Below are 144,179 nucleotides of genomic sequence, written 5' to 3' on the forward strand. Positions count from 1 at the left end.
TTATTTAACTAAGCTAATGCCCTTAACTTAGTAGCTTTTCAGCTTGCCGCAGGGCATTCTGGGTACCAAGAGCAATGCACGAATAGAAGATCTTTGTGTAACACACTTCGGTTGTGGATAGTATGTCCAGAAATAAATCCAAGTCACTCATTGAGTGGCAGAATCCATTGTTATGTCTACAAAATTATTTACATATATTATAAGTTTAGCTAGCTTGCAAATCCTGAGGATAGCCTACTGTAGCAGACCTTTCTATGTGACAACGGACAAGGGTGTTTTGTCCCTCGGGAGTTGCCGTAGGCTTGATGCTGAAAGCATTACGTGAAATCAGTGAGGGCTGTTCGAATGGCGATGTCAAGAAGAGCAGTGGTAAAATACAAGTTATGAAAAGAGACTGCGCCCCTGTCTTATTGTCCACACTATCATATACAATTATATCTAAAACGAACTTACAAAGAGCTCGGTTAGACTACCAAAGTTGAATTAGTAATTTTGTATTTTTTGTAATATTTGTATTTTTGTATTTTTATATTGTAAATTACGGCAACTTATATTTTATTTTATTGTATATTTTATTTAATTCTAATTCCACTTAGTACTGCTAGTTTATGTACCCTTAGTATAGATAGTCCACATATTTTTTATTTTAGGTCCCTATATGTTTATTGTATGCACCTTCCTGCCAAAGCAAATTCCTTGTCTGTGCAAACTTTCATGGCGAATAAATCCCCCCATTCTGATTCTAGTAATGTTGTTAGCGATGCTAGCGTTATTTTGCTAGCTAGCCTAGCCTATAACATTTCACTGGGTTTGCAGCTGTTTGATTAACTGAAATTATTATGAAATGTTATGTTCTACTAGCCATTTGCCTACTATAGTGTGGAAGAAATTGGGATTTCCTGTGTGCTTACACTAATCACTAATCAATAGAACTAGTCATTGGATACTAGTTAGTACGTTTATCATGTAAGCTTGCTATTAATAACAGTATATTGTGTCTATGTGTCAGGTTAATAGATGTTCGAGGTCAGGAGAAAGTACTGGCTAAACGGTCCTTGTCATGACTACAAGGAGAGCTCCAACTATGAACTCTCTAGTGTGAGAGTTGTCATATGTTGGGAGCAGTGAATCTTTATCTCTGAGACTGTTGAAACGTCATTCCTGCCTGACTGTCACAATCTATGTTTACATTCTTGTGCCCTATTAAAGATGGTCCTTCGGCTTTCGGAGCGGAGAGAGACCTGGTTGAGACCTAAGCTTGGTGTTGTGTTGTCATTTATGGTCAGAAGACTGGTTTTCTCTCCCAATCTGCAGATTGATAAATACTTAGTAAAATCCAGAACTCAACTGAACTTAGTCACTCCGTTTATGAAGAGACGGACAAAACACTTTCTTCATCAATAGCAAGTCACTGTATTTCCAAGCCCTGATAGTGTAACTGAGAAAACAGTAAATAATTCCTCTTTCAAGTAATAAGCCCCCGTCCAAGTGTTGAGCATAAAATTAGCTGCACGGTCACTAGAGATCTTGAGAGAAGCCACTTTTCTGTTCTAAAACAGGACTGTAAGCCACTTCGAAATATAAGCCGCACAAGCACAAGAAAACTGTAAAATCGGAGTAGGCTACAAGCCGCGGCTTACTTTCCGTAAAATACGGTACTTACATTAAAATATGAAAAACAGCACCCCAATTCTTAAAAAGTATAATATTAATACAATTATCATTTTCAGTTTGTGCATCCTGAAGTTTGTGCATCCTGAAGTTTCAGTTTGGTCCATTACTAAAAACAGCCGGACAGCGTGTGTCGTGTGTCATGCGTTCAGCTCCGCCCTTTTCATCTCTGAGACAGCCGATGTGTCTCTGGTGCGTCCCAGCCAGGGCAGTGCTCAGCGGTATATGACAGGCATTATCGGAGAAGCTATGCTGTGCAGATCCCCTTCAGGGCAGCTGTCCCAGTCCAACAGATCACAACTGTGCTCTGAGGACCTAGAGGTCACAGCCAGCCCCACCCCCCTCCGCTGGTGTCCCCCAGATTCAGGCAAGGGTAAGGGGGCTTCTCTGACACGGTGCCAGGGGTGGGGCTCTGTTATCTCCTGGCCTGAAGTGTTGCTCACGCCAGGGATTAAGGTCACCATTCCAAGCCGCAACTGTGGCTCCTCTGCCTCTTACTGACAGCGCCAAATGCATGGCCCACCCTGTCTTCTGTTGAGCTCAAAACATGAAAGAAGGGTTTAGAGCCTTGATGTCCTATTGAATGTCTCGTGCCTATCTACTAACTTAGATGTCAAACCTTCACAGTATTGAGTGACAAAAGCTGAATTGGTAGCTGACGACATCTGCTTGTTGTCAGGCTTTATTTTATAGCAGTTCGGAAGAAGAGAACCACACTTTAATGTTAAATCGAAAATCTGTGTAGAGACAAGATATTACGTTTTTGTCCTGGGCCGAGCACAAAGCCATCTGAGACTGAAGGACAACGGACAATGACGCCATATCTGTTGAAGTTACTGCAGCCTATCCCTCTCCGCGTCATCTCAGAGGGGGCCGAAGTAGAGATACTTCTCCTTATCTAGCAAGGAAGGTCAAATGTTTGGAATATTTAATGTTCTGTACAGCTCCAGATATAGAACCAAATTTGAATTTTCTTTGTGGTATTTTTTTTTTACTGTTATATTTGTTCAAATACATCACCAGAGCATTGAAAGAAGAGAAAACCAGACTGGGGAAGTCTACAGTCAGCATTAGGTCAAGCCTTGCTGGGAAGGCCTTGCTTAGGGCTGAAACCCTAATCCGAACTGGGAATGTGTTCTAACACTGCGGGCCATCTTTTAGTTAGTGTACTAATGTCATTGCAAGACAGCCCTGTACTATGGAAAAATAAAGAGGGGATGGTAAGGACACCAAAAAAGCCATGTTTTTGATGTGTGATCCTATCCTTCTGAGAAGATCTCATTGACTGTCTGGCCGGAAACCTTTTAAAAGTGTAGTAAGCATGTGCATGCATTGTGTTAACCATGTCACCATTGATGTGGTGGGCTTATCTCAAATGATTGATGCATGTGAGGGCCCAGATATCACTACACTAATGATCTTGTCGCCTCCACATCCTCTCGTGTGAGAGGGGATGTTGAAAGTGGGAATGTCATGATGGTTGATTGTTTTTGCCTCTGTTCAGCGTTGACAGAAGGGGCCAACCAGTCACCTTTGACCTTTTTAATTAGGGAAGTGCTCTCTGGGGCTAGGGGCTAGGATGCTACTGCTAAGTGTGATCTATCAGCACTGCGCTGCTCAGTGACCTGGCCATTTTTCACCCTATGTGTGAAATCGGAGTAATTCACTGATATCCAATCCACTATGGGATCTGTATTTTCATTTTTTAAATGAGCTAATGCTCAATAGCTGCATTTTGTTTTTTGTTACTAAACCTCTACCCTAACAGAATCCTAAGATGCTACAATTTTGCTGTTTGCTTTCTGTCTTACTTGTCCTTTAACACTGTAAATGAAAATTAAGCCATAAAAAGGACTATTTGTGTTTCATTTTGAAAGTGATATTTTCTGCCTGGGTTTGGATCTCCTCAAGACCATCCCCTCTACTTCAATGCTGTCATTGTTTTCAATTTTCTTCTTACAGCGCAACAAATGTCATGCAACTTTGTTACCGCGCAATTCGTTGAGTAAGTGGTTTTCATTGCAGTGGGAAATAGGACACTGTGTTGTAGCAATAATATTTCAAGGTCGCTGTCCCCTGCGGTTACAAGGGTTCAACCAATTTTTGGTAGCAGGGGTTAGCTCCATCTGGGGTGCTGTTTACATCAGGGGGACCCCCTTCCCCGGGCCATGTCATCGAAAGAATAGTGAGTGTCACACACTGGATGACATACAGTCCTCTTGTCCGAGACCAGTTCAGCATTCCAGTCGGCCTACAACACTCAGCACGGTTGGAATGTGAGAGAGAAAGACACATTGAAAAGACTTGCTTGAATTGCTCTGTAACCGGTCATACTTATTAAAATATTACAGTTCACACACAATGCAACACAGTGCACCATTTATATTGTGGTTCTGTTTGGGCGTATTATCACTCAGATCCTGTTATTGTTGGTCAAATCTGAAGGTCACATCTGCAAGGTCATATCTGATGCCAGATATGTATTCCATCTTTGTCAAAATATCAGTCAAGAAAGAACACCTGGTTTTAACTATTGGAAAGCTTAAGCCTACCATTGTAAGTAAGTAAGTAAGTAAGTAAGTAAGTAAGACTTTATTTATATAGCACATTTCATACAAGAATTGTAGCTCAAGGTGCTTTACACAAAATCAATAAAAACAATAATACAAGTGATAAACAATTCAAACAAAAATAAAAATCCCAATAAGATCTCTGTTCAAGAGAGAAAACAACTTTAAACATGCATCTTAAAAGTAACATATATACATTTGGTTCACCCCTGGTCTGTATATATAAAACCATACACTCTGTTAACAGATCCTTTCCCCAGGTCAAGAGTATGGGCCGTATTCTCTGTTAACAGATCCTTTGCCTCAGATCAAGAATACAGATTGTTTTACATATTTGTTTAAATACTTCACGCGACCAGAGTTCTTGTACGCTAAAGTCAAATAATGACCCAAATTTACTAAACCAAGATTCTACAATAATATAACTAATAAAAGTAGGAAAACACTTTTGAGATAAAATTACTTAAATGCTTCGGTAAAAAGGTAGGTTTTAAGCTGTCTTTTAAAAATGTCTAGAGTGTTTGCTTCCCTAATATTTATGGGTAATTTGTTCCATAGTTTTGGGGCGTAATTGACAAAGGCCGAATCACCAATCTTCTTGTGACTGCTTCTGGTGACCTCTAATAGGCCTGCATTTGATGATTGCAGTGTTCTAGCTGGTGTGTAGTTTATAAGGGAGTTAGAAATGTAGCTAGGTCCTTGTCCGTGTAGAGCTTTGTATTTGAGGAAAAGGACCTTAAAGTCAATTCTGAAGGTAACAGGGAGCCAGTGTAAAGTAGCTAGGACAGGACTAATGTGTTCTCTCCTTTTAGTTTTGGTTAATAATCTAGCTGCAGAATTTTGAATGAGCTGTAGTCTTTCAGTGGTTTTCTTGGGAAGACCAGTGAAAAGTGTGTTACAGTAGTCCAGCTGGCTGGATATAAAAGCATGAATTAACTTCTCTGCATCATTTTGGTTTATGAATGGTCGTACCTTTGCTATATTCCTCAGGTGAAAGAAAGCTGTTTTGGTCACTTTACGTATTAATGTGAGAGTTGAAATTCAAATCTGAGTCCAGGATTACACTGAGACTCGTCACCTCTGGGTTAAGCCTCCAAGATTCTTAATAAGCATCTCTCTTTTGGATTTGGGGCCACATAGTAGGACTAGGTTTTGTCTTCATTTAATTTAAGAAAGTTATCATTCATCCATTTATTTATTGCCAACAGGCAGTTGGTAATGGAATTGATGGCCGTTGCATCGTTGGTTTCAGTGGATATATATAGTTGTGTGTCATCCGCATAGCTATGGAAATCTATGTTATGTTCTCTGATCATGTCGCAGAGTGGTAACATATAAAGAGAAAAAAGTAATGGACCTAAGCAGCTTCCTTGAGCAACCCCGTAGCAGTTCTCATGTTTCTTGGACCTATGGTCACCTAAACTAACATAAAACTTCCTTCCTGTGATATATGATTTCACCCAGTTCAATACACTATCCGTGAACCCAATAATCTTTTCCAGTCTATTGATTAGGATGTCGTGATCAATGGTATCAAATGCTGCACTGAGATCTAACAGGATAAGGATAGAGACTTTATTTGCATCAGTTTAGTCTGAGGTCGCTAATTATTTTGGTGAGAGCAGTTTCAGTACTGTGATATTTCCTGAAACCTGACTGCGAGACTTCCAGGATGTTATTTTCTTCAAGAAAAGAATTTAATTGGACTAAAACTATCTTTTCCAGTACTTTACTAATAAATGGAAGGTTTGATATTGGTCTGTAATTTGCAAGTAGACTGTTATCCAATTTGGGTTTCTTTAATAGGGGCTTTACAACAGCTGTTTTGAAGGCATCTGGGAAGACACCAGTTCTAAGGGATGTGTTTATAATCTCTAGCACCGGACCTGAGACACTATCAAACACTCGCTTAAAGAATGTTGTGGGTATAGGATCAATATCTGAGGTTGTGGAGTTAGATTCGTTGACAATTTTGGAAAGTTCACTAAGTGTGATACAGGTAAATGTGCTCATGGTTACGTTGCCGAATCTACTGATGTCAGTTTCGACCCCACTATTAATAATACTAGCTCTGATCAAAGTTATTTTGTTCTTGAAGAACAAAGCAAGCTCTTCACATTTAACTGCTGAGGATGGAGATGGGGCAGGGACAGTGTTTAGCAGCTGGTCAATGGTGGAGAAAAGAACTCTGGAATTTCTGGCATTTTCTGTAATAATGTTGGAGAAATATTCTCTCCTTGCTAGACGGATGGTTTTGTTATAGGTGGTTAGTGTATCTTTGTAGATATTGTAGTGGATAGTGATCTTTGTTTTACTCCATTTTCTCTCTGTTGCACGGCATTTTCTTTTCGTTTCACTAACATTTTTATTTCTCAGTCATGGGGAGGTTCTGCTTGTGTACTTCTTTTTGGTTTTCAGTGGCGCAACAGAGTCTAACACAGATAATAGTGCATCATTGAGGTTCTCTACCATTTAATTCAGAGAGCAATCATGATTAGTCGGCTCATGTAGAGCAAATTGTTCAGAAAATGTCATCACAGCTGTATCGTCTAAATATCTTCTATGGACTAAGAATTCTTTTTTGTTTTTTGTTAGGATAATTTCCATATTAAAAAGTATATAATGATGGTCTGAGAGGGGTAGATCAGTTATTGAAATATTATTGATATTTAGTCCAGTTGTTATCACTAGTGTGTTTCCGTGCCGGTGTGTTGGGTCTGTTATGTGTTGAGTTAGATTGAAATTGTCGAGGAGATTTAAGAGCTCAATAGTTCTTGGGTCTGCTTTTTTATTTACTTGGATATTTAAGTCTCCGTTTAAAACTACTTTGTCATATCTAGTGACACATAGTGATAATAGTTCAGAGAATTCTTGTATGAATATTGGCGAGTGCTTGGGTGGCCAATATATATAATAACAAAAAGTATTGATTCGGTTTTGAGCTCTATAGCAAGATATTCATATGAAGTGAATTTACCTAGCTCAGTGATTTTGAACAACAGTTTAGAGGAGAAAATAGCTGCGACTCCTCCACCTTTTTTTGATTTCCTAGAAACTTGGTGAAAGCTGTCATCGGGCGGACACGCTTCTATCAAAGTTGCTGTTGCCGTGTCATTGTTTAGCCAAGTTTCTGTTAGACAGATGCAGTCTAAGTTGTTTTCTTTGACCAGATCATTAACTAGAAATGTTTTGTTATTTAGTGATCTAACATTTATAAGGGCCAGTTTCATCTGTGGGGTATTAACAGATAAAACAGGGGTAGATAAATCTGTTGGATGAATATGGATAGTTCTGTGACTTCTAACACTAGTTTCAGGTTTGTAACCATGCATTTTACCATGCCATTTTCTGTTTGTGATGATGACCGGTATGTCTAATGAAATAGCATGGTGGCTGTCCTAGCTTTTCTTTTCCTTGGGAAAGTCTATGTCACTGAGCTGATTGTGAAATACATTTGTAAGATTCACAGACATTTGAATCATTTCTCAAACTGCAGACATTAAGTAAAGTCACTGCTTTGAGACCATTCAGGGACTCCTTTCAAAGCATCTGGTCATATTTCATCGTTGAACTTATCTCTGACACTGGCTGCCATCTCATCAACACTGGAGAGATAGACAACCTTCCATTTGACCCCATTGTGAATACAATGAGACAACTGTGTCTTTCAAACAAAGATGCAACAGTTCGTGGACTTGAATCAGTCTAGTTGAGTCAAGTCACTGGGATGTCTCTTGTAGGTCTGTTGTGTAGATGTGTGTTGAGAGGGCGAGGGGGGTTCTAAGGCTATAACCCGATGGATTTGGTTCAATTTGGAACAGCACAATAACTTGATCACACAGTGACAGTTTGGAGGCTGGTGGCTTGTCTCTTTTTCCAGGCGAGTGAAACAGGGACAGCAGAGAGGGGGAAGCAGTGCTTTTCACACCAAGGTCCCCATTCTCTTTCACTCCAAAATGCCAATTGATTCGGTTCTTTTCAGTTGTCTCCGTGAATCAATATGACACAAGCAAAGAGAGAGAAGTTCAAGGGGTGTCAATACTTCCTGTAATCTCCAGGTAATAATAGCAGGTCGACTGAAGTGTGCTGTCTGCCAGTAACAGCTGTCTCCAGCTGGGGGGAGGAAAGATGGCTATTTTCTACAGTTTACCAAACGTGCCGTGTCAGGAATTCTTCATCTCCCCCCATGGCTTGGTGTGTGTGTGCTTTGGGCCTGCATGTCTGTATGCATCGTGTCACGAAGCTCATGCCATCTTGGACTTAATCTGTCGTGGGAAAAGTTATCATCAGCATGCAGTTTTTGGTGTGTGTGAGTGTGTGTGTAGGGGGGTTAACAGCTGATGACTGGGAAGGGCAGAACCATCGTGGGTCCCAGTCTCCCCAGCCAGACGGTCCAGCCACATCCCCTCTGAGCCTCAGAAACACACACCCAGGACTGTTCACAATGCAGTTTTCTCGCCAGCTTGAGCATATTGACCACAATTCGATGTGACAGGTTGCCTTAAATGCAATCAGCTTAGAGCAGATGTTGACAATCAATACAATTGTTTCAATTCTCCATTGATGGAAAGGAGTCTTCAATAATCTTTCCATAGGGCTGAATAGCAGCATTCATTGCAAGCGCCATGCTCACACTGTGGACTGCAAGACTTTGTGTACTGTAGGAGAAGACATACATCCGCACACCTACAGTACACACAGTCTTGCAATATGGACTGTCTAGATACACAGTTCAAATGTTCATAGTAATTTAGACAGTTATGAGCAAAAACGGCTACAGCAGAATTGTTGCTAATACCATAGCATACAGCTGTACCACAGTGTTGATTATGGGATCGTTTTGGAATGATCAGCCTTTTGTAATTAAGCCAACCGGCAATTAACAATGTCGTGCGGAGAGCCTGCCAGGGGTGGAGACTGGTGAAAGGTGGAGAATAGTCTTGCAGGGACCTCCTCCCCGCAGCCCTCTCCTGCTCCCCCAGCCTTCCACAGGATCAAGCTATGATGTAATGCGCCTTGCTGCTGATAGAGCAACCCCCCTCTCCTGCTTTTGATTTCCACCCCTCCCCTATTCACTAGCTGCTGCTGCCGGTGCTGGTGGTAGTGGCTGTGTCTGTGTCTGCCTCCGCCTGTGCGTGTGTGTGTGTGGCTGTGTGCTGGTTCAGCTGCAGCCCTGAGCACCTCTGGGGATCCCTGCAGAGCTTCTGTTCCTCCTGTCACCAGCCGACCGCGAGAGCTGCTGCTACCGAGCTTCTGCTACCGAGCTTCTGCAAGACCTTGTCTTCTGCTGAAGGTAATTCATCTGGTTCACGACAAAGGAAATGCATTGTTACTAGTGGGGAAGATAAGGTAGGCGATTGGAGCAATACCAGGCTGGTTTGGTGTCCACTAAACTGCTCAGTGAATGGGTCTGGGTGTTGAAAGCTTCTCGACGTGGCAGCGCTGGCTGCTATGGCAATAGATTGAATCCTCCCCGTGGCTTGCTGTGTGTGCATGTAGTAAGGTGTTGGTTTTCATGGTTGAGATGAGACGGACTTTGGTTTTTAGACCTAAATCAGCATGTCTTCTGGTAAAGGTGAGCCCCTTTCTCCATGGCAGATTTCACTGAGGATTACAGTAAGCTGTTTTTCCGCTCAATTATCTCAGCTTCATTTGAAAAGAGCAAGACAAGACAAGATAACTGAATATGTGCCTCAAATCTTGAATTTCCCTCACTTAGTTGGTATTTACTTTGATTGACCTTTGTTTTATCCTTAAACGCAGTCGTTTTATGTTAAATGTATAAAATCTGTGAATTATTTTGATTCTATAGAATTAGGGCGTGTACATGAGAGATAGTCAGCAACAAGATTTCTGTCTTCATTTGGGTCAAGTGATTTCTTCTAAAAGTGGAAGAAGCTCCCTCTCAAAGTGCTTACGTCATCAGTATCACAGAAAAACTATGATTAGAATGTTTTGCACAGTGGTGTCAGTGACTTTCTCATTTTGAAAATTAGCGTAGGAATTATATGTTGACCTGTGTAAGCTATAGTACCATAGTAGCGAAGTTAATATTTAATGTCTTGTCTGCTTTACATGTGGACATATTCATAACTAATTCATCCATCACTTTTTTCCTGTTATATCAGCAGTGTAGAATACCTTTACCCCATTCATACACGTTTTATCACACATTAAATACCTTTAATTGCTTATCATACAGACTCTCATCACTAATGCAGGCACTAGTGCTATCATTTTCCTTATATGGTGGTGAGTTAATTGATCATAATTAATTGTACCCTAAAACTAAACTGAAGGAAAATGTGGAAGCTGGAGTCCTTTGTGTAGAAGACAGCAGGGAGCCAGTGGCTTTGGTTGGTCAGGTGAAATCATGTGGTTCTTTTGGGGGGTCACTTTTATGATTTCCCCATAGGGTTAGAAGAGGTCATATTTACAGTGAAGGTAATTGGTTCCTTGAGACAAAACAGACACCATGCACAATATCCTTGGGCCTATTGCCAGATCCCCGTCTTTTGCCTTGCAAGAGAAAAGACCATAACCTCAATATCTGCAATAGACAGCTCAAATTAAGAGCCAGAGTCCTACTTGTCATTTTAACCTTCATTTTTATTGCCTGACGGGCAAAGTGATGTTAACCGGGAGTGAACCAATTGAGTGCCCATTAAAGTGTTATTTCAGCCAGATAAATATTCGCTCAGATTGCTTTCCCTGGCAGTTTTGACAGAGCAGAATACGCCTGTGGTGGTAATATCCTCGAGCTAATCCAGGCCGATATGAGAGGGACACTATTGAGCTGGGCTCTCTACCGTCATGTTGATTACTCCTGCTCATCCTCGAAGGAGAAGGTTTTCTAAACGAAGATGTTTGCTCATTACACTTGACTTGTTCACTAAATATAGAAGCACGACAGCAGGTGTTTTGAGTAAATCTGCTCTTGGGAAAGTGGCTAACCCATAAATAGACCTCTTATGGAAATATTTTCCAATTAAGAGGCTGAGAAAATGCCTCACATGTTGTAGAATTGTGTACGCTGTTGCTGTCTAGAAGTAAATAGCCTTTCAGTTCTCTTGTTCCCCAACAGAGTCTAATTGATATTTTACAAGCAGATCTTGAATGAAATGAGATTTCCTAACTGCATTAGCTTCTTGGAGAGTGTTGCTAAACATTTGAGTCTGTTCAGAAGAGAAAGTTGGTCAGTCATTATCATGATTCTGAATTTATTAGGGTTGCATCCGAGGGCCCCCAGAGGCCTGGCCTGTATGAGAGACATCCAATGGCTGTGGCACACAGCTGGCTCCCCAGCCCCTCTCTCAAGCCTTCACCTCTCCTGGTTCTTCATCGATTCAGCCAGCAGCCAGCAGCTGTAGAACTAACCCCAGACCCAGCACTAGCAGCCCCAACTCACATTCTAAATGACACCCTTGAAGTTGGGATGGGATGTCTCCATCCCACCTCTCTTCTGTACGCGTTCTTCGAACGTTTAGGAATCATTTGTATGTCTCTAGGATCCTGTGACAACACAGGCTAAGAGGAGAACAGTTTGCTTAGGCAAATTAATTTCCCTCTACGTTAGAAGCGGTATGTCACACGATGCTGTTACATGCCGTCAGCAGGGTTAAAGTAGCGGGACATGAAAGGGAGCTGCTGTTGCCTTTGATATGGACGTGGAGGGCCACCTGAGGAGCAGACGAGAGCTTCCTCCTCCTTCTCTACACCCTCCGAATATTGAGCAGGAACCCTTTAGAGGCCGATGACTTTAGACGTCAACAAACAGTTGTGTTTCTTCACTGCTGCCAGTGGCCTGAAACAGAGGCACTGGAAATACATACACAGACAGAGAGCACACACACACAGAGAGAGAGAGAGAGAGAGAGAGAGAGAGAGAGAGAGAGAGAGAGAGAGAGAGAGAGAGAGAGAGAGAGAGAGAGAGAGAGAGAGAGAGAGAGAGAGAGAGAGAGAGTGAGAGAGAGAGAGAGAACAGGAAAGGGGGAGAGGGGGGAGAGAAAGATAGAGTAGAGTGAAAGAAGAGAGAGAGAAGAGAGAGGGGAGAGAGAGAGAACGTGCTGTGGTGAACACATGACGGATGAATGAGAACGGCAGCGTTGTTAAGACTGGTGACTTACTGGAGTGACATAGCGTTTGGGCGACAGAGGAGAGGGGCATGCAGTAGGCAGTGTAATGAAAGGACACAAGACTGACTCATTCAGATTACCCTAACCATTGGCATGTCCAACTTGCCAGATGGCATTCAGCCCATAAAGTACCTCTCAGAAAGACCACTGTAATTCTACATTATGAGAATGTGGGCATAGAAAGGAGAATGTGACTGGTGAGGAAGTTGTGACACCTGACTGATATCACATGGTAATGTTGACACAATCCAGGGGGATAATAGCCTGGTCCTAACCAGACTCTCGTACATTGCATTTGTACGTAGAGTCTGGGCTCGATCCATTGACAAGCGTTAACTTCCTTGAAGGCGGGTACTCTGTTGAAGTTTAAAACTATTGGATCTACCCAGAGCCACTCTGGATCTGGCATAACCAATCGCTAGCGTTCTAGATAGCTGGAAAATCAAACGAACCCCGTGGGGATCAAAGATTGTTCTTGCTCTGGCTTTAACTTCTGGATATTCGGCAGCGTTGCCACAACGGACCAAAAGGCTTCGCTCGCATCTTTCTCCGCCGCCATTACGTAACTACAACTCAAACTAGCGCACAACATCAACATTGTTCTCAGCCACTCCCTCTGTTCGCTGATTGGACCGGTAAAAAGTTTACCGGAGACATCTGACCAATATACCTCAAGCCCAGACGCAGTACAGAAGCACAATGAAAATTTAGCAGAAGTACGTAGGAGGGCAGAGCCAGGCTAGGGGGTTTCATCCTGAAGAGAAATCCAGAATGGCTCAATGCAATTTCAACAAGCAGTGTAGGAGTGGACTAAGCATCCTGTACATTCCCCTGTCACCTGCCTGTGTGACACAGTCTGTGTTAAGCCACATCGGGAATGACTATTCAGTCAGGCTTCTGGCTTTTGATGAGTCACTTACCTAAAGCAGTGTGACACATTGTCACTCACAAGCACAACTCACAAGTCACTAACCCTTTTGTTGCAACAGAAGCATATTAACCTCAACCATTGGAAGCTGGAAATCTACCCCAATATCTTATTTATCAATTGAGCAATAATTGATTGTACAGTAAGTGGCAGCTGTAGCCAATAAATGTTTTATTTTATTTTTTATTGTCAAAGACAATTGTCTACCTAGTTGCTCTATCTGTCCCACTGCTGAGATGTTGAAAAAGTGAGGTGGAAAACTTGCGTCGAAGCAAACCATCAAGTGACCCAGGAAATCCTAATTATTGAAAGGAGGGAACTATGGTATTTGTATTTGCGGATGTGGGTGACTCATCCATTCTAGTTAGTCCTGCTTTCTAATTGTGAAACTAAGATTTTCTTCCTGATACTGAGTGGCACTGAGTGGGAGGTCAGGTGAAAGAATGCGGTAATGCCTGCAGTTTAATTTTCAGCCTACAGAGGGCATGATCATTGGGCCATTATAACTTCATCGAGGATGTTCTTCGAAATAAATCATGCTCCAGTGCGTACATTTATGATTTAATCAATTTGTTTAAATTCGATGAACAAGATGTCGAGTCTAAGATCTTGTTCAGGGATGCATCCCTATTCGGGGGCAGAATATTACCTTCCCGGATGCCTCCGTGACATAACACTGGTCTGATGATCTATTGCTGCCAAGGAAAAGGTGAGATGGAGAGAGGGAAGCCATGTGACAGGGAGAGGGTTCTCCACAGTTGTCTGTAACACCTTCACGCCGCATCAATCACATCATGATAAAAATATCTGTGTTCTTTCACGTTGCCACATAACACGTGTTAACATTGTGTCATTGAAAGCCAAAGCCAGGAGAGGGGATGTGGTCTGGAATATTAAATGACAGGCCCCGGAGACAGATGTGATGTCACTGAACTGCTACTGTACCTGCTAACCCCCAGTAGTTCAACTGGTAACCTGCTATCTTCCCCATTAGGCCAACGTGGAACAAGCAGCCTTATCGCAAAGGGTTGTATGTGTGTAGTGTCTGTAATCCATCTGTTTGAATGGACTTGTCAGCCTTTCCTTCTGGGTGTGGAATACACTAGAGGATGCTCGAATAAATTAGTGTGGATACTGCACTAAAATGAAAGCATTTGATAGTTCCCTACCAACTTGTCTTGCCAGTTTTCATGTGTCAGGACCTCGTGAGCCAAGGAGTCCTAGAGAATTTACATTTGCCTTTCAAATCTTTTGAAACAGTTGATGAATAACTATTTTTGTTTACCTGTCTGTATTTTGTCAGCAGGCTTTGCTAACTACATTTACATTTAGTCATTTTAGCAGACGCTCTTATCCAGAGCGACTTACAGTAAGTACAGGGACATTCCCCCCGAGGCAAGTAGGGTGAAGTGCCTTGCCCAAGGACACAACGTCATTTGACACGGCCGGGGATCGAACTGGCAACCTTCTGATTACTAGCCCGCTTCCCTAACCGCTCAGCCACCTGACTCCAACTAGAGGCAACCTCGGAGGGTGTTAGGAAACCGGCTCATCAAGGGGTTCCGAGGCAATAAAAAGACCACCAATCACCCCGGTCCACTTCTGTTTGACTAGCCTGATCCACGTATTTAGACTTACACCAGACTTCCTTCTGTTCTGTAGACTGTTTACGTTGGAGCGTCTGCGAGGCTACGACAGGTGCTCCAGCTCAGCAGTCTGACAGGCATGTGTTATCAGAGGTGCGTGCTGCGCTGTGCTGAGGTCTCCTTTCCCAACAAAGCTGACAGGCCAACGTCACAGCCGGCTCCCAGTGACCGTAAACAAGACGTCTGCTAAGTGGCCTTGCCGCTCCGGTAGTAGTCCTCATGTGACCAAGAAGGCATCTCAGCTCTGTACCCTCTCACCGACATGCCCAGAGCTGGCATTCCAACTCCTGACGCTTCCAAACCTGGCATTCCGTCTGCCTCCTTAGCAGTTCCCAAAGTATATAATTAGCATGCTATTTTAGCAACGGGCAGTTCTGACTCTCAACGACTTGCTATTTTACACCTCTGTGTTCATATTGGCTAATGCTTATCCCTGCTTTTAAATTAGTTTTTAATACATTTTTCATTGGTGAAAATGTTCTTATTTCTCCTGCAGCCAGTGCACCTTTAAGTTTAAAAACGGCTATAGAGGATTCAGTTGACAATTAAAATATACACATATATATATATGTTTTTTATATGTTTTCAGATGTACTCAAAATTTCCAGAGGTCACCTCTCAAGAATGGTAAAGTCTACTAATGGCATTGGCAACAGAGGGCCAATCCAAGTTGGGTCTGTTTAGCATGGATAGTCTCTAGTTTCACATGAAGACAGTGGCCCCTTTTCAGTATATGAAATGGTCTCTTAGTTCTGAATGAAATTTCCGTAGAGTCTTGTTAGCGTCACTGTTCGTGTCCCTGAACACTAAACTGAAAGCTCCCTGTGCAGTGTGTATTATTTTAGAACCTACTTCAGGACACAAGACTCTCTTTCTTCATCTTCATCATAGACAATCCACTTCTAAGGTCGTAGTGCCTGCTGCTTGTCAATGAATACCCTAACTTAACTAATTATCCTAGTATTCCCAATTTCCATTGGTAAGTTAGCCATACAATTTACCATAAGACAGTTATGTGCTTCAAATTATACATTTGATATCAGGATTAAACTTTGAAGTTGAAGTTTGGCTATATTGAAAGATGCCACGAGAAAGGTCCAAGTAATGTTTTAGTTATGAAACAAAAATATTTAAATGTGCTAACCAAGTGCACAAAAGCGTTTTTCATTTATAGACATTTCAGAACTAATTTCAAATGCAAAAGTGAAAATAGAAGAGTCTTGATGAAACTCCAAAATGGTCAAATTGTTGTCAACTGGAAATACTAGTCTACTTTGGTTATTCCCCACACACATACTGTATATAGATACAGAAATGAAAACCGAGTCAGGGTGATTGTGTGGGTGTGTATCCTGCCTTCTCGTCTGTCTCCCTCAGCCCCCCTCCCTCTCTCTTTCTCTCTCTCTTGCGCTGACAGACTGTGAGGGGGAGGGGCCTGTGTCCAGAGGGAGGCAGGTCTGTACTACGACAGCGTGTCAGACAGTCAGAGAGAGAGAGAGAGAGGACGCAGACACAGAGCAGGCAACCAGGGCTTTAAACAGTACCTGCTCTACGTTGGATAATCCGCCTGCTCTTCCCCAAGGGAACTTCTTCTGACTCAAGAGGAAGGAAATTGTTGTATTTTTGAAGATAGCTGTGGTCCAGTGCTGAGAGAGAGTGAGTACAATCCCCCCCACACACACACACACCTCTAGATAGGCTGCTCTTGTGCACTCATTTACTGTGCTTTGCCCTGGCTGCGTTAATCATTGATGTGAGTGTCCTGGGCTTCTGGTTACCTAGTGAGATGACGACACTGCTGTCCTATCATTTTGCTGCTGGAGCAGGAAGCCCTATGGGCAGCTCTGGGTGTCTGCTACGGTTTATTGGTACTGCTCTGCTCTGCTCTCTCTTTCTCTTCTCTCTCTCCCTCTCTTTCTCTTTCTCTTCTCTTCTGTCTCTCTCTGTCTTTCTGTCCAGTACACAGGGCAGAGTGTGTGCTGACATGAGACAGCCTCTCTCTCTTCCTCTCCAAGTTTTTATCACAAGGTGATAGCAGGGCAAAAGGGATCGTTAAAGAGACCGTTCTGGTACGACATGTTGTCTTTTTGATCAAGCCTGGTCAGCTTTTTATTTCTTCTGAAAACACCAGCTTTTCACCAGGGTGTATTTAAAATAGGCTGAAGTTGGGTGTCAGTTGAGTCAGTATCTTTAGGAAAGCCACGGTTTTCTTTCTGGATTTGATGGCTTACAGCTCCAGCTCTTTCTAGCCATGCCAGGACTCAGGGCAAGGCAAGCATGGACTGGGGATGGGGCCTCTCTCTGCAGATAGGAGTGAGTGAATGTGGCAGCCAGTGCACACATATCCTCTCCCTGCACGAGAACTTCCAATGAACTCCGAAGGCATGTGGTAAAGTTGGCTTTTTGAAAGGAGGGAAAAGAGCTGAAACAAAATTTACGGCCGAGACTGTGTTGCTGTGGTTATGCCTGGGCTTTCTTGGAGGTTGTGGGTAAGTAGAGAAGGATGGTTGTGGTGGTCTGGCTTGAGATGTCGGGAAGTCAGGGTTTGATGATGTGGGGCTGGCAAAGCAACTGCAGGCCAGAGGCTGCAGGTGTTAGTCTGGGATTCAAACCTCTCTCTGCTGAGCAACAGTGTCCTCCTTTTGGCTGCCGTTGTGTTAGAGGAGGAGTGGTTGAGACATAAATTTCACAGAGAGCAGAATCAGACCAACTGCTATTGTGCTCTGAAGCCGTCCTTTCTGCTAAAGATATGGGTTTCCAAGCACCTGACAGTTGAATTTGGCCTCAGTGTGAGGTTCACTCAGAGACAGGTGGGTTACAACCCAGATAAGCGGTTTAGATGATCATCTGTATCAGATGTCATCCATTTGTATCATGAAACTGTCATCTGCTTGCACAACACTCTATATACTGTGACTGGAACACGATGATTGTGTGGCTCGTGTGGCATGAGGAACTCGGGGCATCTTCCTAAGGCGAGCTCATGTGATCTTGTGGGTGGATCCTGCAGTATAGGAATGGACAGCTGGACAGGAGAGCAGCAGTAGCCTAGTCCTTCTAGCTAAGGACCTGGTTGAATAGACACACAGCACGAGCATATAACAAACACAGAAACTGTTGCAGAATCGGAATAAAGAAGCGCATTCATGCCTTTGACGAACAAAAGGGAGTTATTCTCACTCTGGAAGGGGCGGAATGATGGATTTCTTTTTTTTTTTTTTTTCTTCTTTTTTTTTTACAAAGAGAGCAATTTGTTTTCTAGTCTGGGCCTATTAGGACACTTGTTGATTTTGTCGGACTCTGATTTGCTTGGAGAAAGCTTGTCCAGTACGGATGACCTTGGCCCTGTGTTTTTTTGGGTCTGATCCGCAAAAACAACAGCTGGCAATGGCATTCTGGGTACCAGGGCCGTGACAATGGAACTGCCTGTATGACGCTGTCAGAATGAGTTTGGCTCGTTGGTAGAGGATGGTGCCTGCTATATCAATACAACTCCAGCCACCAGCAAGTCACTTCTAGCATCCCAAAACAGATGGAAATGTCATTATGCAGCATACTGTAGAGTCTTATAGGAGTGTTCAAAGTCCAGAGTAATAGAAAAAAAGTATTTATCCGTGCTTGGTCATCATTGTCCTAAACAGGCCTAAAGTAGGCCTAAATGATATTTACTTCTGTAACACCCAGCTGTCGTTTGGAACTGTGGCAGGCCATGCGTTTGATGTGCTGCTCCTCTCATAAGCAGCTGAAAGGGCCACAAAGCAAGAACAAACAACAGTTCTCCTGTGGCCTGATGGGTTGATGCACCACACTGTTACAGCCCTGGACAACCTGCTACAGATTAGTGATTTCCCAGAGAGAAAAGGCGTAGAAGAGATACATCACAGTGGAGTATCCTTGCCTAGCATAATCCCCTATACCCCAGCCACACTCAGACATATGTTTCCAATCATATCCCAGGATCCGTTTTTTTGTGTGTGTATGTGTTACACTGATTCTTCTTCTTTTATCTTTTTGACAGGTGACTAGTGACTACCTGTGTGCAAACTGAGTTTGTGTTTGAGCCCAGGCTTGTGTTGTGGGATTTAACCACAAAATGAGGTCAACGCAGTAGTAAAACAAGGAATGTAAACAAACTTCAGCTCTCACATTGCACTACCCCTGTAGTATTCCACGTTTTATTAGTAGAACACTGTCTCTAGATAAGATGTCTGTGAACAGATCCCTTCTATCATATGGCACTTCATGCCAGTGACTTTGATGCAGTTGGCTGACTGTCGACGTGGGAAGTCAAGAGGATCGGCCGAAGAATGGCCAGTCTCTTATAACCCGATGGTTCAACTAGGGCCTTCAAGGAGTCCTGTTACTGTAAGTTTACTGATGGGAACTAAAAAAACAATCATTCTGGGAGCACAGCAGCCTCTTGTGTTTTTCCCAGTTCAAGCAGCGATGAGATGCGGGAAGTGACTGTGGACATGGAACTTAGCCAGGTAGCTGGGTTTGCTCGCCTGTCTCCTAGACCCCCTCAGACGGGCCTTTCAACCTTTGGGAGACGCGCATAAAACACTCCGCCTGTGGACTAGGTGTCTAGGGTTGCGTGGATCTTTATTGTTCATGTATGCTCACCTGTGTGGAATCGTTTGGAGAAGACGTGTGGAATGTGTGGACGCTCGCATCAGCAATTGCAAAATTGTCTTTTCAGAGGTCGGCGTCAGTCACCCTCCACTTAACACCTGTTCTTCTGGCATGTCCATGTTACACGCATTACACACTGCTATTTTAAACAGGGCCGGCGGAATGTGGATGTCTGTACCTCTCTCTCTCTCTGTAAATGTGTGTGGTAAAAATGAACACAGCGGTACACGTCAAAACTGCGTCTGTGTGTTTTTGTATGTGTGGCGTTTGCGACACCAGAGTGAGACGAGTAATGTAGTCAGCGTTGGCGGGCTGTTCCTTCCCTTCTGTGGTGATATCATATCTCTCAACATTCCAGGTTGGGTTCTTTAGTCCACCAAAGGCGCTACTGACGCTCCCATACAGACTACTGCTGCCCACTGATCAGAGCATGCTAACTCTCTGTAAACAAACCCCGGTTTATTTGAGTGAACCAAGACACTAGATTCATAGGGTTTCTATGGAACCGGACCCTTTGATTAAAACTGCATAAAGTGTTTATATTACATGGCTGAAATACACTGTACTTTCATAACCTTGACTGACGGTAACAGAGAGTATAGTGTGACGTGTTTAGCTGTCCCGTTCACAGAACTAGGAGTGAGAGATGAGCACAGTGAAGAACAGGCAGGAAGGGATGCTGGGATGTGAGCATGTCACGCATAGCTGGAATGCCCAAACAGAGGAATATGTGAGTGAGTGGATGAGGAGTGTCCTCTCTCCTCATCCACTCTCCTCTCTCCTCTCTCCTCTCTGTCTTCCTCTATGTATTGCTGTCTAATGAATAGAGGACATGTACAGCTCTTTGCTCTCCTCTTCTCCCTCTGCCCTCTACCTGACATCTAGCTGGATGGTTAGGACACACCCCTCCAAATATTTTACCCCTTGCCCAAACCTCCAAAATCCCTTTTTATGGTAATGCTGGCAGGCCATGACTTCAGTTAGTCTTGTATTAGATTAGCACATAACAACTCTTGACACAATTAGGAAAACTTGGCACACAATGTCTCTTACCTCCATAATCTATTTCAGTCTCTGCATGCAAACAGATATTAAACTGTTTCACAGCATGATAACATGATACCTCTTTGCCTAATGCTTTGCAACCGGTATACAGTACATTAAACACTCTAAACAGAGAGAGACAAAGCTGAAGTGGAGCTCTGACGGTCAGACAACGACAGTCTAAAAGCTTCTTGTCGTGAAAGCGTGTAACCCATCGCAGGCATGATTCTGGTGAGAGTCCCGGACAGTACACTCTAGGCTGAATAATTCATCCGAGTGGATCGAAGATGGGATATATTAAGACACAGTGTAAAACATCTTCTCTGTAAAAAACACAAAAAATACAACATCGCTGTGGCTTTCTGCAGTGTGTGGGAGGCAGACCCAGCATCCTCTCATCCCCTCTGGCAGGTGTCCACCAGCACCTGGGCAGACTGGGAGACTGATACAGATATGGTGTTGGGGCAGACATCTGGCAGGCTGAAGCTGCTTAGCATGCAGGTAGCAGCTCACAGGAACTAACACTGTTCACTTTGATGCTCATTTCTCCCCACTGTTGCCGGCGATGGTCGACAGAAGAGAAGGCGTATGGTCTGATTGGTTCAGGTCACTAAGATATCTTCATACTGCCTCTCAATGAGGCTCTGCTTTACCCTGACTAACACTGTTCCAACACTTATTCGGACTTGGAGTATGTAAACGTAACAGTTTACGGGCCTACATTCAGCACATATGAATTTATTCGGTCTTCAAAACTAAAAGAAAACTTTTATTTTACTGAGAAACAGAAGTGTCTAGTATGGAATGTTTATGCTTCTATAACCTGAAATATATTCAGGGGATAATGTTTGTGAAATGTCCTTACATTTCTACAGAAAGACGCTCATTGTCTGAGGTATGTCTTCTTGAAATACATTTCCCTACCTTTAAACAGTTGAGTTTACTTTTGTAGACAAAATGTTAGGATTAGGACAGGCGGATCGGTGCGGCGTCCGCAGTGATGCGGGCTCTGCATCGGTCCGTTGTGGTGAAGAAGGAGCTGAGTCGAAAGGCGAAGCTCTCTATTTACCAGTCGATCTACGTTCCTACCCTCACCTATGGTCACGAACTGTGGGTAGTGACCGAAAGAACGAGATCGCGAATACAAGCGGCCGAAATGAGTTTTCTCCGCAGGGTGTCCGGGCTCTCCCTTAGAGATAGGGTGAGAAGCTCGGTCATCCGGGAGGGGCTCAGAGTAGAACCGCTGCTCCTCCGCGTCGAGAGGGGCCAGTTGAGGTGGCTCGGGCATCTGATAAGGATGCCTCCTGGACGCCTCCCTGGTGAGGTGTTCTGGGCACGTCCCACTGGGAAGAGGCCCCGGGGAAGACCCAGGACACGCTGGAGGGACTATGTCTCTCGGCTGGCCTGGGAACGCCTCGGGGTCCCCCAGGAAGAGCTGGTGGAAGTGGCCGGGGAGAGGAAAGTCTGGGCCTCCCTGCTTAGGTTGCTGCCCCCGCGACCCGACCCCCGGACAAGCGGAAGATGATGGATGGATGGATGGATGTTAGGATTAGGCTGTGAGTTTGACTAATTCTCTTTTTAAACCTGATGCTACTCTAGTACTGACTACTCTCAATATAATCTTCGTGATTGATTTACTTCAATAATATCTCCCAGTGTTTTTCTTTTTTTCCAAAACTCATTGCCACATTTTATTTGACTTTGGTTGAATTGACAAAATAGTTTGTCTTAGTCGTGTCTTATCCCGCTCATTCCTCACTGGCATTGATGCAATCCGAGCAGTCTGTTTGGAGAGATGACGTCGCAGCAGACAAGCCTTGACCTCCAAAGTTGTGAAACCAGGTGAAGCTGTCAAAGGATGTTGTGCTCTGTGGGCTCTAAGATCACTGAGTCTTTCCTGGAACAGATCATTTCACTCACATCTCTCCATGATATCAGCTCCCACCTCTATGCATCCAGGCCGTCTCAGGGCCCAGGCCTCTGTGTGGACGTGTCAGGACTGATTGAATCTAACACGCTCTCCTGTGTGGGCCTTTCACAGCAAACAATGGCTGGAAGAATTTCAAGGAGCCTCTTGAATCAGAATCAGAATTTGCTTTATTCGCCGTATAAGTTCACACAAACAAGGAATTTACTGTGTCAGGAAGGTGCATACGATAAACATATAAGATCTTAAGTAGAAAAAGTAGAAAAAGTACAACAGTCTAAATAATTCTAAAACAATACTATGCAATGTAAGATCTAAAATATAAAATAAGATGTAAAATAAAATAAGAGTGCAATATGACTGTTCATATTGCAGAAGGTCACTCTGTTCTTCATTAACCAACTGGTGCAGATCCAGTGCCGCAAGCCTCCATCAACTACCCAAATTTTGCTTTTTGACACCAAGATCAGGGCTGATATTTACTGCAGTCCAAATGGTGACTTCACACCTACTGCACAGTGAGGATTCACCCACACCCTCTGACCCAGGAGATTTGCCTGTATACCTCTACAGCTGCACTGTCATCTGATATATTGCTAATCCCCATCCTATGCCTGTTTGGTTAACTAGAGCAAGCGTTCAGAGTTTCAAACTATTAGGTCAATGATCAAGGGAACATTTTAATATACAATGTTAAGAGAAAATAAAATACTTGACTAATTGATAACGCACAAGTTAACATAGAGGACATAGTAAACCACAAATCTATTGGGATTGCATGTCTAACAGGATAACCATTTGAGTGATAAGACCCTGCCCTCTGATGGACTTCAAGCCAAGCTGCCCTCAAGGGTCAAACCTGGTTGTCTAGGGTGGTGGATGCATTGATTGGAATTTGCCCTAAATATCTGTGTTGCAAAGGATTCACAACATGGCTCGGATGACTAGGATGCCGACGCCTTGGTAACCTCTGAATCTTTATACTCAGGAATGTGCAGCCCGTCATTGATCTCTACAATCACTACAGGTCACTGAATGTGGAGGGCAAACACCCCGCCCATAGACCTCACATATGGGACGCACCCCTACCCCCATCCAGACCACTCAAAATGTCTGTCTGTTTGCCAGATAAAAACAAGAAGGAGCTGTTAGCTGGGGCCCCATATCATCCCTCCACACATGTTGAGCCAGTAGCCAGGGGCAAGACAGAAGATCCAGAACAGCCACAGGCCTCTACCTCAGAGGGTTGAATCTTTACAGTTGCATTGGTCCTGTAAATGTGCATATCTTACTTAAATGGATTATGTGAACCTGGTTTCTGAAGAATATCCGATGACAATCTTTGTACTGCAACGTACTTTGGGATTTCTTCATGAAAGTGCTTCTGGAAATTCTGTGCATCCAGAAGCCCAAAGAAGATTCTTATCGTACTGAGTCCAGCCAGACTACAAAGGGAGAGCAGTCTGCACCCTCAGGAGTCACTATTCTGAAGCTCTTCTGACATTTTAGCTGTGTGCAAATTCTCTAGAGTAATCAAGTTCTGGTCAGCCACAGACCTGTGCATCTACATTTCCCTTCTTTCTGTTACAAACAAGAGCAAGCACCACAACTGCTGTGTATTGTATTAGGTACCGTGATGCTGTTTCCCCCCCCAGTGTTTTCGTTTGATTTGATTTCAGTTTCCACAGGGTTTCCTTTGTAGATCACATGTGGCTTCACGGCAGAGCTGCACCTCCGTAATCTGCAATCTGAAATGCTATATTATGAGATCTGCGGAGTTTGGTGCAACTGATTGATGGCAGTGCCGGTCTGGCTACTGTGTTTTCGTAGACACCAGAAACAACAGAGCCATGGGGAAAACATGTTCCGAGATGGATGAGGGATTAAATACTTCTGGCAGTAACAGCCTAAGGTTGGTGATAGAGGGATTGAGAAGAGAAAAGGGGGCAGGAGGTGGGGGGGGGTCTCCTCTCCTTCGTCCCCCTTGATCCCATCCAACTGGTGTGTGAGGAAGGTGTGAAAGGGAAGGCGATAGGAGGAGACGACATTCTGATCGCTTTATCAGCCTTACACAGTGATGGATGGGTTCAGCACCCTGCCCAGTAGAGTCTGTGTTTGCCTCTACGATACTGGAATGCGTGCAACTCTTCTCTCTATGGAAAGCAAGTGATAGCAGCCTCGTTGCTTTGTTTACAGCTTTTTTAGGAGTGGCATCCCATCCTAATCCATTTTAAAGGTGAGGTTGGGAACGCATTCTCCAGCCTACTTGTCTTTCAACTAGTTACAGGCTGAGGAATGAAGTGTATGCCCTTCAGATTAGGTGGCTGGACTGCAGGTTGTATTACTATTCCTAAAGGGAGTCTCGTTCCAAACATCTGTAATGTTGTTTTTGCAGGTCAATGTAGTGTTCGTATGTTGTCTATACAAGATCATTGTGTTTTGAAGTCAAACTTGGGATAAAGTTTCACATTCAGTTTGGACTGAACTGTTATACAGCGTATTTCCATAGAGAAAGTTATAACACAAGTTATCAGGCCTCATTTTATCAGGGTCAAAATTCAAACACAATAAACAGAGAAGGAAAGAAGTGGGATAATTTAAAACAATTGAAGCCATGCAGTACAGGAGCAAGTGTTTAAACAGGCCTGACCTACTTATAACAGCCAAGACTTTATCAGCTCTTTACCTGTATCTCAGCGACGGCATAACTACTCATAAAAACTGCTCAGTTAGATCTCTTAAACAGCACTCCGTGGACGTTTTTGCAGAGGCACCTTTCAAGGGTCATTGTACTGCATGCCGACTGCGTACTTTTTAATAGTACATACATTTTCCTTAGGAATGACTGAATCTGTGTCATATTAAGCCTTGATATTCATACAGTATTCACTGGCATTTTGTTGGACACCCTCTAATATAGACTTTACTAATTGAACTGATTGTAAGGTCATAACGGTAGTAAGTATTTAGGCCTGTTGGCAGCATTCTAGACGAGGTTGACTATATGAGGTATTTTTGGTGAATCCAGCCCTCCTGTTAAGGAATATTATATCCCAAATAATGGAAGGATTTTTACTTTTCTAACAGCTGTTAATGGACATCTCAAGAGGTGATGTATAACCCACAGCATGCTTTCATACAGTTGAATTTATATAATCAAATCTAACAAAAGAAAAAATGCAGTCATTTATAATTTTGTATTTACTTGAAAGGGGCAATTATGGGAAGGTTTGATGCAATTGCTTACTGAGGGAAGAGCATATGAATTGTACTAAATGCATGTGAACTTGAATTATTAGCCCATGGAGTAAACTCTCAGGGTAACCTGTTAATAAACTCACAGCATTGTTCTCAAACAATATGGAACACAGGGATGACATATCAAATAGCCCTGGATCTTTATGTTTCGCTGAAACGGAAGTATAGGTGTTGCTTGCCACAATACTAGGTGTGACCAGAAGGAAACACACAGAATAAAAGAACCAGGCCACTTCCAGAGAATCGACAGGCCACTTCTCAAAAGTAGAACAGCTTAGAATACAGTTCTTGAAGAGTGGATATGACAAAAAACTGGATCCTCCCCCTCTAAGATGTCCATAGTTTTGCTCAGTATATCATCATATAAATCCACTTTGTTTTGGAACGTTATGCATGACAACACACAAAGGGTTTTAATCTGGGTTTAGACTCGATCTGATGTGTCATGACAGGGAGATTTGGCCCCAGTGCCAGGAAAAAGAAATCTTGGCTGCAAAAGGGGAGAGGCGAGGAGTGCCAATTTACTCTCTCTTAGTTCACACTCCCTGAAAGATAAACCTCTATGAATGTTATTGGTTTGGTCAGTTTTTTTGTTCCACTTTTATAACAATGCATACATCTAATCAAGCTTTGAGATACAGATTATTTCTGGGAAACTTTGCTTTCCCCTCACAGGTATCTGAGCACAAACACACACCCCAGCCCCTTTACCCCCACCCTCAGCATCTGTGGGATTAATGCACAAGGCTGTCTGTGAAGAGGATCCCCTGCTGGCGTCCTTCCACCCTCCACAGAGCTGATAGCGATAGCAGGCCTGGATACAGATGCAGAACTGCTACTATACATTTCATCAGCAAGCTGCTTGTGCTGGTTCCACATCTGTTATGGAAATTTACGCAGAGGGGAAATGGAATGAAATGGAATACCATTTCAAATATTTTCACTTCTGAGCACTGGGTGATTTAGAAACTCATGCTGGTTTCAAAGACACAGGTGATGAAATATCCTGAAATGAAATAGTCCACTTTCACAGCCATATATTACATGAATCTATCAATGCCCCCTCAGTGGCTGATGGCCTCAAATGTAAAGGTTTTTATCTCATCAGCAGTGCTGATGAAATTAAGAATTACTGACCATGTGTCAAAAATGCCAGTAGTGGAGAGAGCTTGATGAATTTGATCCTCACAAACCTTAAGTTCAAGATGTCGCCTATCGCTGTTCAGTAGTTAATAAGACTTTAATTAGGCAATTAAATGTCTTAGCAATAGCATATGGTCATAATTACCGCTGGATGGTTCACTCAGGGATGAATGACCCATTAATTATTCTAAGCTGGGCCTGGGGATTGGGCCAAACAATGGCACTTTAGTCACCTCATCGCAGAGATTGGCTGCAAAGTTACCTGAGGAGGGGTCTGTATACCCGTTCCAAAAGAAAACAAAAATGCATGTGTCAATGAATCATGCTAGGTAATTATGGAAAGTGCTTTGTTATTGTGAATCACTCTGACCCCGATACTGAGGCTCACTGACATAACTGTTCTCTTGCTCCCTGGTATCTGTAGACGTCGGTGACTGGTACTGAAAGAGCCCTGAAGTGTTGCCTCAGAAGTGTAGTCAGTACTGATCTTCTACACAAGGAGGTTGGTGAGGCTGTGTTCACACAGTACACACTGCTGCCCTCTCCCATTTCCGACCCCCCAGACAGTCAGACACATCGACTACACAACTGTTGATACACACAAGAGAATCCCCTTTAGGGTTTGGTGATGAGGGCACGGGGGGTTGTTGGTCCCAGGCTGAAGACCACATCTGGAAGCAGGTGGTGGAGGCCGCCCAGTGGTGTTACTGCCTGGGTGTACAGGTGTGTTTACGGATGACAGACATGCCAGAGAGGTCTTATTTATCAGTCAACACGTTTCCAGTCAACAGACATGGAGTGGAATTCAAGAAACCTTGACCCCACCCCCCCCCCTTTTCCCTCCCTCTCCACTCGAATGGCAAACCTGATAGTCACACCACCTGTTTTTGTTGCTGTAGAAGTACTGCTTTTTATTGGCCTCGGAACCTCATATCTATTGCTATTCATTGACAGAATTTGCAGTGCAGCAATGTACTGTACGCTGTGTATTAGGCCAGGATATATATTCCAGGAAATTGCTGATGAGTTAGTAGAGTAGTAGAGGGAATTACCCAGTTTGTTCAAATATAAGTCTTATTTCCTCTTGTGCGTCAGACCCCTATGTGAGTTATTTTGACAGTGGGAAGGATACAAGGCTATTCATACATTCTGGAATATCAATTTCTCTAATGTATTAGGCAACATTTGATAGTATTTAAGGCCTAAATCTAATTTGCCTGAAGGCACCACCCTATTTCGAATGAACTCATGTCACTCAACCACTAACATTTAATGGCTCTGTAAAAAAACGACAGTAACACAGTAACACGGCTCCATTGAGCTTCTTCATACGTCTGTGTTGGGTTTTGAATGAATTGTTCTCCTCCAGTGCCTGTTCTCCAGTTTCCCCCAGAGTTTTACAGACACTTAATTTAACAGTGAGGGAGGAAGGATTTATGGTCACCTCCCTTTCCCTCCCACCTCCCTTTCCATCCCTTTCCCTCTGTTACCATTACCAATACATAGTTTGTATCTCATTGTTAGGGTCATTTTTAGAACCATTAAAGGGTTACGTTATGTGTTGTCTTTGAAGTTATAGTAAGGCATTGGGGAGATCACTCTTAGGCAAACTTATAAAGAAGAAAGAACAGTTTGTGAGTAGTGCCTGTAAATCTTGCTGTCGAACACCCTGGTTTCCCCCCTTGCCCCTCCGCGTGCCTCAGCAAACTTCCATGATACATAAAGGAGTCTGCTTTTGCCAGGCTGTCGCACAACTTTACAAAACCTCCCATGCACATTGCTAGAATGGGACCTAGCTTCCAGTCTCTACCAACAGTAGAGACTAATGATGTGACAGCTAATGCGAAAGCCTTCCTCTCCAAAGTCCCTGAATATCACGTGCCACAATTCATGCAAAGCTTAGCAGAAAAATGGGTTTAACTTGGCCAGTTTGGGTTCTGAATGTGGGCAGGGATTTGGCCATAGTCTGGATTTTTTTAATCGTCTATCATCCAGCCTGATCCTGATTAGTATATTCAGTAAGAGGGGCTGATGAAGAAAGTGTTTTGTCCGTCTCTTCATAAACGGAGTGACTAAGTTCAGTTGAGTTCTGGATTTTAATAAGTATTATCAATCTGCAGATTGGGAGAGAAAACCAGACCTCTGACAATAAATGACCACACAACACCAGGCTTAGGTCTCAATCATGTCTCTCTCAGCTCTGAAAGCCGGAGGACCATCTTTTATAGGGCACAGGAATGTAAACATAGATAGTGACAGTCAGGCAGTAATGACGTTACAACAGTCTCAGAGGAAGAGATTCACAGCTCCCAACACATGACCACTCAGACTAGAGAGATCATAGTTGGCGCTCTCCTTGTAGTCATGACCAAGGACTCTTACCCAGTACTTTCTCCTGATCACGAACATCTATTAACCCTGACACATAGACACCATCTACTCTTATTAATAGCAAGCTTACATGAGAACATACTAACTAGTATCCAATGACTAGTTATATTGATTAGTGAATAATGTAAGCTCACCGGAAATCGCAATTTCTTCCACAGGGCCCCTTGTGAGGTTACACACAGGGGCGGGGGGTTTCTGAACCCTAGGGGGTTTCTGACATTGATACAGTTCTATCACCTCTTATTGTGCTCTACCACAGTCATAGCATAACAAAGATCCTTGTAAGGCACCCTTTTATTGTGGTACTGTATGGATGGTGACAGGTAGCTCTCTCAGAAAGGAGATACTCCACATCACCCTGTTTGCACTCTGTTATTCCTAAACACATGCACTATGATTTAAATGGCTGTGCAGTTGTCTCCCTGTGAAGTAACCACGTTTGTTTCATTCATGGATTTCCTGGTCCTTGTGTAGCCTATAGTCCTCTCGGCCACACCCCTTTCCCAGGATGCTTAGTGTCCCCACTAGCATCAGGAGCACTGATTTGACTGGACCCCAGAAAGAAGTCAAAAATAGTTCTACGAGCATTTGGCATTGACTTATCCAGCGTAACTGACCCTGCCTTGGATGTATTTAAGGTCCTCCCCCTGGGGCGACAGTCATTGAAACCACCCCATTAAGCTGAGCAGATGCAGTGGGGATGTGTGTATCCAGTTCAATTCTGTCACTACGTATAGAGGCCTGCCCCTTTGCATATGCAACACGTAACACCTTTATACAGTAAGTCTCTTGGTTTTGTTGTGGTAAATTGTTCTAATGTCTCATTGTTTAAGATGTGGGAAGAACGGTTAGTTTGTGTCTAACTTTGGTCTTGGCAAGCACAAAGAAGATTTATTATTATAGATCCATATTGATTTGAGACTTGGTGAAGCTGTGTGCAAACATCTTTAATCACGCATATTTCTCCCATGGGTTTTAGATCCTTTCATTTACCCCACCACAAACCTCAGTTGTTCTAATTTCCCTTAATAGGTTTTTCAGTGGGTTATAATAGACAGCAGACACAATCAAAAATAATTTGATGCACTGCAAGAGTATTCGAATCACGATGAACAAACACATTACCATATGTCTTCTGTCAGTAATCACTGGTGGAGGATAATGCACCAGTTCATTCCTAATACTGTACTTTTGTTATTTTGTATTTCTGCTCATTCATTCAATCATGTCACAGATTTGGTGAGTTTCCATGCCAGAATAGTGTCTCTTATATTAGCCCTCACCTGAAAGGGACAGATTTTCATTGTCCTGAACAAGATACCAACTGATGTCTCCAAGAACCATGGCCTACTCCTATTACATTAGTGACGCACCCACTAGTGACAACCTGAGGGTATCAAATTACTTTTTTATCTCACACAGTACAATGCTTGCTCTACCACAAAGCAAATGTGCCGTTTATCGTAAAGTGTGTCCTTACCATAATGATACACATTCATGATCACAAGATCACATTCGAGAGACTTTATAGTAGTAGAGCCATAGTAACCTTTGGTCGGATAGGACATATTGTGAAATGTCAGGGCAGCCTGTGTTCCTCTCTCGCTGTCAGATATGATCTAGACTAATGTGACTTTTAAGAGGACAGATGTCATGTTTGTTTCCATCGAGGGAAAGAGGACACTCTGCCCATTCACAGACGTGCAGACATGGCCACAGGCAACAAAAACAATATTGCCCACATGCTCTCATACGTACTTGTTTGTATCACGAGCCAAAATGAAACAAAAGAGCGAGGAGCACTCTGGCCTGTGACCTTGCAGCCAAAGTCTTTGTTGGAGCTGAAACGTGTATGTGTACGGAATGTTTTACCAAGAAACGTTCCACAATAAGGAGAGGAACCCTGAGAGTTAGTGTGTACTGTACACCCATATCAAACAAATTTTGTTTTTGTGTGTTTACAGATCTCGGCGGAGAGACCTAGGGTGTGTGCACCGAAGCTGATTTCACGAGGCTGGCTGTCCTGGGAGACTCATAGTGGGGTCAAAGGTCATTGTTCCTCACCTGGTGTTGTCTACCACTAGGAGGAGTTTCCTTCAACTTTCTTTCACAACAGCGCACAGGTCCCCCCCTTTCAGGGAACGCAGACCTCCAGAACGACGGGAAAATAAACACGGGAGAGACACTCTTCATGAATTCCCCAAAATCCTGAAAGGCAAACCGTGCGAGTTAGCTGGCAGCATCGAGGAGCCATGTGGACAATAAGTATGGCCTCACTCTGTGTACCGGCCCTGACGCTCCTACTGACTGCCTTTGTTCACCCAGCTGCGCCCCAACACGATGTCACTCCTCGCCTCAGCTTCTCCTACAGTAAGTGTCATCAGCTTCCTGAGTCGTTACGCTACGAGTCCTGAGGGAGATGTTTCTCCTCAGTCCTGCAAGCCGCTGTGTGCGTCATCTCTGTCAGGACCGGTCACAGTGAGAAACACCAGAATTCCTCGGAAAACAAAACAAAGACAGAGGCCTGTGTGTTTACCCTGACACCGTGCCCCCTTCACTGACCCGAGTGCTCAGATCATCCATTTACTCGAGAGTGTAAGAGAGCAGGCTCCCAGGGGCTGGTACTATAAATAAGTGTAGTAGGGGGGCTCGCCTTGGTCTTCCGGGGGCGTTAAGAGCTCTGGAGGTGCCTGGGGCTCACCCAGGGCTTTGTGGGGTACTTTAAACAAACAGTGATGTTGGATGAGGTGTTGATAAGCAGACAGACCAGAGCAGATCTCTCAGCCACTGTGTTCTCAGCAAGACAGAGGTGAAGCAGCATGTTTACGTAAGTGCAGCACTGCTGCAATGTTTCTGCCAGTCTAGTACAGCGATACTCTCGCTACGAGCGTAGGAGTGGAGTCAGGTGGCTGAGCGGTTAGGAAATTGGGCTAGTAATACGAAGGTTGCTGTTTCGATTCCTGGCTGTGCAAAATGACGTTGTGTCCTTGGGCAAGTCACTTCACCCTACTTGCCTCAGGTGTAATAAATGTAATTAAATAAATGTAAATGTACGGGCAGTCCCTCTCTGTAAGAGAATTTGTCTACAATGATTATTGATTGTTACTCAGTTCAAGGCACCGTAGCCTATGCCTTAAATTCTAAATTGTATCAACTATGTAGGCACACACATTGATGGCTTTCAGTTCCCAATGTTGGACTTCATTGATTGTATAACATTTTATCAGTCAGTGTCCCGAGAAAGTGAATGAATGTTCAGACTGGCTCTGCAAAATGAACTAGGCTACTTCAAGTACTGTAGTATGCAATTTATATTTGTCTAAACCTTAACGGCTGTAAAGCTAGCTAAATCCCGAACCATGAATTTCAGCTCCGTCAGGGTGGCTCTGTCAAGTTTCCACAGGTCAGAGGGAATTACTTTATGAACAAGGCCATTGTGCTGTTCGCTCAGGGTAACATATCACAGTCTCCACTAGCATACAGGGGTCTCTTTTGTTGTTTGCCTGTTACGGTAACACTAATGGTTAGTTGACACCGTTTACACCGTGACATCATTTGTCGGAATCATCATTTTGAATATATACATCCTCAATTTGGTTGTATTATGCAGGTGATGCAAGTGAACTTACCCTGATCTGTACCTGGATCAGTGACTCATCCTTTGGCATCATTAATAACAAACATATGAGTTTCAAGAGAAGGAGTTTGCTGAGATTTCGTTGTCAAAATATCTGCATCTGGATTAAGGCTAAGCCTCTGGTGGGTTGCCTGGTTCTGTGAGGCCAGGCAGGGATTCAAGCAGGTTAGCCAGCATGGAGGTTGGTGGGGATGGGGCTCTGCCTGTCTCAGCCTGCCTCCCCTGTGCTGGTGAGGAACTCTATAGCACCAGGTAATCTCTCTTACCTGCCAGCCTCCACAAAACATGTTTCAGACAGAGCATTTCACAATAGAACTCGCCACTCGTCTCCCAGAGAAAAGACCGACCCTTCATGCTCACACACTCGGTGTTCTGACACACACAAAGAAATTGCTTTTGGGGTGAGACAACAATCTTGGAACGCAAACATAAAGCATGTCAAACTCAACATTTCACCAGCCCACTCAGTTTTTTCAGTGAAAAGGTTGTGGGATGTAGAGAGTTTCTCCCTTGGCAGTAACCCTCTAACCTGCTGTATTGTTTTATATAGTGCCATGGATTGGAATCAATCATAAACATTGTCAGTGGAATTCGGAAATGCGGACCTATGAGCAAGTTAATGCTCATGCTCTGTCAACCTATTAGCCATCTTTTTACAATCCGAGTAGACAGTTCAGTTTAAAAGTGACTTTGCGCTCTTTGAGAGTCTTGCTAGTAACAGACCTCTGTCTCACAACATGCAGTTACCCTGTTACGATCATATAAGCATTTACAAGCTGAATGGAGCACTAAAACTAACACAAAAGTTTGGTTCCATTGACATTTAAACACATAATAGACATCAACGACCAGCACAGAACCTGAGGAGATGGAGTTAGCTGAGGCCTATAAAGTTATGGCCAATGTATAGCAGATTCCATTGTTATATAGTAGCTTCCACTGGTAGACAAGCCATTTTCCTGGTGGGGAAACCAGAGCTTGTGTGTATAATGCTGGGGAGGCAGATAGGTAGGGGCTTGACAGTTTGGCTTGGCATGGATGCATCCTCACTGGTGCGTCCGCCCCTGCCTTCCGCTGGAAGGCTGTGTCTCTCCATGTTTATTGTACTGTGATTACAAGGCGACAAGCTTGACCCACAGCTACAAGGCACTGAGGTCTGGACTGCCCCTCCCCCATCCTCCTGTCCTGGCTGGATATCTGAGCCTGCTGGCTCTCCTCCCTTTGGATCCATGAAGATGGTTAAACCGTTCCTTCATGGTGGCTCCTCCACAGCGACATTTTCCTGGACATGCCTCCTCTCTGCCCCCCCCCCCCCCCCCGTCATCGTCCTCCTCCCCTCTGCCTTAATGAAGAAGCTAATCTTCCATGAATAATGAATGGGGATTTGTGTGTGTTATGGTGTGAACATTCGTCTGGTTCTCATTACGCGCCTATCAGGACGGATCATGAGTTCAGGGAGGAGAGACTACATCTGCTTTCCCCTCCTCTTTTGTTCCCAGACTTAATGCAGACCATGCCGGAGAGCTTAGTGTGCAAGCATGCTATTTAAAGGGACACCTTTAAGCGGTTTACGTTGGCTCACTTACCTTGTTGATCTGTTCATCCCGCTCTCCAACAGCAAGCATGCAGTCACGGCACAGTTGAAGACAGAGGCCCTGCCCTCGGTTCAGATAAGAATTATCGTAATTAATTTGGTAATTAATAAGCCGCAAAGCAAGCGCATGCATCACAATGTGCTCAATCCCTGTCCTACAGGACTGCATTAAGGCCAAAATACAGTGCTTCTTACTGTATTGTAATGTGTGCGTGTGGACTGCATAGGTATGGGAGGGTTCTGGACTAGATGCTTAGGTATGCTCCACTGAACCAAAAGCCCAGTTCATAGACATAGATCTAGAGCTGTTTCATACTGCAGACAGTGTTCTTCAAAAGAACAGCATGCCATTTTGAGTGTTGTATGACAAACTTTAGACATGTTATGTTTTACCTGTGTGTCCAAAGGTCACAGCAGTATCCATCTTTTATTTGATACTGAAAAGTGAAAACGTGGATCTGGAAACTCACCAGTGTTTATGAGACCAGTGTTTTCTCCAATCCGCCAGGGAGTGGGTCATAAATCACGGTTGACAGGCCCTGTGAAAACACCCCTCATCCCATCCACGCTCTGACATCCAAGGTGTTGAGGCGATCTCCCTGCTGCCCAGCCCTAAACACAGCATGTGGTCACACAAGCCTGCCCAGAACCCCACAGGCACTCAGACCAAGGGGACTACATGAGGTCATGACATGTTAGCGATGCTCCTGCTCTGCTCTCTCTGGAGGACAGGGTCAGGGAGAGGTCCTCAAGCAAAGCCTGGTTTACAATGTGCTACACCATGTAATGGTTGAACCCAGGTCAAGATGTAGATGGAAGAACAAGAACAGCATTCCTTCGTTATGGAAATTGGTTTATATGTTACCTAGGGAAGGCTTCACTGTTGTTTACAGCTGAAATACCTCTCCTTTTCTAAATAACTTTAATTTGATTATTTCTCTTATTAAATGTGTCTCCTGTTCCCTTTAAAACCTGTTGTTGCACCTCTTGCCCTAATGAATACCCAGGGAGAATCCATTCATTGCTTTTGATGGCAGATACTTTGCTTAACTTAATAGATTCTTTATATATTCTTTAACACAGTCACCACATAATAGCAAACTGCTTTCCCAACCTCTGTTCACAAAGGTCATGTTTAGAACAGCAGGAATTCCCAGCATCACCATGGTGTCTGCGCTACCATTTGTTGCTATCATGCTAACAAGTGGGAGACCAGGCATGCAGTTCCCTAAGCAAACAGCGGGCTCACAGTTTGCCTAATGAATCTAATGGTGAATCCCTCCTCTTGGCTTGAAGTCTTAATACATTCCAGATGTCTCCGTGTCTGTCCCCCCTTTACCCTGGCCCTCTACTGTCCACAGCACTATCAGTCATCATAGTTTGTAGCTGATTAGCACTGATTAGCAAGAACAAAAAGTGGCTTAATTCATCACTGTGGTGCTGATAGATACATAAGCTGATAGAGACATAATAGAAATGAGAGATGAAATGGGAAGGGCGGAGTACATTTACATTTATTTATCCAAAGCAACTTCCAAGAGAGAGCTTTACAAAAAGTGCATAGGTCAATGATCATAAACAACGAGATAGCCCCAAACATTGCGGGTAGCCAAAACATGAAGCATACATTGTGAAAAACCAACATCTGATCCAACAAATCTTTCATAATTGCTGGTGTACTCCCGGAACAAGTGCGTCTTTAGCCTTTTCTTGAAGGTGGAGAGACAGTCAGTATCTCTGATGGAGGTGGGAAGATGATTCCACCACCCAGCCCAAGAGTAAGGGTGGGTGGGGTGCCAGTCTGGTACAGGTGGAGCAGGGATATTGAACAGCACGATGCTTTTATGATGGTGAGTTCTGTTTAGTCTGTTGTGGCTGTCCCTGTCTCACAGTATTATTGTCCTCCTGCGTCTCTCCAACCATGACTTCATCTTCCGTAGTTTAGCCTAATCTTCAATTAACCTTTCTCCCCCAACGCACGGAATAACTCTCTTAGGAGGCATAGTTACTGCATCCACAGATGCAGTACCTCCTCTTTTTCTGAATGGCTGGATTACTTTTATGTCTGTAAGATAGTTTATTTCTCAGACTTGCACACCCCTACAACATACTGACAACTCAAAAGCACAGTTACACATCTGTAACCGCTGAATAAAAATACTTGTCACCCCTTGTTATCAGATATCACAGAAATGTCAAGAAGGCCGGAGCTGGATTATCAGGTTACAGTTAAAGTGACAATAGATTTCATCACGTTTACCACCCTGTAGTAGATCTCTTCTTTGGCCACTATGGAAAGCTTGTAAGCTGTCAACTCATGACAAGGCACGGTTAGCTTACGTAGCTTAACGTGTTTGGAGTTGCGCTGCTCCACCATGTTTTCGTTGGGAAGGTGTGTATGTGTGTGTCGGGAGGGGATGTGTACACTGTGTGTGTGTGAGTGATAGGCTTTGCTCCATCTTAGATTAACATCTGCGGTGCTAGGCTGTGCCCAGGTCTGTGCAGCTGATACGCTTGTTTTGCACCGCTTACCGCTTATCCCCTTTTGTCCTGTGCGGGCTCTCGCCATGTAAGTATACTCGTGTTCCTTCTTGGAGGCAAATCTAGGCCATGTTTACTGACAGGCGGCTGGAAATGGGGCATCAGACATCCCTTAAAGATGTGCCATCAGGACACTGAAGCGCTCCCTTGATCTCAGAAGAGACATGGGATTTGTTTCCAAGTCATCTGTGGATTGATGAAGAAAGTGTTTTGTCCGTCTCTTCATTAACGGAGTGACTAAGTTCAGTTGAGTTCTGGATTGTAATAAGTATTATCAATCTGCAGATTGAGAGAGAGAACCAGACCTATAACAATAAATGACAATACAACACCAGGCTTAGGTGTCATTCATGTCTCCCTCAGCTGTGGAGGCCAGAGGACCATCTTTTATAGGGCACAATAATGTAGACATAGATAGTGACAGTCAGGCAGTAAGGACGTTACAACAGTCTCAGAGAAAGAGATTCACAGCTCCCAGCCCATGACCACTCTCAGGGCAGAGAGAGATCATGGATCATGGTGGAGCTATCCCTGTCGTCATCGCAAGAGTACTTTCTCCTGACCCCGAACATCTATTCAACCTGACAAACACAATCTACTCTTATCAATAGCCAACTCACATGAGAACACACTAACTAATATCCAATGACTAGTTCTATTGATTAGTGAATAATGTAAGTACACAGGAAATCCCAATTTCTTCCACAGTATGGACCCCACAGCTCAAGCAGTTTTAAACAGAGAGTACATGTCACTGTCACTGTGGTATGTGACACTTGGCAAGATGTCATGACGGCGTCCTTAATGAAACAGGAAGTGGTGGCTGAGTAGGAATGGAGAAGATGGGAGGAGAATGAAGGAGTGCGCTAAAGAACGTACAATAGAGGTCCGTACGCCAACTGTCAAGCCTACCGGAAATTTCTCAGCGTTCCCTGATGACTGCTCTGTTGTCGGGTAGTTTCCATTGGCCAAATGAGCCCAGTGATGGGACCCAGAGATACTTACGGTCCTTTCAGAGGCCATCAGTGTTTCCCTGTAGTTCTGGATCCCTGAGGTAAACGAAAACAACCCGTTTCTAACACAAACTTCCAACCTCCGAACACACAGCTGTGAACACTGATACAGACCACCATCAAGGATGTTGATGATTGAATCAGCCTTCCTTCGTTGAATGCCCGACAGTCCAAACTGAAGCACTTTCATCTCCAACACTGAAGGACAGATTACTTCACGTCCGCCTTTAAAGAGGATGTTCCACGACTGTAATTAACTTTGTGCCTTTTTGGACTCAGATCTGTTGGGAAATCCACTGCGACAGACTGAAGAGGGTTCCCTAAAAGCCCACAGAGTAATTAATTTCCCCCTAAATAGATTAACGAGCCAAGCAGGGTGGATACAACAATCCATTTAGCAGTGTCATTTTACAAAAATTGCATTTAATTGCATAATGACGGTAATGATCTAGCATTGCTTACAGCTGCCAGGACCAGGCCATCCCCTCACTGCTTCTTATTGTGTGTTCTCCAGAATCCCCTGTGTATCTGCGGAATGGGATCACACAGGAAGTGCTGTGAGCCACACAAGGCTTCTCTCAGTTACCCCCGGCCTGAGATCAGGGGCCTGGGAATGGCGATACGGTGAGAGGAGAACTGCTGGCACCCACAGACAGGAAAGGAGAGGTGTGATTGGCAGGTGTGATTGACAGGTGTGTTAGGCGGCGCCTCTCTCTTTCAGCAGCAGCCAGCACGTTAAAGAGGGACTGTGATGAATGTGATCCTCAGCCTGTCTGAGAAACATACTCTGGGAGCTGTGATACAGTTTAGGATGTCCCTCCGAATGAATGTTTGGAAACAAACCCTGCTCTGACAGCAGCTAAAGCAGTTGGACTGTCGTATCCAAGCTGCTCTCCTTGGCTGTTTCCTCAACGCTCCTACGGAGATCGTCAGACGACGATAAACAAAGACTTGTTACGGTTCTTAGATAGCTTGGGTCTTCACTGTGTGCTACTGTTCAATTCGGTGGCATCTATTAGCTTGATTTCCCCTGTTGGTCTTTGACATTGTGGGCCTCAATAATGTGACGTCCCCTTTGATAAGTTGTCCTTTGTGGAGCACTGTGGCAGGACACTTAATGCTCAAGCCTGTAGGGGCCAGCTGGAGGGGGAGGGGGCTCAACAAAGCGAGGGCAAACTAGTTATGATATGTTGATGCTCTCAACTTGTTACACAGTGCCCACTTTCCTGCCCTCGCTAACACCCTCCCCCTCTCTCCCTCTAACTCCAGTAGACATTTGCAGCTCTATTTTCTTTTTCCTCTTGCGTTCTCGCACTCTCTTTCTATCTGTCTCTCTCACCCTCTCTCCTGAGTGCTTCCACTTTACCAGACCAGCCTCTTCCCATTATTGGGTTGCGCCGTCATGGAAAGGCCCCCGGGCAGTCAACCTCAGACGCCCAGATGAAAATCCAGGCTGTGGTCGGTGTGGAAAGGAGCATAGGGCAAGTTCAGATCTCAGACACACAGCCCCGGAAATGCTGACATGAGAAAAAACGGTCTCTGACCTACAGAACGTTCATTCCAGTGTGGAGGTTTGCAATCCCAGAGCTCGTCTTTAATTGCTAAATCATATCCGTTTGCCAGAGGTCATTGTGGTCAGTTGGGTTTCACTGCTGTCCCATGGTGCAGTAGTACTCTTTACCAGATAACTGGAAAAAGGGAGAAAAAGGTTTAACCTTCTTGATGATTAAACAAAAATTCCCCTTCAATGTCAATTCTTTTTTTTTTTAAGAAAAGAAAGTCTTTTCCATAAAGAATTTAAATGTAGATCACTTTCACGGCTTTCCTCATATCATACATATTTCCAGAAGCATATTTGATCAATCAAATCAGTGATACTGGCTTATCTTACAGTAGTTCTTTTTTTTTCTCCTTTCAATTGAACTCTTGAACAGTGATACAGGATTTCTCTAGGACCAATAACCATTGAAAATATGTTTTAAGCCTACCTTCTTGTGGATTGTAGACAACAGGATTTTGTCAGAGACCTGTGTTCAGAGGTCTTACTGTAATGTACTCCCACAGCACAGTCCTCGCAGCCAGACACAATGTATAGACGGGAGTGATTATTGTTTACTTGAAATTATAAATGGAAAGCCTTCCACTATTTAAAACCCACACGTATCTCTTTAATGATACACAATGAACTGCCTCATGGTGTGTTCCCCAAGCGCTGATGTCTGAGCATGACAGTGGAGATAGTGAGCACTCCAGAGACTCGTCGTGTAGATTTCCTGCTCTGCGCCAATCCTTCTAAGCCCTTGTTTTGGTTCAAGCGCTAGCCTTTGTCTTTGCCTGTGTAAATCACCGTTAAATGTGCCCAAAGCTCTAAGAGGGAACGAGGAGGGGTGTGGAGGGGGAGTGGAGGTCCTCTTGTGGTTCTTAGATGGATTTCGTGGTAACAAGGCCCCCTGTTGCTGTGGTGATGCACTGCTTTTATTGTGTTTACCCAAGGGAAGTTGTTTCTGCCAACCCTCTGCCCTCTGGGATGGGGTAATGTCAGGTTAGCAGGAGAACCACACAGCCACCTGCTCAGTTTCAGTGGCGTTCACTCACTCAGAGATTGGGAATTGTCCTCTGTAGTGGTTTGGCTCATACTTAATTGATACATGGCAGGCCGGCATTTCCTTAGAACCTCAGGACTAGGCTTATGTGCATAACGTTTTCATGGCAGCATGTCCTTTTAGCTACAATATTTAGCCTGGGTTGGAATGCTGTCAAGCCCAGGCCAGCTAACAGGACATTGAGCATGGCTGCAACTGTGTGCTGAATTTAGGGCTTTGACACCAGTGTTGAAGGCTTGCAAAGAGACTCCATGATTTGTAACTGGGCTGCAGGCTAGAGTGAGGGGTTTCAAAGGGGTCTTAGTGTGGCATGAGAGAGTGGATGCTTTCTCTCTCTCTCTCTCTCTCTCTCTCTCTCTCTCTCTCTCTCTCTCTCTCTCTCTCTCTCTCTCTCTCTCTCTCTCTCTCTCTCTCTCTCTCTCTCTCTCTCCCTCCCTCTCTCTCTCTCTCTCCCTCTTCCTCTCTCTTTGCTGGCTTCTCTCTCTCAGTTTGTCTCTTTATCTCTGTTTTTCTATATCTCTTTTCTCTTTTTCTCTCTCTGTCTGCAGCCGTCAGAGGTGATGAGAGAGTGTGACTGCACTCGGGGGGTATTGTTTCTAGTACCATGCACGCACACACACACAGTTGACTGAACACACAGTTACTCCACCAGCTGCTGCCTTCGTCTGGAATTCCTGAGGCAAGATCTGAGCGATTCAACAGTATCAGCTGGAGAGCGCAAGCCCATTGCGTGTGTCACACTCTAGCTCGTCCAGTGGCCATGCAGTCACCTCGGGCACAACGGCACAGCCAAGCCAGACAGCGTGTCATTGCCATGGCAACAGACAAACAGCTTGCAGGCACTGTGCGAGTAATGACATGCTACGCCGGTGTCTCTGATTAAGAAAGAACATCTGTCTTCATGCTGCATATCATGTTTTGTGACCACACACAGACACACGCACACTGGAGCGTGCTTGCACAGGCTAGTTTGACAATCTCACACACAGACACACACTCGTGAACCAATGTATTCAGAGTTCTGCGCTGAATTTTTTATGGTTCTCTGCCATTCGGATCAGAACTTTGTCCAACTTTTTTGATGGAAATGTATGTGACACTTCGCTCTTCTTCTCTCACTGTTTTTCTCTCTCTTTCTCTCTCTCCACCTCCCTTTTTGTCTCCTTCCTTTGCAGATGCAAAGGAGAGGTCAGCCAAAAGATTCTCTTCAGATGGCGTCTTCAATTACACTTCTATCCTCCTCAGCAAGGAAGATAACATGCTCTATGTCGGAGCTAGAGAGGTTCTCTTTGCTCTCAACCTCACTGATATCGGCAGAGCCGAGCTCCAAAGGAATGTGAGTCTGCCAATGTTTCGATCCCAGTTTGATTTCAGGACTTGGAACGTTTTTTAACTGGAGAAATAAAAAGTATAATTTGAATGCGTATTATATCTTCGCTCTCCTACAGCTGACATGGAGCACGCCACAGAGCAAGAGAGATGAGTGCGGTTTCAAAGGCAAAAACCTACAAGTGAGTACAGAAGCACACTTGTGCTGAGGAACTCAACATGCAGTGTTTACACTTCCATGACCGGGCTTCCAGGGTTTTTATTTTCTTCTGCAAAACACCGAAAATAGACTCAGTGGCATCCCTTTGCCCTGAGAAGTTTCCATGGAACTAGTACATTTCCATTCAGCAGTGATGGCCTAGGTCCTTCTCAAATACTCCTGCTCCCCCTTCCTAACTTGACTCACCTGGTAATTGCAGCTCAGCTCAGTACAGTGTTGGAGGAATATCATTAAGTGACTAAACTGGATGATTAATTTATGACTAAATTGATTGTGACATAGACTGTAATCTTGATTAAGTCACTTTAGTCTTGAAGACAGCCACACAGGCACATCACGTAGCTGCCTAAAGATCCCCTAGGCTGTTTACAAGCTGTTAATTCCTGGAAGAGTAACGTGGAAATGTCTGTGGATTGCAGACCAACGAGCCAATCCACTCTATTTCTGAGTAACTCTAGATGATCCGATTGTACAAGAATGATCCAAAACCTATGAATCCTATTGATGCTTTTCTCTTTCTGTGTGTCTTTAATGCAGATTGACTGTTTCAACTACGTCAAGATCTTACTGCGGCTGAACAGCACTCATCTATACGTGTGCGGAACGTATGCCTTCAGTCCCATCTGTGTGCACATAGTGAGTGCGTTTTTGATTTTGGCAGCTGTTGCCTACGTACAGTGCAGCCCCACCAGGTCCTGCTGTTGAGAGCTCTAATTAGCCATGTGATTCCCTCTGTCAGTCAAGATGCCGCTACTTTCCTCCTGAGGCTGGATTGAGATGCGTAGGAAAGGACAGATCTGAGAGGAAGCGTGCTGTACCTTTAAAGATCTGTGCACAGATGTGGCCCCTAGGCTCTGCGGCATAACATTGATATTTCCATTTAGGAAATGTATCGACAGGCAGAGATTGCAGGCCTACGTAACAAGCGCTGTGTCCCCTCTGCTCCACTTAGATTCAGGAGACCCAACCGTGAGGCAAGAAAGAGAGTCATTTGGCAGAGCACACGCTGTCTTGTTTCTGACCCTGAATTTCAGCAGGCCTGTCCTCCTAGTTTGGAGCTGTACTATCTTATCAGCGTAAGTGAGCCTCAGCCCACACAGAGAGAAACCTACAGACCCTCCTCATTGTGGGCCGCCATCCACGTCATCAGTCCCAAATGAAACTGTAATGACAGCTACAGTAGACAAGATAGAGCAGAAACAAGGCCATCATACAAAATAGCAACAAAGGATGTGAAAACCTGAGTGGAGGGATGGCCCATCCCTCACTTGCGGTTCACCACTCAGGACACTGCTGTGGATGTGGCCATCCAGCAGCGGTCAGTGTCAGTGTTGATTATAGCCCTACGTTCCCCTCAAAGCTGTGCGTGCTTGTGTGTGTCTTTCAGAACACAGCAGACTTCTCCCTGGTACGGAGCCAGACGGGGGAGATTGTGACAGAGGACGGACGAAGCCGATGCCCTTTCAACCCAGAGTACAAGTCCACCGCCATCATGGCCGGTAGGGTCACTGTGGAGTCAGCCACTGTCAGAGAAAAAAATCCTCACGAGACATACGAACTGCAGAGTACAACTTTATGGCATGAACGTTTTTGTTTCTTTTATGCTTCCCAGAAGTACAGGGAAGAGCATCTGAGTTGTAGATAAAATGGCTTATTGTGGATAAGCTAGAGGCTGATCTTGTTGGTTGAAGTTTTGTTTATATATGTCTTACTCTTTTTTCCACCTTTTCTTGTATTGTAGAGGGTGAGCTGTACACTGGTACGGTCAGTAATTTCCAGGGGAATGAACCTATCATTTACAAGAGCCTTGGCCATGGAACCTCCCTGAAAACAGAAAACTCCTTGAACTGGCTTCAAGGTAAGGGCTCTGGCTCTGCTAAATGTCCAGACCGAACACTAGTATACATAGCAGATAAGAGGAACTTTACATTCATAAACAGTCCACCCTAAACATGTACATGCCATATCTGAAGACTTGAGCCTGCATGCAATTTGTATATATATTTTGTAACTGTCTCCAGTTAAAAATGATTGTTGTCTTTAAGTTTGTCCAGTATTTTCCAACAAGAGACAATACATTAATGCCTCTTACAGTGCATGTTCTGTGCAAATTAGTGATGGTAAATTGTGTTTGTCCCAGAACCCATAGTTGTGGGTTGACATTTAAACCCTGCTTTCTTTGTTGTCTCCTCAGACCCAGCCTTCGTGGGCTCTGCTTATATACAGGAGAGCCTGCCTAAGGGCAACCCAGTGGGCAACGACGATAAGATTTACTTCTTCTTCAGTGAAGCGGGAAAGGAGTTTGATTTCTTTGACAACACCATTGTATCGCGCATCGCTCGCGTGTGTAAGGTGAGAGACGCTTCAGTGGAGACAGACCCTCTAAAGGGGATCTTTCCCCTTGAGCAAGAGACGCTACTGCCCCTCTGTGTGTTGCGTGCGTGCGAGTATGTGTGTATGTTCGGAGGGGAATGGTAGCAGTGGCTGTGGTTGTGATACCGCGGTGTTGTGCCATCATGCTGCTGTCTAATCGGCAATCATCAACAATCATCACTCTCTGAAAGCACCAAATCTTCTAAACATCGAAATATTCCTCAAGTACCTTATTCTGATGCAGGTGCTCGAACCTGAAATGTCTGCTTCTCTGTCCTCATTGACAGCGATCTGTTGTTTAGTAATATTGTTCCAGTTATCTCCAAAAATCAGAATGTTAACTGTATCTATAGAGGCATCATGACCGTGGGGGTTTATTACAGATGTAATAGAGTCCAATCCAGAAACAGTGTGAAATACTAGTTGACAGTTTAATAGTCTGCACTCCTACCAGGCTCCATACATCCAGCAGTCAATCTCTGCTGATACTCATCCCATAACTAAGCAAATGTATTTGGTTCTTCCTTTTATGGTGTGACATATTCCATTGGCAGTGCCGCCAGAATGGAGCTGGTCTTTTCAAGTCTCCCTTTTCGAGTCTCCCAAAGCCAGTAGCACCATATCCTCCCCCATATTGCTAACAAACGTAATGAATCCACCCGAGCCCATTATCAAACTTAATTCGAAAATATTAACCATGATGAGACGTGAAGTAGAGCTATGCTTTGGGGCCAACTCTCAAGTCATTTGCATCACTGTTTTTCTTTATATTCAATTTCCTCAGCCCATACTCTCGCTAAATTCATTTAAGCAGTCTACACTTAGCAGCGCAAGGCATGTTTTGAATCTTAAGAGGCCCCATGCAATGCATTTGAATTGTGATAATTTTTCTGGCCAGGTAGGAGACAGGCACTTGGAAAAAGGTTTGTGTGCCTATATATTTCAATCTTCACAGGCTGAATGCACATTTTTAGTGTTCGAGAGGCTTAGCTGTCTTTAAGTGTTTGTCTGGACAATCTAGCTGCTTTCAGGGGGGCCAGGACAAAAGACACTCACTTTATTCTCATCTCAAATACAGGCCTGTATTCTGGGACATTCAGCTGTCAGTCACTGGGGTGGTTCAAACAGCATGTTTGCAACACAACACCACAATCTCGTGTCCCTTACATTGCTCTGTACAAGGTGCAGTCCAAATGGTGCTGGAAAATGGGAAAGGAATAACCGACTAAATTGGGAGTTTCCTTTTAAAAGCTTTTTGTGTGGCTGCCTGGTGAAATCCGAAACGGAAGCGAAGGCGTTGTCAAAAACACACAGTATTACAATAATATACTATGGCCGGTAGAAGCTTAGTGGAAGGAAGTTGAATAGCGGCTTTAACAAAAAAAACAGTTCTGTCATACCTCAGTCTGAACTTTTGTTTAGTTGAGTTCCATCCATCTCTCTCTTTCCATTTCTCCTCAGTTTCACTCTTTGTCAGTTGTATGAGATTCTGTGTTGTTTATTCAGGTGGTTAGTGGAGGCTAGGACACTACATTGAGGCCAGCCATAGAATGATAAACACAACTTTACTGCAAACAACAAAACACAACAGCAGCGTTCTCACTGATCATTCTGCTCTCTGTCTTTTCAAACTCCAGGATTAGCTTGAACTACAGTACCAGGCCTGACCTTTTTTGCAACAAGTACACCAGCCTTTCAAACAGATGCTAACATTATGAGTTAATGAATGGGGTGTTATTGTGCTTCAGTATTCAGGGGTGATGTTAGGTACACTCCCTGGGATCAAATAATAACTAGACGGAGCCAGAGGGAGCAGGGAATAAATGTTGCTCATTATCCGGCTGGGTTACAACAGCAAGTAATTGCATCTGAAACTCAACATTAGTCACATGTCATTTCCCTTTCCCATCCAGCGATGCTGTTTCCTCGGGGGTAAAGCCATGCTGGGGGGACTCTGACAAAGGCACATGGCTTTGGGTTATGTAGACTAGACTTCTAGATTTGTTTCTGTGTTTTTGTGAGCAGTTCCTATTTGAAAATGACTGTGGCCTGAATGGCTTCTGAATCTCTTCAGATCTATGTTGATGAAAACAATTGGAATAATTGCTGCACTGACTTCCAGGCTCAGTTGAATTTAAACAGATAATAGGGTCTGGCAACAGTTTTTTTCTCTCTCTCTATCTCTCTCTATCTCTCTCTCTCTCTCTCTCTCTCTCTCTCTCTCTCTCTCTCTCTCTCTCTCTCTCTCTCTCTCTCTTTCTCTCTTTCTCTCTTTCAATAGTATGTGCTCTCTCACGACTCCTAAATAGACAGCTATTCATGACAAGTGCAGAGATGAATGCATAGCTTTTTTTTCTTTCACATTTCCACACAGATGTTAGAGGGATGTAATCGTACTAAGTAGGTTTGGATGTGAGAAGTTGGACGAGCCTCTTTCTCGCTTGAACCGTGTGTGCATCTCACATAGCGAACAGCAGTGCCGTGGGCAGGGTAACGCCATGGGCACCGCTTCAGAGTGGTAGTGTCAGTGAAAAATCATTGTGTGAGAGCAGTGCCCTTTTCTCTCTTTCATTCAAAAGCATTTGGCCTCTTCAGTGCTCCCACTGTTTTTTCTCCTAGCCAGTTGTGGTGGTGGACGGTACATTGTTTTCTTGACCTAGATTTCCACCGCCTCAGGGGTTATCTATGTTAGGGGCACGAATAATTGTGTTCTGTCTGGTTTTTACTATGAGATACTAATGTTCCTCACTTAAGTCAAATTGATACATCTTGGGGAATGGTGCCAAAGGAAAGCTGAGGGAATGAAAAAATCGTTATTCCATATGTACATTACATTTTACATTTACATTTAGCAGACGCTCTTATCCAGAGCGACTTACAGTAAGTAGCCTACAGGGAAATTCTCCCCGAGGCAAGTAGGGTGAAGTGCCTTGCCCAAGGACACAACGTCATTTTGCACAGCCTGGGAATCGAACCAGCAACCTTCAGATTACCAGCCCAATTCCCTAACCGTTCAGCCATCTGACCCCATATGTTACAATAATAGCATTGAATATAGAATGTTAACCATTATCTCAGATTCATGTTAAGTCACAAGAGAACTATATATGCATCATACCAAGTGTAGATTTAATCAAAAAGTAGTGATTGAGTCTCTACCCTCAGTCATCAATAGAGTACATTTCAACTGATGTGGCTGCGCCCTCCTCTGGTCATTAGCTGTATTACTAGTGGAGAAAGTTTATCCTACAATTGAGACAGTGTCATGCTTCTATTGCAGGGCGACAAAGGAGGAGAAAGGGTTTTGCAGAAGAAGTGGACCACCTTCCTGAAAGCCCAGCTGCTGTGCTCTCTGCCTGACGACGGCTTCCCCTTCAACATCATCCAGGACATGTTTGTGTTGACACCCAGCCCAGAGGACTGGAAGAACACCATGTTCTATGGAGTCTTCACTTCACAGTGGTGAGGGCTGACTCCTCTTTGGTCTCACCCGCAGACATATTATAGCAGACGTGTTATAACGGCCTCTTTTGGCACTGATGTCCTCATGTAAACACTTTTACAGTGTCGGACAGCCATTTTACACAATGTGTTTTTATTCTTAAAGTATGGTTCTGTCGAGGAATTAGTTATACAGAAGGCTTTTTGCATATTTTAACTGTATGTTTGTCATAGCCCTTAGTGTTAAAGGTAAAAGAAGCGATTCAGGGAGGTAAAACAGCAAAAAGTGCTTAGGTACAGTATAAATGTGGTGGGATGTCACTCTAGGTATAAGGGAGCCTCGGGGAGCTCGGCAGTGTGTGCCTTCACCATGGACCAGGTGGAGAGGGCTTTCAACGGGCGCTACCGTGAGGTCAACAGAGAGACACAGCAGTGGTACACATACAACCACCCCATCCCTGAACCACGGCCTGGGGCGGTGAGTACCTGCTGCCCCCTGCTGGACAACCTCCTGCACTGTCGCCTGAAGGCACACGTGTTAGTTACATTACATTTTACATTTAGTCATTTAGCAGACGCTCTTATCCAGAGCGACTTACAGTAAGTACAGGGACATTCCCCCGAGGCAAGTAGGGTGAAGTGCCTTGCCTAAGGACACAACGTCAGTTGGCATGACCGGGAATCGAACTGGCGACCTTCGGATTACTAGTCCGACTCCCTCACCACTCAGTCACCTGGTCCCCTAGATGTGGGGCTGTATTCTAAAGCACCAAATCTGGTGTTCTAACTGGCCCCTGCGTTCCAGCTCCCTCCACCCCCCACCACCCCCAATCTTGCACGAGCATCAGTGCTTGAGCAGATATCTGTCTCGCTGCAGTCACTGTCAGCCTCCTTCCCAGAAGACCTGATCTGTATCAGGGAGCTCCGCTGCTTTCATTTCCTGGCAGCCTTATCGCAGCCCAATCAACGGCGGCCTACAAACACGCAGCCTATTGATGAGACCGGCTGGAAGGAGGAAGCGAGGGAGGGAGGGAGCTGCAGAGGTGCATGTTTGTGTGTGTCTGTGTGTGTGTCTGTGTTTGTGAAATGAGTGTCTTCTTTGCAGTGCATCACGAACGCAGCCAGAGAACAGGGCATCCCCTCATCCCTGCACATGCCCGACAAGGTGCTGAACTTCGTCAAGGACCACTTCCTGATGGACAGCGTGATCCGCAGCCAGCCCCTCCTGCTGAAAAGAAGCGTGCGCTACACCCAGATAGCAGTCCACCGCGTCCAGACCAGACACAAGGCCTACAACGTCCTCTTCATAGGCACAGGTAAACACGCCGCGACCACAATCGCCCCAACCTACGTTTCGGTAATAGTAGGACTGTGTGAGCGCTTACTGAGCATGGTGTTCCATCATGTCCGTTTCAGATGATGGGAGGCTTCACAAAGCCATCAACGTCAACAACAAGATGCATATCATTGAGGAGATGGTGCTGTTTTCGGAGCCCCAGCCTGTGCAACACATGGAGCTGGATTCGGAGAAGGTAGCTATACAAGACTGTAAGACAGGACTGTTGATTTCTTGAGCCTTCCAGGGGGGTATTCCAGGTAGCAGGTTTAGTGAAAACTTTGAGTTGTTTAACCCTGAAAAGAGGCTTACTCCGAGGTTTCCGTTCCAGAAAGAGAGGTAACGAAACCTTTTGGTAAGTTTCCATGGTAACTTACTCTGTGAAACTAACCTGCTCGCTAGAAGGTTTTCCATGCCAAACTCTGCGTTTTTATCTATCCCCTCCCTCTTTCTGAGCCTGATAGCGTTGGCAGACTAGGGATATCCTTTCCTGGTTCAGCCAACCGATCTCGAACAAAATTTAATTCGCTTTGTTATACGCCGGGAGAGGATTTTAAGACTGCGATTCGATGTGCTTTAATTCCCTGATGAATACCTAGGTTAACGTTACCGTTTCCCGTCACAATCTGTAATGTATTTTAGCAACATTGTCAGCCCTTAGGCCAACATCGCTAATGTTACTCGCCGTGGACGTGCACTCAGAACTGACCAAATGCTTTTTGGCACTGAAATAAAGACAAATAATTGAAATTGTATTTGGTCTTCTTCATTGCCTACAAATAGAAATCTAACAATGAGTATGTTTATTGGCTATTGTTCCTATAATTTACATGATTCACCTGTGACCATGTACCATCCTGTAACTGGTGTTTCAGCAAATCTATTTCAACATTGTAGGGGGTCAATATTGGCCAAACAACTGAAACTAATTGGAAAGGAAGATGGGAAACTGAACAGTGTATTAACATTAACCAAATAATGCCAATACCAATGGAATTACAGTTATTCGACTCTATGGGTTAAATCAGAGCAAGAATGGTCAAAGTAAGGTTAAATAATATAATAATTTAATCATATTGCAAATGAATGAAATCAATGAAGGTTAACTCTTACCTACTCTACCATGATTATTGTAAACCAGAGATAGAAAGCAAGAGGTGAGGAAGAAGGAGTAGGACAAGCCAGAGCTGAGGAGAAGGTCTCAGGAGATTAAGAATCCACAGATGCTTCACAATTCCTTTTATACCCAAAACAACTAATAACACCACAATCTTGACCCTTACTTATCAACATGACTAGCAATGCCACAGTAAGTTACACAATGATGTGTGAGAGCCATCAAGTTGAGACTCCATCCAGTAACTCCAGATTTTACCATATGAGAGGTGGGGGCAGGTTGATAGCCTTACAAGATCAGCCTTTATTCTTCTGCCCTAAGTACACCATCTCTTGGTCAAAACAGAAATTCAGCAAATTCAACAATTAATATTGATATAGATTATTGTTTCTACAATTAACATCACCTGTTACATGCATCCTCCTGTAACTGGTGTTCCAGTAAATCTTTTTCAAGATTATCCTTTATTCTTCTACCCTAAGTAGGCCTACACCATCTCTTGGTCAGTTTTTGGCAATTCTTCATGAGGTACAGGCTCAGAGTTTGTTAAACCCGCTACCTGGAATACCCCCCTGTTCTCTGGAGCTCTGTGTACACACTTTTTTGTTTACAAAATACGGCATACAGCTGGGGGGTATTCCAGGTAGCGGGTTTAACAAACTCTGAGCCTAACCCTGAACTCTGAGTAGAGTTACTCTAAAATAAGAAACTCCGAAAACTCGGTTCCAGAAAAGCTGATTTTAATTTGTTAACTCAACTCGAAGTACGTCAACTCTGAGTTAAGCGCGGGCATGAGAACTATTAAAAGCCAACATCAATGGAGCTCCGATACTAGGATCCACCATGGCACCCGGCGACAAAAAACTTTGTCCTACTTCACCACACTTCAGATCTAAGTTTTATTTCATGTTTATGGTCAATCTGAGCACATATTACGGAAAAAAAGCAACACGGCTGTAGCAGCGTATACAATTGGCGTGGGAGACAAACTGCCAAGTCAATGCATACATTTGAATGTAATAGCCAGTCCATACATTGAATATTTAACCCCACTGTCCGTTAATATTACAGGAGAAAAAGTGGTGGACTTAATAAAATAGCATGTTCAATGTTATATTAAATATAAAATATACTACGAACAGGTAAGTAGCCTCGACGTCACCTTGGTTTTAATCATATTCGACATGATACATATCAATTGGTGCCTATTTCAACTTGTAGTATCAGTTTCCCCCAAAATAATCTTTTTCATCAAAGGTTGATGATTAAGATGACGAAGAGACATTGACTGCTGCCGCAGAAATGGATGCAGAGAGTTATGTATGGTAGCTACTGGTAGTTCTCTCCCCATGTACTTTTATTTACAGGCTTGTGTGGAATTGTCAGTTACACTGACATTATGAGAATAATGAATATAAAAAACGATTTGCACATTCTGATCCTGTTGAACAGAGCATGGATGCAGTATACAGTGAGATGTTTATTTAATGGCAGGTGAATTCTGCATGTGGAACTGTGAAATGTAATGCAATCTCATGTATTCCCAGTTACAAGTAAATGAGTTGTACAAACTGCACCTCATGAAGAAAGTGCCAAAATCTGACCAAGAGATGTTGTAGGCCTACTTAGGGTAGAAAAATTAAGGCTAATCTTGAAAAAGATTTACTGGAACACCAGTTACAGGAGGATGCAAGGTCACAGGTGATAGGAACAATCGCCTATATGAATACTAATTGTTGAATTTGCTGAATTCATATTTTGACCAAGAGATGGCGTACTTAGGGCAGAAGAATAAAGGATGATCTTGTAAGGCTATCAACCTGCCCCCACCTCTCATATGGTAAAATATGGAGTTACTGGATGGAGTCTCAACTTGATGGCTCTCACACATCATTGTGTAACTTACTGTAGCATTGCTAGTCATGTTGATAAGTAAGGGTCAAGATTGTGTTGTGATTAGTTGTTCTTGGGTATAAAAGGAATTGTGAAGCATCTGTAGATTCTTGAGACCTTCTCCTCAGCTCTGGCTTGTCCTACTCCTTCTTCCTCACCTCTTGCTTTCTATATATGGTTTACAATAATCATGGTAGAGTAGGTAAGAGTTAACCTTCATTGATTTCATTCATTTGCAATATGATTAAATGATTATATATTTTTTTAATTCTTGCTCTGATTTAACCCATAGTCAAATAACTGTAATTCCATTGGTATTGGCATTATTTGGTTAATGTTAATAGCCTACACTGTTCAGTTTCCCATCTTCCTTCAAACCATAGGGGAATTAGTTTCGGTTGTATGGCCAATATTGACCCCCTACTATCTTGAGATTTGCTGAAACACCAGTTACAGGACGGTACATGGTCACAGGTGAATCATGTAAATTGTAGGAACAATAGCCGATAAACATACTCATTGTTAGATTTCTATTTGTAGGCAATGAAGAAGACCAAATACAATTTCAATTATTTGTCTTTATTTCAGTGCCAAAAAGCATTTGGTCAGTTCTGAGTGCAAGTCCACGGCAAGTAACATTAGCGATGTAGGCCTAAGGGCTGAGAATGTTGCTAAAATAAATTACAGATTGTGACGGGGAAAGGGTAACGTTAACCTAGGTATTCATCAGGGAATTAAAGCACATTGAATCGCAGTCTTAAAATCCTCTCCCGGCGTATAACTAAGCGAATTAAATTTTGTTTGAGATCGGCCGGCTGAACCAGGAAAGGATATCCCTAGTCTGCCAACGCTATCAGGCTCAGAAAGTGGGAGGGGATAGGTAGAAATGCAGAGTTTGGGATGGAAAACCTGCTAGCGAGTAGGTTAGTTTCACAGAGTAAGTTACCATGGAAACTTACCAAAAGGTTTCGTTATCTCTCTTTCTGAAACGGAAACCTCAGAGTAGACTATGCCTTTTTTCAGGGTTAAACAACTCAAAGTTTTCACTAAACCCGCTACCTGGAATACCCCCCTGGGCTGCAGTGGGGTATTGATATTGCATCAGCAATGGGTACATTTGATGTCTAATGGAAATGTCCACTACCCACCTCCGAAACTCACACACACTTTTTCCCCATCTGCAGGGGACTCTCTACGTCTCCTCCTACTCAGGGCTGGTGGAGGTCCCAGTGGCCAACTGTACCAACTACCAGAGCTGTGGGGAGTGTGTCCTGTCCAGGGACCCGTACTGTGCCTGGATGGGGAGACAGTGTCTTGACATCAGGCAGGCTCCACCAGAGAGGTACACTCACAGTATAGCATCACTCCACAAGGTCAGCTGGTATTGCTTTAATTAAATAGACACACCCTGATGTACTGTGTATTGTTTTTTCAGCTACTGGCAGCAGGATGTGGATGAGGCAGACACATCAGTTATCTGTAACAAGTCAGTCCTTAACCCGCGCTCTGCTAAACCTCCTCCCACACGTAAGACCTGTGACGATCTTACTAGTCATTCCTTAATTTCCTACCACAGTCATCTGCTGTCGAACTGCTGCATGGTGTGCCTCTTATTACAGCTTATAGCTGTTTCGGACTAATGACAGCCTATGGCCATGCTTGATCACTTGATCCACACAGCTACCAGACTGAATGTAATTGACAGTTGATCTGATGTCTCAGCGTTAAGGATTTTCCCAAACAAAATCCCCCTTTGTTGTGTACAGGTATGTCTTCATGTCAGGTGATATTGATACCAGCCAACACCTTCAAAGTACTGCCCTGTAAACTGCGCTCCAACCTGGCTGAGAGGAAGTGGGAGTACAGCGAGGGCGCAGGTCACTTCCTATACCCCAGCCCTGAGGGCGGCCTGGTGGTGGTGGCCCATGCTGACCGCCAGGAGATCTATGAGTGCTGGTCGGTTGAGGAGGGCTTTAGACAGCTGCTGGCCAATTACTGTGTCAGGGGCGAGGCCAGGCAGGAGAGCACCACCCTGATTGGCCGATCACGTACCCCTATGGTACCCCAAGAAGAGCCCATTATCTTGCCTGGGGAAGCTCGCTCGCCCCAGATGAACACCAAGACCTACTGGAACGAGCTCATTGTGGTGTGTGCCCTCCTGGCTTTCTCCCTGGTGGTCTTCTCCCTGTTCGTGGTCTACAGGAACCGGGACCGCATGAAATCCATGCTCAAGGAGGGCGAGTGCCCCAATATGCAGCAGAAAAAGCCCAGGATAGTGGGCAAGCCGGCGGAGAACTTACCCCTGAATGGGACCACCGTGCCGGCCTCCGTCTCAGACCACAAGGGCTACCAGACCCTCAATGACAACTACATCTGCAGCACTCCCCCACACGAGTGTTCCTCTCCGGACAACAGCAAGAGCTTCTCCGAGTCGGAGAAGAGGCCGCTGAACTTGAAGGACAGCCACGTTGAGATCTCGCCCACATGCCCAAGGCCTCGAGTTCGACTGGGCTCTGAGATTAAAGACTCCATTGTGTGAGGATGGCTTTGATGAACTACATGAGGGAGATTCAACACTTGCATCATGTGGAGGGACTAGCTGTGGACTAAAAGGAGAGTGCACTTACTGAAAAGGAAAACACTGAGGGGAAACACTGAGGAAACACTGAAAAGTACATGCAAAGTACATTTCATTACACTGACTTTACACTCATACGCCTCATTTCCTTTTGTCCCTGTGGCCAGTGCTTACTTCCTTTTAGTCACTCCTTTCTCTTGTGCACAAAGCACGACAGAGGAAGCTGATCAGGATTGCTTTCAGACTTTAGAAGTTGTCCTGTGATGCTCACCGTGGGCATTTTACCCACACAGAGCTGGCAGCACTACCAGTACTGCCAGTACTACCAGTAATACTGACCAGTACTAGCTCTCAAACGTTTTCTGGGATTCTATTTCTAAGCATTGTCACTCAGTCCGTCCAAGTGATCTACTGGTATAGCTTGGAAAAGCAGTGATGTTCTGTAGATGTGTCGCTAACCAGAGGTTTTCCCACCTGAAACAGCAGATCAAGCTTTCTACCTAAAACCATGAGAGGAATAAAGGGGGGGGGGGGGGGGGGGAATAAAAAAAACACTACACTCCAGCAAAGACGTACTAGTATAGCAGTATATACTTACATAGACACAGCTGGTCAACCGTGTTAGTATATACCTTGGGTAGATTAGAGGAATCATTGAAGAATAAGAAGGGCTGGCCGCTTTAGAAACTCAGAAAAAAGAGGCACCGGTGTCCGTCTGGACTGACTAGAGCAACAAGAGCACAAAGCTCACAGGACTCCTGATGTAGAAGACCCTTTGCTCTTGTTGGAGCTTATAGGATTAGGAGAGGTAAATCAAAGCTTAATCACTTCCACCTGTTATAATGGTGGATTGATGAAAAACATGCATTATCTACTAGGAAATGCAGATGAATGCAGGTGTTTAAGGATTGTATTTCTTGAATTAACAAGTTGTGTAAGTTGGACACTCAAAGGGTTTAAAAGTACCCTTGTATTAAAGGGTTGCCCTCATTCCAGGTATTTACATTTAGTCATTTAGCAGACGCTCTTATCCAGAGCGACTTACAGTAAGTACAGGGACATTCCCCCAAGGCAAGTAGGGTGAAGTGCCTTGCCCAAGGACACAACGTCAGTTGGTATGACCGGGAATCGAACTGGCAACCTTCGGATTACTAGCCTGACTCCCTCACCGCTCAGCCAACTGACTCCCGACCCCAGGTATTATACTGTTCAGCTTGCAGCAGGCTAACTATGCAAAGAACGTAATGTGAAGTGGGGGGAAAATTAATGACATAAGAACTTTGCAAGCACACAGGTGTCAAGCACAGTTTTTGTTACTAATTTTTTGCAGTTAAAGTACGGTTAGGTATGAAAGTAATTTTAAGGCATTATCTGTTTTGGAAGAGTTCCAGTCAGTTAATGCAGTACAGTACAGGTCTGGATCCTAGAACATGTCAGTCAGGCACATCTATGAAGGTGGTCACTGCAAACACACACACAATAATTGTATCATATATGATAAAAACCTTATTACATTTACATTTAGTCATTTAGCAAACGCTCTTATCCAGAGCGACTTACAGTAAGTACAGGGACATTCCCCCGAGGCAAGTAGGGTGAAGTACCTTGCCCAAGGACACAACGTCATTTGGCACAGCCGGGAATCGAACCAGCGACCTTCGGATTACTAGCCCGATTCCCTAACCGCTCAGCCACCTGACTCCCTTATGACAAACCGATACTGTACAAGGTGTAGATTAAACTGCCCTGGCAGTTTAATCTGGCCCTATCAGATGTAGTGAACCAGAGGAAGTCTGGGTTTGTGTGGGGTAACAAAACCACCAGTGTGAGTACAAGCTTTTTGTTGTTGATTGTGAAAAAAACTAGATATAATTACAATGATTTTATGCCAAAAGGAGCTGTTTTGTTTTAGTCATATGTCTTATAGTATCCTACCACCAGGCACTATTAGTTTGCTAATCTCAATGTGTTATGAAATATTAAAGCTGCCATACCCATTAGCTTTTTTTTCATTACAATAATGACTGTAATTGTTTTTGGTCAATATGGTCCCTAAGATATCAGTCCTTGATCAGTATTGAAGAATGTTGGTTTTTGATATTAAAAAAAACATAGCTTTTTGTCTCAAAAGAGATCAAAACATCTGACTAATAAATAGTAATTATATGAAATGTTAATTCTGATGAAAGCATTTTAGCAGATCATAATTAGGAAGGTACAGACATCTCTACATCTATACAGAATTGCAGTGCACCAAACTATAGTACATTATGACAATAAATACTCTCCAGTAGTAGCGTAATGTAAACTTAAAAGTATTCTGAAACTTCAAGTAACACTGTCTCATTTTAAGTTAATATATATTTTTTTATATATTATAGGGAATCACAGTTTAACTTTTGACAAAAAAGCATATCGATGAAGGACTGAGAGCCGAGTGTACTGAACTATACTGTATATATGTATATTTTGTAATGTATCTAAGGGGAATAAGATCTGTGTAAGATTGTGGTTGATGTGCAAACCTGAAAACACCTTATCTCTGAATGCATTGTTTTTGCACAGAATGTTGGAAAGCCTTAGTTTGGTGCACATGGTTGTTAACAATTATAGAGCGGGTTTGGTAAAGCCATATCACCTTGGAAACCAGGTAGTGGTAGAGTCACCTGTGGTAGGTATGGCAGGAAAGACTGTATACAATACAAAAATATTAAGTGAATGCCTTTAGATTGTGGCCAGTATCAAAAAATAATAGATATCTTAAAACAGCTTTGTTCTCAGTCAAACATAATTTTCTTGTTTTGACAGTGAATCATACAACTGTTGGAACCACTATAGATGATGAGGGAACTATGAGGGTCTTTAAGGGTGTTTCTAGACTCTATTGGAATCTCAAAGACTTTTTACTTACATACTCGCTCAAACATAAAGAAAATAAAAGGCAGCTTAAGTTAAGTGGTTATTATCTGAACAATGCTACATTTGCCGAATGCAGGAATGATATATAAAACATAGATTCTCATGCAACACTACAGTACACACATGAAGATAGTGTCACAGCAATTATATTCCATCACAGCTTAAAATCAAAGTACAGTTCATGCATACATTCATGAGACTGCAGCTAATGCCACATTGTAATATGTTATGTATTTCTTTCTGTTAAAAAAACACTCTCATTCAAGCCTTCTATTTGTGACAGTGTCTCAGACTCATGTCATGTGTTGTAAGTTTGTAAATTAAAGGTGTTTTGTAAATTGAGCTGCCAATGTACATAAACTGTTGTGAATTATATTTTTTGTATTATACATCACTACTGTTTTTGTTGTTTGTATTGTATTGTACATAAAAGCACTTTATTTTAATTTTTCAAATAAAGATAGACATTTTTGATTAATAAATCCTGGCCTTCCAATAATTACCATGTAGACCGTTCTTATGTTGAGCGATTAATTAGATACATCTGCTAGATTGTGTTTGTATACACCCACTGTGTGGCTATAGTGTCATTAACCTGAATATAAATTGACATTTATCTCAGGCCATAATCAATCTTAATATGGTCTGCCTTAATCAACAGAGAGAATTAAAATACACATCTATGTATTACACAGACACTTCTAACTTTTTTCTACTTAATTGTTTACCTTCTTTAAAATGGAAATGTGTTGTCGCTGTCTTTTTCTGAGTTAAACTGAGTTTATTTAACTTAGTGAATATCAAAAACATGATCCCATGGTTCAAATGTGTGTACTGCTCCAAAGTTTCCTCAGTGAGTTAATAGTGGTTGACTGTGTCTTCTGTCAACACATCAGTTACATTTAATGTAGGTGGAGTCAATGTTTGCTGACACTTCCACTGACTCAGCCACCAGCAAGTAGAGTAAAGAAAACGAATGTAGGCCCTATGTTTTATACAGTTCTACATCCATAACATGTATATGGCAGTTTGATGTGGTAGCAACAATTGTATACTTGAAGTGGTCATTACAATGCATTTACTGTAGGCTATTGTAGTTGTACTGTACCAGTCTACTCTTGTAGTAAGGACCTACAGGGTACTACCTCCCTGGGTGGAGTTTTAGCCGTAGCCTACTTTGCACACAGTGCAACAAAGGAGGGAAGGCATGTATCCCTGATAAAGAACAGTCCACACCTTGAAGGAAAATAATACAACACTTTAATATCATTCCTAAAATGGAAGTCCTCTCTACATTCATGGCTTAATCTCTCCAGCTAAGGAGGATGCAGTCTGATCTACAAACCTCGCCTATGGTATGCACCTGTTGGACCAATCAGTAGCCCAGTTCAGGTTACTTGCGATAATTCTTTAATTAGTGTGAGAAAGTTTACACCTCTACTCCTTTAGCGTACCTAAACTCACGGAAATTGTCTAGCTGGACTGTTAACTCCTATTAAGGTGGAGGGGAAAAGGTTTGTTTTTATTTTCACGGTAGCCTATAACTAGTCTACCCTAGATTTTATCAAACGGTATTAACTTTATACGCAAGTGGTTTGATCATTTGCATATTGTAAATTTCGTTTCCGTAATGGACAGAACCAGTCTAGTGAGACTTTTTTCGGCGTGTGATGTTAATAAATCGGGTATGATCGAGTATGAGGACTTCACAGTTGTCTGCCGAGAGCTTAATGTACCTGACGATGAAATCAAGTCCTTGTTCACCAAATTCGGCGCGGAAGGCGACGGATGTATCAATTACGACAACTTCTCATCAAGGTTTCAAGAAGTTTCAGAAACATTAGATTTGGCGTCTTTCGGGGAGTTTGTGCACGGTCGATCAGGTCCATGGAACGAATTTCAGAGCAGTATTGATGGCGCAGGAGCTGCCCTTTCAGAAAGGCAAGTCTGATGTGGAAATGTTTTTAAGTTCAGTGTGCTTTGTATCATCTCTGGATCGCCTAATTTTATGCCAAATTGTATGCTCTTACAGGCTTAAAGAAAATCTGGCCGACTTCTACCACGTCCTTCATTACTCCTCGCAATTCCAGTTGTTACAACAGTATGAAGATGTCATCCAGGTTTTTGTAACTGAGAGCATGGAGCACACGCTACAGAACCAGAAGCTGGAGAGTACTTTGAAGCGGTAGGACCAAATGCATTGGTGTTTTGACCAACCGGTGTAGGATGAAGAAAAATGAAAGATGAATGAGGGTGTTCTCTAAAGCATTAAAGCACATTTTACACATCCGTACTGGAGTATTTGGCAGGCATCATCACCAGAGGTTCTTTAGAATGTACTGCCTCTAAGGTAATCCTTCATGTAAAGTTAAATTGAGCTCAGTCAACGAGGCTACAGGCTTCAGCTCTGCCTTTAATGAGTTATGTAATGTCTTCGTGAAGGAAGTAGGAAGACTAAAACAAGTTGCTCAGCCAGTTCTTCTCATTCTTTCCTTTTAATTACCCGTACCCTACCCTACAGATCTGTAGGGTACGGGTAATTGAAAGGAAATCGATGTATTTCTTTACAATGAATGTTAGTTTGCTCGTCAATCTTATTTTAATGTCCATTATTATTATTATGAAGTCCCAAATATCCAGTACAGTTGCTATGGTGTGAGTAAGTGCAGTTTTGGCTTGTGTAAACTCACTTGAGATTCAAGTCTCACCTGTGGAATCTGCCTACCAGAGGACATCCTCTGAGGGGCTGGCCAGTAGGGTCTATATAATGGCAGTCACTTGATGACTGAGCTCTAGTGGAGGAGTATGAGAGGTCCCGCTCAGGGTAGGGCCGCTGAAACTCCTTAGACAATGCCTACTCTAGAAGTGGGTGTGAAAGGAGCTGATCTGTCAAAGTCTTTAGTGTGGATGCCAGTTTTAGGTTGTTGCTACTGAACTATGACCAAAAAAGATGGTTGTGTCTCTATTTCCATATTCATCATCGGCCATGAACTAGGTTTACAGTCATGTATTTACACCAGCTTCTAGTGAGATATTAAAGAATCATATTGCATACTGCCTTGTGACAGAACGGAGGAGATGAATAGTAGTCAGCTAGCAGAGCTGGAGGATGACATGCATCAACAACTTGCTCGAGTAGAGGAGAGGGTGAGAGAGGAGGTAAGTGGCATAGATAAAACAGCTTATACCATGTCAGTATTATGAGTATCCACACTTGAATTAGCAACATTTGAAAACAACTGAGAAACAAATAGGTTCAAATTGATGAATTGTAATTGTTTAAGTAAGTTCCTAATAAATAAATATGCACCAAGGATGAGAAATGTTACTACACATTTCAAAACAGAAGCGGACAAGTCTCCACCCCCCAACGTTCCTTCCTCCTTCTTGCTCATGCAAGAGTTTACCTGAAAATTTGAAGCAAAGGGAATAGCCAGTTCCAACTCACAATGGCCCCTCTGTGAAGCAGAGTAAAATCCTCTCTTTGAGGTGCAGGCAGGTGATCTGTCCTCTCTTTCTCTCCCTCCTTGGGTTTCATGGCTGTTTTAGGAGCGCAAGAAAACAGAGAAAGTCATGGCAACCCTCCAGAGGAGACATGATGATCAGGTGGCAGACCTGCATGCAGCTGTGGACCGCTTGCTGAAGGTACAGTAGGTTGTCCATTTCCCTGGGAACTCACAGTGAAACTTCTTTGATTATGAAATCCAAATGTACTGCATTTGTATCATTTATATGTCTGTTCTAGTGCCAGGAAGAATCTGAACTCCACATTTCAAGAGAGTCTGTTGACAGATTACATGACCAAATAGGTGAATTTACACAGGTATGTTGGGATAAAGTCAAGTTGGCCAAGTTGTTGTGGCCTAGGCCAGTACAGAAGTGTATTCTCCATCATCTCTGATGTGTCAGATGGCTGAGTGGTTAGGGAGTCGGGCTGGTAATCAGAAGGTTGCCGGTTCGATCCCCGGCTGTGCAAAATTACATTGTGTCCTTGGGCAAGGCACTTCACCTACTTGCCTCGGGGAGAATGTCCCTGTACTTTACTGTAAGTCGCTCTGGATAAGAGCGTCTGCTAAATGGCTAAATGTAAATGTGTCTCCTCAGGAGAACGACCAGTTACGGGGTGCTCTGCTGAAAGCGCAGACCAATATCTCCATATTGCAGGTAGAGATGGACAAAATGAAGAACATGTACGCGGACCAAAAACTTCAACATGAAAGGTGAGTGAACAAACTTCATTCTTATATCCACTGTGCTCAGCAAATGACTTAACTGTATTACAGGCCAAAACTCAATGCATTTTCACAGAGAAAGTGATGAATTGAAGAAGATGGTCATAGAATACCAGTCTTATGCAAGCCACGTTGAAATCCTCCAGTAAGTCTGTCAGACCGTGATTGTAAATTAGGAATGGTTTTGTTCTATTTCAGTCGAGAACATATCACACAGGTCATGCATGCATACACCTCATTCATGTTCATTGTTAGGTTCTGAGCACCGATTTTTATCAGAGGTGATGTGCTGAAATATGGGCAGAGTATGTCTGACTGACTGCCTTCTATCAGGGACATGAACAAGAAGCTCTATGACAGCAACGATGGGTTACGCTCTGCCTTAACCAAGGACGTGGCGTCACCTAAAAGAAGGGTAAGTCAGCGGTTTTCATTTTAAGTCTGGATAACTCAATCTCCTACATCGTCTACATTTCTTCCAAACAGTTGTCCCCCAAGAATGAAATTCCAGCCCGGCGAATGAAGCCCCTTAGACAGAGCACATTTAACCAAAGCAGGTACACAGACTACATTTCCTACAGTACATAATATATATTTGCAAATGACAATTTTTTTTGCACCGATTACATTTCTTTATTTTATGTTTTGGTGCAGCTCAGAGCAAGATTTTCCAGCTAGGAGTAAATTAGAGTACTCCCATGTGGCCAGTTGGGCTGATAAATACCTGGACAGTGGCATTGCCATGCCCATGGACATCGCTGAAAGCTCAGTCAGTGATTATGACAGTGATGACAGCAGGGTTTCTTCAGAAACGGTGCACCACAGTTACTCCTACGTTCCATCAGAAATTGAGGTATATTTTGAGTATACCACACAGGACAGTACTGCCACTGTAAAATCATACAGATTTGGATGATAATTGAACTATCTTGACCCTAGATGTCGCAAGTGAAATCAGAGGCTACATTGTCAGTGGTCCCCAGCAGAACCAGCTCCTTAGCTTCTTCTATTAGAAGACGCTTGTCTGCTTTCCCCATCAAGGTTCATAGTGGTTTGGTCTATTCTCAGTGGTAATGTATGAATATACCCTACATAGAAATAGACCATTCTCCCATACTAATATGTATCCTTTGTTAAAAAGCAAACAGATTCACTTGACTGTGTTGACACTGATGGCCCGGTGCAAATGTACCGCCTGGTGTTAGCGGGAGACGCAGGATCAGGGAAGTCAAGCTTCCTGATGAGGTTGAGTCTTAATGAGTTCAGGGGAGACATGCAGACAACTTTGGGTAAGGGCATACAAATAGCTCATAACAACTGCAATTTCAAGAAAAACAATACTGCTTATTCTTTTCTTAACCATCCCATAACCTGGCTCCCAGGAGTTGATTTCCAAATAAAGAAGATGTTGGTGGATGGAGAAAAGACTAACCTTCAGATATGGGACACTGCTGGACAGGAGAGGTATGCATACAATATTCAATTGTTTTTCAAACCAACTGTATGTGTTGTGGACTTGTAATGTACAGCCTGTTTGACACTTTCTGGTACGGTACTTCAGGTTCCGTAGCATTGCCAGGTCTTACTTTCGTAAAGCTCACGGAGTGTTGCTGCTGTACGATGTGACATCTGAGAGCAGCTTCCTCAATGTCCGAGAGTGGGTGGACCAGATTCAGGTAGTATTTGTTATTTATCCATCTCTAATGGCCATGAATGGTAAACTGACCTGTGTTTCTGATGTAAGCCATGAAGGACATCTCTAAAAAAAAAAAAAAAAAATGCATAAATAAATGTGACTGGATGTTTTATAGAGCATGTTGTTTCCCAAGGAGTCCACAGAGGAGCATATCCCTATGTGTGTGATTGGAAACAAGGTGGACCTGCGGGCAGAGCAACCTGAGGGCAGCTGTGTGAGCACCATGCATGGGGAGAGGCTGGCCAGGGTATGACTTCCATCTCTTTCATTGGGATAAGGACATAATTATACCTTGGCCCATTAGCCATGTTCATTAATTTTTTTGTTTGACAGACTTACAGTGCTTTGTTCTGCGAGACTAGCGCCAAAGAGGGAACTAACGTGGTGGAAGCAGTACTTCACCTTGCGAGGTAGGGGTAGGGTAGCAAGGCAGAGCCATGGTACATTTTCATTGTCCACCATAAGTGTCAATTTTAAACAGCTCTGTACTCTTTTTCAGAGAAGTGAAGAGAAATGTGAAACTGAGACGACAGTCCGAATCACAAGTTAAGTTGAGTCTGGCCAATCCAAAGAAGACTCTAAACAACTGTTGTGGTTTGTAATCATTGATACTCCGCAACTGGTGTAAGCATGATGTTGGATTGTGTAGATATGTGGATGGAGATACATTTTATTTTGTGTAATATACTTATCACTTCAGATTAATGCTAAACAAACCTTAATTTTAAACATTTGTACTATAAGTTAATCATTGTAGAATGATAGTTTTAACTGTTCTGCGAGCCTTCGGGAACTCGTTTTCAATTGTGCAATTTACAATTTTAACAAATGTGAAATTTATTAAGTTGAATGCAAATGTGTTTTTGAATAAAATCTTTACACTAATGCTTTGGTTTGTTTAAAAACATGACTGTACATTAGTACATACAAAATAAAAATATAGGTAGAAACATGGAATAAACAAAAGCTTTTATTAAGATTTTTTTGACATGAAATATAAAATAACGAGTTTCCAATGCAGGTAGAAATTCTTGTTCCATACATTTACTTTAAATACTGATTAACAGTAAAGCCTGAGTTCTTTAAACTGTTGATTTTCCAAACAGTGAAGTACAACCTCCACCACTAACTGGACTTCAAAGTGGTTTTACAAACAAGAGCTTGGGATGAATGATGGATCGAATGGGTTATATCTCAGGACAAGAGCGTAGTCTTGAATGGCTCCTCACCCAGCTGTTATTTGCTTTTCTCATCTCCAGGCTTGTCATTGGCTTTCTTCTGTTTCTGCTGCATTATCTCAGCATCCCTGGAACGAAAACAAATAGACACAGACGTATAAAGTAGCAGTTTAGCCAAAAAAGCCTAGGTTAAGTAGCAGCTAACCAATAAGAATAATGGTAAATTAACTTCAGTCTCATACAAAATATGAATCCAGGCATGATCCTATTTGAAAGCAAAGTTCAGTGTACTAGAACTTGAAGCACTTGCCTCTGCTTTCTTGCTGCAGCAGACAAGCCATCTTCGGTCTTGCCTTTGGTTTTTTCAGTTTGCTTCTTTGCATTCTTTGCACGGGCGAGCTCACGCTGGTTTCCCCCTATAGTAAAAGACCCAGGAAATGGTTTAGTATAAAACCATAACTACATTGTCCACCCCCAGTGCTAGCTATAGCACACTTGGAAAATCCACAAGATACATCCTATCTGACCATATTTTCCATATCTGGCCTATAAACTTTGAAAATTAAACAGCCATGCACATGTCAAAACAGATTCATAAGATAAACTGTTCAAGAATAACATTGTATTCATAATAATAATGATTTTGATATTGTACAAGCCAACTATAACAGAACTAGAACAACTAGGAGAAATAGAACAGACGTTTCATTGACATGGCCGTATTTATCATCTCAATTAACTTCATTATTCTCAAAGGATATTCAAGAATGATTGAATTATGTAGTGAGTGTTCACACACTTTAACTACATAAAGTATTGTCACAGACTTCTGTACGGTAATAATAACAGATTGGTGGAAAACAAGTTCTCTCTAGATCAAAATGCCAACAGTTCACGTCGACTGTAAGCTTGTGCTGTACAGTCTTGGCCAAAAGTATTGGCGGTGACATACATTTTGTGTTTGCAAAGTTTGCTGCTTCAGTTGTTGTGATGTTGATTAACACTGTTATTCAATTATTGTGCAGTGATTAGATGGATTTTAAATAAAAGCTGGCTCCCCAAAAATGCAATTTATCAGTCATATCAGCCCATGGGAACGTGTGAACTAGTTCTAGTCAGGTTGTTTTGCTGTAAAAGAGGTGACTATTAGCATAATTATATTGAACATTTTCGCCTTTTAAAACCTAATAAGAAATGTGTTTATTGTTTTCCTGTATTCGATAGAAACCTGTGAAGAAAAAATCCACAAATACTGAAACAGCAAACTTTGCAAAACACAAAATGTTTCACTGCCAACACTTTTGCCCACGACTCTACCTGTACAATAAGCGATTGTGCAAATGTTGTGTCCGCGTAAAAAAAACCTACGTATTCTATATAGTTAAGACACACATAAGTAGGAGAAACCGGTGTGAACGATGAGGTTCTGAATCATCTAGCAAATAACTTGTCTAGTGGAGGCTCCTGTACACTGATGCTGGTCAAAGACAAATGAAAAAAAGGCTGCAGTACGTGGCATTCATTTTGGATCCTGTGTCCCGGTATTTCTTTTTTACTATTATCAGATATAATCAAATAATTCACGTTCAACATAGTGTATATTAAAAATTGCCTTTAACTATGAAGGTAACACTGTTTAAGCTTTAAAGAAGGCTGTTTTTATATATTTCTGAACAGGCATTCCGTGAACGTCATTAGTTAGTTAGCTAGACTAGCTAAATCCTTAGATATTCAGATAGTTCCAAAAGTTGTTTCATGTCACTGACCAAGCTAAATGATCTAGCGACCTAAAGGTGCTGATTAGTAAAGTTAGCAAACCAGATTCAATGCATTGGAATTTAGTGTGCTATGTTAGCTAGTTAGCACTAGCTTGCTAAGCTAACGTTGGATAGCCTGAGCCTTTGTTGACATTCTTATTTAGTTAATATTAGCCGAAATAAAAAGATGGGAATCGATATTTATGATTACACAAACTGTTACGAGTCCCCATCGTATCGTAGCTGTCACGTACTTGTCATTTTTGCTGTTTATTGTTCCAACACGGTTTGCCACGGTTGCAAAGCCAGTACAGCTGATCCTGTTCTTCCTTTCCTTCTACTACTTCTTCTTCTTCCTGTTCTTCTACGATGGTTAGCATCCATCTTACTGGTGCTTTACCGCCACCCTCCGGAGAGTGGAATAAAAAAAATAAAAAACTGTCCTTCAGTGGAGTTTTATACATGGTAGTACCCAGCCATGAAGAGGAGTTACTGCCACCAGCGGAACTGGAGTGCCCAAAGTCCTTTATTCAAAGTTTCTCCTGGAATCATGCAATAACTAGTGCACAGTGGCCATGATTAAATTGGTGGCACACACACACACACACACACATACACAAATTCCTGGAATTATAGATAGGGCACAGTGCCTGCGATGATGTCAGTAACATACACATATTTCTGGAATTATAGATAGAGCAGTGCCCGTGATGCAGCTGGTGATGACAGTTCTTCTCAGTGGTTATACCTATATTTCTAAGATCACAAATGAAATTCTATGTCATCTCTGAAGTACTTGTTCAACCTCCACATCATCTATTCTAGTCACATTGTCAATGCTGTGGTAGCCTACATTCATGCAAATGATTATGTAGCCTTCATTTGTCTGCTGTTTCCTACATGATCAATTGCTTATATTAATGTTGATCAAAATGTATTATATTGGTTCTTTGTTAAATTGTCTTACCACCACAAACATTTAGACATTTAGTTCATATTATAAGTCATTACATGCACAATAGTTAAGGCAATTGTCATTATTGTAGGCCTAATTCACCGTACAGTGGTTGCTTGTAAGCCTACAATTTTGCAGACTAATTAGTCTAAAGTGGTAGGAATAGTGGTTTCCTCATGTCACATGTCCGTGATGCAGCTGGTGATTATGTGTAGTTGATTTGGTGTTAAGAGTTATACTGTTTTTCTGTTAGCTAGCCAGCATTTCATCCATAAAGAAACCTATTTGAAAGCAGAGATTCAATGTTATGCTAGCAGTCAGCACTAACCTGGCCATACCGATTGTAAAAATGAATTTGCGTTGCTTTGTACACAGCAATTTTTTTTTTACAGTAGTACAATAGAAAAGCAATTTGAGCTACATTACCTACATTACCGCTATAAGGTTTTATGGCATAGCCATGGATGAGTTGGAGTAATGCATGATGTTAATGTGGGATTTTGATTTTGGAAAGACCTCCACCTGGTATCATTAACCCCCCCCCCCCCCCCCCCCCCCCACACACACACACACACACACATACATACATACAGACACAATTATTTTTCTTCCTCCAGAAACCAATTTATCCTGTCCAACCATTACACCAATCAAGACCCCCAGAAACATTCATAATAAGATCACACACTGAGACACTTTCCTCATGTCACTACATTTCATTTAACAGATAATCCCATTGCATGTCGTGAACTCACACACAAATTTAGTTATGACCATATGTAAATTATTCATTTCCAGTGTGATATAAATTGCAAAGAGAAGGAAACGGCATACATTTTAAGGTGAAGCGCCATGGTTCTACAAAGTAATTAAACACAATCTGTGGTGCATATGTCAATGCAGAAGCTGAATGTTAGGGTGACCTTTAAGACAGTATTTGTCATAGTTCAATGCACTCTGTCTCATAATCTCCACACTAGATAGTTCACTTCTATTTAGTATTCATGAGCTGGCCTCGTAGATGATAGCAATTTTGTAGAGAGGACGTCAGTTCCTTGCAGTCAGAACCACTGACGTCACTAAACTGCCCAAGGCCACCATCAGAGCTCCAAGCAGGAACTTCCATGAAATTCCCTGAAACACCAAGTGACGCATTTGTCAAAAACAGTCAAATCTTTGTTCCTTTTTTTCTTTTAACTGAATAAAACTCAGTTAGATAAACATTTCACCATCTGTGAAATGTACTCATTGGCTTACAGGTGGTTTCTTTTTAGAGGGAGTCAGAAATGGTGCAATATTTTCTCCGAGCATCTGGGCAGGTTTAGCCTTCCACTTCAGAGAATCATTTCCTCCTGATTGCCTTTTAACTAGTTTTGACAGTTCAACATGGATGGCCTGTGACAGGGAGAGAAAAAAAAGAAAATTTCAACAATACAGCATTGTTGCAAGTTGTACTACAAGAGTTATCCAGCAGATGGCAGCCTAAATCAAAGAAGATTCAGAAATGAGGAAGTCAAGCTATCTATATTTGGGCATGAAGTTTTCAAACTTTGATCGGTATCCAAATTGTAACTAATGTTGTCTTCTGGTTAGTGCTAACACATCTATGCAATAAATACTGTTTAACCTATTTTTATTGTATCTGCCGGTCTTATTATTGAAATAAATAAATACAGCACACAAGCTTTTACCCTCCTTTATTCCATTCCAATTTTAGTTTTGTCATGACAAGGCACATTCACCACTGTGGCAATGTGGCGACTCATGTCAAGTTGATCTGAGGTCAATTTTCTTTCAGAGTGAGTTTCAAAGCTTAATTTTCAAGACTGTAAGCAGCAGACTTTAGTTGAAATATGAGTTTATCATGGTGACATAATGGCAATATGGCAATAATACTGATAAACCGATCATTAATATGGGATAACGTGCTCTGATTGAACTTAACAAGGATTCAAGTTTGGCTGTATGGCATACTTTTTGTGTGTGTGTGTGTGTGTGTGTGTGTCATTTGTCTCAAGACCAACTCTCAAATGAGTGTAGGATCTGTTAGAGTGCACTACCCATAAGAGCAAGACAGAACAGGTTCCCATTGTAGTGAAGTAACACAATGATCTACAGAAAGTCCTGTCCTGTGTCTAGGCTCTAGTCTGTTTTCATGGCATTGCTGTAGTCAACATTGAATGATCTAATAAAACAACCTAAACCCAAAATGCTTCCAAGGTGTTTGTCTTTGGTTTGATCTGAGCAGCTCTGTGAACATTTTCAGCCAGCCAGGGTTTCAAAATTATGTGAGTAAATACAGGTGAACATGAAGGAAAGCATGATTCATTCATGAATTAGGCTGCTGGCAGGCTATAAGTCTGAATTGTAATTATTGTGAGAGACTCTTTGTGAAATAACCCTTGATCTGTGTGCGGGGGATGGATTTCACTAACAGGACACAGGGAGGTGCAGGTGATGAGAGAACATACATGCCCTCCAAGTAAGACTGTATATCTCACCTTGGTGGACGGCTCCAGTTTCAAAGCCTTCTTCAGTGTCTCCATTGCCTCCTGATACTCCCCCTTGTCTGACATAAGCTGCAAGCACAGAGCAATACCCTCTATAAATCCTCCTTCATTTGTTTAATAGCAAGAAAACACTCACTTGAATCTATTTAGATTCAAAAGACTTTTCAAACCAGTAAAAACAGCTGTTAAATCATGCTGTATTTCTATGAACTGTAGACTTTTCATATAAATAGTTGTATTTTTGCCTCATGTCCCTCACCTTCCCCGTCCTGAAGAGGGCTTTAACGTTGCTTGGGTCGAGAAACAGAACATCCCGACTGGTGTGCAGTGCCTCATCGTACTGCTCCAGTTTCAGCTGGGCAGCTGCCAAGTTGTTGAGACACTTCACCCGGTAGTCCTGCACCTCCTCCTCTTCTTCCACGACTACAGCATTGTCACCGTCTGCAGGGAAACAGGGCCACACAGACTCTTACACCTGGCTCATTGTCACATTGTCATGTATATTTCCTGTCAGCCTGTCTCTCTTGGTATCAGGGGTAAAGTCTATTCACACAAAAGACCTGAGAGGAGGAGAGAATGACTATTTGATGTAGGCCCATCTGTCTATTTGTTTACCCCTGTTATAAAATCCACTGTCACCCTCATTGTGGAAGTGCTGACTCTGACACTGAGATGAGAGCCTGAAGACTGCCTGTTACGACCCACACCAGAAGTGAGAGTTATTAGTCTGAGATGTGTGAGAGATTGTCGTTAACAGATTCATGTTAGGTGGGGATTATGGGCAAGGAGTAGCTATTTAGGGCTTTTCAGAATATCTTTGAACCGTAGATCCCACATGAAGTTCATTGTAATGCCATCATGATGCAAAGATCCAAGTCTGTGCATGTGTGAGCTCAACAGTAAATTAATTTGAGGGAAACAAAACTATAAAACAGAGTTCATAGAATTCTAACTGTACTGTCCATCTTAAAACATATTTTAAAACAACAATTGGGATATGGACTGATCTTTCAGCCCATTTTCATTTGCTTTCTTTCAAATGTGCAGGATTTTGTTGGATTGAATACAGTCCCTGCCTAAGTGCTGTAGTGAATTCAACCATTGCCTCCATCCTCATTGATACATTTCAAAACACCCCATGCTCCTCTCCTCATTGACTAATTTATCTCAAATGATTCTCTTGGGTCCACCCAGCCTTTCCAGCAATTAAAGTGATTAAGTACATAGAAAAAAACATGAAAGTTGATTAGGTTTGTTAATCATAAACCATTTCAGAAACATTTCTCATGACAGTCACCTCCGCTGAATGTGGCTCTGCATTATAAGGCTGTAATTAGTGCAGTGATGGACTAGCTGAAAGCAAAGAGGAGACTATCATGTAATTTAGCACTGGAAATGTGGAAATGGTCTTTCTGAAGCATGTTATCACGACAAGTGGATGTGTGCACCAATCCGGATGTGTGTGTATGCATGTGTGCTTGTGTGTGCGTGTGCATCGCCACACGTCTAAGGGAGTATTAGTACTGAATGTTTGTGAAACTACAGGCTTACCCCTGGTGCGTGTGGTGAGCATATCCAGAGCCATGCAGTAGGCCCTTGCAGCCATGCTGTACTCCTCCCTCTGGAAGTGAAAGTTCCCTCGCTCGCGCTTCTGGTTGCCGATGCGGATACGGTCAGGGATGGGAAGAGTCACAGGATCTGGCTTGTCTCTGATGTCCAGGAGCTGCAGCTGGTACAGGAGAGGTGCCCAAGTTGGAATATCAGGCTCCCTGTCAAACACAAATACACACACTCATCACTGGACAACATGGACAACCTGAAACAACAGGGAAGGATCACCTAAATATCGCCCTAAGAAACATTTAACTCCATTTCACTTTACGTTGCTGCATGTCAGGATGCTTTGTCATGTTTACTTTTGAAGTTTATCACACAGTGGTTTGAATTAATTCACAGAACAGGCAGTTAAGGCCAGCAGATTTATGAACTTGTGAGATATTCCAACGGCTATAAACATGCAAGGAATTGAATGCGATGAATCATCACCTGTGTGTGTCTTATAGAAGGAATGTTTGATTTGTTCAAAATCATCTGGTCCCAGTGAACACATGAAACACATGGTGCATTATGAGTTACTGTGGGGCAACCCTGATGCCAGAGTGTGATGGTGTGTGCAAGAGAGAGACAGTAAGGAAGAAAAATAGCATGTGTGTGAGACATAAAAGAAGAGAGAGAGAACAGAAATAGATAAATAATCACACACCAAAAAATTCAACCCCACAAAGCAGAGAGCCAGAACCAGAGCAGAAGATAAGCACAGTTGTCATTGCAGGGTCTTCCTTGCTTGTGGTGCAAGGCGATCTCTCTGTGTGGTGTGTCAGATCATGAATGATTTAAACTTGCTGCGTCAACGACACATTTTATGTCTGTCCAGGAGATTTAGTATACCTCCAGCAGCCTCTGTGAAGCTGTGTCACCAGGTGGGATCAGGTTACCCTTTCACCTATCGTCTCAGAGGACAACATCCGGTCTCATGAGATGAGCAGAGAGCCCAGATGGGCCTGGTAAGGTGAGCAGGATCCTTTAGTTTGGGACTAGAGGAAGTAGGGGCATTCAGAGATACTTATCATTCTAGGTCATAGATGGATACATGGAGAACACTTTTGTGTAGATGCATTACTATTGTAACACTCATTGAAATTGTTTAGGTTTAGTGTGCATTTTGAGCACAGTCATGCTGATATAAGTCTGGTTATGGTTCTAAGCAATTGATCATAGATACAGATGTGAAATTAAATAAAAATATGTTTTTTTTGCTGCATTCTCCTACTTATTCCACACACAGAAATGGATTAGAAGAGTAAAAGGTTGCTGAGCTGATTTTAGATTACAGTGGACAGTGAAAAAGCAATGATACTGAATGCTGATAATGATTAACTGAATTTTCTAACCGTAAAATAGTGTTAATTCAGTTTTCCACCCCAGTTTCCTCTTGCTCTAACGTCACTATGTGAAAATCTGTATTTCATAACATGGGGTCATATTAAATAATTGTGTTGGAGGGTTAGAGTATCAAGATATTGATCTACAGGGCTCCTATTGGAGTGAACTAACAGTTGATAGCACCAGGAGCTGGTTGACTGTGTGTGACTGAGGAGAGAATGACCTCAGAAAAATAAAATAATGATCTGCAGGACAAGTGACAATAACACTGAATATTTACAGTATTAGGTTCTGTAATATAGTCACACAGAGAGGACTACATAGAGGTGTAAAGTCTCAACAGTGAGTCATGGGAATACAGACCCTCTTACCCTTATTATATTGGAAGTGCCCTTGTTCCATGCTCTCTGAATAGAGAGTGCTAATACAACCACTTGGTTGATGGATGAGTCATTTTTTATTAATCTGTGCAAGTAGCTGTTTCCCCTTCGCTACTATGAACAGATGCAGCACATCAAAGGAAAACAAAAATGCAGTCACAGACGTTATATCAAAAACAAGTAACTAAATACACATATTAATACACGCAGGCACACACAAATGTGCATGACACACACTAACACTGCACGATCAGTGATTTAAGTAAAATATTCACCTAATAGACTATTTTAATTGGTTTTAATATTCAACAGTTGGAGTAAGTTTTCCTTTTTAAGGGGCTGTTTGCCATATACAAATGGCTCCTGGAGTATCTGAATCACGTCTCATTCCTATTTTGAACAATCCATATCCAATCCTTTTAAACCATCCTTTTGTGTCAAATTGACCCAAAACCATGGACAGCAATAAACCTGAAGCAATAATTCACACAAAAAGTGGCATTATAGTCATGTTAAATGTAATCACAAAAAACACAGCTTGTTGAATTATCTGTAAGGTTTTCAGTGTCAGCCAGGACACCAGTGATTAGCACCATAGCGGTCTGCCATGGCATGGAGCTCTGTGAACGAGCCCCCAGGGTCTGATTAGCCCAGAGTAGAAACACAGGCTGGTCAGCGAGACAAACTCATCTACTAGTATATCCCCAGCTCTAGCCTCCTAATGAAATGTGATCTTGGAACCCTAGCTTGGGTTAACATCCTAAGACTCTGTCTCTAAGGGCAGCATGGTTCACTGCTTCCTATGCTTAGAGACATCTGCATTTAACCCTGAAAAAGTACTAATTTAGTTAAATGTAACCACTTTTATTGGGAGTCCAGAGAAATGGCTGCTTACTTCAGATGTGCCAATAATTTTAAGACGTGAGGGGTTAGAACTCATTACATAAAGTACAATTGTACAATACAACTGGTTGTGTCTCACCATATAACTCTTAAGAAACATAAGCTCAATATTGTGGTGCTTTTGTCAGATATTGTGTTTGTTATTTATAGTGTTGTAAGGGAAGTATGCAGAATGTCCCCAGCTACAAGCATGTGAGAGTGATTTATGAGTGCAACGTTCAGAACTCGATTTAACTAGTTGTTACTCAAATCAGCTGACTTGGGAGACACACAAATGGTTAGAAATTCAATCAATGGTCGAAGTCTAATCTTATTATGGTATTCCTTTGTAACGGCTAAATGTTGTCGAAACAACATTAATAGGTGTGTGGTTATAAAAAATGATTACCTATTCTCCACCATTCAGAACTGAATACTTGATTAGACAATTGTGTAGAGGTGGCTAACACACTGGCTAGAGCACTGTTGTCAAGTCACTCAAGATTTGTTAAGGGAATAAAGATTAGCCTAAGGCTAGAAGCTAACAGTAACTCCAATTCTAGTTTCACTCATCACGTAGCGCAGGACTCACCCTGTAGGTCACCCTCTAGCCCTTGGAAGGGTGGGGGTGCAGCCGAGGGAAGACGATAGTTTAGAGACCCAAGACAAGCACAAGCTGAGACAGCCAGTCTGAAAGCGGTAACTGTCAGAGGCATGAAGGCTACACAGCAAGGGATTCTCATCAGGACAGGGTCTAGCTGGTCCATTTAAGGAAATTATCATGGGTGTGTAGTAGTTCCTGAAACACAGTTACAGCTAAAAACTTCACCATTGTGCCTGCGGAATTTATACAGTCCTATTCATACAGTCTTTTATATACCCATGGAACCTACTCCACACAACCTACAATGTCACTGTGTTCCAGTACTCTACTACCTACAACATCATTGTGTTCTAGCCCTCATATAAAGACTGTTTGCCCTTTCTCCCTCGTATTACCTCACAGGATACACAAACCTATAACTAATCAGTTCAAGTCGTGCATAGTTGCAATGCAAACTTCCGCTTCACTCTTTATGATGCTGACTGCAAATGATTTAGTCACATGGTTATCTGTCAGACAGGCACCTTGTGAATGAATGAGGGAAAAATACTTGATGATGTCAGACACCTCATTTTATCTTGTCAATCTTGTCTTAAATGTCGAGAATTTCCAGTAATTACCTAATCATGGTTGCTATGGAGATAACCTCCCTTAGTAATTTATACACACTGCTAATAAACATAGACTTGTTTAGCAAATTATATGCTACCACCAGAGTACTATTAATTCTAAAAGTGTTGGATTTATGATGAGTTTGTTATCTATAATATGGTGATAAACAGATCGATTGGATTGGTTGCTGACGTTTATTTTGGTATGGCTTCTGATCCAGAATAGGATGGACAAAACACAAAAACAAGCGCACAAAGGAGCTTAAGTCTAATCCTGCTCTCAGTGAAACGTCACAGCTGTTTTTTTCCCCTCTCCTGCCTCAGTAGTTCATTTACTGCACACCAACCGACTATTACTGTCCATAATCCAGGAAATGTCTGGCTCTAACTCTGTCAGCCACCTCTGAGTGAGCCACTGTTTTCCTGTGTGTTTACGATACAGTTTGTTTTTATTTGCTCAGCTAGCAAATCCAATGAGGGAGAAAACAGCAGGGATCAAGGGAAGGTTCTGCCTAATGCCCGGGGGTAGAGCTCTTCAAAAGTCCTCATATAATCTGAAGCAGGCCTCTTCAGCCTGTTAAAATGAATCCAGTCTCAGCCTGGGGCCTATCAGTAGTGGTTGTACTAGCTTTTATAGGTAGTTATTTCTGCTGGTCCTCTCACTGAGGCAGAGGGAGGCTAAACCACAACTACATCATGCCCCTTTGGTCTGGGGTTTGAAAAGGACATGGGTGAACTGAAGTCAGTGTGACAGCACAGGACTATTCTGAGATATGAAACTGATCTGTGGGTGTGTCTCAAACCAGTGATTAAAACTAAGTGCTGTGATGCAATGTTTTGGTCTTAAAGCCTTGCTGTTATCCCCTGGGTTAGGATTCAGTTCTTTGGTCCTAAAAAGCCCAAATTAAATTTGTACTCTGGTTGTGCTATCATACTGTTTACAGGTGTTCCATTGTGATCCACTAGCTTAGATGTTGTAGATGACAGCCACCTTTGACCACTATTTTAGACTGAATCAGAGACAAAGCTCACCAGTGAAAAACTGGGCAAGTGATGGAACAGAAGTTGAACAGCAAAGTCTAAAATGCTGTCGCTGCTTGAACACCACTAGGGAAGATTTGCTGAGGTTGTGATGTGTTGTGCCTTAATGTAAACTGCATGTTAGACAAACAAAACAAATTAAACAGCAGATGTGCAGTATTGAAGCTAAACAGTACATGTAGCATACATTTAATTCTGGAAGGCTCATGTCAACAATCAGTGATTTGGGGGTAGACAGATGCAGTGGTTTGTGTGCTGTCAGGCAGGAGGTTCACTCTCATCCCCAGAGACTGGATGTTTGGTCCAGCAGATTCCTCAGTGAGGTAAATGGCTAAATTAAACAGTACTGACAGCTCTGCTCTCTCAGACAAAGACCTGTACAGCTTTACATTTTACAGGTTTCAACTTCAAATCTCCTTAAGCCTAAAAACCAAGAAGCAACAGAGCAGAGGTATTTGAATGTGAAACACTATTACATTATAGTTACTCAACTGATGTGGTCATGTGGTCTCAACTAACAAAAATAAAGTAATACTGATATCAACTAATAATTATTATGAATACAAACATGTATTATATTATTAAATTCTGTGATGCATTTCATATTTTGGATACTTTAGATTGGGTGATGTGAGTGATTCATTGAATGAATGTTAAAGTAATGAATGAAAATATATCTCCATATCATATTAATTTAATTGATCTTAGTTACATCTTTCACTAACCAACTATTTATACATTTACATATTCATTACCTCAGATATCAAAATATTGAAATGTTCAGTGCAATTCAATCTTGCATGTGTGACATTCTGCAAATGAAATAAATGTCATAGTGTTCATCAAAATATTATTTCTTTTCTTTCAAACTGTGAATCCTCATTGCTGAATCAAACATAGATAAGAACCACAAAGAAAATGGCGATCAAAGAAATGTCACCATTCCTGGAATATCAGTTTTGTGTATTGAACGCATAACCAGTAGGCAACTGGAGTTGTACCATGGAATCTGCCATGTATGACTAATGAACAGCTGAAATATTTTCATCTACAGTTTTACTTGAAAGTTTAAGCAAAATATAAGAATGTGCTCTTGAATGGGCTAATTCACATTATGGCAGTCAAGTTTATTTGACATCTCATCAAAACCTCCCAACTAAAACATCTGTTCAGTTAGTTTGGATTCAGTGTTTAGTTAGCTAGATATGCACAACCTGGTCCAAACACTGATAAGGCCTGTTCTGTGCCTGTTACCAGCAGGTGCTCTGTGTATCTTGCCGGTCAGCCACTCTGGTGCTGCACACCCACCTGCAGCTTTAATGAGGCAGCCGTATATAGGGTTGTCATGGTGGAGCGCCACACATCTGGACGGTTTAATCTAGCCGTCCTGTTAGCATGGCCCCATGAACCTCCCATCATGCCCCCCCCCCCCCCCCCCCCTGCACCCCCACCCAACCCCCTCTGACGAGAGTGGCAGAGACACTCGCTAGACTGAGGAGGAAGGACTTGACTTGACCGGTGCCGGCGGCAATGATACGGGGTCACAGTCCTCACAAGGCCTGCTCTGCAGCTGCTGCAGTCAATTAGCAGGAATGTTTGGACCGCTGCACTGATGACCGAAACCACTGAAAGGACTGCCACTCTATACTGTATCAAATAACTAGAATGAAACAATGAACTGACTGGAAACGTGACCAATAACCGGTATGAGGATGTTTGGCATGGATTCATTAACAAACTTCATTTTGCAACCAGTCATTAAAGGTAGTGTGAGGCTGGTGCAGGTCATGAACAGGAGATACATAGAGCACATTTTCAAGGCTGTGTGAACACTGAGTCCTGTGATGGACTGCTGTGCTGATGCAGACGGCAGATGACGGACTGATGACGTCCATTAGAGATGAGTCACCACTCCTCGTCTCCACTGATGGAGCACCCTCCCCCCCATGGCAATGTCTCTTTGCCTCTCTCCTACCTGACCACACTGACACAGACAGACAGTGAGTTCACAGTCCATGGTCTATTCTCTGTACGTATACTCTAGCAGTGGTATGCTTTGCTATGCAACCCCGGCACTGTGTGTGATACATTCAACATGCTAGCTCTTAGATACAAACCCAAAGGTCAATACTAAACAGTCAGAGCCACTATATTTAGCTCTGTGTGTGTATGTGTCTGAAGTGCGATTGTACGTGTGTGTGGCGTCGCCATGCTCCTCCTCTCGTTCTAACAACAGCTGGCCTTCCACTTTCCCATCTGCTTCCATTATGGCTGGTGTGACAAACAGAAAAAGTCATATACTGTGGTTGTGTTTATGAGTCGCCCAGCAACTGCGTTGTGGCTATCACAAAAGGTCAGGTTGAGGTTAGATTGTCTGAGGGGTAGATTCTCGATTATTTGATAACCAATCCTGGGAGCATAGTAAGAGCTAAGCTGTGAGGACCTGGAGTGGAGCAGGGTGGCCCCAATACTGAACGTGCCCCAGAACCACCTCCTGTGTGTGGAGAATAACAGTCGGGATTGAAAGCAGCTATGAATACACACACATGGGAGAATCAGGTCTCCTGTTACAGACTGGAGCTTTTAAAAAGTCTCCATGGATTTCACTCCATGGATTTCACCAGAATGGCTGGTTAGTGTTCAGAATACATTCATTCAGATGGAAGATCATTGTACGGCTATGATTACTTAATTTGCCAGTTTTACTAGGCAAGTAGTGTCTGGCATCCTTGAGATTCAGTAGATCAAACAATTGCAAATATATGAGGTGGAAAAAGATTCAGATTGCAATTTAGACCATACAGGGTGTACCACAAGATCCAACATCTCCCCGGAAACCGAAGCATGTCTGGGATCATGACAAACAATCTGGTCCCATCTTGTCCGGAAAGAACTGTAGGTTTCTGTAGAAGGTTCTGGTTTGATCCTGGAGCCTCGTGTGTTCCTCCATTCTCTGCCATGCACTACTAATCCCCTTTTCCCTCATTGGCTTTCTGCTGTGCACAGCAGGCGTGGAGGCCGTGAGGCTGTGTGTGACCGAGGTGAGAGAGGAGTAGACGGGAGCAGGTAGGATTGATTAGAGCTGGAGTGTCAGCTCATGTGGGCTCCACTGTCTGTCCCTACAGTCTGCATGTCATGGTCTGAATGCTGCGCCACAACGTGGCCCCTTGTGGAGGAAGCACGGTGTCTCTGTGAGGACAATGGATCCATAGGGAGCTGATGATGACCTACATCGGAAAGGTCCCTTCTTTTCTTTCAGCCTTGGTACAAACAACGTTGTTGTGATTCATTGAACAGTCCATCACAGACAAGCAAAGCACAAAGTAGCTAACTGGAATATTGAGAGGAGGGGAAAGCTGAGTGAAGAGGGTGGGTTAGTACACTCACATGCCTGACAGGATCTCCTGAAGTATATGTTTTACCTGGACCCCATCCAAACCAGAGTAATGTTTAAAATGCATTTGGGCAATGGAAACATGCTAGTAAGGATTTGCTGTAGTATGACAAAGCATTCAACTCATTATTTTTATACACTGATGTCGACATCATGTGAGCTACATTTAAATCCATCTCCTTGAAAGTACACTAAGTATTTACTCTGATACTCACTTTACTGAAAATATACTGCACTACTCTTTTTACAACACACAAAGGTCTAATTACATACAAAAGCTTCACTTCAATTCATTGCTCCTGTAAAAATCTGCAAACTTTCCAAAAATAAAAAGCAGAAGTCAATGAGTTGAAGGCAGGATCATATTACAGAAAAGCCTGTGTTGATTGGAGAGATAAGCGGAGCTTGCTGGCAGTGAGGGATGGAGGTAAACATCCAAAGATTAGATGAAGCACATGCACAGGTCAACTACACAGCCTGAACACTGCTGAATATAACCATGGTTAAGCAAGAATACATAAGCACTTGTAAACATCTCACAGATGTGTGTTTGGGTCACAGCTGCTAACTGATAGGACTGAGGCACTGCTGACCTGAGGGCTATGAATGCGGCCTGAAAATCAGTAGATCTTTTCTGATGCGTTCTTTAATTGTTTGTGCTTTCTGGCAGACGCCTGATTCATGAGGGCTGGGTGGGGCTTCTAGACAGTTGTCGCCAAAATACCAGGAAAACGAAACACAGAGTCTAAAACTTACACCTTCTTCAAGTCACCTGATTCAGTTCAACTGAAGGTTTGCTGAAGTGTAAGCACAAGTAAAACCTTCAGCAAAACCCCAGTGACACGTGAGAAAAGTCCTTACCTACTCCTTACTACAGGTCATTACTCCTAAAGGACATCTGTTATCTTGTTACTGTATGTGGAACTGTCACGAGTGATTATGTCTCATCCTGTGTAGGATGTTTGGTTGTTCATATTGATCAGGCTTTGCTCAGTGGTCTCCAATGCTTTTGACCTGGATGTTTCTGTTCTGGATATGACTGAGAGAAGGTCATTCCACACAGAGTGAGAGCCCTACCACACACACATCAGACTCACTCACTGTGACTCACACACACTCCTTGAACACTGACTCATTGCAAACACATACATTACACACAAACACATGCACAAACACATTCACTTGCACATGTACACACACACATACATATAGTGTGCACACTACAGTCCTGGTGTAGATTCCAAATCACAATCTGACCTGCAAAAAGCAGAAGCACTGTGCGTCATAATATTCCCATGAAGTTCTGGTCTTCCTCAAATGTAGTTCGGCCTCCACAGTGTTGATTCACAAGTCAATGTCAACACTGCTCATCCTCACATATCTCATTCATCACATATGATAGTTCACACCCTAGAGTACCCGGAAAGAGTACTGATGTTTGGTTTGTGACTGTCTATTCTCATGGTTCTCTGCTTTAGGAATGGCACTGTAATGTTAAATAGCCACATTCTCTGTTCAGTATGGGTGTGTGACTGAAGCAGCAGATACTCTAACAATTACAAGTCTGTTCAACTGTCTACACTAAGCTACCCCTCAAGCACATTCTCTAGGAAGTTGAAAGGTGCTGCTGGCTCCTTACCCAGTATTTACAGTGCAGTGAGCACTCTGAGTAAACACAGAAAGTTCAGCAGAATTTCGACCTAGCTTCATCGTTAACAAGTTGGGCATGCAATGTGTGAGGGAAATGTTTAGAAAGCTAACGAACTAATCAATGTAAAGCAACCGTTTTTACAGGTAATATTGTTCGACTCACAAAAACATGACATCAATACAGTCCATCACTACAGTCTATATGTAAGATAGTTTCTTGCCCTTCCAGATGACCATGTGTTGTTACTTTCAGGCTTGAATACTCACTAGGCACAGTTCACCTGGGGGTGATGCGTGAGAGACTACCCGTCCCTTTGTCAAACATGTTTGCTTTTCACAACTGTGAAAACTGATTGTGATGGCCATTTATGTCTGCCCTGAGTTGCCGATCTCATGTCATGAATATACCTATTCAAATGTAATAACTATGGTTGGGGTTATCACTGTGTCTGAGGGCCTCATTTACTAACCTTGCGACCGCAGCTTAATCTGCGCCTTTGCCCAACCGCAAATAGCACATAATGCGGTGTATTTCTGCATTTTGCGTGGTATTTATCAAACCAGATCCTCGTTGGGCAATCAGCGCCTTACTCCGCCCTTTAGTGTTTAGCGTGCCGTTAAAAGACGGGAGAAATCGTCTGCATGTTACTGCCACCATGGGTGATACGAGGAAAAGAAAAAGAAGGTTCGGCAAACAGGAGACAGAAATATTGGTTCACGAAGTTACAGCTAACATAAACATGTTACAAGGAAGAAATACACCTCTCCTCCAATCTCTTTGCGGCACACGCCCACTTTCCCTTATATCCTCCCAGCAGCGGTAAACTGCGTTTTTACTCAAGTGCGCTGCCTTTGTAAATACGGTTTTATGTCTTTACCCGCTATTGTACGCCTGAAATGGGCGCAAGCCTGTTAGAAAATGAGGCCCTGAGTGTTGAAAATATAAACAGTATTAATAAACTTGTGATTCTCATGTTACGCTTTAGTTGCAGGTTGGCTCCAGGTTTCCTTTTGCCTCAGGACTATGGAGCTAAATCAGGGCCAAATGTTTTGTTAATTCGAAAAAAAAATCTTTAGTCGAAAAACTAAAGCTTGACATTGAAAATGTAAGTTTTGGTCGAAAACTTGAAAAATAAAACCATGTATTCAAAGAAAAAATAAGTGTACCAATTTTTTTTTGGGTTGAATAATATTTCGATGAAATTTTTGAATAATTTTGAATAAGTTATTAATTTTCAATTTTCACTTTCATATTTTCACAGTTTCACATTTCATGTTTTCAGATTCAAATTTTTTTTTTTACGGCTTCAATTTTTTTTTTTGAGTTTCAGGTAGTTTTTTTTTTTTTTTCAGTTTTTTTTTTTTGAGTTTCAGTTTTTTTTTTTTTTTTTTCAGTTTTTTTTTAAGTGTCAGGGACAGTTTTGTTAAAAGTGTCTGAAGAAGGTCTCTTTTCATTTGTTCCTAGAATAGAATAGACAAATACAACTTTACATTAATGCTCTGGCCTGATAAATTACGTTTTACACACTAAACAGAGGTTAACAAAGACACTAGGTTACACTACACGTTAAAGTAAAAAAAAAAGAACTGAGCTTGACTGACTGTAAAAACACCAGCTAGTACAGTACTATACTGAAGTGCGAAGCTAACGTTAGTTAATGCTAACTTTAGTGCTAGCGATGCTTAATTTCCAGCTTTGTCCAGCTGTCCACCTATTTTCCCCTTTATGTGTTAATGACAAAAAAATGCCACTGCGGGGATAATGTCCCAAAGTATCTATTCAAAAAGGCTAATATCTTTCACATGTCTTAACTGTGCGCTGGCACCAGCCTGTTGCCTTGGCGGAGCAGACGCCATGCCAACAGCCGAGTCGTCTGCCTCTTTGTTAGGCTGTCACTCATAATTACCGCCTCTGAGTTGAAGCCACGCCCCCTACGCAAAATCGGGGCCAAAAGTCTGAAACTAAAAAAAAACAACCTGAAACTGAAAAAAAACCTGAAACTCTGAAAAAAAAACAGAAACTCCAAAAAAAAAATTGAAGCCGTAAAAAAAAAGTTTTGAATCTGAAAACATGAAATGTGACACTATGTGAAAATATGAAAGTGAAAATTAATAACTTATTCAAAATAATTCCAAAATGTCATCGAAATTCAACCTGAAAAAAAAATTGGTACACTTATTTTTTCTTTGAATACATGGTTTTATTTTTCAAGTTTTCGACCAAAACTTACATTTTCAATGTCAAGCTTTAGTTTTTTTTTTAGTTTTTTTTTTTTTTTAATTTTTTTTTCGAATTAACAAAACATTTGGCCCTGATTTAGCTCCATACAGGACTAGATAGTTATTGTCTTGGTGATGGTTCATAAACACAGAAGCAAACTCCTAAGCACGCTCTACTGGTATAATTATCTCTGTCAAGAATATAATTTCAGCAAAAAAACGTATACTAATGTGCCAATGGCACTGTTATGCCACTTTCTTTTGGAATCTACAGTCTTGAAAATAAAGCAATGTGACTGACTACATACAACTTAATGGCATTGAAGCGGTTGTAGATAGCGTGGATTAAACAGGAAGGTTGTCAAACGTTACCTCACCAGTTGTCAGAGACAGGTGTTTATGTTGTTGAGTTTGGGTTTGTAAGTAAGGTAGAGAGCTAGACTCCTCAGTCTCCCATTGGCTTTCATGGTGTTGCTATCAGATCAGAGCAGAGAGCCACATTTGGACTCCAGTAGTTTCTGATTAGATTCTGTTGACTGACGGGATCCAGTCTGGGCCCTTTCCCAGAAATACTTTGACCCCGTTCCAGAAGGACACAAGTCTGGCGGCACCATGACTGTGTCAGAGACAGAAAGGTTGATGGAGGCTTCTCGTTACTGTGTTGTTGCATGACTCATTGGCACCCAATCTGGCAGCTCAAACGTCAGGGTTCTTATACTTGATTTACGCCAAATCATCTCAGCAGCCTGTCTGCCACAATCAGTCAGGTAAAAGGTTGCCGGCGAAGGACTTTTACAGGGTTTTAATTGATCATGTCCTGATATATAAAACCAACATGGCTCCTGTCCCATCCAGTATGTGAGGGTATGATGTACCAGTAGCAATCACACACTATGTGCATCCCATCCCAGTAAAGTACTCTGTACAGATAAATAGCTTTGAAGTGCCCTTACCTGAAATGGTAGCACTGTCTCCAACAGGCACCCCATAGTGTCTAATCAATATATCGACAGAGAATGGGAAGATAATGGGAATGATATTTTCCCTCCCTTTCTTTCTGTCATTCTACAGCTTAGACACACTGTGACTTTCCCATTCCTCTAGAAAAACTAACCAAAGAGCCAGTGCTACACAATATTTTTCAAACATTTTCTAAGAGGGACACTGCTACAGCGGCTGTTTATTTACCTTGTTTGTAACATAGCTCTTCTTGTCCTTCAACTTCTTCTATCTGGATTAATTCATCTGTTTTACCTACCATATTTGTAAATCAACAAATCTGCCTCATTATGAGAAGAATCATCCATACATAAATCTCTGTCTTTCAACATCGAATTCATCATCTCTCTAATAATGGCAGGAATCTATGTGTGTGTGTGTAGAAATTAGAATGGGTTTAGTTTCGCATGATCAGCTCAAGAACCGGGCACTATAATCCAATGGAGTGCGGTCCCGCGATTGACATTGTTTGGATAAGCATTTCGACTTAAACTAATGAAAAAATACTAATAATTAGCCTCCAGTTTGGCTTGCTCTGTTCGCGTCCCAGCCCCTTCACTCTGATTGGTCTTCTGTTCTGCAGTGAGATTCCTACGAATATCTCGAGAACCGGACGAAGTTAATATTTTGCAGGTGTCTTCTGCATAGTTCATATTTTGCGGTGTTGAACTAATGCAATTAACAAAGGCATTCGCAATTAAATGAAACTAAGCGTAAGGAAAATAGAGAAATTCAGTTTCGTTATTTAGAAGCGAATTCACATTTACAACCAATAAGCATCTGCTCTCAAAGGGGCTGGCTAGCTAACAGAATGACAATATAATATACTTTCAGTATAGATCAGGGAATTTTGTTACATAAATGTATGTGTTTACTGATGTCAAAACTGCCTGCACATTGCAAATGTAGCGCTGTATGTTGAATTAGGCTACAATTATGACAACTGGCTCAACCATTGTGCATGTAATGACTTCTGTTATTAACTACATGTTTAGATGTTTGTGGTGGTAAGACAATTCAACAGAGAACCAATATAGTACATTTTTATCAACATAACATAAGCATGTTGGGAGTCAGGTGGCTGAGCGGTGAGGAAAGCGGGCTAGTAATCAGAAGTTCGATTCCCCGGCCGTGCCAAATGACGTTGTGTCCTTGGGCAAGACACTTCACCCTACTTGCCTCGGGGGGAATGTCCCTGTACTTACTGTAAGTCGCTCTGGATAAGAGCGTCAAATGACTAAATGTAAATGTAAGCAATTTATAATGTAGGAAACAGCAGAAAACGAAGGCTACATAATCATTTGTATGAATTTAGGCCACCACAGCATTGTCAATTTGACTAATAGATGTGGAGGTTGAACAAGTACTTCAGAGATGACAGAGAATTTCAATTGTGATCTGAGAAATATAGGTACCAAAGACACTGAGTCATCACCAGCTGCATCAGGGGCACTGCACTATCTATCTATAATTCCAGAAATCTGTGTGTGTGTCCGATATCATCGCGGGCACTGTGCCCAAAATATAAATCCAGGAATCTGTGTGTTTGCCACCAATTTTATCATGGGCACTATGCACTATAGAAGTACTATAAGGAATCTGTATTTGTGTGTTACACTGACATCTTAATGACCGACTGCATCACAGGCACTGTGCACTAGTCTAATCAATTCTACAGACAAAATACCAACAGCAGCCGCAGACCTTTTATCTATGTGGGCCATGAAAGGGAACTAAGAACTCTGTCACAACACTTCAGGAGTCTGGCAAGATGCCAAGGATGTCTATCGTGAGGCTAAGGACTTAATTTGACCACACTGTACACAACCTTAATCAGGAACATCCAAACAATCATTAACCGAGCTCCTGCCTGTCTCCTCCCCAACCTGTTCTGTTGCTCTGCTCTCTCTGCTAAAGACACATTTAACAGCCTCTCTAGACCCATTTCTAGAGCTCCAGAAACTCAATACAAACAAGACCTCACACAGGGACCACACATGGGAGAGGCCAAGATGAACATGCACTCCATCCACGCCAGGCCCTGGCAGAGGACAGGGGACCACACAGAGACCCGACATGCACAAAGCAGGGACACTGTTGCTACTGGACAGTAAAGGCCGAATTATACTTCTCCGACTCCGTTACGGCCAGACGGACGGATGGAGTCGGACGGATTGGTTGAATTTATAGTACTCCGAAGGCTGTGGGTGCTGAAAACAATTCATCGCCAGAAGAGTAGGTGGCGCAACGGTTTTTTGTAAGTCGTCGTCGAGTGTTTATTTACCTAGGTTATCGAGAAGTCGGAGCAAATGTACAAATTAGCCGTTTCATCAATAAAATACGCACATTTTCAGCAACTACACTGCCCATTTCTCGTCACATTTTAATTCAGATGCTGATTTACATGTACTTTAGCTGAAATATGAATTGTAAAAACTTACAGCAATGGCAGTCAAAGGATTATGTTCGTCCTGTTTATCACGGCAACCCCGCCCCTGACGCAAGCGGTTCTTAATACGGACCAATCACAGCCAAGGGGTATCCGTAAAATGACGGACGGATGGACGGATAGTCAGGAAAATCAGGAGGTGCACGTAGAGCTCTCCGAGGGGCTCGGAGAGGGCATGGAGGGGGCGTTCCTTGATGGAGAGGGCGTTCCCTGTCTCCGTCTCCGTATAAACGCAGAAGTATAAATCGGCCTTAAACCATTCCTGAATATAAAGTTTTTTTTTACACCGTTTACAACAGCATGCGTTCAGATTATGTGACCTCGCCATTGAAGTTAACCACAATGATCCGTGGTTTGCTGACATCATCAAGATATATCTGAAAACCAATCTCACTTCTTTCTCATTAGATGCAAGTAGTTCTGTGATTTCGAGTGAGCCTTACAGGTATCACTACACACAAGTCTTCTATAATGGCAGAGCCTCATTATTGCAGGCTGGGTTTTAGAGGCAGGCCAGTGGCTGTAACTTGAGTGGGGTCCTCCCTCAGGAAGGCTAGCAGGGTCGAGGCCTCTGGCCGTCTATGAATGCTGTTTGGGAGGATGGCCATCTGCTCCTCTTTATGGTTCATTAGCTAGGCACAGGCAGGCTGCCCTCACATCAACAGGTACAATAAGGCCAGGATCCTCATTGGGATCAGAAATGTCACGTTACTATTGACAGATGATAATAAATGGTTAAATCTGTGTTTCAAATTTACACTAGAAAACCAAGAGGCAGTTGTGTGTCTTGCTGCATAGGTCACTTGCTAATCACTCGCACTGGAAAGGGTTGTTGTGATGCTGTTGTGGGGAACAGCCTTGTTTCCAATATCTTACCTTCCGAGAAGTCCATAGGCATACTGAGAATCTGCCAGCAGCAGTGCAATCTCCCCTCTCTGCATGGATATGGAACACTCCTCCAGGGCCTAGGGGTGACACAGCACTGGGTCATGTGGGTGTTGCTCAGTCTTTCGTTTAGGTTTTAACCAGACATGGTTTTCATTGATTACTATGCTATTCTAGCTATCAATAATCAGTACACTGTTCTATGAAATAGAACTGCCACTGCCACTGAAGTTTTCCATCCTGTTCAATAATTAGCCTATGACTTAATCAAGAATGATTGATAAAATATGAATGCTTAATAGCATCATTTGATTACACCATGGGGGTGAACTTGCCTAGATTAACCTGCCTTTCATCTGTATTGAAATAATTTTTCTACCTGGTTGACATCTCCCTCTCCTATGATGAAGACCAGCTTGCTGTCCTTCTCCACCATAGTCCTGTCTTCCAGCACGCCCTGCATTTTGACAGTGACCTCATGACCCCAGGCAGGGTGAGGGGCCTGCTTGGGGGCAGACTGCAGCACCTTCTTCCTCAACAGCCGGTCATCTGGGAAAGGGAGGGCCGGTCGAGGGGGGTCAGGAAGGGGAATGGGGGTTAATCTGCTTGCTGTTCATCAACAGGCGCTCAAAGCTGAGGCTGCTACGAGGAGACGGCACAACATGCGTTATTAAGCCAGGTGGCCGCGCCTCAGACGCTGTCACATGCTGTTGTTTGTTAAAACATATGTGCTGCACAATACATGAAGCGTGCAGACATACCTGTGATATCTTCCCAGTCCCCTGCCATGAACAGCTCCTCAAAGTTGGAGGACGTCCACTGTTCCAGCTCATAGTCTGGAAAGAAACTCTCCTCTAAGGTTGCCCTCTCCTCCACCATCTCTGCTTCAGCCGGTTCCAGAAACCGGACTGTCTTCCCAAAACTGTTTGTCTTCCTGAGAATTCGCTCATGCTCACGTCTGGTATCCTCACTTGTCTCCTCAGGATTGGAGAGGGGTGTTATTGTCGTGACCTTGCCCTCTTGTCCTTGGCTGTCTGTTTGGACCTGCTCAAATCCGGAAGGATGTTTGTCTTCTTGTCGAGGATGGGACAGCTCCTTCTCACCCTGGTTGTCCTTGTCTTCAGGTCCAGAACAATCCTCCTCCTTTAACCCTGGCTCCACCACATGCTCTGTGGGCTCTCTAGGACTCGGCTCTGGGTCCATGTCACTGGAGGGAGCCACGGACACCATGGGTGGAATCTTCCCAGAGGGATGATCCTCCAGCCTGCTTCTCTCCACGACACCGGGCTACTCAGAAGAAGTCGGGTGAAAACACTCCTTGGGTTTAGTTACAATGGAATATTACTTCCATCCATCTGAGGCGGTCACTAGCTCTTATAGAAGTCCTGGAACCACAGACTTTTACTGAATGCTACTCAAAATGCATCCATAATCACAATAATCCTAACTGCACTAGTTGTGTTAAAGAGAAGTGTTCCTATATCCAAGTAAACTATGGAGATGCAGTTTCACCTTGACGACCACCCAATCCTGCCGCTCTGCTACTTGGCCTACATATTCCAGAGACGTTGAAGCAACAAGAAATGACCAATGTAAAGAAACGGTGCAGCACAACGAAGCCCTCTCAGTCAGCAGGTTTGTGGGACGGTAATCTGTGGGATTAGAAGAGCAAAATCTAATCTGCCAGAACGTCTGTAAGCTTCTTAATGACTTCATTGCACTGCCCTATAATGCTGTTTCCACAAATACAGTCGACCAATAAGATCTCAAGTGAAGTCTCTAACTCAATTTAGTCTTATTCTGGAGTTTGATACCTTATTTTCACTTTTTAGGAAGCCAAGTGTTCAACAGAAGGTATAAAGTTTATACTACAGCCAGAATAACCCAATAACCTTTGTGTAGTTGGGTGCTAGACTACTGAGTTTAGTGGATTTCCCTTTAAATAACAATCAGCAGCAATGTGTGCACTTCATGTCATTGATTGAATCCTCTTACATTTCAAGAGAAGACAATATCAAACTGTAAAATTTGCAATGCACAGAAGACTACTGTAATGATCTAATAGGATCTCAGAATAATACAAAGCAAACAGGTTATTCAAGACTTTTGTGCCAGGGAAGCCAGTGAGCAACACATTCAAGATGAGACAGGCCTCAGTTCTAGTGTCAGCACATTATCTCATCTATAAAAAAACTACTGTACAAAAATTCACAACGCTCACACAGAAAACAAAACCTTTGTGTGTATGACCTTTTTGTTTCTTGTCATGTGGTGACAAGAAAGAATCTAATGATTAGGCATTCAAACTGTCTTTCCTGAGACTCAAACTAAAAGCACTTTTTTACACACTGAAGGGACAAAGCAAATTGCACTCAAAAAGGATTCCATCAACCAATATGGAGTCCAACTCCATGTCATTTGGTCACCAAATGCTGAGGCTTGAATGTGAGTGATGCTACTACCTCAAGCAGACCAGTAATGATAACTTAAAACAATGTTCAGGGGCTGATTACCGATTGAAATGGATAGACACAGCTGAAAATGGGAATTTACAGATTTAGCAGAACTGTTCATTTTCATATTTATCATAGAGGGATCTATGATTCTTTAATACCCATAGAATTGGGTTGTGGTATTCTCCTGAGACACTAGAACCAGGACTGTTGAACACATTAAACAAGGATGTTTTTGGAGCAACCCTGGTTTGAGACAGTCATAGAAATGTCATAGGACCATATGGTAAGTAAAGTCTGCATTAATGACTAAATCCAGAGCCACTGCATTGTGTCTGTAAGAGATTAAGAATTAAGTATTTTACTTAACCCAAATAAATAAAAAATCATCATTCTCTTTTTAAACGTATTTGTTAGCACAGGATTGTCAATCCAGATCAATTTAATACATGTGTCTTTTTTAATCTCTGATCACTAGATTGTGTTTGAATATACATATTTTTCGTTTTCACTTGGATTTCCTCTTTATTATGGCATCATCAGTTAGAAAATAAAATCTGAATAAAAATAGAAACATTCCAAGAATTTGATGACTGTCATAATTCAATGGCAAGAAGCCGCATATTTGTTTACTATTTAGTATTTGTCAACTAATTCCTGACATATCAGCACTGAAGGAACATAGTTGACTTGATAAGTTACAGCAGTAGGCTATAATCGTTTTGTTGTATTTGTTGCATAGTTTTGTCGTATAAATGAAATAAAACAGAATATGGAACCACAACGTTATTGTTATGTTTCCCTTTTACAGTGTGTGTGTGTGTGTGTGTGTGTGTGTGTGTGTGTGTGTGTGTGTGTGTGTGTGTGTGCGAGTGGGTGTGTGTGTTGTGTGTGTGTTTGTGTGTGTGACGTGGTAACGTAGTCGCTGGTAACTCCGCCTAGGTCAACGTGACGTTTCAAAGAGAATGTCGCTTATTCCCTACAGTTGTAGACATGGCAGCCCTGAGACAGGAGCATCGGTATGGGCTCTCCTGCGGAAAAATCACCAAAAACACCCCAAATAAAACTTTGTATCATGTGAAGCTAACTGACACTGCCATCCGGGCGCTTGAAGCCTACCAAAATCTCAAGGTAAGATTCATCTTTCATTGGAAAGATCTCGTAGATTTTTTATCAGCTCCGAACTCGGAGCCGAATATCATTTGAAAAGTTCCATGAAGTTTAAGAAGTGGTAACAAAATTGTCTTGTAAATAATAATTGTGTCAGCTAGATTAAATATTTACAAGCGTGAGCGTTGCGTCTGGGTAAAAATATGCGTGTATTATGCTATTGGATTGACAATAGGCTACTGTATTGACATGTAGCCAAAAATCCTGAGAAATTGTATAGAAAAGGTTCGCATGTAAACCTTCATCTGTATGATTTCATATATTATGTGGATTATCCCCGAGAAGTCAATTTTTATAACGATGAAACCACAATGGTTTGTGAATAAGAATAATCTTAAAACACCGCATGTCTAAAAACGAAATAGGCTACAATCGAAAAATGTGTCTACTCTTCAACTGCAACGCAATCTTACACTTGCGTTTATGTCACATCATTTCAATCTGTACGTTTTCTACGAAGCTTATAATAAGCACCATTCCGATTGCCAACGTTTAATTTGCGTATTGATCTACATTGATTGTTTAGCTACTCTCCAAAGAGTCCCACTTTATAGACAATTTAAGCCTCTGTAATCTTTCTTTTTGTGCCTTTCATGTACAAGTTCGTAGGCTGGTTCTTCACTTTCCTCTGCCTTATTTCCATTAACAATATTGGCGTTGCTGAAGAAAGTAGTATGGTGCGGGTAGTTCGAGGTTTATTTGTTTTGATTGATCTACAAAAATTGCTCGGCTTGATGTGATCGCCAGCTGGACGTTCGCTATGTCAGTTTCGGCGAACCTCTCGGAAAACCAGTTGCTTATGGGTGGTGGCACGGGATTTTTGTTGCTGTACTGTTGTACATTGTTTTGCTCTGGCTTTGGAAGCCATCCGCTGCTCATTGGTCCGCCAGGCACTGTTAACTACTGAGCTCTTCCTATAAAGCATTATCTTATCTTCGGGTGATGGCAAAAAAAAGGGTAGGTTGTGTACATGATGTTTAAGGAGGCAAATCAGTTACAGTTGTGGAATTGTCAAAGTAGTTGTTAGTATTGTCTTCGACATTTTGTTTAATAATATATTTCTACAATTGTTATAGACTGAACTACGGGCTGCGTTTTCCGAACAGCATTTCACTGGGTGATGGTAAAGTCAGGTCATACCTGGTTTTACTGAAGCTCATGTCTCAAATTTAAAAAAAACTATTGTTGTACCAGCTGTAAACAGGTCAAAGGGACAAGATGAAAAGCTTAAATGCTGATACAACATTAACTGTATTGAGCAATGACCAAACAGAAATAAGAGCGACCTCTCCCAAAACTATAGATAAACAAGCCTGTTGACCATGGCTGCAGCTGGCCTTTATAGATAATGGGTCTTATCTTCTGCACCCTGTAACATCACAGCTGACAAGATGTATGTGTTTTTTTTCTTTTAATTTGTTTCTCAAGAAAATAAACAATAACAATGTTGACATTTTAAAGCTTTTTTAATGATGAGTCATTTCTGAAGATATGGGCCTGTCTTACTTTCATTGACTTGCCATTTGACAAAAGGGGTGATTGGAAAGGTTCCTGTGGTCTCAATTGATTAATCGTACACATTTCGTTCTAGTTTAGTACTGAAACCCCTTAATCTGTAGGCCTGCTATGGGTCTTAGACAAGAAGACATTTAAAAAGATTTAATTGGCAGTTCATTATCTGAATTGCATTCATGAAAAGATAGGCTAAGGGGGGAAATATTGCAAACAAAGTAGTATAAATACACAAATTAAATATTTCTTCATAACAGAAAACATTTATTGGATTGTATTAGGACCTACAATGCTTTAGTCAATTGGTAGATTGTTTTTTTTTTTGCTTTCTTTTCTCTCCCTAGGGATCCTTACCAAATCACCCAGCAATTTGCTTCAAGGGGAGCCAAGGGGTAAGATTAATGTGTTTTTCATACTTCTTTCTGCTTCAGAGATGAAATGATTTAATTAGTTCTGATTTGCTGTGCTGCATACTCACAACAATCAAATCTCTGTTGGACAGTTGCAGGCATCCACTGTAAAACCCTGAAGGCTTGCTGTGTGAAAATGTGGTGGTGATGATGGTGTTTTAGTTTATCTGTTGGGCTTTGTGACATGGCTTCAATATATGTGGAATGAAGGTGTTTCATATTTGTGATACATATCTTGCGTAAATATATAAATAAACATATGACTAGCAATTTGTCTATACGGAAAACCCTAGGATTTCCGATGTTGGGGGTAGGGGGAGGGGAAAGGGGATGTAGTGTGGCTTTGATTTAAATGAGTTCCCATAGTGTCAAATGATCCTAGATGCTGATGGTTGTCAGGCTGGGTACATAATCTACAAAAACACTTGGCAGTCAGAGGGAGAGGACATTCCTGTGAAGCGGCAGTAAAGAAAGATGCCTGTGTCCAACCAGATTAGCCCGGCCGCAACAGCACCCTCCCCAGCCCAGCCCACTCGTCCGCTGCACATTTACCACACAATCGGCCCTGTCTAAAAGGAGCTGCTCTAATCCCTGCAAGAGCCGATTGCATTGACGAAAGTGACTTTGCTCTGTACACAAACGCCGGCCCTGTGTGCTTCCACGGGGCCCTGGAATCCTAAGAGAGGGTACACTATACCCCAGGCTGCTCGCCAGGTTACTGGGTCAGGCTGGTGACTGGTGAGGCTTTGTTCAGAGAGGGGGGGAGGAGGTTGGGGAGTTGGTGAACCCCAGGGAGCCCAGTATCTCCTCGCCTGTTGTCTCTGCTCAGACATGAAAGAGCTCAAATGAGGAAAGGGGGATGCAATGGCAGCTATGGAATTATTGTCTTACTACATAGATCTTCACAGCAATTTGTTTTTTATAAAGCCAGGCTCATAGCCTGATACCATAGTGCTCAGCAGACATAAATATACAGCACACATTAGTTGTACTGTACTTATTAATGTACATATTAATCAAATACAGTATACTGTAAGGCGACACCATTCATTCTGTTTACTCCTTTTAAGACTGTCCCATTTAAGAATTATTTAATCATTGAAACGGATTGGGTGATTATATCTTGGTTGGTTATTACATATTCAAATTGCTTTGGTGGAAATCAAGCATAGCCCCCCTCTTACAATAGTGGCTGTACCAGTCCCTCCGATTGGGCATTAATGAGGTATCTGCAACCGTTGGAGAGGGGGAGACCAGATGAAGCTGTTAGTAGGGGGAGGATGTTGGGGGGATATGTCTGGAAAACTACAGACTGGGGGGAGGGGGAGTTTGGGGGGGGAGTACTGCACTACAAGCACTGTTACATTTAATGTAACATAGGACAAATGTGTTTCTGTTTATCTGCTATACATACGTACACTACATATCAATTGTTTTTTCAAAATACTTTGTTCTAAGGACAAGTCTGGCTTTCAGAGTAGGATTGGATATGGTTTGGTCTAGTGGCAGTGGTCTGTATGTTCTCAGATGTGCCCCATTTGACCTTACTGAGTTGCCACATTCCTGTAAAGGGGCATCCCTTGTGCCACAAAGCCAAGGGAATTCCCACCACTAGTTCTCTGGCTCCTCTCCAGAACCAGACCTTTAAGTCCCCTGTCAGGCCATGCCTTGATGTGACAGTCAGCTGCCTGTTCCTCTGGGACTTGCACTTCTAGAACTGTCTCATGGGTAGTTTTAGCACCAGTCCCCAGTCTCTGTGGACCCAGCCAGTCCACAGTGACAGTTTAAACTGAACAACAAAGATCCTGTTTAAACACAAAAATTGGTCAAATTAACTTAATTTAAATGATTAGCTTGCTTTCTAATAGTAAGAAAAATGGAAGCAAATGGATAAAAATGAAGGGGTTGCCACCATGAAGAGGAAAGAGAAAAAGAGTGGGTTATGTGAAATTCCTTTTATGAATTATGGTATAGATTGCTTTGGAATAGATTAGGGAAGATATTCGGTTTGGGTTCCCATGGACTGGAATTTCACATCTAAGTGCTTATTTTCCTTTAGAGCTGGCAAAGCAGTTTGCTGGCTGGCACATTTTATGTCAGTTGAGTCTAAATGGAATGGTGTATTAGCTCTTATAACTTAGCTCTTTATTCCCGGCAAATATTGAGTGTTTAGCACTGATCTGATCCAAATTAATTGGGATGGTGGGTTTACAGTGATCACATAGAACTTCAGTGGTAGTTAAGGCCTGATAGTAATTCACAGTGGAGCTTTTCTTCCGCATCTCAGGGCTGTATTTAGTTTTGAAAAAGTCTGGAAATGTCTTCTTAAAATGAAATAGATTCTTATTTCTGGTAGTGGTATTTAGCTCTAAAATAGTACCATGACTCTGCAACCACTGTGTACATACATCTACTGATGCCTAATCTGGACACATCTTCAGTGATGTTCCTGGAATCATTGGACGTTTCGGGTCTTTCAACATCATACACCCTCCTCCAGGTGACCTAGCCGAGAGTCATGGTACTATTTTAGAGCTAAATACCACTACCAGAAATAAGTCCAACGACCCGACTCTGCAACCAGATCTACTATTGCAAAAATTCAACTAATATTTTTTCTCTTTTCTTTTCTTTTCAAATAAGACACAAGTGTCAGAGATGTCTTTGTGCCATCAAAATATGTTATTTTCTCCAGCCTAAAACCATTAGTGCTAACATAGTCTATAAAAGCTACACATTCTTCACTTTAAACCCCAAAATAATAACAGTAATCTACGTGGCTTGTGTGACAGTCTGCATGTGCACAGCTGTTTCATTAAATATGGTTTTGTGAGAGGAGGTTAGGCAGCAGTCTACCCACAGAGCATTCACCTGACAAGAGTGTGTGATGGCTCGGCTCGCTCCCCCCTCCCTGATGATTGTATCGTTTCCTCCTGTGCTTCGTCTGAGTCCTTGGGAGACATCAGGGCCTCTTTCTCACACAAGGCTGCCCTGACTCTACCCCCATTTCTGCTCTTAGCCTCCCGATACCCCTGCAAAAGAGCCTATGCTGTGTGTGTACACTTATCAGTGTGTGTGTGTGTGTGTGTGTGTGTGTGTGTGTGTGTGGTGCTCTGGCCCCTGTGTGTGACCGTCACTGTTATTTTTCTCCAAAGCTCATTAGAATAACAATAACAGGAATGTGGTTAGGGAGCAGTTCTGTCCCTGTGGCACAGCCAGAGGGGGAGCTTGCCCCACATGTGTCTGAAAGGGCACACGCCACTCTATTCATCCAGATGTGTCAAGTGAGGCACAAGGCTCTGTTCTCGTCTGAGGCTCACTGTTTTGACTGGCAAAGCAGTTGGCCTCAGGGATGATGATAACTGATTTTTGGAACAGTCCTGCTGAGATCCTCCAGTTGTGGAAATGTGTTGGGTCTTTGTACTACCTTAACAGAGCATTGAAATCATAATTTAACATGAATGATATTTCTGGTTGTTACTCTTTGGTCCTGGTGCTCATATATGAATTCAAGATGGTTTGCATGCAGTTCATTACAGGGTTTTCTGTTGTACAACTTAATCTGTGAATTGTGGAGCTGGACACAAGGTCCTCTTCAGATTACTTTATTTGGATTGTGGCAGGGATACATGTTCATTCTAGCTGGCACAACCTCTGCAAAGTTGGATGAGTCTCCTCACCAACATGACAAATCATTACAGGATGTTTCAGTTCAGTTCCGAGGGAGTATCAACTATGCTCTTGATTTGAAGTGGGAACAACAACTGATTTTATATTCCACAGCCTCTCTGTCCTACAATCTGTCTTGTCTTCCATGCTTCAGACTAATGGTAATATAATGTTAAAATCAATGTATTCTGCGTCATGTTATGGAGTGAATCAAGGGTATCCTGTTTGATTTAGTCTTATGTACTGCATGTCAGGGGCTTAACTCTGCTATGAACTCAGCCGTATAGGCCTTAGGGCTTTCCTTTGATACATTGTTCTAAAATAACTGACAATTTTTTTTTGTGTGTGTGTATTTTAGTAGCAAGTCATGACAAGCTGTTTTTCATGCAAGGAAGAGCAAGCAATGCAGATAATCTTTGCCTTACATTTGGTAGGTTGTTTAGCTGACTGTCTGTGGCAGTATTGGTTTTCCCACATCCTTTATTTTTCCACAATTTTTTAATGAATTACAACACAGGATATAAGCAATACTGAAGCTGTAAACAAACAGGATAGGCAGGAAGTGGAGGAGTCTGGGGCAGTTTTCTTCTGTGTACAGTATATGGTTGTGCCATTTAAAGCTTACACCAGAACTAGTGAACTATTGTTTAACCTAAGGAGGGATAACAACCTTACATAATGCTAGCCATACATATACACTGTCCAAGAGTGGCCTTTTATGATTTCTTAGCTGTATGTACTGTATATTTGTGAGTGTTTGTTCATGTGAGCATTTGTTTGTAATTTACCAAGCCTTATATCTACTCTGTGCCATGGTTTAACACGTCACAGCTTGCTGCATTTTTAAGACTTTTGCCTTGATTCTCTGTGTGGCTACATTTGTTAATCAGGGCTGGCTGTGCTTTCATATTCACAATCTGGAAATTGTTAAAGGATTAAAGCCTGAAGAAAATACCAGTAAATAATTCTACATATTGGTCATGTTCACCATGATGGAAGAGCAGCGCATTTCTTTGAAACTGACGTTACAGTACTGTATGTATTGGATCATAGCTCTAATAATGTATCAACATTGTTACAAAAAAGCGAAAGTGTAGGTGTTTCATAATTAAAAGACAAAGTTTCAATGATTACATCGCATGAAACATTGACATACACTTCACATGACCAGGAATCAAGTAGGCCCATATTGTTAATGGCATGTTTAATCTATTCTTAGTGTATTGTGGATAGCCCATATTACTGAGTGTGTCATGTCTGTCTGTGTTGGCTACGAGCAGGCTTCTCCATCCCCCAACATGCTATCAGACAGGGAGGGACCATGGAATGGTGAGTAGGGGTGGGGGTTGGAAAGTGTTTGTTGAGGTTGACAGATTAGCCCCAGCCGGGTGGAGGAGGGCTGACTTTACTTGGCAGAAGAGCCTATACCTTGGGGGATGCTGTATCCACGACAATTGCCCATCCCCATCTTCCCTCACTCCCCTCTCTCTGTCTCCCTCCCCCAACATCCACCACCAACACTGGTTTTCCAACTCTACCAACCCCCTCAACTGGCAGGCTTCAAGCACAGGAAAAAAGCCATCTTACTAAAAGAATGATTTCAAACTAAAGGTTGACCTCACTCATTGTATTCTCAACCTGTGAATCTCCACAAAATAATGGATCGCATGGTAAACCATGGGGATTGTGAAGAGCCAGAATGAATGTGACCACCCTTTTCCTTGGGGCTTTGTCTGCCCGTGTAACCATCATCGGCTGTCAACATGTGTCACTGAAATAATGTCTTCCTTCTAACTGACACTTGTACGATACCCTTTGACCACTGGCTTGAATGGAGCTTATGTAGGGAAAGCAATGGCATTGCTTTCCCTACATAAGTATCGTTTTTCCCCTCATAGCACTGGTACATTCATTTAGCCCAGTGTACAGTATTTTGTGGGTGGTAACGCATGGCAGAGGGATCTCTTGATACATCTTGTTCATGGAGGACTTTTCTGTGTTGGTGCCCTAGCTGTGTTGGGGGTGTTGAGCAAATTCCAGAGAGAGGTCTATTTCCCATGCCGGGGCTGAACTGGGATCCCCACGCCTCCCCCTCCTGGCCCTCGCCACGCAGCCACACGTCCCTGCTGTTCATGAATAATCCAGGCAGGCCGTCGGACCGCTGCACTCAGCCCTGTGGGGGAAGACGCCGGAACAAAAGACGGGCGGCTCAGAGCAGCCATGGCTGAGCAGACTGGGATGAGAGGACAATGGCTTGTAGTGTGGCTACAGACAGGGGCAGGAGGCCCAGACTCCGAGTAAATCACTAACATTCAGGCGCCTGCTTCCATCACAGAGCTGCCATGCTAAATACCAGAGCTGTTAACCCTGCCTGCTTGCTTACATCTGCAGAGCCAAGTAGAGAAAAAAAGGCAACTTTTCATCTTTCCTGGCAGATGTGTCTGACAGAAGCAAAGACAAGACGACCCCTTAGTCGTTCTCCTCTGCCACCAAATGTGAGGCTGAAGAGCATTATTTACAGTGATCAAAGATGGCGAGGGGTTTTACACTGTGTCTGAGCAAGGGGGAGTTTTTCATGGACACCACTGAGGGTGCCCTTTGTCCTGTTCCAACGGCAGAGCCCCCGCTAAGTTGTTCCGTTCCAGTCCAGTTCACACCTTACAACAGCCTGAAAGTATTTGACATCTCTAAACACACTGGAACTGTGGGGCAGCAGATGTGGCTGGGCCAGGGCCACAGAGGCAGTTATTGTATTTGCCTGGGCACCCTGTAGGGGGGCAATCTGACAAGGTGCTAAGGATTGCCAATCTGATGCCATTTGGCTGGGATGCCCAAACTGTCTAACTGCCAAATGCATGCGGTAGGCTCTTATCTTCAGTTCTAAATAATGTGAAATTGATTGGAATAAAAAAAAAACATATATTGTCGATAAAATTAAAGCTTTAGTTTAAAAGTTTTCCATGTTTGAGGGACTGTTGAGGGACAGTTTATCTATGTAAAATAAGTGTGTCATATAGTGTCAGCAGTGGTGTATCTTAGACGTTTGGTCTCAGTCCTTCCATGTGACCTGTGGCAGTGTGGGGCTCCTATGGCTTAACCAAAGAATGAAAGGTCACACACACACATACATACACACACACACACACACACACACACACACACGATGCTGGAGTCCTGAAGGGCTTAGTCTTGAAGGCTACAGCTACATGGAAGGGCATATATGAGTCAGCAGCTCTATAGAAATCCACACCCCCCACTGACAGTGGACCAACGATGACTAACTAGTCAATGTGGGTGGTAGCTCCCAAGCACATCACCAGAGAAGGTCAGATTCATTCATTTGAGAGAATGTTTTACCTTAGCAAAAACACTTTTTTAACAGTTTTTGCACCCTTACGCTATGATACTTTATTTTAACAGAAAAAGACAGAAGACTCGGTGGCAGGAGGCAGGAGGCCACTGAGGCAGGAGGCCAGCGGTTGTTTCTGGAGGGTGTCATGTTTTAGGCCCTTCATCTTCTTGCCCTGTAGGGTCTAAAAGCAGCTATGTGACAAAGGTGCCAGGGGAGATGGGCTCTTCTCCAGGAAAAGGGAGCTGGGAACTAATGGGTTAAATGACATATGGTTAGTAAGATGGAGAAGGAAGCCGTGAATAAAACGGGGTCGACCTCCGAACAGTCTGACCTGAGTGACGTTGATTAGAATTCAAATGAGAAGTGTGCACCGTCGCGGGGCTTGGGGTGGGGGGTTGGGGGGGTTAGCCGATGCTAACGTTTGACTGGAGGGGGCTTGCCTAACACCGTGGGCACACACACACAGAGAGAGAAAGATAGATAGAGAGAGAGAGAGAGAGAGAGAGAGATAGAGAGAGAGAGAGAGAGAGAGAGAGAGAGAGAGAGAGAGAGAGATGTGGCGGCAGAATGGGGGTAGGGACTTCAGGGTGTGGGGGTTGGGTTTGGGGGTTGCCTTCATTGCACACAGCCAAGACTGTAAATCCTGAGCTGTGCTTTGGCCCCGGGGGCAAGCATGCTTTTGTTTATCAGCATGCCCATTTTACACACATTATTCTCCATTGCAATGCAAAATGCCTTGACCTACTTCTTCAGCTCCTGTTTAATGACTTGTTGCTTGTCATTTTGGTTGAGACCTTATGCCTACCACTTATTACATGCCTAGTATCTGAAGGTATTGTGTCCTGATCTGAGTGCTCAGTTTGTCGTCTTTACTTTTATGCTTGGTTGAAAATGGTTCATTAGTAGAAACCAAACGCAGATATTGTTATAATCCTGTCTCACCACTTCATTTAAGCAGATGGGCAGAAATAGGTCAAAATGAATGGTCAGTTTGATATCTCAAGTGTCAACACTCTTGTGGGCTGCCTTGTGCTTTGTGTTGTAGCTGTAGGTTGTGTGTTGGGTGATGGGGGTAGGGTGCACGGTGTGGGGTTTGGAGGAGGAGGGAAGGGAAGGGGGGTGGGGGTGTTGAAATAGGGCCTGTTTATTGGCTCCATGCTACAGATAATGCTTATGGCTGTGCTGCATGACTGGGCATTTGTGACAGCTCTGCTCCTGCCTGCCACATGTGCCTGCGGCACTGTGCTCTCTGCCAGCAAGCTTAGAATCAATCACTTAGCACAGATAACTAAAGAGGCAGTTTCAAGCCCCACTGCCTGCCATTTGTTTGTCTTATAAGACAAGTACTAAAAGTAAAATAAAAAGGAGTAGTCATTTCTCCTTTGTGTTTGTAACTGTGTATGTGTCATGACAACATGGGAGAGAAAGTACCAGATATTCTGCTGATTTTACATAATTTTCCTAATACTCTCATAGCTGTGCACATTCAGTCAACAAGTTTTCTGTTCGTGTTTGGCAGGGGTCAGAGATAGTAACTTTCTGGCCCTTTTAATTTTTCTGCCTGAATCTAGGACACAGCATCAACAAAACAGTCAATTTCAGTCTGAAACATGGCAGGCCACAAACTGGATAAAAGGACAGAGAAATCCAAGTATTTTTCAAGGACATAATAATACCTGTTCGTTAATGAATTTCAATGTTGGACTGGCCTTCTAGTGAAAGTAGGTTTTTAGGCCATTTTATGTAACTAGCTTTGGACTGAGCCCATCACATGTTGGTTCTGGTTTGTTTCTAGGGAGCACAGAACAGTACAAGGCAGAGGGGGGTTGTCACCCAGGTGTGAGGCTGAGTCACATCCAGATAGAGCCACCCTATGACGCAGACTTCTCTCGAGGTTGACCATTATTTTGTTATTTAAGATATCCAGACTGGCCTCTGGAATTGGAAAAACATGATTTTAATTTCCTTTTTAAAACATTTTTAATTTTGAGGCCTTTCTTACTTGCTCCTCCAATATCATCACACATCACACAATGCTGGTCCACAAGAAAAAGGTCTACATGTTGACGTTTGAGGTGCTTTGCTCAATTTAGGTTAGCGTGAAAGTGATCAAAGTATTGAATTGTGTCAAGCTTTATTACATAATGCTATCTCATGTCAAATCAGCAACACTAGAATAGCAACATTTAAAGATAGGCTAGATTATGTCATACAGAGTGTAATACAGACTAATGACATCTTCGCCTGAGGATGATAGAATATAAAAAGTTATTTACTTGTTATACTAGACTTATTGCAATTGAGTCTTTTAGTTATCATGTATTACATGTGCTCCATTCCTAATAGAATCCACTGTACTGAACACTCTGTACTCTACAAGAGTGTATACTGGAACAGCCAGTACAAAGTTATGAACCAAATTGCTCTGCAAGGACATAGCACTTAGACATGACACAGGAGGGGCACTGGGCTATACACGATACAAATGAAAACAGTAGAACTCATGTGGAATTTAGCTAAACATCTGTAACATCCTCCTTTTAATGTTTACATGTTATTTCTGACTTATTTTTGGACTACTGTGGGGTTACAAAACATATTCAAATGACCTCTGTTTGCTATTTTGGATGGTTGGCTCATTCATTCATGCATGTTTTGTTTGTACACATACATATATACATATACACACACAATAAGTTTCTCTGTTATTTAAAAGCAGTTAAAGTGTCCACATTGTGGTTTGGCCTGTGATTTAATACTGAGGGTTTCCTCTGCCACAGTACATCAAGATCCCAGCCCCGTCCCCGGAGTCTCCTGATGCCCTGCGAATCTTTTCCTTCTACCTGTCCAGCGACAGCAAAGATAAACCTCAGGCCAGCTTTGACTGCATTCACCAGTATATCTCAGGGTGAGTGAACACACTGCTCTGTTTTCATAGTCTGCCACAGATGGAATTCACAGCCTGCTGGCGGTCAGGTTGTGACCTCAGGGCTTCCTTGACACTACGCTCTCTCTGTCTCTCCCTCTTCCACGCTCCTCTCTTTGCCAATACAAGTAACTCTTGTCCCTATGTGACTGCTAGATGCATCTTAAGGTTCATACTGAAAAGTTTTCATCACCCTATTTCTACAGTTTTGTATTATGATAACAAAATACTACATCTGTTGATTAAACAGCTGTGTTGTAATTTGAGGCTGCCACTAGCTTTTTAAGGGTCAATATTGTATACTACTGATAGGAAAGAACAAGCTTCAACTGACACATGTGACCAGTGCCAGAAACAGGAAGGTAGTGTAGTCAAGCAGGGTCAAAGGGCTGGTTGAAAGGATATGCTGGTGCTGTTCTTGTGGCTTTCACAATCCCTCTCTTGTTCCTTAACATACTTTAGGTTTTGAGGAATGGGCTGGAAGATGTAAGTTACTTAACTGATCATAGGAGTGAAGCAGGAATTATACCTAGAAACAACAAGCAATTTTCAATACTCCCATGTACTGATTAGGGCAGTGGGAGGTCTGTGTTGTGTCTAGCATCCTATCTCTTCTTTTTTGCTCCACAGGGAGGGCAGGGAGCACCTGGAGGGGCAGGGCAGTATTCAGGACAAGATCACGGTGTGTGCCACAGATGATTCCTACCAGATGACACGGGAGAGGATGTCCCAGGTGGAGAAGGACATCTGGAGCCGCTCTGCCATCGAGATCAAGCCCGGCTCCACACGTCCCAGTGAGTGTGCTGCCTGAGCCAGGCCCCCAGCCACATCACATGGGTGTCTCTAAGCATGAAGCGATCAAGGGCAAACTAACGAGGTGTTTTATCTTCCCAGAGGCCATCCAATTCATCGCTTTATGCCATCTTGTCTTGCTGATAATTGCCATATGGTGTGGAAGTTATCACATAATTGATCAAAGTAGCAGTTTGCAATTATTCATGCAAGAGGGACGCCTCTTTTTCCTCTTCTATTCCGGTCATTTTGACCAGATTGTTCAGGCACATTGCCAACCTGCCTGCCGGCTCCATTAACATGATTGCGTTTGTCAGAAGTATGCGCTAACAAGTCTCATGCTGAGTGGATAAAGTTCTGCTGAGAGTTTAATCACAGGGAATGAGATTCACTTAGTTTTCATTTACTGAAATATTGTACAAGATCATTTGAATTAAAAACTGTAATTCAAGCAGTGCACTTAAGATTTGACACAAGATCAATCAAATCTCGATGATCACGCTGACAATAGCATACCTGACAACAAACATACATTTAGAGGCCCTCTGTTAACCTTCTGATAGGATCATTAATGAAGTGAAATGTTGTGTAAAACACTAACAAGCAATTGCTGTTTCAAACTAGTATGCAGCTGTTGAAGTGAGCCAACATATTACACTTAACACTCTTCTGCTAAAAGGGCTCTTTTACGGCCTTATGAACAGTGCTTTAGAGTTTCCCTGGCAGGGTGACATACATACTGTATGTAATATCTATGACATTTCCATGAAATGCAGGATAAAGACTTGATAGGATTCACTGTTTCCTGTCATAAAAGGTACCTGAAGGATACCTGAAGTTCTGTCTCAGTTCCTGATCTGGAATATAGAGCGAGGTTGTGTCGCATGTTTAGTCATTTTAGCACACAGCTAAACTCCACTGCTCATGGACTCCCATACAGTTGATGTCAAAGGGACGCGAAATGAAAACGTAAAACCATCCAATGCACTCAACAAGCGCACAAACCCCATGTGGTGGATGGCAGTATTTCTGTGGTACAGTAATTCTATACTCGTCTCCATGTTTCTAAATTGACTCACAATCATAGAGAGTAAAAATATCTGGCAGACATTATGTAGACCTCATATTTTACAGTAAAGTCTTTTTGAGGCACAAAACTACAAACATTTCACAGTCAGCTCCCCCTGTTAGGGAGAATCATTTTTTTGTTGTTTTTAGCTGGGTTTTTAACTTTTTTTTTTTACCACAGGCAGTTGTTGAAACAAGCTCATGTTGCTCATTTGTCAAAATCAGAATGAAGTTTCAGGGCTGATTTAGATGAAAACCTTTGATCCACTTATGTTCAATGTTAATAACATGATTTACAATGTAACCTCAAATTGGGAAGGGAATTGATTTGGGACTTCCTCAGTTCATATCATATTGTTGCGTGTGATACTGTAAATCAAGGCATGTTATAACAACTTGAAGAAAGAAGGATTTTTAACAACTTACAAACAGCAGTCTACGAGTCAGTCAAATATGTGTAATATCGAACTGACTGGACTTCAGTTGCCCAACGGATTAATTTAACCCTTATATAAACCTTTCTATATGCCAAGTTAAGTGGGTTGGTTTCCCATGTGTTTACTGTAAAACGTCAGTAAATCACAACACTCATGTAGATAGTACACAAATTACGCAATGCAGTAGATTCAAACCCCACAGGTCCCATATAGCGTCTGTGCTTCTTCTTTGTCCTGTAGCAACCTTCAAAGCAAAGCTTAAACTTATAATAAGATTATGGTCAGTAGATATCTATAAGCATCGCCATGTCCTGCTGGCCAGGCTCTAGGTGAATTAGTGTGGCAACAGGAAAAAAGAACCTCTCCATATGAGGTGCTTCAGTTTCCATGCTACCCTGTTTGAGTAGCAGCAAGCTAACCCCACTGTCAACCCTTTAACTGGCCTCCACTAATGGCCTGCACACCAAATGTGTGGCCTTAAAATCTATTGCCCAGTTGGAACTAAGGTGTCATTGCTGTGTGTGTATTGTTTGTTTGTCTACTGAACACTGTACAGTACCACAGGCATAGACTGGGAAAAGTGCAGATGTTGTTGATGTGGACCTTGTTTCACCTTTAAACGAGTCCTGGCTTTGCATAACTGGCTTGAGGATTGAATAAGAGCTGAGACACAAGGCTATTCCGGGGACTGTCAGAGTACTGTATGGGAATCCTACATAGGCTGTCAGAACAGGCTCAATCCTCTCGTCCCTTCCTGTCACGTTCACTCGACATTGCATTGTGTGGCCTTCCACTAAAGTTTTGGATTATCCCTGCGATAACTGTGGTAATCGCTTACACTGTCACTGAAAAGTAACATATACACTTAAGGGATACTAGCTTATTTGGGAGGACAGTGTAGAAATTCAATTCAGCAGTCTTCACTCTCACGGAATCTTCATGTAAACACTGTTTCTTCTTCATCTGCAGGTAAATGTGTGAAGATCCAGAAGAAGCCAGGCCTGTCGATAGGCACAGACAGCAGCAACAAGCACTCCCCTAGCAACAAGAAGAGCAATGCCCCTAGTCTTTTGGCCCATAGGTCACTGAGGGAACGCATAATTCACCTGCTAGCCTTAAAACCCTACAGGAAGCCTGAGCTACTGCTATGGTTGGAGAGAGAGAAGTCTGGTCCCAAGGACAAGGCCGACCTGAGCTCTGTACTAGATGAGGTGAGGAATAGGGCGGAGAAGTACATTGATCGGGTTGGTTTATGACGCTCTATAATTACCCATTCACTGAGAGGCAAGGAACTCTCTATCAACGTATCTCAGAAATCACAGCAACATTTAAAGGCAATCGAGATCCCTACAGGGGATCTCGATTGCCTTTCGACAGGGGACTTTCCAAATGGAAAGTAAAAAGCTACTCTACAACCCCTCTGGTTAATGCTAATGGCTTTGTTTACCATCAGACATTTGTGAGGCGAAAATGGTTATTCCAGTTAGTTTATTTGAGGTTAGTTCCTGTGCTCTGCCTATTTTGGAGTCATTGCACTCATCAAGGAAAGACGTGTGCGTCCGCCGCTGGTAGCTGTAATTAGGGTTGTACTTTCATTCTTTTCTGAGGAGAAGATTGTGTTTTGACATGGGTGTGGTGTCTCCAGCAGTGCCCAGAAGCTCTGAGAAATGTATGTCTGAGTTAGATTCTGGTTCCTTTGGTACTGCGAAATGATAAATTCTTACGGTCTTCAATTTGAATCATTTCAAGTTGTATTTACAAGTAGAAAATACATTGTTAGAGAACATGTCTATACATAGTAAATGCGAAAGAGATGCATGCTGTTATTTAGAAAAGAACGCAACATGATTGCTAAATATATGTATATACAGTATATATACGGTAAGTACAGTATACAGTGTGTTAGCTAGCTATTCAGCCCTCTCACACTAACATGTAACCTATCATTGACTTCTAGATTGCAAAACTGAACCCTAAAGACCACAGCTTCACTTTGAAGGATGAGTTGTACAAGCACGTTCAGAAGGATTGGCCAGGGTACCTCGAGGAAGAGAAACTGCTGATCCATAGGCTTCTGGCCAGGTAAGTGTGGTCCCTGCATTCAGAATCTTGGTTTATTCCACTGCACGTAACACCAGACACTTCATTATCGACAAAAGAAAACGTTACAATCACCCATAGGGTCATGGAATTGGTGTCAGGAAGGGTAGGGTACCGTCTAGTCTGAAGTCTTTCTACGTTTAACCTGTAAGTTTCTCTAATTAGTTGATCACCTCTCCTCAGTTGCAGCGAGCACTGATGCCTTTTGACAACGTGCTGGTGTTAAGTCTGCCAGACCGGTGGATTAATGTGGCAGTCTGCTGTGATCATGTTGAAAGCATAGCTACTAAATTACTATTTCTATGCACTGATGAATTTGTTAATGGGCACATCAAAGTACGGGGAGAAATATTCACTGCAGGATGTTGCCAAATACAATTAATGTGGAGGGCTGTGAGTAGCAAGGCAATGCTTTTTAGAATGAGAGCGTCATCCCATGGACAGGGAACACTGGCTGTGGGATTCTAAATCAGGGCTCTCCAACTGTCCTCTTGGAAAGCTTCTGCACTGTAGGTTTGCACTAAAAGCCTTATCAAGCCCAAGTGATTCTTACAATTAGTTGCAACAGGGGGGTGGGGGGGGGGGTACAAGTTTTCTCATAGTTGGAGAGCCCTGTTAAACAGTAGATCATTCTGAAGGACTGCCAACTGCATCTGCTTATTGTGCAACTGAATATTTTCCCTCAGTTCACAAATCCTGAGTAATGACATAAAGAGGGAATAGGTTATTTTTTCCAACATGAAGGAGGTACACAGCTCCTCATTGCAGTAAAACATCATTTAAGATATTCATATAAACATCTCTATAGATACTATTTAGAAACGTGTTCATGCATTCTGGTTTGGCAGCTTTGTCTGTCAGTCGCCCTTATTTCAAGAATGCCATGAACCCAGTCGAGCTTAGAGCGGATTCCACTGATCATGCTGTTGAAAAGGCTTTATGTCCTGTGGGAGGAATGACTGAACTCTGGTTTGACTGGGCTCTATCTGAGGAAGGAGCTGTAGGAAGCAGATTGCCAGTAGAGTGTTTGGGCTAGCAGAGCCTGCATCTGGCACCATTGTTCCTCCTTACTGGACACTGCTCTGTCCTAGTGCCTGCCTCCTGTAGATTTTATCATTAGACACATGGGAAAGCTTAACAAAAAAAATTGTCCACATGCCTAAATGTTGTGTTTACTCAATGAGTATGGTGTAAGATATTTCAGGGTCAAAGATCTGTCTCCAATGACATACAGCATGTTTCTCTGTTCTCTAACAATACTCAGACTTTCCTCATTCCTTGTAAGTGATGACTCTTGATCCTGCAGTTACTGTAACCAGACGGTTCTTCCTGTTTTGGCTCTGTTTTCCTCTGAAAACACAGCCCCACCTTCTTTACTTTACTTTACTGAAATCAACACCATTGCATATTAAGTTTTAACTACAATATAGAGACTATAAAACCAGCACATTATCCACCATGCCTAATCTGAACAAAAAAATGACAGTGTCTTCCATTTAAATGTTTCAGGAAGCTCCAGCCACTTGGAAGTAACCAGTCAAAGAGTTTCCAGTCCAGTAATTCATTCCTTAAAACAGCAGGGAATTCTCCTTCACAACTCAGCCCTGTCAAGAATCTCCCTGTGGTAAATATTCACCTTTAAATGAGTTCTACCTTGCTTACTCACTGCTGCACTATTATGAGAATGAGTTTTGTAAAGTTTTAGACATGAAACAGTGCCTCTGTTGCAGGGGTAAATTGTAATCCAGACCATTTTAAAATTGTTTTAACAACAGTTGGGTTTACTGCGGCATACATGTGGAGAAAAAGGAACATTTCTTGGTGTTGTACCATCTGCTTTTTATTGATGTCTGTGCTGGAGGCTGTTCAGTCAGTGCTTGTTTTCAGGAGCCAGTTCAAAAGCTCTCATGTAGTTTTATTTGTAAAATGTAACATTTACATATTTTCTTTTAGAAACGTCCAGTGCACTCTGACCCACCGGATTGTCAGACTCCTAAGAAACAGAGACTTCTAGACCAGAGTTTACCCTTGCAGTCCCCCTCCCATGGACATCTTGGCCCCAATGGGGCTCGTAGCACCCCTGCTCAAGGAAACACTAGTGTACAGACTAAAACTGAGTTTGAGAGGACAAACAACCACATCCAAGGGAGCCCGAACAGTCTCTACGCACGGCACAAACTCAGCGGCTCCTCCAGTACTCCTAAAGCGGAGCGGACAGAGCAGGCCCAGGCAGCACCCAGCCCCAAGCCCTCAAAGACTCCCATTTGCACTGACCAGCAGCTCACCAACAGCCAACACAAAAAGAAGAAGTCCAAAAAGCACAAAGACAAAGAAAGGGAGCGCTTAAAAGCAGACTGGGATGAAAGCAGCCCTGACCTGAAGCACAATCAGGAAAATCTTATTGGTAAATGACTGTATAAAGTATCAACAGAAAATCATGCATTTTCTGTTGAATTATCGATGTAATTGAACCCTATATTTTGTGTTGAGTGACAGTAGTTCTAAATTTGTGTTAAAAGTGTTGGGCTCGCCTCCCTCCCTTCGAGGGCTAGTCTGTAGATGATTGCCTGTTAAACAGCTGGGTAACCTACGGTCCAGCAAGTCAGCAGGCAGTTCTGCCTCCTGTGATGGGGTGCTGTCGTCACCGCTTGCCTTGGAGCATGTCTCTTATCAGTAGCAGTGATTAACAACTCCATCAGCCTTGGCATGATGGGAGCTTTATCACGTTTGCATTTGCAGATTACATGAACCTTTTTCTTTATGTGTGTCTCCAGACCATGAGAGGACCAAAACACCTGTCGCTCGTACCTCACCTGAGGAACTGCCTGATTATTTAATGTAAGTTCCAAGGCAGTCCTTCTTAACCATTTTATATTCACCACAGGTTTTTAAGTTAGACTTGTGGTTAAGAAGTCATTCGATATGCAAACTGTAAACACAATATAGCCGTAGGTTATTTTTGTACCATCTGTTACCAAATTGTTTTGTTCCATTGTTTGGCAACTTTAAAGTCTTGTTGAGAAAAGGAGCAGATTTTCTCCTAAAGGGTTGGGCTAAGCTTGAAAACAGTCATATAAATAGTGGAAAATGTGCATGTCCAATGTCCAAGAGACAATTTACTCAAATGGCTTGCTAGCAAACAATGTCACCTACTGGATAAAATGAGGAACAGCTATAACTGTACTTTCAATTTCAGTCCGTTCAATGTGACAGGCCTGTCTGTTTGAGTGACACTGCTTCAGATGTTTGTTTTCTGGGTTTTTTTCCAGGAAATACAACACCATTAAAGCATCAGACCAGCGTCAACAGTATAAGGAGGATTTCTGTGCAGAGTACGATGAGTACAGAGTCCTGCATGACCGCATTGGTACTATCACTGAGATGTTTGTTCAGCTGGGCTCCAAGATCAACACTCTTTCTCCTGGAACACAAGAATATAAGGTATGGGCTAGAAACAGATGACACATAAAGCACAACCCCTTTCTGGATGACTAAAATATACCAAGCAGCTGTAAGATGTTTTATTTACGCTTGCTTCAAATGTGTTTTCTCTGCAATATTCACAGCTTATGGAGGACCAAATCCTGCAGAAATACAGAAAGTATAAAAAGGTAAGTTATGGTTGGGCGAATAGGTTTCAGGCAAAAAGGTTTGTTGTGGCTGCTCTCACCAAGTCACGCCACTGCGATTATTCATTTTTTCACCTCGCTGATATCTTTCTGTCTCGTCGTTGTAGAAGTTTCCTGGGTACCGGGATGAGAAGAAGCGATGTGAATATCTGCATCAGAAACTGTCACACATAAAAGGTCTCATCCTGGACTACGACCGTACACAGACACACTCATAGCTACTGGCCTCCACCCTCCCGGGGTGCTACTAATGGACCAAAGGTCTCTTCTCCACTCCACACCCTTGTGGACCGAAAGGAGGACCTGGAATCACACATTCACTTTACTCCTCCCAGTGGAAAAGGAGCGCAAGGTTCTTTTGTTGGAAGTGGAGCCCATACCACAAATTTATGATGTAATGAAGCCCTTTAATGCCATATTGTTTGAGAATGAGTGCTGTTGTAATGGCTGGAATTTTGTGCTGTGTAAATGGTTAGCTTGGCAATTAAAGCTACATACATGTCTACCTAGAACACAAAATAATAGACATAGCCTCTGGCTCTAAAGCTTTTAACGCTTTGTCTACTGCTATAACACATAAAGGCCCATTGGTTTGAGGCTACAATCACGTGGATAGATGAACCCAAACTTCTAATACCCAGTTATTTAAAAACATAAATGTTCTATTTAAGTACTCTGTACAATTTGTTGTTTGCTGTATAATTGATTGTATAAATGTAAGATAAGGATAGAAAATATTGAGTCCTATGGAGAGGGTTTTAATCACTGGTTGCAGAAACTTGGAAATAAGATCCTGTGAAAATATCTCAGAACATCTAAAGAGGAAAATATCAAGTATCTGAAATGTTAGCTTTTTAAGATTAACTTGATCAATATCCTTTATCTTATGCCATATTGCACCTCTTCTCTTGCTCTTGAAACAGCTCTGTTGGAAATTGCTATGGTAACATTGTATTCCAAGCTTTTTGGATGGAATGCAATTCTGTACATTCAACTCATGGTTTCATTCAAGATTTGCTAGAACTGGATGGATTGTCATGTGAAATCAGTGAATGTTACTTTCCAACATTTAGCAGGTAGAGATGCCTTCATTCTAACTTGATCGTATCAACTTTAACTATATGTATGTATCTGTCAGTGACGCAATTACTAGTGATTTCATATAGCTCATGCAGTGTCTTAAAGACATTATTTTCCAATATAGTAACTTCTAGCAACATTTGAATATGTGGGGCTGCCAGTGAACACTATCTTACTACTTAAGTGCTGTCTTAATGATGGGTGGAAATGGGAAGAAACATTTTGCCTTACAGTAACATACCCACCGCACATTTCTATTTTTGTGATACTGTACATGCTCCCTGAAACATCTCATCTCAGTTTTGTTTATCTGCACAGTTGAAATGATCTGATTATTTGTATTCTTTGTTTTTAGTCTAATTTAAGTTAATGGATGTTTGCAAGGATGCATTTGTTTGTCTCATTTGTAAGTGTTAGTGTATTTTATCAAGAAAGTCTTAATCCTTTGTCTATGTCGTAGGGTTTTGTAAACAAGAAAAGTGATCAGTGCTAATCATTTTGATAATCATGACCAGAAAATGATTTTCACTGTGATGTCAGAGTTTTGATTGTCTGATTCTATCAAACCACCACTATCAATGACGAGAAGCTTTTAGAGATACCACACAGTATAGTGTCAGAATGGTTTTGTAATGTCAATTAATCAGCAAAAGGTGAAAGTATATGCAGTCATAGTTTTGTAACATCATAGTTCATGACTTCTTTCTCCTTAACTAAATGAGATGTATGTTACTGTCTTTTTTTGGGAAACACATTAGGCTATATTATTTGATACCAAGACAGATCACTGTCGCTGTGTGCAGTATTGGACGTTTGGCCATAATGGCTACTCATTTGAATAAGTGCTAATTGTGGTGTATGCAGAAGTTAGCTAGGTGCCTTCTAGGGAATTCTTGAGTGACATGGAATTAATGTTGCATTACTGTTATTACTCAATTTGATTGAATAATATGTAAACAAAAGGTTTGCTCTCAAATGTTTTTAAATAGTTTCAAGACAGCTATTTATGGTATTCAGACAAATAAGATACTTTTTCTATTCAAACAATATACTGGCCTTTCAAATGCAAAATATATTGTCATGTATAAAACAATAGAGGTCAAATTAACCCTTTTCAAGTAAACTGTTAGGTGGTGTGTTTACTTTATTTGTTGATATTCGAAAATACATGTAAAAAAAATGAAATGTGAAATCGAACCCCTCGTCAATATAACTTACAGCAGTCTGTCTACGTATGAGAACAAATTTGTTACTATTTATTGCTATTCATGTGTTGGTTTCTCTTTTGCACAAGTTCCTCAGTCTATTGAATGGAGACAGAAGATATGGTGAAAGGGAAATTGAATATATTTTTGCAATTTTCTGTTAGTCTCTGTAAAAATTTTAAATAAAGCTCTTTTCAATCAATTATTTTCCTATGATTCATTTTAAGAAATAACATAAAATGTTTTGCAATATAAGTGTAGACTTTTACAAAGCCTGATGGATCTCAAATGAGAACAATAGTGTACCTGTAAAGGTTTTTACATTTGACTCTAATATTTGAACAGTATTGAACTATAGTTTATAAGTATACTACTTTAACAGTAACTACTGTCACATCAGTTTTACTAAACAGAAGTCTTTTGCAAAATTCCCAAAATATTCTGTGTTTCTCAACAGAATCATGCAATTTCTATAAATTACAGAAAACTATCCTAAAAGAACAATCAGAGAAAACAAATGTAGCCTATTGCTCATAGTCACAAAAAATCACAGTTGATCTGAACAGAATTACTATTGACACAGTGACTATAATGACATGTTAACATTGTGATTTCTTTAAAAGATGGTTTAAAAGGAATTTAGTTTCATTCAGCACATTTTGTACTGGTAGGATACTGAAGGTTCTTCAATCCTTGGAGATATAAGTTGCATAAAATTCATATTGAGCTCCCCTGCTTCATACTACGAAGAGGGTATACAGGTCAATTTATTTTAAAGCACTACTCATTAAAAAGCTTCAAAATGTTATGCAAACATACATACTTCACAGTGAAAAAAATCTGTTACATGATAATTGGAGAACATGCTTGTTATACAGGCCAACTGGTCAACTAAGATTCTTTTAGTCGAGCTGCATATGGCAGTGTGAGATCTGATTCCCGCTTGTGTCATCATTGCTGAATTAACTAAATGTTCTACAGAAATTGTAGATTATATTATTTAAGACAAATAAAGCAACTCTAAAAATATATAATTTAAAAGAAAAGGTGTTACTGTTCTCCCTTTTGTTAATCTGCGCTTTGTTTTGGTTTGGTATTTTGCACACGGCACGAGCACAATTGGCTGCCGAACTACAAACTCTGCCATAGCCTACTTTGTCGGCAGGGGCATAGCCAGGACATTATTTCTGGGGGGGCCAGCTCTGGCCAGTCTTTTATTTGGGGTGGCACTTGATTGTCAAAAACTACTATTTTAAAACTCACACACTGCATCACTCAGAGCAGCAGTTTTCTAACGATATCCAGTGGTTAGCTGCTAGTCTCCATTGAAGCGCTGTCAGAATGCGGGTACGTTGGTTTGCGTCTTGCCCCGTTGATGGGGGCGTGGCCCAACATGTTGCGAATATGGGGCTTGTAGCGTAAGTGACAAATGACAATATAAGACGACTTTGTAAAAAAAATACTAATGCATTTTTTCGGCAGGGTGTCCATTCTCTGACCAATGGTGGCCGTGGCCCCCCCTGGCCACCACGTGGCTACGCCCCTGTTTGTCGGTGTTATTAGTCAAAATGGCAAAGAAATCTGTGGTATGGCAGCATTTCATTAATGTACATTTACATTTACAAAGTACCGGGTGACTCAAAAAACGTTGAATGCAAACTCTGCCAACAACGGTTTATTTTTCATAGTTCAATGTCCAGCAGCCATTGAGTCAGATCGGGCAAATGTTTGTATGTTTTTTTTTTGTGGAAAAAAAAGCGTTTCAAATTTTGATTAGTCGATTTTCAGACGTTTTAGTCGAGTTTTGGTCGACCAAAGAAAATCTTAGTCGGGGACAGCCCTTGTGCTGACCATTATTGTGTTTGCGTTACAAAGGTCCCATGATGACTAAAGTTTTTACATGGTAGTGAGGTCAGGATTTTTAGCACCCTACCAATTTAGTTTAATATACAAAACAGAAAAATACAGTACTCACAGTTTTACATATATTTTACCAATTAGAAAAATATTAAGTCTATTCTCCAATTAAATAAAAAAAATGATTAAATCAGCAATATGTACTATTTTTATATAAATATTGTTAAACTTGATTATGGTATAAATTCACACAGTGCTAGGCGACCAAACTGTACTCCCACAGCTTTTCGTGCCAGTTTGGAAATAACTTGTTGGGTGCACATATCAGGAATAATCTGTCAGCACACTGAAAAAAAAAAAAGAAGAAAAACAAGGTTTTACTATTGATGTAAACTGTTCCCTTTAGCAAAGAGACTATTAAAAAGCTAGACCTCCAGAAAGTGCTATTGAACCTTTAAAAACCTAGTCTTATTAAAGAGTGATATTTGATGGCTTACAGGGGCAGTGTTGTGGTGGCTTTAAGGCGTACGTTAGTTAAACATTATTAGTTTTCAAGAAAGTCATTTTCAAGTTTAAGAACTTCCAAGGATAACAATAACCTCAGTGATTCACAACTAGCCTATTGCACACATACAATACTCCTAGCTGTTCCCTTATAGAAAAATAGGCTCATATCAGTGAACTGAAGTTGGTCCCATTATTAAATGAAAAGAAACAACATCCTAGTATTAAATCCATATACTACTTTGAGTTTCCTTACTTTTACATCTAGCCAAAACCTTCAGCTTTGCTTACAAAACTAATGGGGAGCAGTCAATGCACATTGCAGTAGTATCCCAATAAATACAAATTTTGCCAGGGTTTTACATGTCACTAGACCCAGGTTTTACATGTCACTAAACTAGTGATTTTACAATCACTAGACCCAAGTCCCTGTACCTCTCTTTCCTAAAAGCTTGTCTATGGCTTCATTTTCAAGTTGGGCTGCAGGAGAGACACTATTCCTAAAAATGAGGATATCAGACCACAAAAGCCCACCACCCCTGCATTTGACTGGTAGATTCCTAGCTTGTCCAGTGGAATAAAAATGTCACATATGTTTTTCATTGTGTCCAGGGCAACTGCTGGATGGTTTTTCAGGCTCTCAATAAGAACAAAGAGAAAGGTATCAATCTGAGGGATGATAACAGGGGCCACCTCAGGACTGTCATTGAGGTGTTGATTGATTTTCTGTTGAAAGCTCTTATCTTTTGCCCTCTGCACCATTATCTGAGAGATAACGTAAACATCTCTTGTGAGACTCATAACTAAGGACAAGAAGTAGTAACGAGAAGCGTGCAAGCTCCACCGGTCCTTGTTAATATCATGGATTAGGCCAACATTTCGGGCCCAAAGTACATTATCACAAATAAAGTAAAGGGCGCGGTTGAGGTTGGCCACTGTAAGGCACAGGCGTAGAATTGGGTCAGAGAGTTTCAAGGTTCGTGCTGCAGCTTCAACGGAGTTCGCGGTGTTCCCCAGTCTAAACACTGAAAGACAAAACAATGCGTAGAAGTTAAGCATGTTCCCAATTTAAAAAAAATGATCATAGAAAGGGGTCAAATTAATGAGACAATACACGACAGTCAACTAGCTAATATGTATTTGTCAAACTTAAAATAATTTAGCTAGCCAGGCTACAAACAAACATGGTGAGTGTTGACTTTAAAAAAAGACTCACATTTTCTGCCAGAACTCATGTTTGACTCCAGACTTTTCAGCTTCATCACTAGTTCTTTTCGGGCTGAATTATTTCGTAGTAAGTACTTCGTAAAAGCGCAAGCATATTGGGTTGCCCTTTAATAAACAACACACAGGTTAGGTTAGTTAGAGCTACCTAGCTTATTCGTTTATTTTATAACTGTCAATTACCAACTAAACTCTTTACATTTTAAGCTTGGTAGTTAAACTCGAGCTACAGAAGAAGAAACAAGCCACCATTGTACATGTTGTCTTTGATCAACATTCAGTGACTGTAGGCTATGAGTAGGCTAATATATTCAGTAGGCTACAGTAATATAGCTAGTGCTAGCTACAAACTATGTTAGCAAGCCAATGTGTTCACATACCTGAAAATACGGTCCCTCCCTTGACTTTGATTTGTGAACTTTATGAAAGACTCCATTTCAATAATAAATACTACCACGTATCTTAAATTAACGTTAGCTAGCTACTGTTGTTAGCCAACTCCAAAAAATTGGTATGTATGTAGCAGCCTAGTACTGTGGTGTACAATAGAACAATTTGTTCTAGCTAATCACACACTGTGACACAGTACGGCACAGCCAGTATAGCGCTCGTCAGACAATCGAATTTCACAATTAGCACTATGTCTGCTTATTAATCAATTGGGGGACACTACAAAGTAAATTTTTAACTAAATGTCACGTCTCATCCCACTTGAGTAGGCAAAGCACTGATGGATGGTAAATTAGCCTTATTCATAAACCGGTTGATGGTGTTTCTGTACGGAACGTTTTAGCCAACGGACAAGTGCGTCTGTCGCAACCTAGGGTTCGTACCAAAAGATGCGAGATCATCCACTCGTCGTCTCCTACAATAGCCTACTTGTCTCCAACCTATATCGAAAATACCTGGGTTTCATATATCTTAAAAATATCCGAGTAGGGGGAGAGAGTTGGAGGAAGCAAAGTAAAGAGGAGATCAGACAATTCTAACGCAGTCTACTCCCAAAGGCATGGCTGGTATATTTCTTGTACCTACTCTCTATAGGCCCACACCATGGCCTATAATACGTGGAGTATTATATACGGACACGTTTGTTTAACCCTCCAGTCCAAAACAATGGGCATTATTCTGGAGTTGGTTCCCACTTTGTTTCTATAACTGCCTTCATTTTTCTTGGAAGTTTTTCCAATAGACGTTGGAAAATTGATGCACTTCCATTCAGCTACAAGACCGCAAGGGAGTTGGACTCTAATGTTTGGGGATCAGATCTGCCTTGCAGATGCCATTACAATTTATCTGTATTCTAATCTACATCGGAACTTTTACTGCAACTATACCTACCACAAGCGAGTGGAAATAAGACTAAAACCTAAAGAAAAATAATCTGAAATTGCAGTCTACACCAAATACACCAATTTACTGATTTTAGATTTCAAATGTTGGCATCATTGCTGTAATGCCCCACACACCGGTGAGTAGATCCAGGAGCAGAGTTTATTAGAACAGGTAGAAAACAAGGCAATAGAGGGTAATCCAAGAGAATAGTAAAAAATACAGGCAAGGGTCAAAATCATTTAAAATCGATATAGATATGAAAGAGTAATGCTTGGTCTGTAGGCTTACTTAACACTAGACAAGACTTTGCAAAGACCTTAGAGAAATGAGGGATGTATGTACTAACACACGTGGAAGTGCACAGTAATCAACCAAATGAGACACAGGTGCCACAGTCAATAATCCGGAGAGCCAGAGTGCTGCTGTGTATCTGGCTGCTCGAGGGGGTGTGACAATGGCATATGCAAATTGGTCTTGTGGTCTCATAGAAGCAAATATGCATCAATATCCTGACTGTGTTTATTAAATCGTTTATCTAAATGTGATTAATAACTCTATCTTGTATGTTCAGGCTACACAAGCTACACTATGGAAGCAGACAGAGATATTAGTGTAAGTAGATCAACAGTGAGAAGCAACACTCACATTTTGCATAACCAACCACCAGAGGTCATCCTTTCATACGTCATATCCTACCTAACCTTGAAGAACATGTATTGCATTTTTCAAGAGTAAGAAAGATAGATAGAGAGAGGGACAAAGAGAGAGAGAGAGAACATTTGAGTGTTTTTTGAACAAGATTGTGGTAAAGGATGTCATTTTGCTACCCTATCTGAATCACAGCATGTGAAAAACATTATACCCTGGCTATGCCTGCTTTATTTTGCCTTTTTTGAAAGCTTCTGTGATATTTTGTGAACACTATCTTCTTTGTAAATACACAATTTATGCTAGAATACCCATTGGTTTGAAACAGAGAGAAGTTATTTGTGCAAATAAACATCTTGAAAGAACACTATAGGAAATATAATCAATCAATAAACATGTTCTGTAAGCTAACGTGGCCCTCTCTGAGTTGTTTAGCAACACAGACAGCTCAGTGCAGGTGGAATGTCAATTTATAATTTCTGGAGCAGGCCGCTACTTTCCAGCCAATTATCTTACAGTTTTTTTCCAATTGCTTAAGCACAATTTTGAAAACAGGGCTCACTTTGTCAAAACACAACACACAATTCACACAACTAAACATACAAGTAGCAGAACACCTCCAATCTTTTGCAAAATGCAACACTTCGTTCAAAACTATACAATCATGTATAAAAACCCATTTCTGTCACCATATGCCACAGACATGGTTCATAAAATTGGACTCTGTTTGAACCAGTTACACACTGTAGTGCAAAATTTAAAATACTTTTACATTAACTATTCTTTTCTAATGATATAACCTGCTTGATTTTGTCAGAGATATTTTTCCAGTAGAGTACGTACAAGTACATGAATATGTTGACCAAACACAACACACAAGACCAGTACTGCCCACTGTTGAAAATATTTACTGTATTTTTCCGAATTGTCTATGTAACGGTTGCATTTTGTGCAGGAAATCAGCACATATTTCAAATCAAATACTGTAGTAGGCTAGTAGTCTGTAAACACAGCAAATACATTTGTGGAGACAAAAGAAAGAATACAGCAAATGAAATACAGTACATTATTTCAATCATGAACTGCAGTAAATATGTACAAAAAAGTACTGATGTAGTGCATATAGCTATAGCTACATGTAGCTACATTTTACTGTACTGTACTGTAGACAGTAGAGAATAGTAGTTACCTGTGCTCTTGTCGAAATGTCAAAATTACTGTTGCAACACTATATCTGCTGAGGTTGGGCTGAACTCTCTGTCCAGCCTCTCTCAATGTTGCCCCATGGTTCACAACATGGTCAACCAATGTTCAATGTTGTTTGAATGTTATTAGATACTGTAAATTTGGCCCTATTCTTCCATGGCCTCCAGGTCTACATCTCCCTCTCCCTACCTTCCTCCACGGGCTCTCCCTCTCATCCTACCTCTCCCTCTTCCTCTACCTGCAACATTGCCTTCCATTTTTTATGAGGACAGGTACACTGACCTGTTGCCTTTTTATAGTGCTTACACCTGATTGGTATGTTTACAGTTTAGCACTTTAGTGCTTGTACACCTGACGCCTGTGTTTGATCCATCTGTTCACATGTGTGGCATTTTACAAGGCAATGTCTAAAAAAGGCAAGGAAGTGACATCATCTTAAATTTCTGTGTCTAATGTAGAAAAGTGTGTTTAGTGATTTGCAAAACACTGTGTGTAGTATTTTGAAAATAGTGTGAGGATGAGAATGTGCTTATAGTTGTGCAGGTCTGGCCTTCTGTGGTGCTCCTTGAGTGTCAGATTTCACTAACTGTGTGTTATTTGACATTTTTGTGTGTAAGCAATTGGAAAAAACTGTAATGTGATCCTGTTCCTGCCAATCACCCAAGGAGAGGCCTGCCTTGCTTGGTGAGGTGTACCCTTCTCCTTGGCTTACGTTGTGTCAATCAAGCTCAAGCTGGAGGAAAGTGCAGGAGGTCAGACAATAATTAAGGGCACTGTTTGTTATGTTTGAATATATTTGTGTTACCTAGTGCAGATTTCATATGTATGATATCTGTTGATGCATTCTTTGGCAGAGGTGAAAGGTGCATTACATGTTTAATCTGCATCTCCCAGTACAAGATAACCACAGACTGCCTCTTTGGATGGTTTAAATGTTTCATTGAGTAAGCTAGACCTTATTTGACATACAAATTCATGGTTGAATATATGTAAACATGGAGATCAGTGACTCATTGGCTTTAAGTAAGCTATTCCAAGAAGGCATTGTCCCTTACCCTTTATCATTGCATAACTATTTTTGTTCAAGCTCTATTGATTTCCAAGATACATAAACATCAGTGTGTGTAAAGGTCATTCAATGTTTTATTGCACTTGGAACATATTCACCTTTCTAACAGTATTATCACCCTTATCAACAGTTTCTTATTTTAAGGTATTGATTTTCCAAAGACTCTAGTCTCGAACAATACCAGTGTCCACTTGAATTATTGCATCAACGCACTACTTTTCAATGTTAAGAATATAATTTTAACCTCACCACCTCCTGCTACATTCCATGGTCTCCCAGAGTTCAAAGGAGCAAGCCTTTTACTAGATGTTTTTATCTGCAGGGAGTATTGTGCATGATCATGCAGCCTGCATAAGATGCTCAAGAAGGTAGACTTAATAAAATAAATATTCATTAATATAGGCCTATAAAACCTTTTTATTTTGTACTTTGTCGGCTTATTATCATAGTTATCAAATTGTCAATGCATTAATTAAATGTATTGTGACCAAGGAATAGCCACCACATAAAAAAGAAAAAAAAGACAGACAACAGCATAACTATCTATGATAATACAATAACAATTTGGCATGTCACTTAGAGATAAGAACTTGCAATATATACAAGACTGAATTTAAATGGGAGTTTCATTTCAGCTGTTTATTTTCGGTTGGTGTGATCTCATATCATTATTAATGTATGATATTGTACACCTCGTCGGGCATTATCCCTTACATAATGGAACAATTTGCACCCCTTTAACCAGTCATCTGGTCAGGTTTCCATTAGGGTGACTTTAAATGATAGATTTATGAGATTGGCTATGGATATTCATCTGGCCAGGGGAACGGCACAATAGTTTGCTGTCATTTCAGGAGAAGACAGTTAAAAAATGCATATCAAGTCCAAGACCTACCTCACACCATCAAGCAATATTGATGTATACAGTCCACCTGGTGTTTACCGATAACCTTTAAGGTAATTATCTTTATTGTTACTGTGAATATCAGGGTTGGATGGTAAATTCACTTTAAGGTTTCTGGGAATTTGTGGATGAAATTTCGGTGATGTCAATATTTCAGACATCAAAACTCTACATTAAAAGGCTTTGAGTTTTGATTGAAACCTCAATATTAAGGCAATGGAGTTTTAACAGGCTGTGCTAAAATTATGTTTGGCAAAGAAACATTTTAGTTATCCTCTACATGTAAAATAATGAAATGTGCAAAAATCGAATTAAAAAGCTGTATGGAAACAAATCCATAGCTCACATTTCAAATACTAGACAATCTTTTATTTTTTCATGACTATATTTGAAATCAATGTATTGCAATATGGAAACACAAACTACACCTTAACCAGATTCAAACACTTAACATTTTCTTTTATTCACTTCAGACACTCTTATCAAATCAGCATGCAAATAATGTGCATGATAGTCTTCCTGAAAACATCAACGTACTGGCTTCAGTGTTCTTGTAACTTTCACATTTTACTACAGACAGTCAGGTTGGTTTTACAGGATGTGTAGCTTTGGAGCAGCTGAAAGGTCAAAAGAATTCCCAGTCAACCTGGTTTACAACATTATTGCCATCCGAAGAATTCCACTGATCTGGTTCAGTCAGGAAGACTCACTTACGGTTTATTAACAGTACAGACACTTTATCTCGGTGGTATGGTTTTGCTCTCAAGATCCATGATAGAGAGCTACGATATCCGTCTTTTCCTCTGCAGATAGAGCAAGACAGAACCAAAGGTGAAGGCTGGGTGGAGGGAACGTAAGCAGATGCGCATACAGTAATGTGTCTTGGAGCAAAGAAATATGTCAATATTTCTACCTCTTACATATTAATCAATGTACCACATGGATGAGGTTATTGTGAAGTTTTGTAGAAAGATACTCTAAATATCATAAACAGTCTAATGAAAGATCATTCAGTGTGCGTATGTGACATTTCAGTTCTTATGCTTAGACCACATGATTGTAAAATGTATTTTGAAATATCACATGCTGCCGTGCAAGTGACACATGAATTTGAGATGTTGAGACCTTAAATGATTCCAAAACTTTAGGCTGTGACTTTAAGCTTGCCTAAGGACTTACAATTGGCCAGCAGACATGAATGAAACAGTCTGAAGCTTAGCACCAGTTTTGCCAGGTCCGCGGTTTTCCCGCGGAATTGGGTTACCTTTGAAGTGTTGCCGTGGGTTGAATTTTTTGTCCGTTGGTTCGGGTAGACCTATTTTGCATGCAAATTACATGAATATCTTTCAATAAAAATCCATATTTTAAATGAAATTATGTATACCCAAATCCTACCAAACTGACTCCAGATCAGCACGTACACACATTGACATGGGACAAGCCCTCATACACACACGCACTGTGCGTGTGCACACGTGCCTAATGCTCTCAGTCTCCTGACAAAACCTCCTGAAAACTGCTTTTATTGCTGGCATACTAAACATTTGGTGTTACTTTGTAGATATTACAATACATTTGGCAATGATAGCAATGCTGTTGGACTTTAAAAGCAGTGTATATGGTTTGGCAGGGGCATATTTTGAGTTCTGATATTGGGCTGGTTTTTGGGCTGGTTTTATTGGCCATTGGGCTGGTTTTGGGCTGGTTTTGATTGGCCATTGGGCTGGTTTTGTCACACAGACCTGGCAACCCTTCTTAGCACACCTGAGCTTTTGTGAAGAGGTATTTAGGTAAGATTTTCTATGAAGTCTTTAACAGGGCCTATAAACATTAGCCTGGTCCTAACTAGACTCTCGTACATTTCATTTGTACAGAGAGTCTGGGCTCGCTCTATTGACAAGCGTTAACTTCCTTGAAGGCGGGTACTCTGTTGAAGTTTAAAACTATTGGATCTGCCCGAGCCACTCTGGATCTGCCATAACCAATCGCTAGCGTTCGCCTTAGCCTTGACTGAAAATCAAACGAACCCCGTTGGGATCAAAGATTGTTCTTGCTCCGGCTTTAACTTCTGTATATTCGGCAGCGTTGCCACAACGGACCAAATGGCTTTGCTCGCATCTTTCTCCGCCGCCATTACGGAACTACGACACAAACTAGCGCGCAACATAATCGTCATCGTTCTCAGCCACTCCCTCTGTTCGCTGATTGGAAAGGTATAAAATTAACCGGAGACATCTGACTTACGTACCTCATGCCCAGACCTAGTACAGAAGCAAAATCAAAATTGAGCGGAAGTACGTAGGAGGGCAGAGCCAGGCTATATAAACATCACTGTGACCAAACTTTCTATGGGAGAACTACTGCCAAAATATCAGCAGATACTGCAATCCTTATGGTAGATTTACTAAATATAACAAAACCATGATCATTAGAGTGATTATTAGAGTATCTGATGATCCAAGATCAGCATAGCTCACTATTTAAGTATCGCTGCGATCTTTTCATTACTCTGTCCTCTGTGTCATTTTAACATTTCACCCATTGTCTAACAATTACCACAAATTGCTCAATTGTGTATTTTTGTGTGTATGTCACTGTTATCTCTGAGGTATTTGTCAGCAGTCTGCAACCTGCAGGCAGGGGCGGACTTACCCATTAGGCAAAGTAGGCAACCGCCTGGGGCCCCCAGCTGCCAGGTGCCCCCAGCTGCCAGGTGCCCCTTGAAAGAGTCCATAAAAATACTATATGATCAATAATAACTATATTAATAATACAAATCAATTAAGTCATAACCTTCCCCAAAAGTATCAACAAAGATACCAACAGAGCGTTTATTCTATTTGTGTCAACGCAGGCTTCCCCTCCAACCCGATACTACTGTGGACTATTCCATCGATTGCAGCAACTGTGCAGCAAAGCACGTCATTTCAGTTGGTTAATATGAGACAGTAGAAGAGTTAAGTGAATGCAAAAACCAATTTGCTAAATAAAACGCAACTCCCCGAGCAGAGCACAAAAGAGAAAGACAAAAGAGGAGAGTAAACAAGTAGTTGCCAAACTGAAACTACTGAAGGAAACGTCATTTTCCTCTCCACTGGTATCCAATGATGCGGCAGCTAGCACAAGTGTTGCTCAGTGAAGTTTGGCTAGCAACAGCAGCTAGGCTAGATTGTTCGTAGCACAATTTACCGGGGTCAGCTTCTCCACGCAGGGCTCTAGACTGAGACCAAATTTGGCATTGTTACTGACAATGATCGCTTCCAACAAACCTTTTTTGAATTAGCCATGTCCCCCTAAATACATTTCAAGCTTATTTACGTTTTTGGGGGCATATTTTCAGTCAGCAGATGGTACTGTTTGAATCGCGATTACATCTGAAATACTGCCGGTGACAATGGTGTTACAATAGCTTGTTTCAGGGCTCACGCATTGAGCGAGACAGACACTCATTTCGGTCTTTTGTCACGCCCTCCCGCCACACATTGTATTTCTCACGCAGAAAATATATATATATATAATATATTTAATATACCGCAGCACCCAAACAAAATTCCTCTGGCCGCGCCGCTCTCACTATGGAACCGTCAGGAATCAAGCGCGTCTCCCCTGGAGTTCTTAGTCGACCCTGCCACTTATTCATTTAGTCATCTAGCAGACGCTCTTATCCAGAGCGACTTATCAGCCAATCAAAAAAAGAAAGGGTCTATACAATAGCCAATCGTAAAATAGCACCATTGTATCTGGGTAAGATTTAATGCAACAACCAATGGAAAAAAAGCATATCCTGTAATTTTTCGTGATTCTGCTACAACGTCTTCTGAAAGTTTTGTTCACCTACAAAGCAAACCACTGGAGCTCGAGCATCACTTTGAGCAGTCATGATCTCCTGTTTTACTGTTACAACATATTCACAACTTGTTTGACACAAACAATGACAACTTGACTGCTGTTAGAAAATGTTTACCAGATAATTAGCATCAGTTTTTCATGAGTGTCTTAACCAACAGTTTTACAGCCTGTTCACTATGGAGGACCAAACCTGCCAAAATAAAAAATAAATAAATAAATGTATAAATAAATGTATTTATACATAAAAAAATGTAAATATATAAAAATAAATGTATGAAAACATCTTAATTACGTATTTATTTACATGGCCATTTATTTCTATATTTATTTATTTTTGTATTTATTTATTTCTGTGTACATTTATTTCTGTATTTATTTATTTCTGTGTACATTTATTTCTGTATTTCCTTGTCCTTAAGCTAATGAGGTAAGCTGTCAATCAATGTATGTCACGGTGTCACCTTAACCCCATTGGTTGATCGGTATCAGAGTGCGAAGATGGACTTTCCATGCCTGGGGTTGCTATGACTACCTTAGTAAACAAAAGACTGCACACACGCAATAGATAGCGAGATATGAGAGTTTTGGCTAGCTAACCTTGCTAAAAAAAGTGCTAGTCAAGATGTTTAACTTTTTCGCGTTGAGGCTCTGGATACCAATTTTTACCATTTAGCTGCCTGCAGAGTCATAAAGAGAAAGAGTTGCGTCAATTGCCTTTACGTTCATGGTACTGTACTGTACTGTAGGCTAGTTAGAACTAGAGCGAGCTAGCATCAGTTTCAAACACAGCAGCATCGTCGTTGAGTACTGTACTGTATGGAGTTGTGCCAAGGTAAGAATGTGGAAGTTCTTGGCCCATTTTCTGGCATCTAGTACATTTAACATTTCAGTATCTTAAAGTGCCGAGATTTTTTGATGCTAGCTAGACATGTAGAAGCCAGAACGTAGCAAAAACAATGTGCTACGAAGTGAGTGATGACCTGTTTATGTAATGATCAGCGTAGCTAGCTAATTTAGTGCACTATTTATATTTATTGAGAAACTAATGCCTACAAACAAGTTTGTGTGAGAGGAAAGCTGTATTTAATTATTAATCCGTAACTGGTCGCTTATTTGCACCATAGTCTGGGGGTTGGTACAGTAAGAAATTGGATGATATTATACAGTGTCAAGGAACCATCAAAGAACATAGTACAACATGGTTAATATATTCATAATGTGAATGTTTACTAAGCAAACTATGAGTTAGAGACCATTGTAACATTCAGTCCATCATGTGATTATCATTACAGCTTACTGTCTGTTTATGTGTGTGTGTCTATGGCCCTTGCAGTCTGGCATTGCTACTGATGTTGATGTGAGCTGAAAAGGAGGCCCAGTGCCTTGGAGGTGGATGTCAGACCACTGGACGAAGGAGCGCTGGATGGGAGACCACTAGTTGAAGGAGCGCTGGATGGGAGACCACTGGATGAGAGATTTCTGGATGAGGGAAAATGTGATGGAGTGGGCTGTCTTATATTTAAACCACAGTATTTTTGTCATTACTATGCTTTTAATTGTGGTCGTTATTGAGTTATATTGAGTTTGCTCCTGTTGACTTTAGCAAACCACCTCTTTCTCCTCTCACTATCAGCTGGGAAGCCGTAGCCTACATCACGACTCCCTATTTGGAGCATGCAATACATCCCCATGCATCACACCCAACCATTATGAAATCCAAGATGCTAGGTGCAAGACCAAGACAGCGCGGTGTAGACAAAAGCGTTACCTTTATTGTGTCACCCTTTACACTCTTTTCATAGCAGAGACTAAAATAACATGTGTACATATTTGAATAGTCATGTTGACTATCATGTAGTTGTACTGTAGCCTTTCACAACCAAGTCCTTGAGGTTTAATCATTGTGCACTACACATGCATAAAATGATACTATATAGTAGGGAAAGATTAAATAAAGATGCAGAACAAACTACTTGTTTCCAAGTTACATTTAATGACAACACATGAAGGGTATGAAGAGATTCTTAAAGACATTATTGAAGACATTCTTAAATTGGAATACAGCTCCTATTGCATCGGTTGATTTTCCAAATCCTGTTGATAATGACATGTGCAGCACGCTCCCTTACAAATGCACTGCTTGAACTATGAGTATCGGTGTACCTCAGTAAATTAGAATATTGTGGAAAAGTTTGTTTATTTTGATTAGTAAATTCAAAAGTTGAAACTCATATATTATACAGATGCATTACACACACAGTGAAATACTTCAAGCGTTCATTTTAATTTTGATGATTCTGACTTTCATCTAATGAAATCCCAAAATTCAGTATCTCAGAAAATTAGAATATTACACAAGACCAATAAACCTAAGGATTTTTAATACAGAAATGTCAGCCGACTGGAAAGTATGTTCATATAGGCATTCAATACTTGGTCTGGGTTCCTTTTGCATGAATAATTGCATCAATATGGCATGGAGGCGATCAGCCTGTGGCACTGCTGATGTGTTATGGAAGCCCAGGTTGCTTTGATAGCGGCCTTCAGCTCGTCTGCACTGTTGGTTCTGGTGTCTCTCATCTTCCTCTTGACAATACTCATAGAGTCTATGGGTTCAGGTCAGGCAAGTTTGCTGACCAATCAAGTGATACCATGGTCATTAAACCAGGTTCTGTTACTTCTGGCAGTGAGGGCAGGTGCCAAGACGTGCAGGAAAATGAAATCAGCATCTCCATAAAGCTTGTCAATGGAAGGAAGCATGAAGTGCTCTAAAATGTCCTGGTAGACGGCTGCATTGACTTTGGACTTGATAAAATTGTGGACCTACCAGCAGATTACATGGCTCTGCAAATCATCACTTGGAAACTTCAAACTGGACTTCAAGCAACTTGGATTCTGTGCCTCTCCACTTTTCCTCCAGACTCTGGGACTTTTATTTCCAAGTGAAATGCAACATTTACTTTAATCTGAAAAGAGGATCTTGGACCACTGAGCAAGTCCTTTCCCTTTTCTCCTTCGCCTGGGTAAGACGCTTCTGACGTTGTCTCTGGTTCAGGAGTGGCTTGACACGAGGAATGCGACAGTTGTAGCCCATGTCCTGGATACATCTGTGCGTGGTGGCTTTTGATGCACTGACTCCAGCCTCAGTCCACTCCTTGTGAATTTCCCCCAAATTCTTGAATGACCGTTGCTTCACAATCCTCTCAAGGCTGCAGTTATCCCTGTTTCTTGTGTACCTTTTTCTACCACAATTTTCCCTTCCACTCAACTTTCTATTAATATGCTTGGATACAGCACTTTGGGAACAGCCAGCGTCTTTAGCAATGACTTTTAGTGGCTTACCCTCCTTGTGGAGGGTGTCAATGATTGTCTTCAGGACAGCAGTCTTCCCCATGACTGTGTAGCCTACTGAACCAGACTTAGAGACCATTTAAAGGCTTAGGAAACTGTTACAGGAGATAATCAGCTGATTAGAGTAGGACATCATGAGTCTACAATATTTAACTTTTTCAGTCAAATGTTCTAGGATACTGAAATTTGGGTTTTCATTAGCTGTAAGCCATAATCATCCAAATTAAAAGAAATAAACACTTCAAATGTTTCACTCTGTGTGTAATGCCTCTGTATAATATATGAGTTTCACCTTTTTCCATGATATTCTAATTTACTGAGATTCACATGTGTCGGTCTAACTGCAGAGTATAGTAGTATAACCATGCTTATAAACTAGACCGCACCATTTCAATGATATGCAATCTACATAATGTATTTGTGACCTGCTAGGGAAGTTACCCGGCTACTTATGTAATGTTACAACACTGGATTAAAATCAAAATGATTAGAGCTACGTCTAAATTCATTTACACAAGTTTCTTAGTTTGACCCGTCTGACACTTGCCTGACCTGAACCCATAGACTCTATGAGTATTGTCAAGAGGAAGATGAGAGACACCAGACCCAACAGTGCAGACGAGCTGAAGGCCGCTATCAAAGCAACCTGGGCTTCCATAACACATCAGCAGTGCCACAGGCTGATCGCCTCCATGCCATATTGATGCAATTATTCATGCAAAAGGAACCCAGACCAAGTATTGAATGCCTATATGAACATACTTTCCAGTCGGCTGACATTTCTGTATTAAAAATCCTTAGGTTTATTGGTCTTGTGTAATATTCTAATTTTCTGAGATACTGAATTTTGGGATTTCATTAGATGAAAGTCAGAATCATCAAAATTAAAATGAACGCTTGAAGTATTTCACTGTGTGTGTAATGCATCTGTATAATATATGAGTTTCAACTTTTGAATTTACTAATCAAAATAAACAAACTTTTCCACAATATTCTAATTTACTGAGGTACACCGATACTCATAGTTCAAGCAGTGCATTTGTAAGGGAGCGTGCTGCACATGTCATTATCAACAGGATTTGGAAAATCAACCGATGCAATAGGAGCTGTATTCCAATTTAAGAATGTCTTCAATAATGTCTTTAAGAATCTCTTCATACCCTTCATGTGTTGTCATTAAATGTAACTTGGAAACAAGTAGTTTGTTCTGCATCTTTATTTAATCTTTCCCTACTATATAGTATCATTTTATGCATGTGTAGTGCACAATGATTAAACCTCAAGGACTTGGTTGTGAAAGGCTACAGTACAACTACATGATAGTCAACATGACTATTCAAATATGTACACATGTTATTTTAGTCTCTGCTATGAAAAGAGTGTAAAGGGTGACACAATAAAGGTAACGCTTTTGTCTACACCGCGCTGTCTTGGTCTTGCACCTAGCATCTTGGATTTCATAATGGTTGGGTGTGATGCAACGGGATGTATTGCATGCTCCAAATAGGGAGTAGTGATGTAGGCTACGGCTTCCCAGCTGATAGTGAGAGGAGAAAGAGGTGGTTTGCTAAAGTCAACAGGAGCAAACTCAATATAACTCAATAACGACCACAATTAAAAGCATAGTAATGACAAAAATACTGTGGTTTAAATATAAGACAGCCCACTCCATCACATTTTCCCTCATCCAGAAATCTCTCATCCAGTGGTCTCCCATCCAGCGCTCCTTCAACTAGTGGTCTCCCATCCAGCGCTCCTTCGTCCAGTGGTCTGACATCCACCTCCAAGGCACTGGGCCTCCTTTTCAGCTCACATCAACATCAGTAGCAATGCCAGACTGCAAGGGCCATAGACACACACACATAAACAGACAGTAAGCTGTAATGATAATCACATGATGGACTGAATGTTACAATGGTCTCTAACTCATAGTTTGCTTAGTAAACATTCACATTATGAATATATTAACCATGTTGTACTATGTTCTTTGATGGTTCCTTGACACTGTATAATATCATCCAATTTCTTACTGTACCAACCCCCAGACTATGGTGCAAATAAGCGACCACAGTTACGGATTAATAATTAAATACAGCTTTCCTCTCACACAAACTTGTTTGTAGGCATTAGTTTCACAATAAATATAAATAGTGCACTAAATTAGCTAGCTACGCTGATCATTACATAAACAGGTCATCACTCACTTCGTAGCACATTGTTTTTGCTACGTTCTGGCTTCTACATGTCTAGCTAGCATCAAAAAATCTCGGCACTTTAAGATACTGAAATGTTAAATGTACTAGATGCCAGAAAATGGGCCAAGAACTTCCACATTCTTACCTTGGCACAACTCCATACAGTACAGTACTCAACGACGATGCTGCTGTGTTTGAAACTGATGCTAGCTCGCTCTAGTTCTAACTAGCCTACAGTACAGTACAGTACCATGAACGTAAAGGCAATTGACGCAACTCTTTCTCTTTATGACTCTGCAGGCAGCTAAATGGTAAAAATTGGTATCCAGAGCCTCAACGCGAAAAAGTTAAACATCTTGACTAGCACTTTTTTTAGCAAGGTTAGCTAGCCAAAACTCTCATATCTCGCTATCTATTGCGTGTGTGCAGTCTTTTGTTTACTAAGGTAGTCATAGCAACCCCAGGCATGGAAAGTCCATCTTCGCACTCTGATACCGATCAACCAATGGGGTTAAGGTGACACCGTGACATACATTGATTGACAGCTTACCTCATTAGCTTAAGGACAAGGAAATACAGAAATAAATGTACACAGAAATAAATAAATGTACACAGAAATAAATAAATACAAAAATAAATAAATACATAAATAAATGGCCATGTAAATAAATAAATACGTAATTAAGATGTTTTCATACATTTATTTTTATATATTTACATTTTTTGATGTATAAATACATTTATTTATACATTTATTTATTTATTTTTAATTTTGGCAGGTTTGGTCCTCCATAGTTCACTGACAACACCTGCTCAGAACAAGTAGTTCATAGATGTAGCCAGTGTGTATCGGTGAAACTCACTCCTCAGGTATGTAAAACGCCACCCGCATCGCCAGATTGCTAGCTTTTCGTTGGTTTGTAGTGGTGGCGTTTAGGATGTCAAAGGTGGCAGGTTCGAACTCAGTGCGGGACGAACATGGGCCCGATACCTCAGAGTCAGACGGAGCTTGCAATTCTTCGTCTGTTATATCCACCTTATTCTCAGGGACAGGGGGTCTACTGTAGAATTAGTCCCAGCCAGCCGTCAACAGTGATTCTTTCTTTCTAAAGTAATTTCAACTGTAATTTAGTTTGTTTTTAAACATATGTTGTCATTTATATCGTTATTATTATTGTTATAAAATGTCATTGCGGAGCTCTGGTAGGCTACCTGTTGCGCTGTTCGCGGTTTTACTAACAACCAGACTTAGCTAAATCTGTGGCTTCAACGACAGTGTGTTGAACACACCCACAACAAAAAGGGATTGTTCTTGTGACAAACGGTACAGTTTCCATCGCCTGCCAACAGATGACTACAAAAGAATGTAGCTGAAAAACCTAGCCTTGAAGAGACCACTCAAAACACTATCGTATGTGTACTCATTTCATTTTGTAGACAAAAAGCCGACGGAGGAAATCCGCATCCTACTTTGTGTTTGGGCTACGAGAGACCTCCACAGATTTAGTTGCAGTACTGCCAGTAAAGGTGGGATGCAAGTGTTCATATAGGAATTGTTGTGGGTTAGTAATGCCCTGGTCCAGCAACACATGAGCACCCAGCCGTTTGTATTTCATCTGACGATGAAACTAAAACCCAGGACCGGTGATGTGGGACTTTGAGGCTCTGACTAGGCTCTGTCTGCTTTAAGGTAGACAAGGTTGTGCCCCACCTCCTTTATTAAAACGCGACCAACTTTATTCCTGTCGAGGTAGCTACTGATAAGACTAAGAGCTTTTCAGGTTATTCATCGCTTCAACGTCCAACGTCCGTAGTAGCATATTTAGCTACTTTATTAACTCTCTGTTGCTAGCACAGAGTTAATAAAGTAGCTAAATATGCTAGTGTACGTTATTTGAGGCCACCTTTTCAGGTCGTCCTCCCGTACCTCGATAGTAGAAGGCAGAGGTATGATCAAATTGTCCCGTTTCAGGTGTAACAGGCTGTGTTCCCACATGTTTTATTTCGCATCAGAATTAGTTTACCGCAATGAAAGTTTATAAGCGTTACCATGACAATCGCCGACTCCGGAAGTCGCGCCCATAATCCAGGAAATGGATCATGGGAGGTAGGAATGAGGCCTAGTTTTATTTTCGTTATCACACGATGACTGACATATTGTCACATTATAAACATCTCTTTCCAAATAGGCGTAATAATTTTATTAGCACTAAATACATTTAAGTGTTTTGCATAGTCGATGTTATAGGTCACTTTTAAAATAATGTCATATTTTATCATTATATCCTGGCCATGAATGCATTAATCATTGCTGCCTTTCAAAGATGTCAGGTAAAAAGCAATTAATTAATTAATTTTGACCCCTGGAGGGGGGGGGGGGGGGGGGAGAGAATGTCACTCTTGCCTGTCTTCAAAACTTGAGAGCCCTGTTGTTTCAAAGGGGGTTCTTAATGAATGAATGCAATATGAGTATAGGCTAAATGCTTGGAAATGTCGATAGAAGGGAAAAACTTAAGGTGTCATAGAGGTTAGGACCGTTTTGCACCGGATTGCCCAATATATTTTCAACTGAGGCTGCTACAGCTTATCAATATTCCTTCTTGCAGGGGAAATGAGAAGACAACCGTTTCATTGTAGCTACACTTCACCCTTTGTATTTTGAACTGTAAATGAGCAGCAACAAATGTATGCTTTTAAATCTATGAAGTCTTCATAAAAAGTATAGGCATACACATTTTTATATAAAATATACAGAAATATCAGTTGTAAAAATTACAGTTAATAAACGGACACATCTGCAACCGACGCTAGCAAGCACACCCTACAATTTCCCCAGAAATGGTACCCTCTCTAGTTATTATTATTATATTAATAATTATGAAATGGATTGAAATGAGTGAGAATAGGAGTTAAGGGGGCCCCATGCCTGTCTTCGCCTGGGGCCCCCAAATCACTAAATCCGCCACTGCCTGCAGGCCCATTAAACAATCTTTTTTCAGGCTCTTAAGACATAAACTTTCTCCTTAACAAACGTAAAGACAGTACAGAAAACAAGTTGACTGTCTCAGAAAATATCATTATCTAATACACCACTAGGTTAACTGGTGGTAATATTACAGTTTTTTCAGTCTCTAACAAGCATTTGTCCAAACAGTTGTCACATTTTCAAAACTCTAAACACAATTAGCACAGCATCAGTCTTTTTTGGCCATACAATTCACATATTTCATGTCTTTTTCACACAATATGCAGTCAGTGAACACATTTCCACAACGCTTACATTTTCTTAACAGACAAGCTATACCTCCCAACAAAATGATGGATTGTTTGTGTAGTATTTACGAATGTTAACACACAACATCCCACAATAGCAAAAACAATTATCCAAACCTTAGATACAGTATAAAAACATCTGCTTCTGCAATGATATTAGTTCAAAAACAACATATCTCAGCTGGAAAAAAAGACAATTGAAAAATGTACACACAGGTGATTTATGTTGGGTAAAGTGGGCCAACCACAGCTGATTCCAGTCTGGCTTAGACTCAGTGGCAGGCGTTATTTCCTTCAATTACTATAAAAGAAGGACTTTGAGGAGTGATGTTTTTGGAAACAGAAACAGAAAAATACAAACACTGTAATGTCTGGACGAGGAAGAGGAAGAGCAAGGGGCCCAGGGAGAAGAGCAGGCCCAGTGAGAGATGGAGGGAGAGGTGCAGAAGCAGTGAGAGATGCAGAAGGAGGTGCAGTGAGAGGAGCAGGGCTGGGGAGAAGAGCAGGCCCAAGGAGAGGGCAAGGTAGAGGTGTAAGAATGCGTGGTGGTGGCATTCCAAGGGCTGCAAGAACAGTAGTCAGTGAGGAACTTCGTGCCACTATCATTGACCATGTAATCAACCACGGTCTTTCACTAAGAGAGGCTGGTGAAAGAGTGAAATCCAAGTTGAGGCGGTCAACAGTTGCCTCCATTATATGCATCTTTCAACAAACCAATATTTTGTTCACTGTAAGCATTACTGTAAACTTTTCTGTTCTATTACTGTATACTGTGTTTCTACTGTACTTCCTTTAGTAAACAGTAAGGAAAAAAAACTAATTTGCTTTTTACTGAAATGTGTTTGAATGTGAACATTATTGTACATGTGGACATACAGTTCCCAACCAAGACATTTAGTGTAAAAGGTGGATTGCATGTTTTGCATGCAACCACTGAAACATAAGTCTATGCAGTTTTTATAATGTCAACAATAGCCAGTATTTTGAAACCTGGTGTACTTTGATTGACTGCATGTGCCTTGTGAAGTGAAAACAAGTGTTATTCTTTGACAGAATAATTTCATTTTGAGTCAGATTTCCAGTGTTTTGGTAAAGTCAGTGTGTGCAGAGAAACGTGTGTTCTGTCTTGAAATGGAGAGTTAGTATATATTCAACAAAATGTGTTTTTGAGAAGAAAATTATCCATTTGGCCAATTGTGTTTTGTAGGTGTCAGTCTGTGTTAAGCATTTAGAAAAACTATCCGAAGTATGGGTAAGCGCTTGTTAGCGATTGAAAAAAACTGTAATACCTTCCATTGACAATGAAAATGACCTGTTCCTCACAGAAAAGCTATAAAATACATCCTAGTGTGTGGTACAAAAATAATGCATGTTCTTCCAACAATCTAACAATATTACTCAAGATTGTTTACCTTACTGACCTGATGAATACAGCACAGCCACATGCCAATGTCAAAACTGCAGATGAAAATCTGCAGTTCAGAGTCCAATCTATACCAATCCAAATGTACTCAGGTCTGCTGTTGTTAAATGGTGTGAATTTATTGTATTTTATTGAGAAAGCATCTGCTAAATGAATACATCTGGGCCTAAGGTGACTAAAACCTTGTAGGTCTGTAATACATTCTTCTTCTTGAAGTACACTGTGTTTCCACTTACCAAGTAACTGTTGGAAGGACTATGCCACTGGGATTATATTCATAATTAATACAATAGAAACCTATGATGAAGATGTATACTCTTTATTTAGACACGAGAGGGTATTGAGACGTACAAGTCTTCTTTACCAAAAAAGAAACCTAGGTTAAACCGAATACAAACTTTAAAACTGAGTTAAACTGAATATGAAAATCTAGCAGGTGTACATTCTTTAAAAACAGGTTTAGCAGTCTAACAAATAATTTTTTGCAGGCGTTGCGTCCCATTGGGCAAGACGGGCAGTTGCCCGGGTCCTCGGCCACTAGGGGGCCTCGTCGTATGTACATTTTTTTATTTTTTTATAATTAAAATAAATCACTTGTCATTGCAAATAAATTACAATTCAAATTCTATTCTTTATAGCTAAATGTTTCTCTAATTCATCATGGAACATAATTCAGGTCATACGACGTTTCTGTCGGGAGAGTGTGAATTTCCGCGATCATACATACTCCACGACACAACAAATTCTCCCGGCAGAAACGTCATATGGCCGAAACATGAAACTATTTCAAAGTGGCAGTCAAAAAAGAAATAAGAAAATGGGGGAGGAGATGTTAATTGAGAAAATACCTAAGCTAACGCAGTTTTTCAAATCAAATAATGCGTCCGTGGAAGATGAAGACGTTTCAAGTGCTGCTGGGCCAAGTTCAGGTAGACCTAGCTAGCAGCAGCAAACAAACAGCCACAGCCATTTCAACACCAACTAGCCTTGCCGACCTTTCTTCTAAAAACGATGAGCCATCATGTACCACATCTGCCCATATCCCTGAAGCTGACACCTGCATTGAGGAGGCACATGATACTGCCATGGTCATCGTCCCTGCTCAAACACAAGCACAGCTGGATGATGTCAGCAATGTAAATAACCCTAATGACACAGTGATCAGTGAAGACCCAGCATTATGGCGTGACATAATAACAGATAGTGAGAGAATTGAAATTGTTAGAACAGGACCGGTACAAATTCGGAACTTTAGATTCCCCAAAACACAGATAACCGGCCAAGGAGATTCACGGTTGAAAACTTTGAAATGAAAATGAAAAACGGGGAACAAATTACAAGGAAGTGGCTAGTCTACTCAACCAGTGCAGATGCAATTTATTGTTTTGCATGCCGCATCTTTGGAAAAAACAAAATCGCACTCACCAACAATGGATTTAGTGCATGGAAACGTATCGGAGAACATCTCATAAGTCATGAGCGCAGCAGGGAGCACGTCGATAATATGGAGAATTGGTGCCAACTAGTGGCAAGATTGAAACTAAACACCACAATTGACTCCGTGAACCAAGAGTTGATAAATAAAGAAATTGCCCACTGGAAAATGGTGCTGAGGAGACTCTTTGCCATTGTATGCCATTTGGCTGAACGAAATTTAGCATTTCGAGGACACACTGAACACCTGTACCAACCCAGAAATGGGAACTTCCTGGGTCAGGTTGAATTAATGGCCCAATTCGACCCAGTAATGAATGAACACTTGAGAAGAATCCAAAGCCAGGAATGCAAAGATCATTACCTCAGCAAACAGATACAAAATTAGATCATATCTGTAATAGCACAAAAGACCACAGATGCTGTTGTATCTCTGATAAAGAGAGCCAAGTACTTTGCTGTCATAATGGACTGTACACCAGACAACAGCCATACTGAACAGCTATCCCTTGTAATGCGCATTGTAAACTGTGAAGAAAATGTGGGTATTTCCATTGAGGAGCATTTTCTTGGATTTGTTGACGTCCATGACACAACTGAGAAAGGACTGTATGAAACTTTCATGGACCAACTGACCAAATTGGATCTTAAAATCTCTGACTGTCGTGGGCAGGCATATGACAATGGGAGCAACATGCAGGGTAAGCACCAGGGTGTACAGAGGAGAGTGCTAGACACAAACAAGAAGGCCCTGTATGTGCCATGTGGGAGTCACAGTTTAAATTTGGTTATTTGTGATGCGGCACAGTCATCTAGACAGTCTGTGAACTTTTTTGGTGTCCTCCAGAGATTGTACAACTTGTTCAGCTCCTCTGTGCAACGGTGGAAGATTATGCTGGAACATGTACAGATGATGACTGTCAAAAGTCTGTCTTCAACCAGATGGGAGTGCAGAGTGGACAGTGTGAAAGCTCTCCGGTACCAAATGCCTCAGTTTGTGGAAGCCTTGGAGGCACTCGTTGACCATGCCATGGCCAAAAGACCTACAGATTCTGAGACTGTGTCCAAGTGTGAAGCACTTTTGAAAGACATGCAGACCTGGAGTTTTCTTCTAAGTGTTATTGTTTGGTATAACATTCTGTACAAAATAAATCACATCAGCAAACTCTTTCAGAGTCCAAAAATCTCCATAGAGACCCTGAAAAGAGAGACAGATGGACTTGGAGAAAGTCTGCAAGAGTACAGAGAAAAAGGGCTTAAATCAGCGCAGACAGATGCCAGGGAGATGGCAGAGGAATTAAAAGTTGAGATGACACTCCCTGAACAGAGACAGCGAACAACTACTCGAAGATGCCTGTATGAAGGAAGAGAGGAGACAAAGTTCACCCCTGAAGAGCGTTTCAACAGGGAGTTCTTTTTACCTCTCGTTGATACAGCCCTTTGTAGCATTAGAAATCGATTTGCTCAGACAGAGACATATTTCGGTCTGTATGGGTTCCTTTATTCAATGGAGAACATGAAAAAAGCAGAGCATGAAAGAACACTGGGCATTAGCTGCCAGAAGATGGAGGTGGAAACAGAGGATGTTGATGGTGCTGATTTGGAACTGGAGATAAGGGCTGCAGTAAAAGCCTTTCCAGACTGCATCTGCTCCCCTTCAGAAATGCTTGATTATATATACAAGGAGAACGTACTGGATTGTTACCCCAACCTAAGCATTGCACTCCGATTACTTCTCACACTGCCTGTCACTGTTGCTTCTGGGGAAAGGAGTTTTTCTGCCTTGAAACTAATCAAGACATATCTGAGGTCCACTATGGCTCAGGAGCGACTGTCAGACCTGGCAGTAATATCCATTGAGCAAGATGTGAGGAGAAAGCTAGACATGGAAGATGTCATTACTGCATTTGCCAATGCTAAAGCACGAAGAATCAGGATTTAATCCTGCACTCAACACTCACACACAGTAAGTGTCAGTTATAACTCCTTTCAATTCATGCCATTTTCATTAAAATGCTATACTGAATGCTAACTTACAGGCTCCTCTCTTTTTGTCTGCCTTTTCAGGTATTTGCTTGCTTCCTGTACAGATTGAAGAATGGGGAGTTGCCCCTCCTTTGCCCTCCAACTCCATCCCCACCTTGGCCCACTCTTTTCACCCAACCCCACAAGACTGAAATACATGTGTACAGACACTCACACGCACACACTCACTCACTCACATCCAGTTGTCTCCCTTTCACTCACACATTAGTCTCCCTTTCACTCACACACTCACTCTCACACATACAGACACACACTTACTCACTCACGTCTCCCTTTCTCTCACTCACTCACACACTCACTGAAACCCTCACTCTCTCTCTCACACACGTCTCACTTTCACACACGCATTTACTCTCTCTCTCTCTCTCTCTCTCTCTCTCTCTCTCTCTCTCTCTCTCTCTCTCTCTCTCTCTCTCTCTCTCTCTCTCTCTCTCTCTCTCTCTCTCTCTCTCTCTCTCTCTCATACACACGGTCAAAATAGATGTTAAAGTCAGCCGTTTTGCTGTAAAGTTAATCATTATGAAGCAAATATTTGTTTAGTTGTTTCTAATCACAATAAATGTAAATTTCACATAACATGGCTCATTAAGTGTGTGTGTGTTGGGTTGTAGGGGATTGGTGCTTTGGTGAGGGGATTTTTGTTTTTTGTGGGGGGGGGGGGCCTCAAAATTGTTCTTTGCCCTGGGCCTCCAACTAGCTAAAACCGCCCCTGATTATTTGACTAGTTATTGTGCTTGGGTCACTTAACATCAACGCATGTGTATGTTTTCATGGACTTTTCATCAAGCAAGCATTGAGCAAGAACAAGCAGAGAAGATTGTAGCACTGACATGCCAATTAAATGTCAAAAGGTGGACAGCTGTCATGTCAAAGACAAGCATATGATGTTAGATGAGATTACAGTACCCTCTGTTGGCAGGACGTTCTAAGTCTAGAGTGCTGAGGGCAACATTCCTGTCAGTAATGGAAGATAGCTTGTGGACTTCTCAGTTTCATATGTCCAATCGGTACTCTAATCTCAACAGTACACCACATGAAAAGTGACTAAGCTGTGACGTTTTCTGTGGTGCATCGTGAGAGGAATTCTTTTTTTCTCGCTATGCTGCGCGTGTATGTCATTTTGAATAGAAGGAGATCTGACAGGCTATTATGCACAGAGCAGAAGGAGGATTGAAGTATACACTTCCCACCTGTGCTGTTGACAACATATTATAGTAGGTATGAGTTTCTCAAAAACCTTAAGGCACCATGGACAGACATATAAATATTTCTCTGCTGTCATGTATTTCCGAATCAACAGTGAAATATATTTTCTTGTCTTACAGTTTTTTTTATATTCGCTTTGGTACTATTTTCACAAGTAAGGTGTACATTTTCAAAACTCTTAGTACAAAAATCCAAACTGATCACACTTGTAACGCAGCTAGCCATTCTTTCAAAACCTGATGGAATGCTTTCAGTCCACATAATCATTGTTTCAAACACAACATTATTGTAATATGTAACAGGAACATTTGGTTTAATGACCAAAACACAACAGTATGATCTTCTTTCAGTGTAGTACTTTTACAGTTTTTTTTAATTTGCTTTGGTACTATTTTCACAAGTAAGGTGTACATTTTCAAAACTCTTAGTACAAAAATCCAAACTGATCACACTTGTAACGCAGCTAGTCATTCTTTCAAAACCTGATGGAATGCTTTCAGTCCACATAATCATTGTTTTAAACATAAGATTATTCTAATATGTAATGGGAACATTTGGTTTAATGACCGAAACACAACAGTATGATCTTCTTTCAGTTTAGTACTTTTAACAATCAGTTAATCCAACAGCAAACAATGCAAGATACATGTTTCAAATCGGCCTTAGAAGTGCTGAAATGAATATGCTACAGTACTATGTAAAAGACAGATTACACAGTTTCACATTAAGCAAAAAAAGAAACTGAGAAGTCCACAAGCTATCTTCCATTACTGACAGGAATGTTGCCCTCAGCACTCTAGACTGAGAACGTCCTGCCAACAGAGGGTACTGTAATCTCATCTAACATCATATGCTTGTCTTTGACATGGCAGCTGTCCACCTTTTGACCTTTAATTGGCATGTCAGTGCTACAATCTTCTCTGCTTGTTCTTGCTCAATGCTTGCTTGATGACAAGTCCATGAAAACATACACATGCGTTGATGTTACAGTTTTTCTCGATTGGTTACACACATTTTCTGAATGCATACCTCATACTCTCAGAACTCTACACACAAATCAAAAAAACACACACACAATGGGCAAAACCCCTCACTTCTCCTGCAAAATTAAACTTAACATTCAAAACAATGTTATTTAATCTCAAAATGGTATTTTGTTTTCAAATGACAAACACAAACCATCATATGAATAGACATTTTTAAGAACCATTTGAACACTGATGTGCTCAATGTAAAACACTATGATGAATGGAAAACACTTCTTCTTCATTCATCATAGTGAGTTAGGCCTTTTTTTTGTTCAGTGTTACATTTACTACAGACAGTACATACATAAGTGTGTTGTAAAATATTTGAGAATATTGTTTTTATACTCAGAACACAGAAATACACGGTAACAAATATATTTTACATATATGTACACAGTGTATATCCCAACCAACACAAAGTTGCACATACAGCGGTTTACATACAAAACAACAGAATAATTTACTGTATAGTGTATACAGTTACATTATTACTATTTTTCTTTGTATTTGCCGTAATGTTATGGCGTTATTTTCTAGGACCATGTTCATGATTTCAGTTTCCTGTTCAGGAGACAGAAGACGTTCCCGACCACCTTGTGTTGGTAATCTTTCAGTTCTGCCAAACATATAGTAAAATACTGTAAATACTGTGTAGGAATACAAAGTAGGAATACATTTTCCAAATACTTGAAACATACTTTATTTTTACAGTCCTACAGAACAGTCCACAGGCAATACTTTACTACTGTACTCATTGAGTACTGTATTGATATGCAGTAGGCCTACTGCAATTTTGTAGTGAGAGTAGATTTCTTACCTATTCTCATTTCGGAAAGTCCCGATGATGGATGGTACAGTGTACCTGCTCAAATTTGGCTGTACTCTTTGCCCAGCCTCCCTCATTGTTAGACCATGGTTGACTACATGGTCAACCAAAGCGGCTCGGATCTCATCAGAGATTATGGTCCTTGGCCTTCCTCATCCTCGTCCTCCCTGTCCTCCTCCTCTTACTCTCACTCCTCTGCCTCTGTTTCCAATGTTGGCATCCATTGCTCAAAAACAGAAAAGGTCACCTGTTGCCCTTTTATTCTAAAGCTCTGATTGCTAATTGTAAAACTGTGTGACAGGTGTTTGTCCATGCGATGAGTCAGTGTGCGTATTTGAATGGCAGTGTGTTCTTTGTGAAAACAAAAGATTTTCTTCATGAAAATGGTGCCAAATGCAGAGAATTGTGTGTAGTGTTTTGAAAACAGTGTGTGTTAGAACTGCAATTTGAGTGTAAAGCAGGAATTGTGCTTGTAGTTTAGCACAATTGGTTCATGGGGTTGGTGCATGAGTTACATGTTGTGGTCATTGTGTCTCAAGTACCAGTATTTGTGTGTAAACAATTGAGAAAAACTGTAAGTGACCCAAGCACAATAACTAGTCAAATAATTATTTGTTAGATTGCTAAACCTGTTTTTAAAGAATGTAAACCTGCTAGATTTTCATATTCAGTT

The 144,179-nt window shown here is 41.8% G+C and overlaps 6 protein-coding genes across 9 annotated transcripts; 3 read left to right on the forward strand and 3 right to left on the reverse strand.

Annotated features, from left to right (window-relative positions):
• Positions 1 to 9,408: 9,408 nt before the first annotated feature.
• On the forward strand, positions 9,409 to 55,572 carry sema4ba (sema domain, immunoglobulin domain (Ig), transmembrane domain (TM) and short cytoplasmic domain, (semaphorin) 4Ba). Of its 3 annotated transcripts, none has more exons than XM_062461631.1 (15): positions 9,409 to 9,534; positions 31,310 to 31,715; positions 41,909 to 42,069; positions 42,182 to 42,244; positions 42,820 to 42,918; positions 43,670 to 43,781; positions 44,024 to 44,140; positions 44,477 to 44,634; positions 47,936 to 48,117; positions 48,424 to 48,574; positions 49,202 to 49,412; positions 49,513 to 49,628; positions 53,627 to 53,784; positions 53,878 to 53,969; positions 54,209 to 55,572. In XM_062461631.1, the coding sequence occupies exons 2-15, from the start codon at positions 31,598 to 31,600 to the stop codon at positions 54,979 to 54,981; spliced, it is 2,511 nt and encodes an 836-aa protein (XP_062317615.1). In that variant the 5' UTR covers positions 9,409 to 9,534; positions 31,310 to 31,597; the 3' UTR covers positions 54,982 to 55,572. The 3 variants fall into 3 exon arrangements, with proteins under 3 accessions (XP_062317615.1, XP_062317614.1, XP_062317616.1); XM_062461630.1 differs by lacking the exon at positions 9,409 to 9,534 and adding an exon at positions 16,435 to 16,606; XM_062461632.1 differs by lacking the exon at positions 9,409 to 9,534 and adding an exon at positions 16,960 to 16,978.
• A 3,608-nt stretch (positions 55,573 to 59,180) lies between these two features.
• rasef2 (RAS and EF-hand domain containing 2) lies at positions 59,181 to 64,746 on the forward strand. 2 transcript variants are annotated; one of them, XM_062461633.1, is made up of 17 exons: positions 59,181 to 59,880; positions 59,972 to 60,124; positions 61,008 to 61,098; positions 61,489 to 61,584; positions 61,685 to 61,762; positions 62,044 to 62,159; positions 62,248 to 62,316; positions 62,505 to 62,586; positions 62,658 to 62,728; positions 62,826 to 63,024; positions 63,111 to 63,212; positions 63,313 to 63,460; positions 63,554 to 63,635; positions 63,733 to 63,847; positions 64,001 to 64,114; positions 64,201 to 64,277; positions 64,367 to 64,746. In XM_062461633.1, the coding sequence occupies exons 1-17, from the start codon at positions 59,570 to 59,572 to the stop codon at positions 64,467 to 64,469; spliced, it is 2,007 nt and encodes a 668-aa protein (XP_062317617.1). In that variant the 5' UTR covers positions 59,181 to 59,569; the 3' UTR covers positions 64,470 to 64,746. The 2 variants fall into 2 exon arrangements, with proteins under 2 accessions (XP_062317617.1, XP_062317618.1); XM_062461634.1 differs by lacking the exon at positions 62,248 to 62,316.
• A 73-nt stretch (positions 64,747 to 64,819) lies between these two features.
• Positions 64,820 to 67,209, reverse strand: serf2a (small EDRK-rich factor 2a). The gene is made up of 3 exons (XM_062461636.1): positions 67,057 to 67,209; positions 65,356 to 65,461; positions 64,820 to 65,173 (listed from the first exon to the last, which is right to left on the reverse strand). Exons 1-3 carry the CDS (start codon positions 67,061 to 67,063, stop codon positions 65,104 to 65,106), a joined length of 183 nt encoding a protein of 60 aa, XP_062317620.1. The 5' UTR covers positions 67,064 to 67,209; the 3' UTR covers positions 64,820 to 65,103.
• Positions 67,210 to 68,325: 1,116 nt separating this feature from the next.
• fkbp16 (FKBP prolyl isomerase 16) lies at positions 68,326 to 89,964 on the reverse strand. The gene is made up of 8 exons (XM_062461635.1): positions 89,087 to 89,964; positions 88,705 to 88,874; positions 88,317 to 88,405; positions 71,819 to 72,036; positions 70,527 to 70,708; positions 70,259 to 70,336; positions 69,015 to 69,152; positions 68,326 to 68,891 (listed from the first exon to the last, which is right to left on the reverse strand). Exons 1-8 carry the CDS (start codon positions 89,553 to 89,555, stop codon positions 68,805 to 68,807), a joined length of 1,431 nt encoding a protein of 476 aa, XP_062317619.1. The 5' UTR covers positions 89,556 to 89,964; the 3' UTR covers positions 68,326 to 68,804.
• Positions 89,965 to 91,763: 1,799 nt separating this feature from the next.
• Positions 91,764 to 114,324, forward strand: LOC134021130 (RNA polymerase II elongation factor ELL). The gene is made up of 12 exons (XM_062461637.1): positions 91,764 to 91,909; positions 93,805 to 93,852; positions 103,672 to 103,799; positions 104,448 to 104,611; positions 107,084 to 107,325; positions 108,072 to 108,196; positions 109,724 to 109,838; positions 110,168 to 110,618; positions 110,989 to 111,052; positions 111,484 to 111,655; positions 111,781 to 111,825; positions 111,951 to 114,324. Exons 1-12 carry the CDS (start codon positions 91,772 to 91,774, stop codon positions 112,059 to 112,061), a joined length of 1,803 nt encoding a protein of 600 aa, XP_062317621.1. The 5' UTR covers positions 91,764 to 91,771; the 3' UTR covers positions 112,062 to 114,324.
• A 2,605-nt stretch (positions 114,325 to 116,929) lies between these two features.
• Positions 116,930 to 118,477, reverse strand: pex11a (peroxisomal biogenesis factor 11 alpha). The gene is made up of 3 exons (XM_062461638.1): positions 118,094 to 118,477; positions 117,706 to 117,821; positions 116,930 to 117,514 (listed from the first exon to the last, which is right to left on the reverse strand). The coding sequence occupies exons 1-3, from the start codon at positions 118,147 to 118,149 to the stop codon at positions 116,946 to 116,948; spliced, it is 741 nt and encodes a 246-aa protein (XP_062317622.1). The 5' UTR covers positions 118,150 to 118,477; the 3' UTR covers positions 116,930 to 116,945.
• Positions 118,478 to 144,179: the final 25,702 nt, after the last annotated feature.

The sequence above is a fragment of the Osmerus eperlanus genome, chromosome 5 (assembly GCF_963692335.1).
Source record: "Osmerus eperlanus chromosome 5, fOsmEpe2.1, whole genome shotgun sequence".
Classification (NCBI taxonomy): Eukaryota; Metazoa; Chordata; class Actinopteri; order Osmeriformes; family Osmeridae; genus Osmerus; species Osmerus eperlanus.

Bases quoted from the DNA above. Each gene is read 5' to 3' on its own strand.
- rasef2 (XM_062461633.1), top strand. From the start codon at position 59,570: ATGGACAGAACCAGTCTAGTGAGACTTTTTTCGGCGTGTGATGTTAAT. The intron at 61,763-62,043 runs GTATGTTGGGAT...GTGTCTCCTCAG, and splicing joins AAATAGGTGAATTTACACAG to GAGAACGACCAGTTACGGGG. The intron at 62,160-62,247 runs GTGAGTGAACAA...GCATTTTCACAG, and splicing joins CAAAAACTTCAACATGAAAG to AGAAAGTGATGAATTGAAGA.
- serf2a (XM_062461636.1), bottom strand. The intron at 65,174-65,355 runs GCAAGTGCTTCA...TTTTCGTTCCAG, and splicing joins GCTGCAGCAAGAAAGCAGAG to GGATGCTGAGATAATGCAGC.
- pex11a (XM_062461638.1), bottom strand. From the start codon at position 118,149: ATGGAGTCTTTCATAAAGTTCACAAATCAAAGTCAAGGGAGGGACCGT. The intron at 117,822-118,093 runs GTATGTGAACAC...TGTTTATTAAAG, and splicing joins GGGAGGGACCGTATTTTCAG to GGCAACCCAATATGCTTGCG. The intron at 117,515-117,705 runs GTGAGTCTTTTT...TTTGTCTTTCAG, and splicing joins CATGAGTTCTGGCAGAAAAT to TGTTTAGACTGGGGAACACC.
- sema4ba (XM_062461631.1), top strand. From the start codon at position 31,598: ATGTGGACAATAAGTATGGCCTCACTCTGTGTACCGGCCCTGACGCTC. The intron at 44,635-47,935 runs GTGAGAGACGCT...CTTCTATTGCAG, and splicing joins GCATCGCTCGCGTGTGTAAG to GGCGACAAAGGAGGAGAAAG. The intron at 53,970-54,208 runs GTAAGACCTGTG...TGTTGTGTACAG, and splicing joins TGCTAAACCTCCTCCCACAC to GTATGTCTTCATGTCAGGTG.
- fkbp16 (XM_062461635.1), bottom strand. From the start codon at position 89,555: ATGGTGTCCGTGGCTCCCTCCAGTGACATGGACCCAGAGCCGAGTCCT. The intron at 88,875-89,086 runs GTATGTCTGCAC...TCCCTTTCCCAG, and splicing joins GGACTGGGAAGATATCACAG to ATGACCGGCTGTTGAGGAAG. The intron at 68,892-69,014 runs GTAAGCCAATGA...TTGGTGTTTCAG, and splicing joins CCTCTAAAAAGAAACCACCT to GGAATTTCATGGAAGTTCCT.
- LOC134021130 (XM_062461637.1), top strand. From the start codon at position 91,772: ATGGCAGCCCTGAGACAGGAGCATCGGTATGGGCTCTCCTGCGGAAAA. The intron at 107,326-108,071 runs GTGAGGAATAGG...ATTGACTTCTAG, and splicing joins TGAGCTCTGTACTAGATGAG to ATTGCAAAACTGAACCCTAA. The intron at 111,053-111,483 runs GTAAGTTCCAAG...GTTTTTTTCCAG, and splicing joins GAACTGCCTGATTATTTAAT to GAAATACAACACCATTAAAG.